The sequence below is a fragment of the Pseudorca crassidens genome, chromosome X, assembly GCF_039906515.1.
Source record: "Pseudorca crassidens isolate mPseCra1 chromosome X, mPseCra1.hap1, whole genome shotgun sequence".
NCBI lineage: Eukaryota > Metazoa > Chordata > Mammalia > Artiodactyla > Delphinidae > Pseudorca > Pseudorca crassidens.
The window spans coordinates 69,528,400-69,655,043 of record NC_090317.1 but is presented as its reverse complement, the minus strand read 5'-3'; the positions used below and the strand labels follow the sequence as shown (position 1 = coordinate 69,655,043).

At 38.9% G+C, this 126,644-nt stretch overlaps 1 protein-coding gene, 1 long non-coding RNA gene and 1 pseudogene across 28 annotated transcripts; 2 read left to right on the top strand and 1 right to left on the bottom strand.

The window, feature by feature from the left end:
• The first annotated feature begins 2,177 nt into the window (after positions 1-2,177).
• On the top strand, positions 2,178-14,477 carry LOC137216646 (elongation factor 1-alpha 1 pseudogene; annotated as a pseudogene).
• A 20,789-nt stretch (positions 14,478-35,266) lies between these two features.
• LOC137216365 (uncharacterized) lies at positions 35,267-98,920 on the bottom strand. 27 transcript variants are annotated; one of them, XR_010939726.1, is made up of 11 exons: positions 98,694-98,920; positions 88,432-88,572; positions 87,843-87,998; positions 87,304-87,406; positions 60,077-60,171; positions 59,307-59,426; positions 56,340-58,546; positions 49,311-49,403; positions 47,004-47,129; positions 46,300-46,428; positions 35,267-44,245 (listed from the first exon to the last, which is right to left on the bottom strand). It is a non-coding gene; the product is annotated as an uncharacterized lncRNA (long non-coding RNA). The 27 variants fall into 27 exon arrangements; XR_010939729.1 differs by having other exon boundaries at positions 47,004-47,126; XR_010939735.1 differs by having other exon boundaries at positions 35,267-37,318; positions 39,270-44,245; positions 47,004-58,546.
• A 5,526-nt stretch (positions 98,921-104,446) lies between these two features.
• ZCCHC13 (zinc finger CCHC-type containing 13) lies at positions 104,447-104,953 on the top strand. Its single transcript, XM_067723203.1, is given in 3 exon segments — positions 104,447-104,860; positions 104,862-104,898; positions 104,901-104,953. Coding segments are annotated over 3 exon segments (504 nt in total).
• The last annotated feature ends 21,691 nt before the right edge of the window (positions 104,954-126,644 follow it).

Here is a 126,644-nt window from a genome sequence, read left to right as displayed (position 1 = left end):
ACCTTTGCCTTCTTGAGGGAGAATGACTAAAGCATAAGTTGTCAATCAGGAAATGCTAGTATGACAGAGTTTATAATTACTTGCTTCTTGGTTTTCACTAGAGATTAAAGTTTTAAGGTTAAGAATTATAAGGGAAACATTTTAGTATGCAAAGATGTAGAATGTGTGTTTTCAGCAAACAAGGTATGAGGAATGAAATACATTTTTGTTAAAGGGGAAAAGGTGTTTCTGTCCTAGAGCTGGTTGTTTCTGAATGGAAAAGAAAGTGAGGAACAGAATAATATGGATATAATATGGATACAGAAAATTGTGGAAGGTTTGTGGAGGAGGAAAACTGAAAGAGTTGTGTGTGTGGTCAGGATTGGCTAAGATAAAATTGAACTTAATTTAGAAAATGAATTTCAAACTAGAAAATGAATTTTAAAGGTAAAGTGGTACAAAACCTGAATTTGGTTCTCTAAGAGGACAAAGTTTTCTTAAAATATTGAACTGCTTTTGGTAATTGTGAATTTCTTTAAGTGATCTGTATTTGCCATTGATCTTTTATTATCACTGGTTAAAACTTTTTGATATTTTTGACAAACTTCCCAAAGATCAAATTCTAAATGAAGTTCATTCGACCTCTAGCTAAATTTGAGGTTTTCCAAAGGGTCCCTGGAACACCTCAGATTGTTTTCTTTCTATTGCTGAGAGGAATATTAAACTAATTAGACTTATTTGGTATATTAAATTATGTGGGAAGCATTATCAAATAAGTGGTGATAACATTTCTTAGATTGTATCATATGGGTAAACATTAATATACACATTCTAGAAACTATATGGAACTCCTGGGCGTCCCTGGTGGCACAGTGGTTAAGAATCCACCTGCCAAGGCAGGGCACATGAGTTCGAGCCCTGGTCCGGGAAGATCCCACATGCCACAGAGCAACTAAGCCCATGGGCCACAACTACTGAGCCTGTGCTCTATAGCCTGAGAACCACAGCTACTGAGCCCGCACGCCTAGAGCCTGTGCTCTGCAACAAGAGAAGCCATGGCAATCAGAAGCCCATACACTACAACGAAGGGTAGCCCCCGCTTGCTGCAACTAAAGAAAGCCTGCATGCAGCAAAGACCCAACACAGCCAAAAATAAAATAAATTAATTAAAATTTATTTTAAAAGACTATATGGAACTCCTAAAATGCTAATGTATCCTGGTAAATGATCAGTCATAATTTTAGTAATTATCTTAAAATGTTTTATGTCACAGCAGTAACCAAGTTTCTTTTCAATTGCATTGCAATCCTGGTTGGTTGATGCCAAAGCAAAAAGGCTTCCTTTTAATGGTTAGAGATGATCAATTGGTATTCATGGTTTTACAGTGGCTTTTGAATAACTCTATAACTATTTGTGAAGAAGTGGGGAAGAACGATGAAATCCTTTGTGTACCAGCATGTGTGCTATTACATCGGAAAATAAGAAAATGGAATGAGACTGAGGGTATGTTGCTTCAAATCTTAACTCCTCCGGCTGAGCTCAGGACTTCCCCTCCTTCTAGGGATCAATTAGAAAATCCTGTGTTAGTTTCTGGGGCACAGGGAATTGGTCTGGTATCATAATTTGAGACCCGACAGGGCACCCAATTTGGGCCAGGAGCCACTCCCAGGGCAAGGTAATTTCCATTGCCGTTATCTCACATAGGGGGCTAAATGCAAATAATCAGCCAGATGGGTTTCTCAGGCGTTTTAATTGGAAAGGTTGCAACCCTCCCTTATAGGGAGGATCCTCTACACCTGAAGCCCACTTGGCAGTACCCAGCTGAACAAAATTAGGACCCCAATGAAGGAAGAATGCCCTTATTAGAGCACTACTTATTAGTGCATCTTGGCAGGGCTTTGAAAAGGGGAACCAAAGCAAAAGAGTTTGAACAAAATTCAAGAGACTCAAAATAAAAATCCTTTCCAAAAATTCAGAGAGGTCTTATCAGGCCTACAGACATCATCTTAATGCAGATCCTGAAGCCCCCTAAAATATTAGAATGGTAAATTTGACCTTTATTTTGGGCAAAGTGCCTCAGATATCAGGTGAAAGTTGCAAAAATTAGATGGTGCACTTGGAATAAATCCTTATCAATTGGTAGATGTTGCTTTTAAAGTGTTCAACAGGGAGCAACAACAGAAGAAAGAAGATGCAAAATGAAACACCACTTTTTGGCAGTGGTATTGGATTCCTGGAAGCTGAGTAACCGAAGAGAGGTAAGCCACTATTGGGGAAGGAAAAATGCGCTTCTGTAAGGAGGAAGAACATTGGAGAACAGATTGCCCTAGGCTGAAACATAAGAAGAAAATAAAAGACAAGAACCTCTCATATGGTAGAAAGAGGAAGATTCTGAAGAATGAAGAGGCCCAGGTGCTCCCTTGGACTTGAGGCAACTAATTCCCCACAGGAGCCCCCAGTAAAATTGACAGTGAAGAATGAGCTGATTAACTTTTTGATAGACTTCACCCTAAAGTTTTTCACCAGAACAGCTTGACAGAGTCCCACCAGAGCACACTTTAAGCCTACAGGTGGTGTTCATGAAAACTCCAGGAAAGGAAACAGAGCTCTCCCCCACCCTCAAGGTCTACAAAAGGGTAAGACCAGAAGTGTGTGTTAACAGCAGCCCAGGGAAGCCCAAAAACACATGGCCAATAGTAATCCCATTAAAAAGGGATGCTGGGACACCTAATCTAAAACAACATCCTCTGAGGCAAGAGGAGCACTTCTCCCACAGATTGACTTGTCACTACCAGCCAGTGTATTCCTAGCCAGTGTATTCCTTGAGTCTGCCCCTCCAGGACGTCTACAAAATTGGTGGTATTGGTACTGTCCCTGTGGGTTGAGTGGAGACTGGTATTCTCAAACCTGGCATGGTGATCACCTTTGCTACAGTCAATATTACGACTGAACTAAAGTCTGTTGAAATGTACCATGAAGCTTTGAGTAAAGCCCTTCCTGGGGACAATGTGGGCTTCAATGTCAAGGACATATCTGTCAAAGATATTCGTTGTGGCAATGTGGCTGGTGACAGCAAAAATGACCACTGATGGAAGCAGCTGGCTGCACAGCTCAAGAGATTACTTGAACCATCCAGGCCAAATCAGTGCTGGATATGCACCTGTGCTGGGTTGTCACACAGCTCACATTGCTTGCAAGTTTGCTGAGCTGAAGAAGCTTGATTGTTATGGGGAAAAGCTGGAAGATGGCCCCAAATTCTCGAAAACTGATGATGCTGCCATTGTTGATATGGTTCCTGGCAAGCCCATGTGTGTTGAGAGCTTCTCTGACTGTCCTCCTCTGGGCCATTTTTGCAGTTCGTGACATGAGCCAGACAGTTGCTGTGGGTGTGAAAGCAGTGGACAAGAAGGCAGCTGAAGCTGGCAAGGTCACCCAGTCTTCCCAGAAATCTCAGAAGTCTAAATGAATATTATCCCCAATACTTGCCACCCCAGTCTTAATCAGTGGTGGAAGAATGGTCTCAGAACTGTTTGTTTTAATTGGTCATTTAAGTTTAATAGTAAAAGACTGGTTAATGATAACAATGCATCATAAAATCTTCAGAAGGAAAGGAGAATGTTTTGGGGACCATTTGCTTTGTGTGTGGCAAAGTTATTAGTTTTTAAAATCAGTACCTAATTGGTTAAAGCCCTCCTTAAGGAAATTATCTCCTGATTTGGATTAAGCCATTGGAACTACATTCATCCTGGAGCCTACAGTCAACAGGAAAAACCAAGAAAATGAATAGTAACTTAACTTGGGATAAGGCCTTGCCAGTTGCTCTGATATTGATCAGTGTCTCCTTCTAAGAAGCAAGCTTAAATTAAGCACTTTTGAAATATTGCATGGTAGGCCATTCCAGGTGTCTGCCCAGGTGAGAGAATCTATAAGTGCTCTAAAAGAACTAGCAGTTGCCAAATACATTAAAACTTTGGGCACTATACTAACCTCTGTTCATGAGTTTGCCTCCAACAAGTCTGCATATCCAACTGAAGCAGATGGTAATTTCAGTGCAGCTGGAGAAGGGTTAATCAATTTGTTTAACTTTGTCCAAATAATTACAACAGGAATTTAGTGTTCGTATTGAGAACTGGAACCAACACCCCAAGTTCAATTACAAATTAGACAGAGTGCTAAGGGGTTTCATCAGGTTCAAATAGTTGTAGCTAAAAAAAGACTGACTAAAGATTATAAGGAATATTTGTCACCTCCATTCAGCAGGAAGTAGCCAGAGTAGTCTTTGTCCCTTTTCCCACAAGATTGTGGAATGGACATTGACAGTGCAGAATTGTAACAGGGAAGAATCTTTGTATTCTATTACAAGTTAATCACTAAAGGGATGTTGCATGTAAGCTTAAATATACATAATGGCCCATCTCTGGAACCCTGCCTCCCAGGTAATGAGCATTAAGCTAAGCTACTTTTGTTTAGCTCACAGGAAATATTCTGACCAGGCCCACCTGTGAATGACTGCAGGAACACATCCCCTCTGGAGGCTGACCAGAATCAGGAAATATTTTACTTGATTCCTTCCCCTTTCAGAAGAATCCTGAATTCCTGAATTCTAACTCAGGCAAGATGTATTTTGGGGACATGAGTCCACTATCTTCTTGGTCTGCTGGCTTTCTAAATAAAGTCATTATTCCTTGCTCTAACAATACATCTCTTGATTTACTGGCCTATTGTGAAGCAAGCAGTATGAGCTTGCACTCAGTAACAATAACTTTTAATTCTACTATAAAAGATAAAAGTATTAAAAACAATTATAGATTATGTTAATGATACATATCAATAGTGTGTAATGAGTGAGGAGGAGAGATAAAGCTGAGACTTTTTGTATGCAAGTGAAGTTGTTATCAACTTACTTTAAGTTATTATCAGCTTAAAGTAGACTATTATAGCTCTAAGATATTTTAGGTAAGCCCCTATGTGACCACAAAGAGAATACCTATAGAAGTTACACAAAATAAAAAGAAGAAAATCAAAATCTATCAATACCAAAAAATAAAAATCCAATGGGAAGACAAAGGAAGATAGAAAGAGAGAAAAAGAGGGACAAAAGAATCACAAGACAAACAGAAAAGAGCTAACAAAATGGCAATAGTAAATCCTTTCCTATTAATAATTACATTAGATGTAAATGAACTAAATTCCCCAATAAGGAGAGTTACTGAACGGATTAAATAAGAAAGATCCAACTTTATGCCATCTGTAAGAAACTCACTTTAGATTTAAGGATACACATAGGCTGAAAATGAAGGAATGGAAAAAGATATTAGCCACTCCTGCTTTGTTTTCTTTTTATTATGAGACACAGACTTTAAGTCAAAAACTGTTTCTAGAGATAAAGATATTATATAATAAAAGGGTCAATTCAACTGGAAGATATAACAATTCCAAATACATATGTGCTCTGATGTTGAGTGCATAAGTACACTGACAAACTGAAAGGAGAAATTGAAATAAAATAATAAGAGATGTCAGTAAACCCACTTTCAATAATAAATAGAACATTCAGACAGAAAGTCAATAAAGAGCAGAATAGAGCAATGCTGCATACCAAATGGACCTAACGGACATATACAGAACTTATCATACAACAGCAGAAGAATACATTTAAAGTGCACATGGAACATACACTAGGATAGGTCACACATTAGATCACAAAATAAATCTTAACAAATTTAAGAAGATTAAAATCATACCATGGATCATTTCCTACCACAATGGAATAAAACTAGAAATCAATAGCGGCAAGAAAATGGGAAAATTCACAAATATGTGGAAACTAAATAACACACTATTTAACAACCACTGGGTAAAAGAGGAAATCAAAAGGGAATTTTAAAAAATATCTGAAGACAAAAGAAAATGAAAACACAACTTACCAAAACCTACAGGATGCAGCAGAAGCAGTGCCAAAAGGGATTTCTATAGTAATAAAGGCCTACATTAAAAAAGATCTCAAATAATCTAACTTTATACCTTAAGGAATTATAAAAAGAACAAAATAAACCCAAAGTTAAAATAAAGAAGGAAATAATAAAGATTTAGCAGAATTTTTTTAAACTAGAAAAACAATAGAAAAAGTCAACAAAACTTTGATTCTCTGAGTATTGATATTCATTGGACAGTTAGATGAAAATGAATTGCAAATTATTAATGAGTCACAAATAAGACCTATTTCTTGAAAATGGAATAAGCATCAACTGATACTCCTATAATAACTATTACACTATTAAAAGAGGTAAGGCCCCTGAAAAAAAAATTTTTGGAAGAGATGGATTTTAGAAAAAAATGAACAATAATGACAAACCCTTAGTTAGATTAAATTAGAAAAAGAGAAAAGACTCAAAATCAATTGGAAATGACAAAAGAGACATTACAATGGATGCCTCCAAATTTATAAAGATCATAAGGAACTATTATGAACAATTATATGCCAACAAATTGGATAAACTACAATAAATTGATAAATTCCTAAAAATGTACAACCTAACAAGAATGAGTCAAGAAGAAATAGAAAGCCTGAACAGACCAATAAAAATATAAGGAGATTGAAGTAGTAATCAAAAGTTTCCCAAAAAAGAAAAGCCCAGGCCCAGTTGGCTTCACTGCTGAATTCTACCAAATATTCAAAGAAGACTTAATGCTAATTGTTCTTAAATTCTTCCAAAAAATAAAAGTAAAAGGAATACTTCCAAATTTATTTTATGAGGTCAGCATTGCCCTGACACTAAAGCCAAAGATATGACAAGAATAGAAAACTATAAGCCAACATCTCTGATGAATATAGATGCAAAAATCCTCAATACAGTACTACCAAACTGAATTCAACTCATCAAGTAGATTACACACCATGACCAGGTGAGGTTTATTCCTGAGATGAAATGTTGGTTTAACATATGAAAATCAATCAATATGATATATCATATTATCCAAATAAAGGATAAAAATCACACAATTATCTCAATAGAAGCAGAAAATAGTTTGTTCAACATACATTCACAATAAAAATTCTAAACAAAATAAGAATAGAGGGAACTTTCGTTACCAAAATGAAAGCCATTTAGAAAAGCCCACAGCTAGCATCCTAACCAATGGAGAGAAACTGAAAAGCTTTTCCTCTAAGATTGAGTACAGGGCAAGAATCTCCACTTTGCCATTTCTATTTAAATAGTACTGAAGTACTAGTAAGAGCTAGACAAGAAAAAGAAATAAAAGGCCTTCAAATCAGAAAGGAAGAAATAAAATTATCTTTCTTTGTAGATGACATGATTCTATATGTGGAAAACCCTAAAGAGTCCATAAACAAAAACTGTTAAAAGAAATAAATGAATTCAGTAAAATTGCAGGATACAAAAATAAACATATAAAATCAGTTATATTTCTTCATGCCAACAATGACTAATCTGAAAAGGAAATAAAGAAAACAATCCCATATACAATAGCATCAAAAAGAATAAAACACCTAGGAATAAAATTACCTAAGGAAGTGAAAGATCTGTACACTGAAAACTATAAAACATTAATGAAAGAAATTGAACCAGACACAAAAAAATGGAAAAATAACCTGTGTTCATGAAGTGAAAGAGTTAATATTGTTAAAATGTCCATACTATCCAAAAAGACCTAGAGACTCATTGTAATCCCTAACAAAATTCCAAAGGTGTTTTCACAGAAATAGAAAAAAACAATTTAAAAATTGGTATAGAACCACAAAAGGCCCTGAATAACAAAAGCAATCTTGAGAAAGAAAAACGAAGTTGAAGACATCACACTTTCTGATCTCAAATTATATTACAAAGCTATAGTAATCAAAACAGTGTGGTACTGGCATAAAAACAGGCATGTAGACCAATGGAACAGAATAGAGAGTCCAGAAATAAACCCAAGTACATATGCTCAATTAATTTTTGACAAAGTTGCCCAGAACACACAATGGAGAAAGGATAATCTCTTCAATGAATGGTATTGGGAAAACTGTATATCCACATGCAAAAGACTGAAACTGGGCCCTTTCTTATACCATACACAAAAAACCAACTCAAAATGGATTAAAGACTTAAATGTGTGACTTGAAAGTAATAAAAGCACTAAGAAGGAAGTTTATAGAGATAACCACCTACATTTACAAAGAAGAAGATTTCAAATAAACAACCTAAATTTACCCTCAAGGAACTAGAAAAAAAGAACAAAGCCCAAAGTTAGCAGAAGGAAGAAAATAATAAAGATTAGAAATAAATATGAAATAGAGAATATTAAAAATTGACAATCTAAAATATGATACAAATGAACTTATTTACAAAACAGAAACAGACTCACAGACAAAGAAAACAAAATTATGGTTACCAAAGGGGAAAGGGTGGGGAGTTTGTGATTAGGAGATACAAACTACCATATATAAAACAGATAAACAACAAAGTCCTAGTGTATAACACAGGGAACTATGTTCAATATCTTGTAATAACCTATAATGGAAAATAAAATGAAAAAGAATATATATATATAAAAATCACTTTTGCTGTACACCAGAAACACAACATTGTAAATCAACTATACTTCAATTTTAAAAAAGAAAATGTAGTATAATATATACATAAATAGAATATTATTCAGCCTTAAAAAAAAGCAGGAAATCCTGCCATTTGCCACACCATGGATGAACCTGGAGGACATTATCCTAAGTGAAATAAGCTAGACACAGAAGTACAAATACTATATAATACCACTTATATGAAGGATCTAAACTAGTCAAACTTATGGAAGCAGAGAGTAGAATGCTGGTTTCCAGGGTCTGGTGGGAAGATGGAAATGGGGAGATGTTAGTCAAAGTGTATAAAGCTTCGGTTATGCAAAATGAATGATTCTTAGAGATCTACTCTACAATGTGGTGCCTAGAGTTAATACTGTATTGTATACTTAAAAATTGGCTAAGTGGTAGATTTTATTTTAGGTGTTTCAAAATAATAACAATAATGGTGGTGGTGGTAGTAATAGTAGTAGGTAAAGAAGGCAGGATGAAACTTTTGTAGGTGATGGATATGTTTATTGACATAGATTGTGATGATTGTTTTACAGATGTGTCTCCAAACACATGAAATTGTGTACATTAAGTATAGCTATTTGTATGTCAATCATACTTTAATAAAGTGGTTAGAAAGGAATAAAAGAAAAGGGAAAAAGGAAAACTATGAGAATTTGTTACTAGCAGACCTGCACTTCAAGAAATGCTAAAATATGTTCTTCAGAATGAAGGAAAATGACACCAGGTTGAAACAGAGACACTCAGAATAGAATGAAGATTATTGAAAATTATGTCTCTGGATAAATAGAAAAGATAATTTTTTTCTTTGCTATTTACCTTTTTTTATGAGTCACACACTAATTATAGCAAAAATTATAATGTTGACTTGTGGGATTTATTATCTATTTATAAGTAATAAATATAACAATTGTAATATCAATGAGGGGAGATGTCAAGCATATGAACTTATACAGTTGCAGGATTTCCATTTTTTTACATTAAATGATATAACACTAACCATAAGTGTATTGTAAAATGTTTAGAATGTATATTATAATGCATAGAGAAACCTTTGGATATTTAAAATAAAAAATCAAAGGTAAATTAAGTGATGCTAGAAAATATTCAAATAATCTAAATAAAGGAAGGGAAAGAGGAACAGAGGGAAAAAACAGAGGAGACATGTAGAAAAGAAATAATAAGATTGTAAGAAGATGTCCAACCATATAAATAACACCATTAAATATTAATGGATAATAAATTTGTATACTTTTAAGACACTAGTTTTGTGGTAATTTGTTAGAGTAGCAATAGGAAAGAAATACAACTTATATCAATGAACAAATTTAAATTGGTAAAAATATTCTTCCCACAAAGGAAAGTCCAGGCCCAGATGACTTCACTGGTGGATTATATCAAATATTTAAATAAGAAATATTAACAATCCTACACAAATATTAGAAAGTGGGGGGGTGATAATACCAACTCATTTCATGAGGTATTACTCTGATACCACATCACAAGATTATAGAACTACAGAATATTCATGATGACCAGAGATGCAAAATTCCAATAAAAATTTAGTAAATTGTATCCAATAATATATAAAAATCATAATTCATTATGGCCAAATGGAATTTATGGCAAGAATTTAAGTTTAGCTAGTTCAAGATGGCACCATAGGAAGATCCTGAAACTCCCTTCTCACTCACACACTGAGTCTACAGCTACCTATGGAACAATTTCTTCCTAAAAAGACAAAGTCTGGCTGAGTGATGACTACACATTGGGCAAAGGAAAAGAAAACCACATCAAAACAGGTAAGAGGAGTGTTCTTGTCCCTGTGGTGAGCCACAGCCACCCGCGCCACTGCAGGAGACCCTCAAACACTAGCAGTCTGAGCCGTGTGGATGAAAGGCTCTTGGTGCTGCAGCCAGGAGTCAGTGCTGTGCCTCTGAGGTGGGAGAGCCAACTTCAGGACACTGGTCCACAAGAGACCTACCAGCTCCACATAATACCAAATGGCAAAAATCTCCCAGAGATCTCCATCTCAACACCAACACCCAGCTTCACTCAACGACCAGCAAGCTACAGTGCTGGACACCCTATGCCAAACAACTAGAAAGACAGGACCACAACCCCACCCATTAGCAGAGAGGCTGCCTAAAATCATAATAAGTCCACAGACATCCCAAAACACACCACCAGACATGGACCTGCCCACCAGAAAGACAAGATCCAGCCTCGTCCACTAGAACACAGGCACTAGTCCCCTCCACGAGGAAGCCTACACAACCCACTGAACCAACTTTAGCCACTGGGGACAGACACAAAAAACAACGGGAATTACGAACCTGCAGCCTGCAAAAAGGAGACCCCAAACACAGTAAGATAAGTAAAATGAGAAGACAGAAAAACACACAGCAGATGAAGGAGCAAGATAAAAACCCATCAGACCTAACACATGAAGTGGAAATAGGCAGTCTACCTGAAAAAGAATTCAGAATAATGATAGTAAAGATGATCCAAAATCTCGGAAATAGAATAAAGAAAATGCAAGAAACATTTAACAAGGACCTAGAAGAACTAAAGATGAAACAGGCAATGATGAACAACACAATAAATGAAATTAAAAATACTCCAGATGGGATCAATAGCAGAATAACTGAGGCAGAAGAACGAATAAGTGACCTGGGAGATAAAATAGTGGAAATAACTACTGCAGAACAGAATAAAGAAAAAAGAATGAAAAGAACTGAGGACAGTCTCAGAGACTTCTGGGACAACATTAAACGCACCAACATTCGAATTATAGGGGTTCCAGAAGAAGAAGAGAAAAAGAAAGGGACTGAGAAAATATTTGAAGAGATTATAGTTGAGAACTTCCCTAATATGGGAAAGGAAATAGTTAATCAAGTCCAGGAAGCACAGAGAGTCCCATATAGGATAAATCCAAGGAGAAACATGCCAAGACACATATTAATCAAACTGTCAAAAATTAAATACAAAGAAAACATATTAAAAGCAGCAAGGGAGAAATAACAAATAACACACAAGGGAATCCCCAGAAGGTTAACAGCTGATCTTTCAGCAGAAACTCTGCAAGCCAAAAGGGACTGGCAGGACATGTTTAAAGTGATGAAGCAGAAAATCCTGCAACCAAGATTAGTCTGCCCAGCAAGGATCTCATTCAGATTTGATGGAGAAATTAAAACCTTTACAGACAAGCAAAAGCTGAGAGAGTTCAGCACCACCAAACCAGCATTACAACAAATGCTAAAGGAACTTCTCTAGGCAAGAAACACAAGAGAAGGAAAAGACCTACAATAACGAACTCAAAATAATTAGGAAAATGGGAATAGGAACATACATATCGATAATTACCTTAAATGTAAATGGACTAAATGCTCCCACCAAAAGACACAGATTGGCTGAATGGATACAAAAACGAGACCCATATATATGCTGTCTACAAGAGACCCACTTCAGACCTAGAGACACATACAGACTGAAAGTAAGGGGATGGAAAAAGATATTCCATACAAATGGAAACCAAAAGAAAGCTGGAGTAGCAATTCTCATATCAGACAAAATAGACTTTAAAATAAAGACTATTAGAAGAGACAAAGAAGGACACTCCATAATGATCAAGAGATCGATCCAAGAAGAAGATATAACAATTGTAAATATTTGTGCACCCAACATAGGAGCACCTCAATACATAAGGCAAATAGTAACAGCCATAAAAGGGGAAATCGACAGTAACACATTCATAGTAGGGGACTTTAACACCCCACTTCCACCAATGGACAGATCATCCAAAATGAAAATAAATAAGGAAACACAAGCTTTAAATGATATATTAAGCAAGATAGACTTAATATGTACAGGACATTCCATTCAAAAACAACAAAATACATATTTTTCTCAAGTGATCATGGAACATTCTCCAGGATAGATCATACCTTAGGTCACAAATCAAGCCTTGGTAAATTTAAGAAAATTGAAATTGTATCAAGTATCTTTTCCAACCACAACACTATGAGACTAGATATCAATTACAGGAAAACATCTGTAAAAAACACAAACACATGGAGGCTAAACAATACACTACTTAATAGTGAAGTGAACACTGAAGAAATCAAAGAGGAAATTAAAAAATACCTAGAAACAAATGACAATGGAGACACGACGACCCAAAATCTATGGGATGCAGCAAAAGCAGTTCTAAGAGGGAAGTTTATAGCAATACAATCCTACCTTAAGAAACAGGAAACATCTCGAATAAACAACCTAACCTTGCACCTCAAGCAATTAGAGAAATAAGAACAAAAAAACCCCAAAGTTAGCAGAAGGAAAGAAATGATAAAGATCAGATCAGAAATAAATGAAAAAGAAATGAAGGAAATGATAGCACAGATCAGTAAAACTAAAAGCTGGTTGTTTGAGAAGATAAACAAAATTGTTAAGCCATTAACCAAACTCATCAAGAAAAGAAGGGATAAGACTCAAATCAATATAATTAGAAATGAAGAAGGAGAAGTAACACCTGACACTGCAGAAAAACAAAAGATCGTGAGAGATTTCTACAAGCAACTCTATGCCAATAAAATGGACAACCTGGAAGAAATGGACAAATTCTTAGAAATGCACAACCTGCCAAGACTGAATCAGGAAGAAATAGAAAATATGAACAGACCAATCACAAGCACTGAAATTGAAACTGTGATTAAAAATCTTCCAACAGGCCTTCCCTGGTGGTGCAGTGGTTGAGAGTCCGCCTGCCGATGCAGGGGACACGGGTTCGTGCCCCGGTCCGGGAGGATCCCACATGCTGAGGAGTGGCTGGGCCTGTGAGCCATGGCCACTGAGCCTGCGCGTCCGGAGCCTGTGCCCCGCAACGGGAGAGGCCACAACAGTGAGAGGCCCGCGTACCGCAAAAAAAAAAAAAAAAAAAAAAAAATCTTCCAACAAAGAAAAGCCCAGGATCAGACAGACGGCTTCACAGCCGAATTCTATCAAACATTTAGAGAAGAGGTAACACCTATCCTTCTCAAACTCTTCCAAAATATAGCAGAGGGAGGAACACTCCCAAACTCATTCTACGAGGCCACCATCACCCTTATACCTAAACCAGACATGGATGTCACAAAGGAAGAAAACTACAGGCCAATATCACTGATGAACATAGATGCAAAAATCCTCAACAAAATACTAGCAAACAGAATCCAACAGCACATTAAAAGGATCATACACGATGATCAAGTGGGGTTTATTCCAGGAATGCAAGGATTCTTCAATATATGCAAATCAATCAATGTGATACACCATATTAAAAAATTGAAGGAGAAAAACCATATGGTCATCTCAATAGATGCAGAGAAAGCTTTCGACAAAATTCAACACCCATTTATGATAAAAACCCTCCAGAAAGTAGGCATAGAGGGAACTTTCCTCAACATAATAAAGGCCATATATGACAAACGCACAGCCCACATCGTCCTCAATGGTGAAAAACTGAAAGCATTTCCACTAAGATCAGGAACAAGTCAAGGTTGCCCACTCTCACCACTCTTATTCAACATAGTTTTGGAATTTTTAGCCACAGCAGTCAGAGAAGAAAAGGAAATAAAAGGAATCCAAATTGGAAAAGTGGAAATAATGCTGTCACTGTTTGCAGGTGACATATAATACTATACATAGAGAATCCTACAGATGCTACCAGAAAACTACTAGAGCTAATCAATGAATTTGGTAAAGTAGCAGGATAGAAAAGTAATGCACAGAAATCTCTGGCATTCCTATACACTAATGACGAAAAATCTGAAAGTGAAATCAAGAAAACACTCCCATTTACCACTGCAACAAAAAGAATAAAATATCTAGGAATAAACCTACCTAAGGAGACAAAAGACCTGTATGCAGAAAATTATAAGACACTGATGAAAGAATGAAAGATGATACAAATAGATGGAGAGATATACCATGTTCTTGGATTGGAAGAATCAACATTGTGAAAATGACTCTACTACCCAAAGCAATCTACAGATTCAATGCAATCCCTATCAAACTACCACTGGCATTTTTCACAGAACTAGAACAAAAAATTTCACAATTTGTATGGAAACACAAAATACCCTGAATAGCAAAAGCAATCTTGAGAATGAAAATCGGAGCTGGAGGAATCATGCTCCCTGACTTCAGACTATACTACAAAGCTACAGTAATCAAGAGAGTATTGTACTGGCACAAAAACAGAAATATAGATCAATGGAACAGGATAGAAAGCCCGGAGATAAACCCATGCACATATGGTCACCTTATCTTTGATAAAGGAGGCAGCAATGTACTGTGGAGTAAGGACAGCCTCTTCAGTAAGTGCTGCTGGTAAAACTTGACAGGTACATGTAAAAGTATGAGATTAGAACACTCCCTAACACCATACACAAAAATAAGCTCAAAATGGATTAAAGACCTAATATAAGGCCAGAAACTATCACACTCTTAGAGGAAAACGTAGGCAGAACACTCTATGGCATAAATCACAGCAAAATCCTTTTTGACCCACCTCCTAGAGCAATGGAAATAAAAACAAAAATAAACAAATGGGCCCTAATGAAACTTTAAAGCTTTTGCACAGCAAAGGAAACCATAAACAACCCTCAGAATGGGAGAAAATATTGGCCAGTGAGACAACTGATAAAGGATTAATCTCCAAAATTTACAAGCAGCTCATGCAGCTCAATAACAAAAAACAAACAACCCAATCCAAAAATGGGCAGAAGACATAAATAGACATTTCCCCAAAGAAAATATACATATTGCCAACAAACACTTGAAAGATTGCTCAACATCATTAATCATTAGAGAAATGCAAATCAAAACTACAATGATATGTAATCTCATACAGGTCAGAATGGCCATCATCAAAAAGTCTAGAAACAATAAATGCTGGAGAGGGTGTTGAGAAAAGGGAACGCTCTTACACTGCTGGTGGGAATGTGAACTGGTACAGCCACTATGGAGAACAGTATGGAGGTTCCTTAAAAAACTGCAAATAGGACTACCATATGACCCAGCAATCCCACTACTGGGCATATACTCTGAGAATACCATAATTCAAAAAGAGTCATGTACCAAAATGTTCATTGCAGCTCTATTTACAATAGCCAGGAGATGGAAACAACCTACGTGTCCATCATCAGATGAATGGATAAAGAAGATGTGGCACATATATACAATGGAATATTACTCCGCCATAAAAAGAAACGAAATTGAGTTATTTGTAATGAGGTGGATGGACCTAGAGTCTGTCATACAGAGTGAGGTAAGTCAGAAAGAGCAAGACAAATACCGTATGCTAACACATATATATGGAATTTAAGAAAAAAAATATCATGAAAAACCTAGGTGTAAGACAGGAATAAAGACACAGATCTACTAGAGAATGGACTTGAGGATATGGGGAGGAGGAAATGTAAGCTGTGACAAAGTGAGAGAGTGACATGGACATATATACACTACCAAACGTAAAATAGCTAGCTAGTGGGAAGCCGCCGCATAGCACAGGGAGATCAGCTCGGTGCTTTGTGACCACCTAGAGGGGTGGGATAGGGATGGTGGGAGGGAGGGAGATGCAAGAGGGAAGAGATATGGGAACATATGTATATGTTTAACTGATTCACTTTGTTATAAAGCAGAAACTAACACAGCATTGTAAAGCAATTATACTCCAATAAAGATGTTTTAAAAAAAAACAAAACAGGTAGGATAGGCTGGGACACAATCTTGCCATAAATTCCTCCCCTGGCATTGCAATCCACAACTGGAAGGGAACTGAAATCCCAGAGCTTCTCTCTGAAGACAAGAGGGTTCAGACCCCACATTAGACACCCCAAATTTTAAGATGTGCACCTAAGAGACAAGCCCCCCAATCTTCTAAATTTGAAAACGAACAGGGCTCACATACTGAGGCCCACAAGACAGTAGCAATCTGAGAAACACATCTTAAAGGACTCACGCACTCAGACTCATCTGCCCCACGGCCCAACTCAGAGGCAGCCGATAGTGCCTAGACTTAAATTGAAAGAGGCTCACCTACTCATATTGAAACTTTGGCCTGAGGGGCAGGCATTTAATTTAACACACACATCTAGGAGCCTGCTGGAAAACTCTCCTGGGATTTAGATTGGTGGATGACATCTTTGTGCTCTCCCTTTACCATGTTTCAGACTTCACATGCATCTCATGTCCCAATTTTTGGCAGCTGACACCCAGGGAATGTCTCTTCATTGCCTGGCTCTGGAGGCCAGGGGAGTTACCTTTTCTGGTACCATGAGACTGTAATAATTTGTGTCACCCACAAAGAAGCTCATACTCTTATTTAGCACCCCAGCTTTTGTGATTATTGCCTGGCTCTGGTGGCCAGTGGGGCTTATGCTCCTGGGTCCCACTGTACTACTGCCAATGGAAAAAGAGTTCATAAACAACTACCACCTCCAGGGCATAGCAAGAGACAATAAACCCAAGAACTTGGTCTTTCTGTGAAAGAGGCCTATTAGCTAATCATCATAACTGTGACCTGAGGGACAGAGTTCTAATTAAACATGCATCTAGAGGCTGACTGTAGTCCTTTCCAGAGACCTTGGAGGGCAGGCACTATCTTCACACTCACCCTCTGCCATGCTCCAGAGCACTGGTGTCTCTTGGAGGCGAGCTTTACATGTGTCTGGTTCCTGGATCTTATGGTTGATGCCCAGAGGATAACCCCTGATTGCTTGGCACTGGTGGCCAGAATGGTTTGCATTCCTGAGTCCCACAGGACTGCAGCAATCAGAGGGACAGTTCTCAGCAGGCTACCACCCCAGGGCATTGCACAGACAGCAGAATTAGACACACATACTCCCCCTGTCTTTCTGTGAAGGAGGCCACTTTATTTGTCCTAGAGCTCCAGACTGAGGATCAGGCTTCAGGTTTGGCCACACTTAGTGGCCTACAGAACTGCTCTCAAGGAACGTAGATTGTGGATGCCATCTTGGAACTCTCCCTTTGCCTTATTTCAGTTCACTGATATCTCCCAGAAAGCAGCTTATCCACTCATCTGGAGCCACAGATTTTGTGACTGCTGCACAGGAGACACCTCTAGATTGCCTGGTTTTGGTAGCCACTGAGGCTAATGCTTGCAGCCCCTCGTGACTGTGGATATAGATATAGACAAAGATATAGATACAGATATACTTTTAAAAGCTACTGCCTGAGGGTCTGTCTTCCAGTTACCCTGAATCCAGGTGCTGAGATCCTCCCCTTTGTGACACTAACAAGTATTGACACATCCTCAACTACTGGGAGCTGTTACAAATATAATAGACTGATTGGATAAGTACAGATGGTTGAGAGATGAAAAAAGGCTGGGGCAGGAATGAATGAAAAGTTTCATTTCCTACATGAAGCCACTCCTTCAAGAATGGGAGAGGTGGTTGTTTCATCTACTGTAGAGCAACCAACACAGAGAGTCAAGCAAAATGAAGAAACAAAAAAATATATTCCAAATGCATGCACAAAAGGAAACCTCAGAAAAAAATAACTTAATGAAACAGATATAAAATTTACCTGATAAAGAGTTCAAAGTAATGGTCATAAAAATACTGGACTGGGTAGAAGAATGGATGAACACAGTGAGAACTTCAACAAAGAGGTGCAAAATTTAAGAAAGTACCAGATAAAAGTCACAGAGCTGAAGAATACAACTGAAATGAAAAATACACTAGAGAAGTCCAAGAAGACTAGATGAAGCAGAAGCATCAGTCTACTCAAAGACAAGGCAAGGGAACTCATCCAATCAGAGTAGCAAGAAAATTAAAAAAAATTTTTTTTAATGTGAAGACAGATTAAGGGACTTAAAGAACAACATAAAGCAGACTAACATTCACATTATAGGGCCCCCAGAAGGAGAAGCAAAAGAGAGGGAAAGAGGCAGAAATCTTATTTGAAGAAATAATGGCTAAAAACTTTCCCAAATTGGGGAAGGAAACAGAAATCCATATCCAGGAAGCCCAGAAAATTACAAGTAAAATGAACCCAAAGAGACCCACATGAAGACACATTATATTTAAAATGACAAAAGTTAAAGACAAGGAGGGACTTCCCTGGTGGCACAGTGGTTAAGAATCCACCTCCCAATGCGGGGGACACAGGTTTGAGCCCTGGTCCAGGAAGATCTCGCATGCCACGGAGCAGCTAAGCCTGTGTGCCACAACTACTGAGGCTGTGCTCTAGAGCCCACAATCCACAACTACTGAGCCCACACACCACAACCACTGAAGCCCATGCACCTAGACCCTGTGCTCCACAACAAGAGAAGCCACTGCAATGAGAAGCCCGTGCACCGCAACCAAGAGTAGCCCCCGCTTGCCACAACTAGAGAAATCCGCTGTGCGGCAATGAAGACCCAACACAGCCAAAAATAAATAAATAAATAAATTTATTTTTTTAAAAAATATTAAAGACAAGAATAGAATATTTAAAGCAGCAAGAAAAATACAACCTGTTACATACAAGGGAACCTCCGTAAGGCTATCAGCAGGTTTTACAGCACAAACTTTGCAGGCAAGAAGGGAATGACAAAATATATTCAAAGTGCTGAAAGAAAAAAATTCCAACCAGGAATCTTCTATCCAACAAAGTTATCATTCAGAATTGAAGAAGAGATAGAGTTTTCCAGACAAGCAAAAATTAAGGATTCATTACCACTAAACCAGACTTACAAGAAATGTTGAGGTAGTTTCCCTCTATGTCCACATTTTGGAGAGTTTTCATCATAAATCGGTGTTGAATATTTTTGAAAACTTTTTCTGCATCTATTGAGATTATCATATGATTTTTATCCTTCATCTTGTTAATATGGTGTATCACATTGATTGATTTGTGTATATTGAAGAATCCTTTCATTCCTGGGACAAACCCTACTTGATCATGGTGTATGATCCTTTTAATGTGCTGCTGGATTCTGTTTGCTAGTATTTTGTTGAGGATTTTTGCATCTATGTTCATCAGTGATATTGGCCTGTAGTTTTCTTTTTTTGTGACATCTTTGTCTGGTTTTGGTATCAGGGTGATGGTGCCTCCCTACAATAAGTTTGGGAGTGTTCTTCTCTCTGTTATATTTTGGAAGATTTTGAGAAGGATAGGTGTTAGCTCTTCTTTAAATGTTTGATAGAATTCGCCTGTGAAGCCATCTGGTCCTGGGCTTTTGTTTGTTGGAAGATTTTAAATCACAGTTTCAATTTCAGTGCTTGTGATTGGCAGTTTATATTTTCTATTTCTTCCTGGTTCAGTCTCGGAAGGTTGTGCTTTTCTAAGAATTTGTCCATTTCTTCCATGTTGTCCATTTTATTGGCATATAGTTTCTTGTAGTATTATCTCATGATCCTTTGTATTTCTGCAGGGTCAGTTGTTACTTCTCCTTTTTCATTTCTAATTCTATTGATTTGAGTCTTCTCCTTTTTGTTGATGAGTCTGTGTAATGGCTTATCAATTTTGTTTATCTTCTCAAAGAACCAGCTTTTAGTTTTTTTGATCTCTGCTATTGTTTTCTTCATTTCTCTTTCATTTATTTCTGATCTGATCTTTATGATCTTTCCTTCTCCTAACTTTGGGGAATTTTTGGTCTTTCTCTAATTGCTTTAGGTGTAAGATTAGGTAGTTTATCTGAGATGTTTCTTGTTTCTTGAGGTAGAATTGTATTGCTATAAACTTCCCTGTTAGAACTGCATCCCCTTTTCCTGCATCCCATAGGTTTTGGGTTGTCGTGTTTTCATTGTCATTTGTTTCTGTGTATTTTTTTTATTCCTCTTTGGTTTCTTTAGTGATTTCTTGGTTATTTAGTAGCATATTGTTTAGCCTCCATGTGTTTCTATATTTTTACAGCTTTTTTCCTGTAATTGTTATGTAGTGTCATAGTGTTTTGGTCGGAAGAGATACTTGACACGATTTCTATTTTTTTTAATTTACCAAGGCTTTATTTCTGACCCAAGACACGTTCTATCCTGGAGAATGTTCCATGAGCACTTGAGAAGAAAGTGTATTCTGTTGTTTTTGGATGGAATGTCCTATAAATATCAGTTAAGTCCATCATGTTTAATGTATCATTTAAAGCTCTTATTTCCTTATTTATTTTCATTTTTGTTGATCTGTCCTTTGGTGAAAGTGGGGTGTTACATTCTCCCTACTATTATTGCGTTACTGTTGATTTCCCCTTTTATGGCTGTTAGCATTTGCCTTATGTATTGATGTGCTCCTAAGTTAGGTGCATAAATATTTACAATTGTTATATCTTCTTCTTGGATCAATCCCTTGATCATTATGTAGTGTCCTTCTTTGTCTCTTCTAATAGTCTTTATTTTAAAGTCTATTTTTTCTGATATGAGAATTGCTTCTCCAGCTTTCTTTTGATTTCGTTTTGCATGGAATATTTTTTTCCATCCCCTCACTTTCAGTCTGCATGTGTCCCTAGGTCTGAAATGGGTCTTTGTAGACAGCATATATTCGGGTCTTGTTTTTGTATCCATTCATCCAGTCTATGTCTCTCGGTGGGTGCATTTAATCCATTTACATTTAAGATAGTTATCGATATGTCTGTTCCTATTACCATTTTCTTAATTGTTTTGGGTTTGTTATTGTAGGTCTTTTCCTTCTCTTGTGTTTCCTGCCTAGAGAAGTTCCTTCAGCATTTGTTGTAAAGCTGGTTTGGTGGTGCTGAATTCTCTTATCTTTTGCTTGTCTGTGAAGGTTTTCATTTCTCCGTCGAATCTGAATAAGATCCTTGCTGGGTAGAGTAATATTGGTTGTAGCTTTTTCCCTTTTGTCATTTTAAATATATCCTGCCACTCCCTCCTGGCTTGTAGAGTTTCTGCTGAAAGTTCAGCTGTTAACCTTATGGGGATTCCCTTGTATGTTATTTGTTGCTTTTCCCTTGCTGCTTTTAATATTTTTTCTTTGCATTTAGTTTTTTTTTTTTGTGATACACGAGCCTCTCACTGTTGTGGCCTCTCCCGTTGCGGAGCACAGGCTCCGGATGCACAGGCTCAGCGACCATGACTCACGGGCCCAGCTGCTCCGTGGCATGTGGGACCTTCCCGGACCGGGGCACGAACCCACGTCCCCTGCATCAGCAGGCGGACTCCCAACCACTGCGCCACCAGGGAAGCCCTGCATTTAGTTTTTGATAGTTTGATTAATATTTGTCTTGATGTGTTTCTCCTTGGACTTATCCTGTATGGGACTCTGTGCTTCCTGGACTTGATTGACTATTTCCTTTCCCATATTAGGGAAGTTTTAAACTATAATCTCTTCAAGTATTTTCTCAGTCCCTTTCTTTTCTCTTCTTCTTCTGGGACCCCTATAATTCTAATGTTGGTGCATTTAATGTTGTCCCAGAAGTCTCTGAGACTGCCCTCAATTCTTTTCATTCTTTTGTCTTTGTTCTGCTCTGTGTTAGTTATTTCCACTATTTTATCTTCCAGGTCACTTATCTGTTCTTCTGCCGCAGTTATTCTATTGATTCCTTCTAGAGAATTTTTAATTTCATGTATTGTGTTGTTCACCATTGTTTGTTTGTTCTTTAGTTCTTCTAGGTCCTTGTTAAACATTTCTCATATTTTCTCTATTCTATTACCAAAATTTTGTGTCATCTTTACTATCATTCCTCTGAATTCTTTTTCAGGTAGACTACGTATTTCCTCTTCATTTGTTTGGTCTGGTGGGTTTTTACCTTCCTCCTTCATCTGCTGCGTATTTCTCTATCTTCTCATTTTGCTTAACTTACTGTGTTTGGGGTCTCCTTTTCACAGGCTGTAGGTTCGTAGTTCCCGTTGTTTTTGGTGTCTGTCACCATTGGGTAAAGTTTGTTCAGTGGGTTTTGTAGGCTTCCTGGTAGAGGGGACTGGTGCCTGTGTTCTGGTGGAAGAGGCTGGATCTTGTCTTTCTGGTGGGCAGGACCGTGTCCGGTGGTGTGTTTTTGGGTATCTGTGAACTTAATATGATTTTAGGCAGCTTCTCTGCTAATGGGTGGGGTTTTGTTCCTGTCTTGCTGGTTGTTTGGCATGGGGTGTCCAGCACTGGAACTTGCTGGTCGTTTAGTGGAGCTGGGTTTTAACATTGAGACGGAGATTTTGGAGGGCTCTCGCAGATTGATATTACATAGGACCAGCAGGTCTCTGGTGGTCCCATGTCCTGAAATCAGCTCTCCCACCTCAGAGGCTCAGGCCTGATACCCAGCTGGAGCACCAAGACCCTGTCAGCCACATGGCTTTCAACACAGGTCCTTCTGACTGGTGTGGCTTGTGCCCAAAGGAGACCAAGTTTGGTTCAGAAGCAGAGGAAACTCTATTCTCAGACTGAAGAATGGAGAGGTGTGAGCTCAAGCTCTAGAGCACACACTCTCCCAACAGGCAGTCTTTCAATGTGTTTTTAACCCCTGTTTATTTCTTTCATATAGGAAGAGGGGGAAAGCATTGTCATTTATACATTAACACTATAAGTCCTTCCTCACAGATGTTGTTGACATTTAAGTGTCAGGAGACTGGATGTATTACAAGAAAAAGACATTGGGCTAAAAGACAGACTTAGATGTGTTCATTTATCGATACACTAATCAGCCACACAGCACATTATCAGAAGCCTACTATGCACAAGGTACTAGTGTTACAAAATACTGTAAAGAAGCCTATCATCTAATATAGAGAAGACATTCATGAAAACATACCGTTTTATAGCAGTAAAATGAATGCAATAATGACAATATGAATGAAAGAATGGACCAGGAGAAAAGATATACTGAAGCCTACTGAATGGAAAATGCCCATAGTAAAGGTAGTCCTTGGGCAAACCAAAGCCTTATTTATTTTATGACTGGAAATTTGTACTTCCTTATCCCCTTCACCCATTTTGCCCACCCTCTAAACCCCTCCTCTCTAGCAACAACCAATCTGTTCTCTGTATCTATGAGGTTTTTTTTTTTAATATATAGAACATTTTAAAATTTTTTGACTGTGTTGGGTCTTCATTGCTGTGTGCGGTCTTTCTCTAGTTGTGGCGTGTGTGGGCTACTCTTCATTGTGGTGTGCAGGCTTCTTACTGCAGTGGCTTCTCTTGTTGCAAAGCACAGGCTCTAGGTGGTGCGGGCTTCAGTAGCTGCAGCATGCGGGCTCAGTAGTTGCAGCACATGGACGCTAGAGTACACAAGCTTCAGTAGTTGGGGTGTGCAGGCTTCAGCAGTTGTGACACATGAACTCAGTAGTTGTGAGTCGCGGGCTCTATAGCACAGGCTCAGTAGTTGTGGTGTATGGGCTTAGTTGCTCCGTGGCGTGTGGGATCTTCCTGAACCAGGGATAGAACCTGGTTCTATGTCCCCTGCATTGGCAGGTGGATTCTTAACCAGTGTGCCACCAGGGAAGTCAGAGGTTCTTTTTTTTTCTTTTGTTTGTTCAATTTGTTTTGTTTTTAGATTCCAAATATAAGTGAAATCATATGGTATTTGTCTTCACTGTCTGGCTTATCTTGCTTAGCATAATACACACAACATCCACCCATGTCACATATGGAAATATTTCATTCTTCTTTATGGCTGAGTTGTATTCCATTGTGTGTGTGTGTGTGTGTGTGTGTGTGTGTGTTGTTTGTATAGTCTATTCAAATTACCTTCCCATATTTTAAATTGAATTGTTTTTTATTTGTTATTCAGTTGTACAAGTTATTTATCTATTTTGGATATTAACCCCTTGTTAGATATATGATTTGTAAATATCTTCTCCCTATATTTAGTAGGTTTCAATATCATTTTGTTAATGGTTTCCTTCACTGTGCAGAAGTATTTTAGTTTGATGTAGTCCCATTTGTTTATTTTTGCTTTTGCTTCCCTTGCCTGGGGAGACATAGCCAAGAAATATTGCTATGATTTATGTCAAAATGTTCTGTCTATATTTTCCCCTAGTAAGATTATGGTTTCTGATCTTACAATTCGGTATTTAAACTACTTTGAGTTTATTTTTGTATATGGTGTTAGAGAATGTTCTAATTTCATTCTTTTTATATGCAACTGTCCAACTTTCCCAGCACCAATTTCTGAAGATACTGTCTTTTCTCCATGTATATTCTTGCCTCCTTTGTCATAGATTAATTGACTATAAGTGTGTGGGTTTATTTCTGGGCTTTCTATCCTGTTCCATCAATCTATGTCTGCTTTTGTGCCAACACCATAATGTTTTGATTACTATAGCTTTGTAGTATAGTTTAGATTAGGGAGTGTGATGCCTTGCTATTAATTCTTAAGAGTAAAGTATTGAAATCTCCAGATATAATTGTGGATTTTTCTATCTCCTTTCAGTTCTGTCAGTTCTTGGTTCAGGTATTGTTATGTCTTCTTGGTATAGTGCAATCTTTATCATTGTGTAATGTCACTATTTATCCTAGGGATATTTCTTCTTCTGAAGTCTACTTTTTAATGTTAATATAGCCATTCCAACTTCCTTTTGATTTGTGTTTGCATAATATAATATTATCTATGTACTTTTATTTGAAATGTGTTTCTGGTAGAAAGCATATAGTTAGGTCTCATTTTAAAAACTAAATATTTTATGGGACTATACAGCTTTCCTATTATTTCTTGAGTTGGTTTTGTTAAGCCACATTTTTCTAGGAATTCATCTATTTCCTCTAAATTTTCAATCCTATTGACATAAATTGTTAAAACTGTTCCTTGCTCTTCTTAATCTTTTTTCCTTTGTTATGATTTCCCTTTTATATTATTTCATTGTATATCATCTTGATGAATCTCCCAAATGTTTGTCTATTTTATTAGTTTTGTAAAACAAACAAATATGGGGTTTTATTGACCTTTATTTTGTCTTTGTTTTCTATTTTATGAATTTATGGTTTGCCTTTAATACCTTCTTCCTTCTACTCCCCCTTCCCATTTTTTCTTACTATATTCTTAGATTGGATACCTAGCTGTTTAATTTTCACCCCCTCATCTAATATAAATATTTAAGGCTATAAACTTCCCTTAAAACATGCTTTCATCATATCTCATAGGTTTTTATATGTATTATTTTTAAACATTAAGTATTTTAAGATGTCCCTCATGATATCTTCTTTGATTCATATATTTAGAAGTGTGTTTTAAATTATACAATATATGTAGATGTTTTATTTACCTTCTTTTTCGTATATAACTTAATTGCATTGTGGTAAGATAACATGGTTGCTATGATACCAGTTCTTTAAAATTAGTAAATAATTTATGGAGAATCAATTCTTTTTTTGAATTTTATTTTTTAATAAACTATTTTTTAGAACAATTCTTGATTTACAGAAAATTGCAAAGATGGTACAGAAATTTTCCATATACTCACACCTAGTTCTCCCTGCGTTTAACATCTTTCATTGTTATAGTACATATTTTAGAATTAGTAAACTAAAGCTGATACTTTATTATTAACTAAAGCCCATACTTCATGCAGATTTGCTCAGTTTTTACCTAATACCCTTTTTTTTTTTCTGTTCTACGATCCCATCTAGAATACTACATTACATTTAGTGATCATGTCTTCTTAGTCTCTTCTTGGTTGTGACACTTTTGTACCTTATTTTTGATGGCCTTGATATTTGGGGAAAGTATTATTCGGGTATTTTGTAAAATGCCCCTCAATTGGTATTTCTCTAGTAACTGGTATTTTCTCTAGTAGTTTTTTTTTTCATAATAAAACAATAGGCTGTATAATTGTTTTTTGGCTTCCAGTTGGATTAGTCAGTGGAGAACAAGAGTAAGAAATCAGAAAAGGATGAGGTTTTGTTTTATATTTCCATGGTTCTCTCCATGTGAGGAACTTGGGCTGACTGTATTCGTCAAATACAGTGCACGACTCCACTAAGAGTGTCTCTGCCCACAGTTCTCAAGTTCTTGTAGCCACTCCCTCTCCTTGTCATTTCTGGAATTAAAAATAATTTCATCTTCACTCTTAGTGTTCCTAAACTCTTTTTTAACCCCTAATGGTTTTCTAATTCCTCACACATATCTTTGAAAAGAGTCCCTTTATTAAAACTTTCTTGAATCATTCTAATGAATCTGTGCCATTTATCCCACTGGAACACTGTCTAGTATATTATGAATCTAAATAAGCTTCTCCGGACATTGAGGCAGAACTGACATTTTTTTAAATTTATTTTTTATTGAATTATAGTTGAATTACAGTGTTCTCTTAATTACTGCTGTACAGCAAAGTGACTCAGTTATACATATATACACATTCTTTTTCATATTCTTTTCCATTATGGTTTATCACAGGATATTGAATATAGTTCCTTGTGCTATGTAGTAGGACCTTGTTATTTATCCATTCTTTGTTTTTTAAGTAACTTTTCTCCTTTTTAAAAAATATTTTATTTTTGGCTGCATTGGGTCTTAGCTGCAGTACCTGGGATATTCATTGTGGCATGTGGGATATTTTGTTGCAGCATGTGGGCTCTTCATTGTGGCACACGTGCTCTTCATTGTGGTATGTGAGCTTCTCTCTAGTTGTGGCACAGGGCTCTAGAGCGCATGGGCCCTGTAATTGTGGTGCACGGGGTTAGTTGCCCTGTGGCATGTAGAATCTTAATTCCCTGACCAGGGATCAAACCCATGTCCCCTGCATTAGAAGGTGGATTCTTAACCACTGGAGCACCAGGGTTAATAGGGAATAAATAGGGATAAATAGGGATAAATAAATAGGGAAGTCCCCTATTTATCCATTGTATATATATCAGTTTTCATCTGCTAATCCCAAACTCCCAATCCAACCCTCTCCCACCCGTCTCCCCCTTGGCAACCACCAGTCTATTCTTTATGTCCCTGATTCAGTTTTTGTTTCATAGATAGGTTCATTTGTGTCATATTTTAGATTCCACATATAAGTAATATCATATGGTATTTGTCTTTCTCTTTCTTACTTCACTTAGTATGATAATCTCTAGTTGCATGCATGTTGCTGCAAATGGCATTATATCGTTCTTTTTTATGGCCGAGTAATATTCCATTGTATATATGCACATCTTCTTTATCCACTCACCTGTCAATGGGCATTTTTGTTGTTTCCATGTCTTCGCTATTGTGAATAGTGCTGCTATGAACACAGCAGTGCATGTATCTTTTTTATATATAAATTTATATTTATTTTTGGCTGTGTTGGGTCTTCATTGCTATGTGCGGGCTTTCTCTAGTTGTGGCAAGTGGGGGCTACTCTTCGTTGTGGTATGCGGGCTTCTCATTGCCGTGGCTTCTCTTGTTGCAGAGCATAGGCTCTAAGCGCATGGGCTTCAGTAGTTGTGGCGTGAGGGTTCAGTAGTTGTGGCTCATGGGCTCTAGAGCACAGACTCAGTAATTGTGGCACACAGGCTTAGTTGCTCCACACCATGTGGGATCTTCCTGGACCAGGGCTCGAACCTGTGTCCTCTGCATTGGCAGGTGAATTCATAACCACTGTGCTACCAGGGAAGTCCCTCATGTATCTTTTTGATTTATAGTTTTGTCTGGATATATGCCCAGGAGTGGGATTGCTGGATCATATGGTAATTCTACTTTTAGTTTTCTGAGGAACCTCCATACTGTTTTCCATAGTGGCTGCCCCAACTTACAGTCCCATCAACACTGTAGGGGGGTTCCCTTTTCTCTACACCTTCTCCAGCATTTATTATTTGTCAACATTTTAATGATGGCCATTCTGACTGGCGTGAGGTGGTAGCTCATTGTAGTTTTGATTTGCAATTCTCTAATAATTAACGATGTTGAGCATCTTTTCATGTACTTATTGGCCATCTGTATTTCTTCTTTGAAGAAATGTCTCTTTAGGCCTTTTGCCCTCTTTCCGATTGGGTTGTTTGTATTTTTGTGGTTGAGTTGTATGAGCTGTTTGTATGTTTTGGAAATTAAGCCCTTGTCAGTTTCATTATTTGCAAATATTTTCTCCAATTCTCTAGGTTGTCTTTTTGTTTTGTTTATGGTTTCCTTTGCTGTGCAAAAGCTTGTAAGTTTGATTAGGTCCCATATGCTTATTTTTATTTTTATTTCTATTGCCTTGGAGACTGACCTAAGAAAACATTTGTACGATATATGTCAGAGAATGTTTTGCCTATGTTCCCTTCTAGGCGTTTTATGGTGTCATGTCATGTTTAAGTCTATAAGCCCTCTGAATTTATTTTTGTGTATGGCGAGAGGGTAGGTTCTAATTTCATCGACTTACATGTGGCTATCCAACTTTCCCACTGACACTTGTAGAGACTGTCTTCTCCCACTGTATATTCTTGCCTCCTTTGTTGAAGGTTAATTGACCATAGGTGTGTAGGTTTATTTCTGAGCTCTCTATTCTCTTCCATTGATCCATAAGTTTGTTTTTGTGCCATTACCATGCTGTTTGATTTCTGTAGCTTTGTAGTATTGTTTGAAGTCTTGGATGGTTATGCCTCCTGCTTTGTTCCCTTTCTTCAGGATTGCTTTAGCAATTCTGTGTCTTTTATGGTTCCATATGAGTTTTAGGATTATTTGTTCTATTTCTGTGAAAAACGTCATGGGTAATTTAATAGGGATCACATTAAATCTGTAGATTGATTTGGGTAGTATGGTCATTTTAACAATATTAATTCTTCCAGTTGAAGAGCATGGGATATCTTCCTACTTCGTTGAATCATCTTCAGTTTCCTTTATTAATGTTTTATAGTTCTCAGTGTATAAGTCTTTCACCTCCTTGGTCAAATTTATTCCTCAGTATTTTATTTTTGGAGCTGCAATTTAAAAAGGTATTTGTTTTTACCTTCCCTTTCTGATATTTCATTTTTGGTGTAAAGAAATGCAATCTTTTTTCTGTATGTTAATCTTGTATTCTGCTACCTTGCTAAATTCACTGATCAATTCTAGTAGCTTTTGTGTGGAATCTTTAAGGTTTTCTATATATAGTATCATATCATCTGCATATAATGAAAATTTCACCTGTTCCCTTCCAACTTTGATACTTTTTATTTCTTTTCCTTGTCTGATTTCTGTGGCTAGGATTTCCAACACTATGTTGAAGAGAAGTGGTGAGAATGGGCATCCTTGTCTTGTTCCAGATTTTAGTGGGAAGGCTTTCAACTTTTCAACATTGAGTATTATATTGGCTGTGGGTTTGTCATAAATAGCTTTTATTATTTTGAGATATGTTCCCTCTATACCCACTTTGGTAAGAGTTTTTATCATGAATGGATGTTGAATTTTGTCAAATGCTTTTTCTGCATCTATTAAGATGATCATGTATTTTTTGTCTTTTCTTTCATTGATGTGATGTATCACGTTGATTAATTTGTATATGTTGAACCATCCTTGTAAACTTGGGATGAATCCCACTTGGTTGTGTTGTATGATCTTTTTTATGTGCTGTTGGATTCAGTTTACTAATACATTGTTGAGAATTTTTGCATCTACATTCATCAAAGATATTGGCCCGTAATTTTCTTTTTTGGTAGTGTCTTTCTCTGGTTTTTGTATCAGGGTGATGGTGGCTTCATAGAATGTCCTTGCAAGTGTTCCCTCTTGTTCAGTTTTCTGGAAGCGTTTGAGAAGGATTGGTATAAATTCTCTGTATGTTTGGTAGAATTTGCCTCTGGAACCATCTGGTCCTGCACTTCTGTTTGTAGGGAGTTTTTAAATTACAGATTCTATTTCAGTTCTAGTGATCAGTCTATTCAAATTATCTATTTCTTCTTGATTCAATTTTGGTGGGCTGTATGTTTCTAGAAACTTGTCCACTTCTTCTAGGTTGTTGAATTTGTTGGCTAATAATTATTCATAGTATTCCCTTATTTTTTTTGTATTTCTGCAGTATCAGTTGTTATGCCTCCTTTTTCATTTCTTATTTTGTTTATTTACATTCTCTCTTTGGTTCTTGGTGAGCCTGGGCAGAGGTTTGTCAATTTTGTTTATCTTTTGAAAGAACGAGCTCTTGGTTTTATTGACTTTTTTTAAATTGTTTTTTAGTTCTCTATTTTGTTCATTTCCTCTCTGATCTTTATTATCTCCTTCCTTCTGCTGTCTTTAGGTTTTGTTTGTTCTTCTTTTTCTAATTCTTTTAAGTGATAAGTTAGGTTGTTTGAGATTTTTCTTATTTTTTGAGGAAGGCCTGTATCACTGTGAACTTCCCTCTAATAACTGCTTTTGCTGCATCCCATAGATTCTGTATGGTTATATTTTCATTGTCATTTGTATCAAGGTATTTTTTAATTTCCTCTTTGATTACATCATTCACCCATTTGTTTTGTAGTAGCATGTTGTTTAGTCTCCATGTAATCTTTTTATTCTCATTTCTTTTTCTGTGGTTAATTTCTAGTTTCATGCCATTGTGGTCAGAAAAGATGCTTGAGATAACTTCTATACTCTTACACTTGTGGAAGCTTGTTTTGTGCCCTAGTATGTTGTCAGTCCTAGAGAATGTTGCACGTGCACTTGAAAATAATATGTATTCTAGGTTTTTTTTAGTGTAATGTCCTGAAAATATCAATTAAGTCTAACTGCTCTATTGTATCACTTTGCATCTCTGTTGCCTTATTGATTCTCTGTCTGGAAGATCTGTCCATTGATGTGAGTGGGGTGTTAAAGTCTCCTACTATTATTGTATTCCTGTCAGTTTCTCCCTTTATGTCTGTTAGTATTTGTTTTATCTATGTGGGTGCTACTATATTAGGTGTATATATGTTGACGAGTGTAAAATCCTCTTCTTATGTTGATCTTTTTTGTCATTATATAGTGTCCTTCTTTATCTTTCTTTATGGCCTTTGTTTTAAAGTCTATTTTTTCTGATATGAGTACTGAGGCCTCTGCTTTCTTGTCATTTCCGTTTGCATGAAATATCTTTTTCCATCCCCTCACTTTCAATCTATGTGTGTCCTTTGCCCCAGAGTGGGTCTCCTGTAGGCAGCATATCATAGGCTCCTGTTTTTTTTTTTTTAATCCAATCTGTCACTCTCTCTTTTGATTGGAGCATTTAGTCCACTGACATTTAAGGTAATCATTGATAGATATGTATTTATTGCCATTTTGAACCTTGTTTTTCCATTGATTCTGTATTTCTTCTTCCTTTCTTTTTCCTTTTGTGACTTGATGATTTTCTTTTGTATTGTACTTGTGTTCTCTTCTTTTTGGTTTTTGTGAATCTACTGTATGTTTTTGATTTGTGGTTACCCTGTTTTTCAAGTATGTTAACCCCTTCCTATATCTACTTGCCTTAAACTAGTAGTCATATAGGCTCAAACACTTTCTAGGGGGAAAAAATCTACGTTTTCTTACTCTCCTCCCCCATGTCTTATGATTTCAATGTCCTCTTTTACATCTTCATGTTCATTCTTGTGTTGCTCATTGTGGTTGTCATCACTTTCACAGAAATTTTTTTGTTTTTAATCTGTGTGCTGGCTTATTTAAGTGATTTATTTTCCAATTGTGATTTTGTCTTCCCTATGGATTCTTACTTCTTTTCTATTTAGAGAAGACCTTTCAATATTTCCTTTAGGATAGGTTTAGTATTGCTATGAGAGATTCTTTATCTCTCCTTCTATTCTAAATGATAATCTTCCTGGGTAGAGTATCCTAGTTTGCAGATTTTTCCCTTTCAGGACTTTGAATATATCTTGCCACTCCCTTCTGGCCTGCAACGTTTCTGTAGAGAAATCAGTTGATAGCCTAATGGGGGTTCCCTTGTAATTCACTCTTTGTTTTTCTCTTGCTGCCTTTAGAATTCCCTCTTTAACTTTTGCCATTTTTATTATATGTCTTGGTGTAGGTCTGTTTGTGTTTATCCTGCTTGGGACCCTCTGTGCTTCCTGTACCTGGATATCTGTTTCCTTCTTTAGGTTTGGGAAGTTTTCAGACATAATTTCTTCAAGTATATTTTTGGTCTCCTTTTCTGTTTCTTTTCCTGGAATCCCTATTATGTGTGGGTTGGCACACTTTATATTATCCCATCTGTCTCATACTATTTTCTTTTTCTTTTTTTTTTTATTTGGCTTTCTGTCTGCTGTCCTGATTGGGTGATTTCCATTATTCTGTCTTCCAGGTCACTTATTCATTCTTCTGCATTATTCATTCTGCTATTCATTGCCTTTAGCTCAGCTTTCATCTCTGTAAATGAGTTTTCTAATTTTTCCTGGTTCCTCTTTATAGTTTCTAGTTCCTTTTACAGTGCTCTGCATTTCTTTTGATAGCCTTTCTTAATTCCTTCATTATCATTATCTCCTTTTTGAACTCAGTGTCAGAGACCTGTTTCATTGTTAATTCTTCCAGGGGAATGTTCTTGATATTTTAACTGGGAGTTGTTCCTCTGTTCCTTAATTTTACTTATATTTCTCTTACTCTGTGAGTTTAGGAGAAAGTTACCTACAAACTCAGTGTCAGAGACCTGTTTCATTGTTAATTCTTCCAGGGGAATGCTCTTGATATTTTAACTGGGAGTTGTTCCTCTGTTCCTTAATTTTACTTATATTTCTCTTACTCTGTGAGTTTAGGAGAAAGTTACCTACTGTGGTCTTGGACGGCTATTTATGTGTGAGGTTGTCCCTGTGTAGCTTGTGTGGGTTTAATATTTTTGGTGTGAGGGCTGTTTTTAGTATGGATGCCTGTCGCCTCTTTCCCCAGAGTGTGCTGGTTGTTTCCCCCTTGATAGGGGGTGGGTGTGCAGATGCAGTGGCTCATGCCCAGTCTTGGGGTTTTCAGTTCAAGCAGGCAGCTCAGGCGTGCACTTGGGACATGTGATGGGAGTGGAGGCAGCTTGTAATAACGACTGGAATTTGGGTGGGTTCATGACCACTCCCAGGGTCTGGGAGGGAGTCAGCAGGGGCCCACAACCACTCCTGGTGTCTGAGTGGGAGGTGGTGGGGTCCCACAACTGCTCCTAGCGTCTGGGGAGGCAGCAGTGGAGGCTTGCCACTGCCTCTGGAGCCCATTCAGGCAGTGTCCTGCCCTCTGAGAGTGTACACAGAGGAAGAAGTCTACAATCTGGTCCCACCCCTCCCCACATGCACCCCGCAAACAATGGCGACTGGCCTCTAAAGTGGCCCAGGCTTCCTCTGCTTACACACCCAGCCACAGTCGCACTGGATTCCAGCGCCCCCACCCCACCCCAGTCTGTCTACACACAGCCAACCCCAGTCCTCTCCTGGTTCTGATCTCTGAAGCCTGAGTTCCAGCAACCAGCCCCCACCAACACTGGCGGACGTGCATGTCAGGCTGTGGAGTGCTGGGCAGCAGCACTGACCACCTGTGCAGTTCTCCCTCTGCTCTGGCTGCAGCAAACTGGTTGCTGCATTCTCCTCTGAGGCTCTGAAGCTCCCCTTCTGTCTTGGCCAATCTCCCTGCCGGTAAGGGGGCTTCCCAGGGCGCAGGAGCCTTTCCCATTTTACAGCTCCCTCCCAGGGGCGCAGGTCTCATCCTGATTCCTTGCTCGCTTTTTTTTTCTTTTTTCCTACCCAGTTACGTTGAGATTTACTTGCCTTTTCAGAAGTCTGAGGTCTTCTGCCAGCGTTTAGTAGATATTCTGTGAGAATCACTCCACATGTAGATGTATTTTTGCTGTATTTGTGGGAGAGGGTGAGCTTCACGTCATGCTACTCTGCCATCTTGCTCTCTCTCCCAGAATCAATTCTTGTAACTGTTCCAAGTGTGCTTCAAATGAATTATGTTTTCTGTAACCCTTCAAGGCAGAAGTGTTTGTATTTCCACTCCCATTTGGTAAGGCTTGTGATTTGTGTTGTTTAAATTTTCTGTATGCTGTTGATTTGTATATGGGATTTCTCAACAATTGAAAAAGAGCTGTTTAATTCTCTCAGTTGCTTGGTGGATTTTTCAGTTTCTCTGTGGACTTCTATTAATTAATGCTCTGTATATTTTGAGGCTATTTTCACGTGGAAATGTAATATTATGTAACATTTTTATGAAAATGATGATCACCATATCCTGTTGGTTAGAAGCAAGAAACAGATCCTGCCCACATTGAAGACGAGGAGATTACACAGTGTTAAGGACTAGGACAGATCTTTTAGATTTATCCTTAGAGTCTCACTTCAACAATAAATATTTGTAGTATTAAACACTACCTGGATAATTTAAGTGGCTTTGAACATTTTAATTTCATTTATACCCACCCCAAATTACATTGTCATGTATTTGACAAAGTGGACTTTGTCAAATTAAACACTTACTCTGAAGAAGGCACTGCTAATAGAAAGACAAGCCACAGACTTGGAGAATCCAATTCCAAATAATCTATCTGACAAAGGACTTGTATCAAGAATATATAAGGAAGTCTAAACACTCAACAGTAAGAAAAAGAACAACCTAATAAGAAGGGGGAGGGCAAAAGATTTGAACAGAGACTGCACCAAAGAAGATATTCAAATGGCAAATAAGCATATGAAAAGATGTTCAAACTCATATGCCATTAGGGCACTGCAAATTAAAACCACAATTAGAGATCACCACACACCCAATGGGTAAAATTTTTTAAAACATGATAATGCCAAGTGCTGGTTAAGATGTGGAAGAAGTGGAGCAATTGGAACTCATATTTGTGGTAGGAATGTAAAGTGATACAGAAACTTTGGAAAAGTTTAACTCACTCTCACTCCTAGGCATTTACCCTATAGAAGTGAACATTTATATTTACACAAAACTGGTACCTGAGAGTTTATAGCAACTTTATTCATAATGGCCTAAACTGGAAATATCTCTCATGTCCATCAATTAGTGAATGGATTAAAAGCTGGTACATCCATATAGTGAAGTACAACAATAAAAATAATGAATATTGATTTACATAACAATATAGATGATACTTAAATGCATTTTACTAAGTGAAAGAAGCCAGATCAAAAGGTCTACATATTGCACGACTCCATTCATATAACCTTCTGGAAAAGGCAAAACCATAGGGATGGAGAACAAATAGGTGGTTTCCAGGGATTGAGGGAAAGGGTTTACAACAAAAAGAGCAATCAAGAGAAATTATTAATGCTAAAACAATTGTGTATGGTACTGGAGTGGAAGGATACGTGACTCTATACTTGTCAAAACTATAGAACTATACATGATAGGAATGAATTTTAGTGTATGCAAATTAGAAATAAAAATCTCAAACAAATGGATATTTTTGCCTGTCAAATGATGAGAGATTTATAAAAGGAAAGGGCATATTTTGATGCACATTTATGTACCACTGATGGGAATGTTATTTGTACAATATTGAGGACAATTCAACAACACCTTTCAGGTGCCCTAATAATGCTCTCATCAAACTCAGTAATTCCAATTCTAGAAATTTATTCTAAAGAAATAGAGATGCAATAAAGGTTAATGTGCAATTATGTTCATTATATTTTAATTTTATAGGCAAAATTGATAATATCCAAAATGTCTGCATCATGGGATCATCCACAGTAAGTCCCCTATATACAAACAAGTTCCATTCCAAGAGCGTGTTCATAAGTCCAATTTGTTCGTAAGTCCAACAAAGTTAGCCTAGGTACCCAACTAACACAATAGGCTATATAGTACTGTACTATAATAGGTTTATAATACTTTTACACAAATAATACATAAAAAACAAACACGAAAAATAAAGAAAACATTTTTAATCTTAGAGTACAGTACCTTGAAAAGTACACTAGTACAGTATAACAGCTGGCATACAGGGGCTGGCATCAAGTGAACAGGCAAGAAGAGTTACTGACTGGAGGGAGAAGAGGTGGGAGACGGTAGAGCTGAAGGATCATCAGCAATAGGTAAGCTTCAATTTTTTTTTTAACCTTAATTTAAAAATACTTTTTTTATTTAACATCTTTATTGGAGTATAATTGCTTTACAATGGTTTGTTAGTTTCTGCTTTATAACAAAGTGAATCAGCTATACATATACATATATCCCCATATCTCTTCCCTCTTGCGTCTCCCTCCCATCCTCCCTATCCCACCCCTCTAGGTGGTCACAAAGCACCGAGCTGATCTCCCTGTGCTAGGCGGCTGGGTAAGCTTCAGTTTCACTCACATTCTGGGCCTGAAATAAAGATACTGTACTACTATGCTCTATACAGTATGGTACAGTAAAGTACACAAAAGCACAACCACTTGTAGAAGATGCATGCACGTGACAATGTACACCAGACACGTGAACTAACTTACATGACTGGACATGTGAACACACGTTCGCATCTTTGAAAGTTTGCAACTTGAAGGTTCATATGTAGGGGGACTTACTGTAAATGAATTTTGTTAGAACCATATGAAATATTATGTGACACTTAATACTGTATTTTTAAATAATGCTAATGATATAGGAGAATGCTTGTTTATTCTCAAATGAGAAAAGTTAGAGAATAACATATACAATGTCAATTTTATTTTTAAACTGTGTTATATACACTTATTTTAAAGAGTAAAAGGAAATACATGCAAATGTTATGAATTATTTTCTGGGTTATAAGATTATAGGTATTATTTACTTTTTAATTTACACCTTTCACTTTATTTTTTAACAATGACCACTTGTTACTTTTGTCATCAAAAAGAGAACATTTTTTATTTTCAAAAAAGAAACAAACCCAGCCTAATGCAGCCAATCCCATGATCTTTTCAGTTGCTATCTTCACTCAGAAGGCCACACTGTTGTCCCCCTGGATGCTTGTTGTTGTCTTGCTCCTTCAGGTACTGGACTCATTGCAGATGAATGAATACCTGCCAAAGTGAGAGACAGAGAGTGGCAGCATCTCTCCAGCAACATGAAACTGCTTAGTTAAACTGGCCTGATCAGCCACAGGCTGATACTGGTATCAATCTCTATGACCTATACAGGGAACAGATGTCTTTAAAAGCTATAATGCCCATCTTATATAACTGGAAGTTTCCCCTCTTCTAAATCTTTCTTCTATGAAATAATCTTTTAAAACCCTTCTCCAAAGCAGCTCCTAATTTTACTTTAGATATTCCATCATTCTCTGGGGAATGACAAACGTCCAAGTATTGACCTTTCATTGTACTGTTTCCTTATGTCCTATCTGCTGTTTGGGGTTGCATGAAGCCATTCTGCCCACTATCTCTGGCCCATTCATCCCATTAAAAAGAAAAACAAAAAAACTGAGCTATTTGGTACTACTTGTGCTATTTCCTCTGTCCTCAACCCCTTTAACACCCTGTTATTGAACTGGAGAGTTCTTCTAAGTTGCAAACTTTTTTCTGGGTTGTTTTTTTTATACAGGTCAACAGAAACCTCCACAAGGGCAGACCTACCTAAGAAAAGTTGCTGACAGTGACTCTCACGAGTAACGAAAGTGCAGCACAACAACTTACCTTCACTCTACCTCTAAAAATAACAGGTTCATAAAGCGAGTCTCAGTGCCTTCTCCACTGAGGTAAAGGATTTTATGACCTTTACTTTTCTCTCCTCCCTTCATTCTTAATGGCAATAAGGAGTTAACACCTATCTTCACTCACAAATATCAGAAATCTCAGGTTTGCTTCCTTCAATCATGTAGGCTTCTAGGTCTAATACCCACTAAAATGCCAAGCATTTGTTACTCCATAATGGGATTTCATAGCTTCCCTCTCCTTCCCCTCTGCACAGCACTCCTTCTCTCCTTAAATCCAGAGAGAAACATGGTGTCACTACCAACACTCACTGAATCTTCATTCACTCATTCACAGTAAGGCTCTTCCTATCTGGGGCCTGTTACAGATGGCCTGGGGGAAGGAAAAGAAAATAAACACCTGCTGAAACCCATCAGGGTGGGGCAGGAGATGAAAGGTGGCTAGAGAGAGCAAGGAGTGCACTAGAAGGATTATGAAGAAAGGAGAGGCAAGGCACAGGATAAGGCACCAGAAGATGTGACTAGGGGTGTCCTGAACAATCACTGGGAATATTTGAAAGGTTCAAGACTTTCCACTTCCCCCATACCCTATCTTGCCCATCCCCAAGAGACAAAAAGTAACCTGACACTGTTTACTATTGACCCATAAGATGTGTGTCCTTATATATCATATGTATGCAAATCCTAATCTCTGATGACCAAGTTAGAAAGGGAAACAAGCCCTCCTACTGGTATTTCATAATCAGTTGAGACATCAGGAGTAATCCCTGGGGCTGGGGTCCAGTTGCTGGCCATGGCTACAGTGTCTCCTGTGGCTGCCCCAGGAGATAAGGTGGGAGTTGGTTTCAGGGTGATTAACATTGAGTATTCTCCAACTGCAGAGTAATTATGACAAATTCAACCCCAACCTTAGTATTCATACCTCCTTGGGTTTTAAGAGATGGAAAGAAGTGCTAATGAAAGACAGTGACTCACAGTGGCATATACGTGGGATAGAGAAGTGCCAGTGGAAGGAGAAAGTCATGGCTTTTGTTTGCTTTAATCAGTGATATCTTAGCCATAGGACTGAAGGAAAAAGAATATGAATGCAGGGATTGGGGTTATTTTCAAGTCAATTGACTACCTTCCTTCCATGAAGTTGGGGTCTTATGTTGCTGAAACTCAAACTCATCTCTGGTGGCCTATATTCCAGCATTGGGGATCTGGCAATTTTTGACTACATGGTGTCCTCTTTATGGGAAGTGATAGTTCATATATACATACATAGAGTACAACTTCTGAAAGGAGCCAAGAGGGCTAAGCATGCAATTGAAAAGAGCAACCTGTGGTCTGGAGAGTCTCCAAAAGAGTGATCTATCTATTGAGTCATGCTTTGCAAAGCTGGGATGAAGAGAGGCTGTAGTCATCCTCTGATCTTTTCCTTTTCTTCTCCTTCATGAAGTCTTCTACCAGCTCCTCCTGAGGAATAAATATAGAGCAGCCCCCATGGGAGGGGATGGGCTATCTGAGGGTCTGGTCACTCTAACACAGTGGCTCTAAACCTTTATTGGAATATTGGCTCATTTGAAGACTATAACAAAAGAAAAATGACTGCATGCAATTTCAGAGGGTTCAGAGAGACTCTCTTCCTAAACTTTACCTTCCAAGTCCTAAGGGCCATCTCTTTGCATCAATTTCCAGCCATCCTTCCCAACAGCACAGGGAACATCTACAATATGGCCACCAGACTGGATGCATCCTGAAGCTAAATGGCTTTTACAAAGTGGTTTTGTTATTCACCCACTGATGTGGGCTTTCTTTTGTCTACTCTTTATCTTAAAAGCTCAATTAGATAATAGGACTGTGTCTTGTTCTAATCAACACGAGTGTTTTTCAAGTACTGTGCCTGTCTTTTTCAAAGGGCAGTTCTAGTTCACTCCTCAACTCAGAGGCTCAGAAGCCAAAGCACATTATGGAACACAGCCAACAAAAGCCTGTACCATGTAATGAAGTTACATCAAGGTCAAGGGAAAATTTTAATCCTAAACAAATCTTTTTATCATACTTCCAGATGACCAGCCTTGCCGCTCTTTCAAAGAGTTAGGAGATGGCCACAGGATTCCACCAGTGTTAAGGGCCAGCAGCCTAGCTATCCTTGCCTGGGATTGCTGCTCATTTTCACACATGAAATGTTGACAGATCCAAAAGGGATAAACAGATGGCACACAGCAAAGTGTCAGATATAGAACAAGCACTTAATAAAGGAGGGGATCATTTTAGATGTGCATTCTACCAGCCAAAACCTCAGTGCAATGGGCAAACCACAGTTTTTGCATCTTCTAGTAATCCCCACCACTCTTCTGAGGCTCATACTACCATCCCACTACAACCTCTCTTCTCTTGCATCTGCACAACTGTCATGTGCCAACCTCCAGATCATTCCTCAGTCACTGAAGCCTATTTTATCTAGCCTACAGTGTTCATTCCTAGCCCAGCTTTTGCTATAATCCTGGGTCACTTCAGTATCCAGGTAAACAACCATCTGACATCCTACCATCACAGGTATCTTGATCACTCCAATTTTAAAATTTTAACATTCCAAAGTTCAGCCTCTGATACAGGTCCTATCATTCTAGTTTTCCAACTACTCAGCACCCATCTTGATTGCACTAAGGCCTCTTTTTTTTACAGACTCTGAGCTTCCTTCCATATACAGTCTGGATCCTCAAATCCATTTCTGCATAACTCCTCTCTTGCTAGCTGTCCATCCCTCAATCAATCAAGATCAGTTCCAGGCAACCAAATGTTACTTGTAACAATGGTCCAAGACCACTTTATATTTTCCTGAATCTATTATCAAGTTTCAAACTAGTTGTTCACTTTGATATGTCATAAGCTCTCCAATCCAGCCTTTTGGCCTGGATATTCCTTAGACTCTTGTCTCCATAATCCTGTCCCTGGTCAGCTTCCTCTCTATCATCCACCTCTCCAATTACAAATCTTCAACAAACACCCTTATCAGGTACTCTTCCTAACTCTTCTTCTTGTCACTATGCCCCAGTGAAGAGGTAACTCCTTTCATCTAAGGCTAACCCTCCACCCGTGTTCTAAGAGCCAAAAGTTATCATCTCTCTCCCACATGTACAATGCCTCCCTTTTCCCTGCCCTGTAGTCTGTGAGCATGCTCAATTTTCTCCTACATTAAAAGGGAGCTTTTATGACTCACTGTAGGGCCCTGATGGAATTGGTTAACTTGTATTCTAGTTGTCACATCTTCTAACAGAAAGAAGGCTTCTCATGAAGCAATAATGATTTATCACACTAAATAAGAAAAAGGAAGTATGAGCCTGTTGAGTGGTGAAGATAATCTGGAGGCCTACCTGTTAATGTAGGTAAGGGGATAGCTGAGGTATAGTTGAAAGGGGAAAACTGAATACCAGCCACAGGAGCAAACCCCAGACTGTGAGGATGAAGTTTCTGATCAATGATCACTCTGGTCCTACCCAAGGAGCAACTGGCAGCAAGTGTAGTAGTGGCAGCAGCAACAATGCAACATCTGCAAGTAGCCAAGACTAAAATACAGGCATAGAAACAGAGTATTTCATGGAAAATACAATATTAAATATGACATATATGTGGCACTTGTGCTGCTACTCCCCTTCCCCCACCCCCAGCAAACATCACTAATTAGTTATAATCCTCTTTCATACTGAGCTGAGATCTGGCTTCAGAATCCTTTTTATAAAACATAATCAAGACAGGTACTATCAATCAGTTGGAGATGGTACTTGAGATGAAGTATATTTGCTATTTTTGCACTACACAGAAAAGTCCTTGGCAAAAGAATTAGAAGATAGGAGTAAGCTTCAGGAGAAAGCATACTGAAGACAGCTTGGACGTTGTAGGCAACTGGCGGGGACAAGCTGAGCCCATGGAGATCACAGAGCAGGCGCCCAATTAATGTCTGTTGATGATTCATTTTTTCATTCAACAAACATTTAATGAGGCCTACAATGTGCACCGGATTAGGCACTGTGAATACAAAGATGAATAAGGCACTGTCCTTGCCCGTTAGGAATTTAGAGTCTGGTAGACGAGAGCCATAGACACGGACAATGATAATACAACCTGATAAGTGCTAGGACACTTAGCAGGTTGTATTATATCCATCCGAGTAGGATTTCTTCAGGTTGCTGTTGGATCCATGAAGTCCTCCCAGCCACCAGGGCCTGCTGTTGTTTCTGTCACGCGGTGAATGTCCCAAGAACTAACAATGATACCTGCAATTTATAGCATGCTTATAACATACACTTTACAATATCCTCATGAAAACCCTGCAAATTAATTATTATAATAGATGAAGAAATTGAGGTTCAATGAGGTTTAGTAACATGCCTTAGATCACACAGTTATTAAGTAGTTGAGCCAGGTTTCAAATCCAGTTTTGACCAATTCCAAAGCATTTTACTACATTTTTTAGGATACTTTTATTCAGTTTGGGTACTGTACAAATTTTCAACAACTTTATATTTGGAAATAAGAGCAAATGCAATAGATTAGTGATCAGGGCATGGACAAAAGTCATCTGTTTTCCCAACCTATTTGGCAGAGGGAAAAAAAAAGGCAGAGAAGTGACTTCACACTAGCATGCCATTGAAAACCTTGAGGTCAGTTAGTTTTACTTTCTTTTGCAAACCCCAACATCCTTATTGACAATATAAAATATAAGTACCTCTAGTTAACTATCTTCTTTTAATCCTCGTCAAGGTCAACATCATTATCTGCAGCAACTACAGTTCATATAGCATTTAGCATATTCCACACCAGTTCCAAGCAGTTTACAGAAATAATCCCATTAAATACTTACATTCCCACCCTCACTCATCATTGCAAAAAGATATTATTAATTCTATTTTACATAAGAAGTACCAGAGAGGTGAAAAACCATGCTCAAAACCACATTGGTAAGTGTGAGACTCGATTTGAGTCCAAGACCCAAACTGTCACTGTACTGCTTTGCTGTCCTGCTCGGGGCTTCCTGTCCCAAACCTTCTTCCCCCTACTGCCCTCCAGGATGGCTAGTGACATAAGGTCCACTGAAAATACATAAGGTCTACTTAAACATAATCTCCTATTAATCATTCCAGTCACAGAAAGCCATTCTCTGAATCCCCAGGGTCACCACTCTGAGCCTTAAGGGGAGAATTTCCCAAATATTCTGTTTATATTGCTTTGAGAAAAGAGAAAATAAACACTGGATATATTTAGATTTTTAATTATTGAATGTATTTTTTTACCAACAGATATAACCATAAACATTTAAAAATCCCTAAGCAAAATAAAGCAATTGAGACAATAACTAAGGCCATTTCTTCCCTGAGTGGGTTTTAAATATAAAAGCCTCCATTTTTGGTAAAAAATATTTTGAGAGATATATGACAATGAGATTAGCCCTGCTATTGATGAGAAGGACCAGGAACTTAGTAATACTATGAGAAGTCTGCAGCTGTTCAGATGTCTTTCCAAGAGTCAAAATTTCATATGTGGCTGCCCCCCAAACCAAAGAAACTTGCAAAATCTGTGCAGCAAAGCCCTAGTCTGGAAGGAACATCTTTAGATGTTCACCCATCTAAAGAACACGTGAGGATCTTTCATGAAGGCCAGGGGTGGGGATGGGGGATACACACTTGCCGAAGCCTGAAAGCCTAAATTTTCCCATGTTCTAATTATATCTGTATTTTGTATAAACCCTTATTTGAGAGGTTATCCCCTCTTCTTCACTCCCACTCCTTCTAGCCTTAGATCACTTATCATCTTAACTACTACAGTATCCTTCTAACTGATCTCCCTGTCCAGATTTGAAAATCTTCCATACTACCAGAGTGACCATCAAAAGCATCTCCTTAAAACACTCAAAATGAAATCCAAATTTCATGGCTTATTTCCAATCTAATTTCATGAACTACTTGTAGTTTCCCAATTCATCATTCTATTTCTAATCCCCATACCTTTGCTTAGAAGGTACTTCCCTCTGTTTTCTGCCTAGTCAACCTTTACTTTTTTAAAGAATCAACTGAAGCATCAGTTCCTCCAACCTCTGCATCTCCAGACTCAGTCAAATGATTTCTCTTCTGAACCCCATAGTATCTTGTACATACCTCCATTGTAGAGCATACCATACTGTTGTAAGTATCTGTGTACATGTCGAACTCTCTCACTAGACTGAGAACTCTTTGAGGGCAGGAATCGTGTCTAATTCATCTCCATATCCCCATCACCAAGCACTGTGCCTGGCAGCACAAAAGGCAGCAGAGAGAAGCTGAAGATGCAGGAGAGAGAACAATAAAGCAATATTCTTGAACTGAGGCATAATACAAATATGATGAATGAGTTGAAGCTATAGAAAAATATATTTCAGCTCAGTATTACATAGAGCTCTTGAAAGAAGAGATAAGTTAGCTCAGGGAGGAGTTCCCTATCACTAAGTACACTTACTTGGAGGCAAAAAGACCATTTGTTGGGTATATTATAAAAGGACTTGAATTAGGGTCAAATTAAAATAAGCTGTTTTAGATATGAGATTTTTTTTTTTAAGGTCCTTCTATCCTTGAGGTTCTAAATCTATAACCTATGCTATAATCAAAAGAGCCATCACTCTGAGCCCATGTCACAGTGAATGGTGGCTCCCAGAGTTGTGGACAACTGTTGAGGCTTCATCTCATTCCTGTCCATTAGCAGACTGATTGTACAACATAACTCATTTTCCGGTGGCCTGATTCCCTGGTGACCCTTGAACCTGGAGCGGGAAATACTTTAAATGCTTTAAAGGCCACCAAGTAGAACCTCATGACCCCAAATATCTTCCACAACCTGCTACCTGAAGCCTTACGTTTCTTCCTTAAACCTTTAGTGCCTTTGATCAGTTTGTTAAAATGCCACTTAATCTAATATGGCGAGCTCGCACCAATCCAGTGTATACTATAGGATGGATAAAAACAATACAACCTTCTGTACCTCATTAAATCATCTAGTCTCACCTTCCCCTCCATCCAACACAAATCAAAGAATGCCTACAAAATATCCTGATTTTTAATTCTGGTACTGTTTCTTCAACTGCAAAATATGGACATTGTATTGAATAGTCTCTCAGATCCCTTTTACCCCAGAGAAATATATGTTCCTCACCTATAAAATAGACAAGTGGAATCGGTTCTTCCAACTTCACCAGATTTTTATAAGGGTCAAATAAAACCATGTTTCTGAAAGGCTTCTAAATGATAAACTGCGATACAAATGTAAGGAATTACTATTGCAAATTAAGATATATAGGAGGGGAGAGGTAAAAGAAGTATGCTCTGCCATTAATGAGATTAGTTACCTGAGCAAACTTATTCTACCTCTCTGGGATGCCTCAGAGGGTTGTGATGATTAAATGGGAACATGTGAAGTAGGCACACAATAAAAATCAGTTTCATCTGCCCTGACTGAGACAGAATCTCAGTTATAAATGTGACCTTAAAGTGCATGTAATCCAACTTTCACTCCATGCAGGGAGATTCTCAAATTCCACTAGGTTATTATTTCCAAGAGTATTTTCATCTTTGGACATTCTTGAATCTGTTACTCCATTAACTAGAACTGCCTTTACACAACAAAACCAACTATCCCTGACTTCAGACCAGCAAGCTCTCCATTTTGGAGTTGTCTCCCACAATCTAAACAGCTCTAATTCCTATAATGCTTCTCATAGGATCTAAGTTCAAATATCTCTCTGTATCCTGGATGTTCTCCTTTAGCTCCCTCTCAGAGAGTTGCTCTTAAAATTGAAACAAAACCATCAAGTGGAAGAGGACTCTTACCTCTCCGAAACTGTAAACTTTTGTAGTGAAAACACAACCAGTTAGCTCTATATTGGAGGGTTTGAAGGTCTTCAATGGGTACATATGCTATAAACAATAAGCAGAGTCCCCAAAACTTGCAGGATGGAAGAAGCACTTCGAAAAGGGAAAGGGGAGGGTCAAAGGGATGCTGACAGTATTAAAAACAAATGGCTTACTACATGATTTCCCCTAATATTAGCAACCACCTCTATACTTATGCAGAACAGGGATATGGAACATTATAAATAATGCAGACTCCTAGGGCCTTGTGGAAGAAATGGTAACATCATATTCAAAAATACATTTTATATGACCTTTTATACTAATAGAGTCTAGTCTATGCAGATGACACCTTCTGTACTTTTCCCACCAGAATCTCAGTTCCTAAGATATCTGCCTACTTCTTCCAGAAACTAGGAAAAAAATATTGAAAATAATAAGTGGAAAAGACAAGCACACAATAATGAAGACCTGAATAAAAGGAGAAACATACCACCTTCATGTATGAGAAAATTATAAAGATGACAGCTCTCCAAAAATTATTCTATAATTCAATGCCATTCCAACTGTAACTCCAATGGTATTTGTGGTGAGAACTTGACATGCTCTTTCTAATGGGCTCCTGGAAGAACAAGTATATGAAAATAAAGAAATTTTTTAAAAAACGAATGAGGGTCTTTCCCTACTAGATAAAGTTGTTATTTAAAACTAGACATGTAGGAACATACAGCAGTCACATTGTCTAATCACAATGCAATAAAACCATATATACATTTCATTATATGTATATATTTCAACATATATTATATACTTCATATATATATGAAATATGTGCTCAAACCAGAAAACCTCAACATGAAGCATCACAGTAAATAACAATTGGGTCAAAAAAGAAATGTAAATTACAATCAAGCCAATTTAGCAAGTAAAAAAGGAACACTATAACATAAAGCCAATACTATACATAGCTTTATGTTCTCTTATTATAAGGTAATGAAAAAGAATTACTTTCAGTAAAGATAACAAACAAAATGAGAGTCAAACAAAGGAGAAGAATAGGGGACAAAGAATATGTGAATAAATAATAGCCTAAAACTTGCCAAATTTGATGAAAAAAATATTAATCTATACATGCAAGATCAATGTATGCCCAAAAGGATAAAGTCAAAGACACTCAAATCTAGACTCATGACTAACTTCAGAATCTTGAATGCAGCAAGAGAAAAACAACTCATCATGTACAATGGCTCCTCAGTAAGTTATAGCTGACTTCTCATCATAAACCATGGAGACCAAAAAACAGTGGGTGATATATTCAAACTGCTGAAGGAAAAAGAATGTAAACTGAGAATTCTATGTTCAGCAAAACTATCCTTGATAAATTAAGAATTATAGCATTACTAGATAAACAAAAATTAAAATAATTCAGTGCTAGTAGACATGCCATCTACAAGAGATACAAAATCAAGTCCTTCAGGCAGAAATGAAAAGACATTAGACAGTAACTCACATGCACATGAAAAATAAAGAGCACCAATAAGATAACTCCATAAATAAATATAACAGACAAAAAAATCTGTATTTATTTGTAACACTTTTCTTCCCATTTCTGACTTAAAGACAATAGCATAAAGGAATAACTAGAAAATTGTGTTGATATGCTTACGTCATGTACAGATGTAATTTACATAATAATAACATCACAAAGGAAAAGACAGGGAACAAAGACATAGCAGAACAAATTGTATACACAATTGAAATTAAGTTGGTATTAATCTGAAACAAATTCTTTTAAGGTAAGTTGTTAACTGAAAGATCAGAGCAACCATGAGAAAAACAACTCAATAAATATAATAAAAGAAAAAAGGGAATTTAAGTGGTACAAGAAAATGCTTAAAATATTTAACAAAAATAAAAGAAGGTAGTAATACAGGAACAGAGGAACAAAAAGAGTAAGACTCATGGAAAACAAGTAGCAAAACAGACATCAATCCTACCTTGTCAGTAATTACATTAAAGATAAAAAAATTTTTAAGTAATGCAATCAAAAGACAGAGCTTGGAACAACAGATTTAAAAAATATAATCTACCAATATCTTATCTACAAGACACAGTTTAAATTCAAAGACACAAAAAGTTTACAAGTAAAAGGATAGAAAAAGACGTACCAGGCAAAAACACTAACCAAAAGAGAGCTGGAGTTAGCTATACTAATAATAAAATACACAATTAAGAAAAGATTATTACTAGACATGAATAAGGATATTTTATTACAATCAAAGGATCAATCCATCAGGAAAGTATAATTATAAACATATATGTACCTAACAACATAGCACCAAAAATAAGGAGAAAATGGTAGAAACAGAAAAAGAAATAGATAATTCAGCAATAAGTTTCAGTAACAGAACAACTAGGTAGAAGATCTACAAGAAAAGAGAAGACCTGAACAACTCTATAAATAACCACTTGAAAAAAAAAAACAAACAAAAAAATAACCACTTGATCTATTAAACATCTACAAAACATCCACACAACTGCAGAATACACATTATTCTCAAATGCACATGGAACACTCTCCAGAACAGACTAGATGCTAAGAAATGAAACAAGTCTCAACAAACTTAAGAGAATTGAAATCATATAAAGTATGTTCTCCCATGATGAAATTATAAATCAATAACAGAATGAAATTTGGAAAATTCACAAATATGTGCATATTAAACAACAAACTCCTAAATAACCAATGGGTCAAAGAAGAAATCACAAAAAGAATTAGTATTTTGAATGAAAATCTAAACAACATATAAAACGATACATAACTCAATTCCAGTGAACATAGGATTTGAATAGACATTTCTCCAAAGAAATACAAATGGTCAATCAGCATATGAAAAGTTGTTCAACACAGAAACACTAGGCAAAAACACGAGATACAAGAAACAAATGACCCTTGAACAACATGGGCTGGAACTGTGTGGGTCCACTTACAGGTGGATTTTTTTTCAATAGTAAAAACTGCAGTACTACACAATCTGTGCATATGCGGAACCTCGGATAGGAGGAACTGCATGTATGGAAGGCTGACTATAAGTTACATGTGGATTTTCCACTGTGAGGAGGATGAGCGCCCCCAACCCCCTGTGTTGTTCAAGAGTCAACTGTACTTAACATCTACTGGGATGGCTATTATAAAAGATAGAAAATAAGTGAGAATGGAGTTAAATTAACATCCTCATAAATTTCTTGGTGAGAATGTAAAATGCTGCAGTTACTTTAGCAGTTTGTCAATTACTCAAAACATTAAATGTAGAGTTTCCATATTCCAAAGCAACTGCAATGCTAAGTAGATACCTAAGGGAATGAAAATATGTCCACACAAAACCTGAAATGTCCTTCAACATTATGCCAGCATCAAACTGCCCAATCTGTGTAGGCATAACCCATAAACATATAAGCAAAAATTAGAGATAAAATAAAATACCACATGGAGATTAGTCTTACCATTGAAATATTTTCATCCACTAGGACATGTAAGCTTTCCAGTGATACCATGAAGTCAAAAGATCCCGTAATACAGCTGGGCTAAATAATGATCTAGCAGAGAAGTAGCAGAGGCAAGACTGTAAAGAACAGTCACTGAAGAACCTCCAAAACAGAAAAGTACATTTGACCACAGGTGGTGAAAAATCTTAGCAGGACCACATCTATAATACAAAGGGATTGCTGAGCCAACAACTAGACATTTATTTTTAGTAACAGGTAGGAAAATATGACAATTCAGTACCAATACAAGGCAGTAAAAAAGACAAAATTTTCTTAATGGTGGAAAAAGCCTAAGACCTACCAAATATATTTCAATCACCTTGGTGACTATGGTTTAGATTAATGCTATTCAACCAGTAATGACAGCAGACAGAAACAATGACCACTCACCATGATAAAATTCTGGGACACATTTGTTGATCACATGATTAAATTAACATTGGCAGTATAACAAATCACGGATCTATGGTTTCACAATACAGCAAGTAACAGGCCCTCCAGAACCACTCAGTCCATGGTTGGCAGATCCTAATACCTAACGTTTTGCTAATTAACAAAATTACAGGCAGTCAACTGGAGGAGCAAAGAAAGGCTAAATGGTTAACAATATTAGAATACCCCAATCTAAATAGCAACACTGAACTAAAAGTAAACAATGAAAAGTTCTCCATGTAAAGCACTATAACGTACTGAGCAACCTAGGTGACAATACTAAAGCACACCCCCTAAACAAGTTTTGCCATGACAAAAAAAGCAAAAATTTTTGAAACCAAGTGAGATGCAGCTCAAAGTACTGTTTAACAAACAATAGTGGTTACTAGAGAACACCAGCAAAATTAAACCACCACTCATCACTGCATTATACATATGCATGCTAGATAATTTTTAAAATAATTTGGAAAACAGAGCACAATTATAACCAATAATACATTAACACATACTATGCTTTTTGGTATCCATATCAGATTATCACAGAGCATGTGCTTACTAGGGCAATGTTATGTTTGACAAAAGTCAGCTGAAGTTACTGCAACAATAGTACAATAAAAGTATATCAAATAACAACACTTGGAAATTTCGGAATAGCACAGTAAGTCTTTAACAATACACTCCCTCAGGCATTTTTTCATATATGGAGTAATGTACTCCAGTGAGGTCAACTGGTTTTAGGAGAAACACGGTCCTTGTTATCTGATATAAAGACATCATCCATGTGTTTTTAATTTGCTAGTGAAATTTTTAAATTGCTAGTGATAAACCAGGACAAAGCTAATAAGTAGGAATATCGAATTAAACCAATTATACATCAGCACTACACTATACTGCACACAAACACCAACGTCAAATTTTATAAGCCAGAGCCTGTAACTGGGCAAAATCAAGAAATGAAACAAACACCCTTGAAATTCCTCAAATATATTTTTGGCTCACTGCACAGTCATCAGTTTACTGTACTCTCAATCAGAACCATACTTGTGATGCAAGCAATGCAATATCACTCAAAAGGGCGACACGTTGTGGACTAATGCGGTACTAGAGTCTTGGGGGGAAAAAAACTTCGTGTCCACAAGGTGGCAACAAACCTTGAAATATTTCCTGACAAGGGGCACAAAACCCTCCATAAATTTGGAGGCAAGACACCTAAAATTAAAGAAAAACAGCCACTGTAATATACGTAATAATTACACTGACCTACTTTAAAAAGGTCACACACCTCAGTGAATGTGGAGATAAAGTTAATGATATTACAAGCAAATAAACAGCTTTTATCAACACTAAATTATTTTTTGCTCTTTAGTACTATTAGACTGTGATGTTAATGGAAGTTTTCATTCACAAACTTCCATTTCTAGAAGAGACTGAAGAGACCAAATTTCTGTGAGAATGATGAACCTAACATATCCAAAAGGCATCATATTATGGGTAAATTGAGTAACAGTTTCCGTTATGTTTCCTCTTTGTCCACTAAACTATGCAAAATCTGGATGAACTTTTCTTGGAGTTTTTATGAGTGAAAACCTCATTCCTATCATGTTATGGAGGATCTACAGTAATTGGCAAGACTACTACTTTACATATCGCATGATCAAAGTGACCTATAAACAAGAAAATCAGACTATAGATGATATACATGCGATATATAACCTACAATAGTTGACAATCTCAATGTCCTCAAAAACCTTACAACATTATTGTTGTCTTACCATCACTGGAGCATTTACATTTAGAGTAATAATCCCTGAAGGGAAATATGCAACCAATACCACTAATACAAGCTGTGGAAAATTTCCACAATCATTGCTAATTGTTCTCAGAAATGCACAAACTTTGGAGGTATACTGTAAATGGTTGAATAAGACACTAAATGTACCAGTAAATAGCCTTATTAATACCTTTAACAACCAAAAAAACACAATTATTGGGGCTTAAAACCCTATTACTCTTTAAAAGTATTTAAATGTCTAACAATAAAAGACACTCAACAACAACCCTGAAATATATTAGTGACTCAAAATGGAGGAACCAGATTGTAATGTTACTGGAAAATTGGGGAGGCATTTCTGATCTGTAGTGATTTCACAAAGGGTGCTGCCCTGTGGACAAATGAGGTACAACATAAAAGCTAACATAGTGGTTATCTTGTATCCACAAGATGGCGCCAAATTCTTACCAATCTCAATATTTGATTATGTAGCAGAGGTATTAAACTGCACTGCTGATGACACTAATTTCCTACATTCACATGAACATCAAACCGTCTAAATTCCCAAAGGGTAATGATGCATGTACCAATTGGCTACAAGTTCAGATTAGCTCCAACTTCTCTACAGTTCAGTTACAAATGTGAAAACACCCATTACAACCCATGAAAACGCCACACTATTACCGCAGATTTAATAGGTAGTGGAATGAGGCTTCTCTGCTGGCACAGTGGTTAAGAGTCCGCCTGCTGATGCAGAGGACACGGGTTCGTGCCCCCGTCCGGGAGGATCCCACATGCCGCGGAGCGGCTGGGCCCATGAGCCATGGCCGCTGAGCCTGCGCGTCCGGAGCCTGTACTCCGCAACGGGAGAGACCACAACAGTGAGAGGCCCGCGTACCGGGGGGAAAAAATAGGCAGTGGAATTAATAATGAAACAATGGCTGTAAAATATTGGAGCCCAGAGAATGACGCATATATTTACGACTAAATTTACCTACGTATACTTTTTGGCCTGTCAAGAACCAAACTTAGAATGCAAGCTCGTCACCTGTTAAATAGCAGTGTGGGTAAATTTAGTACAGAGCATCACCTAACTCTGAGACAGTACCAAATCTAACATTTAGAAATATGCCCGGATAAACACATGCTATCAGTGCGTTAGAGAGTGATATTGTAAAATTATTTGCAAATGATAATGGTGATAAATCAAATACATTCATGAAACGTTCAGCATAAAGGATCAAGAGCAGACATACAATTTAATTAAAAATGTTTCACCACCAAATGCCTTTATTACTGACTTGCTGGTTTCCAACGCTGCAAGCAGTGCATTACTAAGAGTAATTTTCTTAAAATTCATCTAATAGCTTATAAAAGACAACACTGTAAAGACAAATGAAATCTACGTAAGATCCATGGTAATGGGTCTTCTGTCCAAAACACAAAAACACAGCACCAAATTCGTCAAGGCTCGTGAAAGATATGATTGGCAGTGGGATCCTACTTAACATTGCCAAATATTCAGACAAAATTGACTCCCTAAAAAAGTAAATAGGCACCTAAGGATACCTAGCAAACTTTTTTAAAAAGCCTTATTGTATTGGTATAGAATCAAGGGATCCTAATGAAATGCAACTGGAAGAGACCCTGAGACGTTGACTTGTAATGTCACCTCTGCAGAGGCAAAGCAGAGTGGACAATTGGGGAACTCCATTGCAAGCCTCTGGCAGCATAAACAAAAAGTAGGTGACTGACGTTTTAGGTATATGACAGTAGTAACGCTACTTAATGTAAAGACACAAATATGGAAAAGCATAGTTATCCAGGTTTGCAGTATTATCTGCCATAAAGTGATGACAAGACTAAACTTCCCATAGAAAACTGACCCAATAGCAAATGGCTACATTATTGCACTACAAATTCCAATTAGTGGCTCAATATTTCAAAGACGGATGCCAAACCTGTGACTTTATTGGACAACTTGATTGCATTGCCTGTTTGCACGAGATGGAAGCAACCCAGGTAAATTAATATTGCACCTAAAAAACAGTGACCGGTTTATCATACACGTAAGCATGAATATATAGTTACTAGAAATAAAGGACCTTAAGATACAATGAGTTTTTCAATAAGCAGCAAAATTTTACTAAAATTTTTACTAAGTCTAAACTTTGGAACACAGTGCTCTGCACCAGAGATTTCCAAAGGATAAGTCATGCAATTACATTTGATTTTCTTGCTAATTTGTCCATAGAGAAACCAAAATTGGAAGTTCATTACAACCATATCATAGGAAGATTTGCTGAGCTTAAGCTGCCAATTGGGTGTTACATTCCATCTGAAGAATCAATTAAACTACAAACATAGAGTAGCACCATGTCTAAGACGTTTATCCTGTCTCAGGACAGCCAATTCTCCAGCAGTGGCTGTCTACAATGCAACAAAGCATCTACAGGAGCATACTTAGGAGACAGACAACTAGAAGAGGAGTTAGGCACTTACATGCTTTCAAAGAACCAAATATTTTAAAGGCATTTCTTGAAAAACTAAGAAAGCTCACCTGCACTACCAATGTAGGGAATTGTCCGAATAACCTTAACTTAATGAAAATTCAAGTAACATGTCCTAGGCAGTAGAATGCTTGAAAGGAATAGTAATGTCTACTAATAGTATTAACAGAGATTATCTGGGAAAATACAACCCAGCCCATCAGGGAATATTTGAGGACCACAAAGTCCCAGAACCCCAGGTGGCTAGGACAAAAAGTGCTAGCAGTATACAACAGCTTCTTGTCCACTTACAGGAAAACTGCCCTTAAAGCCAATGAGTGGAGAATCTATTGCAAACATGATTCCCAAAGAGCAGGGGGACACTATGGGTGACAAAATTATATTAGAATATTTTCAGATAGCAAGTTTGTTGAAGATAGGCACTATTACTAACTAGGCATTAAAGAATTTCACCACCTAAAAGATTGTTGCATATTTACTGACAGCGATGGCAAACTCCTATCTGAAGTTTTGCTTCCTAGTTCACTTTCAGGGACACTTTGACCAATGCTGTCATTAGGCAATTCTGATTTCTTCTTAGTACTGGGGGTGCATGATGCGAGGCACTTCACAATATGCTAAGAGGTTCTAGAAAAGGGCCTTTGTATGGGTGGGGTCTAGGACAAACTATGAGACCTACATTTCTACTTCACACACTCCAGTGCAACGTAGAGAGGGAGCAGCAAAGGTGAACTAACCTTAACTTCCAACGATGAGAGATCTTTTGTGCCGCTGCATGGGACTCCTTCAAATCAATAAAACAGCCAAGCAGGGAAGTATATTCATGAGTCCCACCCATACTCCAAGGACACATTAAAAAGTATTTATTCCCCCCTTCTTGTGGAAAGCATGCTCAGTTTGTAGTTCCCACATGTATAAAACCATACGCTTTTCACTTAAAAATGCCAACTTTTTTGTGCTGGAATCTGAAACTGATGATTCAGAAGCTGGTTTTATTCCCATCTCTGCCAGTATGTCACTTTTAAAGGTTGAAATAAACAAAATCTTTCCTTTCTTGACTGCTCTTAATATGCGTTTGAGATGTGAACCAGGAAGTGCAAAGGAAGCTCAGAAACTAAGCACCGAAAGCAACTCATCCAAAGGATGAGTAACTCAATACAGGGTAATAAATGCAAAGTGCACTGGCCATTCTGGCAGTGATCAAAGATTGCCTATATCAATGTAGGCATCACAAAGCTCTATGGGCTAAGTATACCACAAACAAAAGGCATCAGGCTCATTCCTCCTCCCGATGAAAGCAGGGGTAATCTTTGTTCTCTTCATCGCAAACCTGCTCCAGATTATTCTTGAGGTCAATACCCGCAACCATCCTTCTGGTTAAAAACCATCTCAGTAAGAGTGGCATGGACATATATACACTACCAAACGTAAAATAGATAGCTAAGTGGGAAGCAGCCGCATAGCACAGGGAGATCAGCTTGGTGCTTTGTGACCACCTAGAGGGGTGGGATAGGGAGGGTGGGAGGGAGGGAGACGCGAGAGGGAAGAGATATGGGAACATACGTATATGTATAACTGATTCACTTTGTTATAAAGCAGAAACTAACACACCATTGTAAAGCAATTATACTCCAATAAAGATGTTAAAAATAAATAAACAAACAAAAAACCATCTCACTACATCCTTGAACACGTGCCCTGGTCCTAACATAAGGTATGGGATTTCTTAAATCTTTTATTTTGGAGTCTCATCTAAGACCTCCTAACTCTAGAGCACATGCTGAACTACTGCACTTAGTTAAAAGGCTGTAAGGGCAGTGAGTTCCTGAGATGAACACCAAGAGTTCATCATAGCAGCATCTGTCTGGACAGCCTTCTGGTCCTGATAAGCAGAAGCCAGTAAAAAGTACAGCTAAGCCAAAGACATCCCATCCCAAAGGACAGCTGGAATTTCAGCAATACTATGATTGGAGACCCCTCAGGGGACCCAGAACCTTGTCTACCATGGTGTACTATTCCTTGGGGAACAAATGTTGCGTGTTCTTCCTATTGTCCTACAGAGGAACTCTCATCTTTGAAGAATACTGGCGTCCTGTATTAAGTGAACATAGTTCCAGCAGCAACTAAAACTTCTCAATAGGTTAACTTCTCTTAACCTTATCCTCAAGTGTAAAACATGCAAACTAGGAAGTGCTTCAAGTCAAATTACTGAATCAGATGGCCTACAATCTAATGTCTGTAGTTATGTATGTTGCTCAACTATCCTGTACTTACCGGACAGGAAGGTTCTTTGAGGCACGTCGAAATCCACAGAAAATCTTTAAGATCTTAACACACTTGATTATCCATCGTAGTTCCGCCATCCTTCTCCCATTAACCCCCAAATTGAACAGTGATAAATACTCAGGAAACACTGGTAGGACACAGGCTGGCCCATCAATCCCACAGGTATGAGAAGCCAGGGAAAGAGTGGAGAGGATTCTTGGATGTAATAATAAAGGCATCTCAAGTTGGAACTTTCTATATAAAGACGATGGTCCCTGGACTCCATTTTCAACATACTGAGCAGCTTGGGAGTGAGAGAGAGAAGAGGCAAAAGAATAATTTTTTTCAAAGTCACTGCTAATAACTACAGTGCCTGCTTGATAGGGTTGTGTGATAGAGCTGCAGCCATCCCCGACTGAGGGCACTTGATAGGTGACAAAATCCTGTGTCCCCTGATTCCTACAGGATATGCATCCTTCCCTCCATGCTGCCCCAAATAGCTCCTCTGCTGCTCATCAGCTTGACACCACATCCCCATTCCACAGGAAACCATCCCTTCCCTGCTGCTTTCGTGGCCTAAATGACAGCCACAAGTGGTCCCTCTCCCAGTGCTTGAGCTTACCCAGAGCATAAACAATCGCTGGGCTCCAAAACACACAGAACCAGGATGGGCATTAAGGGGGCAGAGGTTAGGCTGAGCCCTGCCAAGGAGATGGGGTGATGTGAAGATAGCTGCTGCGATCACATGTCTTCTTGGACTGATGTTTGATTTCTTCAAAGCACTATGCAGTCTTTCTTCTTTGAAACCGATTCCAGATGGATCTTCCATCCCTTCCCTTCTTCCCTTCTTGCCCCAAGCCCTCAGGCCCTCAGCCCTACCTATCTCCCTTACCTAATAACTCTCAAACAGGACTCCTAATAGCATCAACCTGTATGACAGGAAATGCTGACTATCCCACACCTTACTCCCTACTTCCCTCTTAAGCCAAGACTCTAAAATCCCTTAAATACCAAAAGCAAAAGTACTAGAAGGGCTCATGCAGTTTCCTTGAGTTTTCAATCTATCCTGGGCCAGACAAGCCACCCACACCCAACCCACGGATCTCAGTGTTCACACACAGAAACTGATAGGGCCTAATCAGGCAATTAGTCTATTCAGCTCTAATACTCTATAGAATATGGATTTGTATTCTCTCTCTTAACCACACACCCCTTTCCTTGAGGCTCAGGAGCGGCACTGTCCACCCCAGGACAGCTCTGGTGTTAGCAGTGGCCCCAAAGTACTCAATCTCAAACATCTTCTGAGATGCACCAGTTCTTCTGATGCAGCAGCAGGTTGTCAACCATGGCAAAGTCTAATAATGCCAAGTGAGTCTTCATCCTACCACCCTGCTCCTTGGACCTAAAGGCACTTCCCAGATTCTGCCTCAAGCTATGTTACAGTTTGGTGTGAGGGGACATTAGGCATCCAACAGCAGGGTAAGTGTAAGTGATTACAGTTCCTGATATTTGGCATTCCTTAGGGGCCAGGGTAAAATAAGTGACTTCCTAGACAGACGAACTCATAGGCACTGTGAAATGAGAGCTCACTAGTGATATGGTACAAGGCTAAAGATTAATGGGGGGAAACCTACAAAGGACTCCCTAAATTGCCCTGCCCACCCTCTTAGTAGGTCAGTTCAAAATTCCTCCTTTTGTGAACACTCATTTACTTAACAGTCAAGCTGCTACCAAACTAGCTCAGTCACCTGGGGTTAAAGCCTCAAAGGCAGAAGCAGGGAGGTAAGGCACAGAGAATAAGCTAGAGTCTAAAAACAGAAGCCTTCAACAAGTAAGCCCACCACACACAACTACCATTTTAAAGGTAAAAGGAGAAGTCTTAAAATGAGACAAATGAAAGACACCAAGAGGCACCAAGGGGCACATAACTCATTCTTCAGTGACTCCACAAAGCCCCTCACTTGTCTGGCTCAACATGGACCCCAAAAAGCCAGCACACCACTCTAGCTGAACCACTGATGCTCCCGAGCTCCCAGGAGACAATGATACCAAAAGACCACGATCCCTACACCCCATACCCCATTTATATTCCAAAAGAAGGATAAATGACCCCACACTCACCCCCATCTGCTTTGCTGAGAATTTTATGAGGATTTATTTATTGTATAAGCCTGCCAGCTTTCCCAGCCAGGTGGTTAAACTCTGAATATGAAGGGCTGGAGAAGGTGGAGGTGAGAAGGATGATTTAAAAAAAAAAGAGAGAGAGAGTATTAGACTCAGATAAATGAAAGGGGGCAAGAAGGAATAACTGCACATGCCAGGGGAAGGAGAGTGAAACAGCAATCGATGAGGGGCCTTGATGTAGTGGCTAAGAGTGTAGACCCTGCAGTATGATCACCTGGGTACAAATCCCTGCTTTGCAAATGACTTGCTGTGTGACCCTTGACAGGTCATCTAGACTGTGTAAGCTGTAATTACCCCATCTGTAAAATCTGGATAAGACTACTCACAGAACCTAAAGGAAAGGGTTGCTGTATTAAATGCTTTAATACATGAACAGTGTCTAACACACAGGAATTACCCAATAAATGTTAGTTGCTTCTGAATCTGGGCTCCAGCGATCTGGGTCTATCAGTCACTTTGCTTCGCTGTTTCAGCCCTGACACAGGGATGCTATTCTCACTAGGGCCATGTGGCCAGGTAAGAAACTGTGCCTGGTCTAAGGACTTGCGCACATTACAACTGAAATGACTCACACGTGTGTGAATTAAGTATATTTAACTTCAACCTGAAAAAACTTGTGAGCTAGAAATTCAGAAACTTCAAGGCCAAGTCAAGGCTGAAGGCCAATAAATAGAAAGAAAGCTTCTCAATCCCAAAGGAGTCCCTGGAAAAGGAGTAAAGCCTGACTTTCAAAAGGGCTGTAGTTAACAGTGGAGATGCAGGTCTGACACCCAAAGCCCACCCTCCTCCTACCCTGTCGAAGCAGGTCTCTGTCAGGGCAGTGAGCACTAGTAGCCCCAACAACTGCCACAGAAGTGTCTTTGAAGAACAGACGGTGATCAATTCTCCCTCTGTGCACGACCGTTTTCTTTCCTATTAAAAAAGAAAACTTATTGAGAAAAAACCGCCCTGTTGGGGAAGGCTAACTGCACTTCAGTTGAATGAAGGTTTAACTGCTGAGAAACCACATGTATCCCTTAGACAAATATATAAGTGCATACGGGTCATCTGTTCCCAAGCAAATATGGGGAAATTTTCACAGGTGTGAAGGTTAGCCATGCTTCTCTTCCTTTGAGAAATGTGAGTTAACTGAATCCCAAACAATTCAAAGCTTTCCTTGGAATGTAAAATGCCACAAACAGCAGAGCCTTCAAATTCAAACTGTAACTTAAAAAGCATTCTGATCTTGTTAAAATTATTTTCTCTCCAATTCACACTCTGATTATCTATACAATGTACATGATATGTACACCAATTATAATTTACTTATCAGAGGATGTGGGGAAGAGCATATCTGCAAGGCCCATGGTAGGTAATAATCAATAGGAACACAGACAGATATTCAGTTTAGGCACAGCAAAGCTCTGTTTTTAATGGATTTTCTTTAAAACCAACCAATTGGACTATGCATTATAGTTTATAAATTATTCTGTAGTTTAAAGGAATAAAACTTCCCCCCTCTGACAGAAAGACAGCCCTTGTCCCAACAACATGAAAGATAATGAGATGGAATGATCGCTCACCTGACTTAACTCAGCAATCCTCCGTGGACGAGATGGAAAGTCAAATGGAGGATGAAGACCTGAAGATTGAGGAGCCTGAATTTCCAAGGTTGAACCTGGACAGAAACATCTGGGGTAAAACAGTTGACTTGATAGCAGGTTGGCTCCCAGGAATCTCTCTATCCTGGTAGCCAGATAAAGGAACCAAAAGGCAGATCTCTACTTGGGAAATCAACTGAGTAATTTGGAACAAGTCTCATTCTAAAGTGCTTCTTCAGGGTGGCGGGGGAGGGATAAATTGGGAGATTGGAATTGACATATACACGCTACTATATATAAAATAGAGAACTAATAAGGACCTACTGTACAGCACAGGGAACTCTACTCAATACTCTTGTAATGACCTATACGGAAAAAGAATCTAAAAAAGAGTGGATATATGCATATGTATAATTGATTCACTTTGCTGTACACCTGAAACTAACACAACATTGTAAATCAACTATACTCCAATAAAAATTTTTTTTAAAATGCTTCTTCCATGGAGTGTGGTTAAATCACGAAAACATGTGTATAATAAAGGTTGTTAGGATGGAGACATCACAAGAGGAAATACCAGAGAGGTCAAGGGTAATTAAGAAAGTCCAAAGATGACACTGTAGTATCCTGGGGCAATTAAGAGATTAGGTTCTTCCATCATAAGACATGGGTTCAAAAAGGGAGTCTACAATTTACTGTCTGGCCATGCTTGGATGAGTTTTGAACTTCTCTTGGTTTGATAACCTGTCTTTGAAATGTAATAAAAATGATACTAACACCAGAGTTGGTGAGATTATTATATCAAGTAGAAGCAATTAGAACAATTCTAGGTTTGGCTATCTCTAAAATGAACCAACCTTGGGAGGAAATGGCCTTTATTAAAAGGTCTTTTCTGTATGGTTCAATTGTGTGTTTGAAAACCAGATGTGGAGATAAGGGTCATATCCAGGTGTTCTATTAGAAAGGTACCCCAGTTAATCCTAACACACCTATCCTATATACTCTAATGATTGCCTCTACTTTGCTGGTCCAGCATTTAAACTTAAAAAAAAGGGCAAATCTTAAAGAGTTCCTGATCTTCCTAGGAGCACAGTTACCCCTGGACATTGAAAAGGACCTCAATTTACCTCCAACTAGAGCATCATTGATAAAAAGATAATGAGAGAGAACCTACAGAGCAGAGACTCTGGGGATGAACTGCTTGAATTGCTCTGTGACATTTCGGGAGCAAGGTTACTGAGTTTAACTGACCTCAATTACGGCAGCTGAAGAAAACAAGGGATAATATTAGAATTTACTTCCTGACCATTAAAACTGAGTCAAAGCACACATAGAACAGTGTGTAGGGCTTCCCTGGTGGCGCAGTGGTTGAGAGTCCGCCTGCCGATACAGGGGACATGGGTTCGTGCCCCGGTCCGGGAAGATACCACATGCTGTGGAGTGGCTAGGCCCGTGAGCCATGGCTGCTGAGCCTGCGCGTCCGGAGCCTGTGCTCCGCAACGGGAGAGGCCACAACAGTGAGAGGCCGGAGTACTACAAAAAAAAAAAAAAAAAGTGAAAGAACAGTGTGTAACACTTACTATGTGCTCAGTTAATGTGAACTATTGTTATCAAAAGACTATTATAAAAGAAAAAGGATATTGTATAAAACCGACTGCTGTCTGTAATAGAACAAATAGATATGATTAAGAGGTATTTAAATGAGAAGGAATAGTTGTATTTGGTAGAAAGTGCTAGGAAAACAGATTAAAAGGTTAAAATAATATTTCAACCATTAAAAGTGTTATCAACTAGTGAAAGTGAAAGGAACAGAGGCATCTCATAACATAGAACTGAAAGAGGAAGGTAAAGGATGGTGGATGACAGCAGGGCACAGAATGAGTATGTCTGTCAGAGGTGAGACAATAAATTAAGTGTGAAGGGATGTAGGGATGTATGGACAACATTTGCTTATTGAATGTGGGTCTAATTACTTTACACTTAACTGTCTTCACATCAGCTAATCAAGAGGTGCAAAACAAACAAAAAATAATCGCGTCTCTAACAAGTTTATAATAAAAGAAATTATCAGGGACATACGTACACAAAGATGTTTCTGTAAGTATGTTAACTGTACTGATATGTTCAAATTTTATTTTTAAAAATACTTAAAATAATTCTAATGTCTAAAAAAGAGGGAGATGTTATACCAAAAAATCACGGTCCAAATGAGATTAGTGTGTATTCATATTTAAAGACAGGAAAATGTTTTCGTTAATTTAAGAGCCATCTAAAAATGTTATCAGTATACATACATATACTAAAAAGAAATGTACCAAAAATCTGAGTGGTTCTGAATATTCTTCTTTTAATTGTGCTATGCTTTTTTACTTCAATTTTTTACAATTAATACCTATGCCTTTTATAATTTTTTAATACATTGTATAATGGGGGAAAGAAAATGATTCTTTGAGTGATAGATACATAGATTTGAACTTATTCCTCCCTAAAGAAATTGACTAAACGTCCTCAGAAAATATGAAGAGAATAAGGAGAAAAGGAAAGTAAAGAGCAAATGTTCAGGAAATAGACAGCAATTCTACACAAAATACTGACCTATATTAAAAATTATAGCTAAAAGAAAAATACATTTTAAATCACATAAAACTATTTACCCAATTAGTATTACTGTTCAATTTTAATCAAGGAAAATAGACATTGATGCCAAAGGTATCTCAACTAAAATTGGAAAATATTTTGTTAATTTTTGGATAGCCTGTGCTGATATTAATATAGATGCCTCATAATTTCAGCAGACCAAAGTTTTATCTTAATACTACAGAGCCAATTTCAAGATTTTTATTGCAAGAGTTAAATAATTCTCTACTGTACAGTTTACTATGAGCAATTTAATTAGCTTAATAAAATGTAGAAACAATTAACCCAAAACATTACATGCATGTTGTAGAGCAGGGCTATCCACTAGACAATAAACAAAATGTGTTTTATAAACAAAGTGTATATATAAACAAATATATACTAATATATGTTGTATAAAAACAAAATGTGTCATATAAACAAACTGAATGCATAAATAAAGTGTGATACATACATACACACACAATGAAATATCATTTGGCCATAAAAAAAAAGCAATGAAGTTCTGGTACATGCAACACTGATAAACCTTGAAGATATGCTAAGTAAAATAAACCATACACGAAAGGACACATATTATACTGTTCCAATTATATGAGGTACCCATAATAGGAAAATTCACAGAGACCAAAATTATATTTAGAGGTTACCAGGGGTTAAGGAGAGAGGGAATGTGACAAATGTACCATAGTAACTGACATAAAATGTTAATATAGGGGACCCTGAGTGGGGCATATATGAGAACTCTTTGTAAATTTGTGTACACCAAAAACTGTTCTAAAAACAAAAAGTTTATTTAAAAAAAAATAACCGAATGATGACATCCACATCCCCCCAAATTTTACTCTATAAATAGGTCACCACACATTTTGATCTTTCCATGTACTAAAAATTAGACTTATTACAAATTCAATAAAGGAAATTGAATCAAGTTTATAATAACCTTGTTGAGGCCCCTGATGTGCAAGGAAAATTTGGGGATAACCTGTTTTGTGATATTGTGCTAAAATACAGGTTAAACAATCCACAGCCTTGTATTTTGAAGAAAATTAATTAAGCAACTATAAAAATGGTTAAGTAAAACATTTCTAGATGGGCAACTGAGAAGAACTTTAATAAAAATTGTTCATATTTTTCCAACTTTTGCAAAGATACCATCATATAGAAATCATATAAAAATACTCACACAAGGAAATATGGATCATGTTTTCACTTCACCATTATTTGTGAAAGGAACAAAAGGCTTTAAAGTAATCTGTTAAATAAATTATATTATGCATAAATTTTAATTTCAAACTAACAGCCAAATATTCTGATGTATAGTCCAGAGTCACATGTTAAGTGCCAAAATTGATAATTTTTAGAACATAAAATTGAATGACTTGTGTATGACAAGGGGTCCTGTTTAAGGCATGCAAAGACACAAGGCAAGACAGAGGACTCTGAATATGGCTGTCATGAAACATCCCATAAATATTACTTTGATAAGACTATCTCAACCAAGAACACCAGCAATGTGCAGCAAATAGGCATGCAAGGAAGCACAGATCATGAAATATTACTTTTTCTGCTTTAGCTCTTCTATTATGCTATGTGTATGCTGATTAAAATCACCCTGTATATTAATTTTAACATGTAAAATTTCCTGTTATAAAGCCCATGTATATATATATACACCATACATCTTTACGGTACACCTGGCAGGAAAAAAAAGTATAAAAGCAGCTGGGAAAAACAAAAACCCTGTGTAGAACTGACACAAAATAGAATAATGAAAAAAATTCAGATGGAGACTACTCTAGTAAATTGTTAAAGTGGGAAAGTCAAGAGCCATGATGAACAGTTATTGACACAAATATTATGTAGAACCAAGAAATTTAGAGTATATGGAATGGTGTCAAATAAATGAAGCTAAGTATGGACAGGCAGCAAGTGGGCACAGCAAATAGTAACATCTTACACAATCAAAATAATTCCATACTGTCACAGAAAAGACAGTTAATGGACTCACACACCAATGAGTCCAGAAGCAGACCCAAATAAATTATGAAATCTAGTATTTGACAAGATGTAATTTTAAATGAGTGAGGAAAAGATGAATTTTCAATAAATAGTACTGGGCAATTGGCTAGCCTTTTAAAATAGAATGTGAGATCATTATATGACTACTGACATCAAAATAAGATCTAAATGGAACAATGATTTTGATTAAATTATAAAAATACTAAAAAGTTCAACTTGTAGGGCAGCTCATGTGATGTTTTCTCCCTCTGGCCTAACCATGTGGTACTTATATTCACAGATTTCCTAAAATTGAATCATCCTTGCATGGCTGGCATGAACACTACTTGCTTATATACTAGTCATGAATATGCTTCTGGATCCTTCTCACGAAGTTTATATTTAGGTTATTTGCTTATACACTTGACCCTTGAACACCGCTAGGGTTAGGGGTGCTGACCCCCCCACGCAGTCAAAACTCCACACACAACTTTACAGTCAGCCCTCCATACCTGGGGTTCCACATCCAAGGATTCAACCAACTCGGGATGGTGTAGTATAGAACGTATTTATTGAAAAACTGAATACTCGTATATAAGTGGGCCCTGGCAGTTCAAACCCCTGTTGTTCAAGGATCAACTGTATATCACTGTCAGAGACTGGTCCACAGATCTATTTTTATCAGGCTATTGTTTCTACAATATGCTGACTTTATAACAAGAGTATCAACTTATATATGCAGAGACTCCCTCTGAAAAATTACACATGAAATTAGTAACAGTACTTATATCTGGGAAGAAGGAAGATTGAGGATTAGAAACCAGGGGTGGAAAGGCAACTTTTAACTATATCCACTTTAGTACAAACTGAACTATTTACTATTTGCATGTATCATTGTTTTTTGAAAAAAACTATTATAATCTGTGAGTGACAGTAAAACTGGAACATTTTCAAAGGGCAATCTAGCAACCTAATGAATCAAATTATTAAATGTGCATATTCTCTTTACTCAAATCATACAAAATTACTAGTGCAAGTACCTCAGAACAAGTGTACAAGATACAGAAAAATATAAATGACATGTAACACACTGTTTGCATTTAGGGGATGACACATATGGTATTGTAGACATATTGGTATTATATTCATACCAATGTTTATTCAACATTTAATGAGCACCTACTAAGTGCCAGGCAGTTTTAAGAGATGGAATCACAGCATTCTAAAAGGATAAAAATGCTTGGTCTACAAAGACACAAACCCTGTATATATCAGCAAAGAGCTTACATATCAGCAGCAACAACCAAATTGCCACTAGGCTGCCAATCAATCAGGGGTTATAGGGAAATACACCAATGCAAGACGGCAGGCCACCTTATGATATTCAACCTAACCTGCGTTGCAAGTGTTAATGCTCAGCAGACTCCTATAAATTCTACAATATACCTTTGAGTTCCATGACTTCGGTAGAAATTCATTGGTTTTAAAGATGTTCATACAACTTGTTGGAAGTAGATATGTCTACACCCTACATTACAATGTAATTTCAGACCCAGGGTGCAATGCTTGTATAATATGATATGCCAACTATTCAATCCCAGGTACTGACAGACATCATGTAATCTCTCAACTAGAAAATAATAGAGCTGACAAAGTATCAAACTACCAATTATAGATCAGTCACTAAAGTTACTATAAGATATACTGACCCCTTGGGCTTGATCACAATATTTGGTCTAACATCAGAGGGAACATTCTGGGTCAAAGGAACCCCCCAAGCAGAACTTAAGCCAGACACTTAACACTACTTCAACAGATTTTTAAGTTTCTACAAAGTGAAAAACAATTGTAAATTATGCCAGGGTACCAAGGTATCATGATTCCAAGAGAAAGGAATGGGTGATGATCAACAACGTGAAACTAAAAAATGACAAAATTTATCTAGAGACATCATGAAAAAGGCTGCATTTATGACTGACATGATTCCTGACCCAGAATTACAAAAATTTTAGAAAGAACACCTAATGGACAAAAGTAGGTCCCTTGGAACCTCTAATAATTGGAATTTAAGCCCCTTGGTGGCAATATATTGATATATATGGTGGCTAAGTCCACTGTAAAAATACCAAAAGTCCTTCAGAGAACAAGATCTACCAATGTTAGCTTGGTTACTTGGCCCCAAATATGGGTTCTGCCTTAGGGTACAGCTTTGGTGATAAAATTCCCCTGAAGTCCAATGTTGCAAAGTCCTCCTCCTCTCCCCTCCTATCACCTCTACTGTTAGGTAACCTTCCTTCCTACGTACCTCGTACTTAACTCTATTATACTTCCCCTAGCTTATTGATCTCCCAGAGAAAACCTAGAACCTACTGTATGTATAAATTATGTACAGTACCCATGCATGGTACAGGAGGCATTTAATGTATACAAGTTGAATAAAAAGCTTATCAAGAGGAAAAATGAGTGAACATAGCTTTTTTTTAAAAAAAAGAAAACCTCTTATTAAAACATAGTTTATCCTCAAGTCCACTCTCTAGTAGGTCTGTGTCTTTATTCCCATCTTGCCCCTAGGTTCTTCATGACCTTTTTTTTTTCTTAGATTCCATATATATGTGTTAGCATACGGTATTTGTCTTTCTCTTTCTGACTTACTTCACTCTGTATGACAGAGGGGGAAGGGTAAGCTGTGACAGAGTGAGAGAGTGGCATGGACATATATACACTTCCAAGCGTAAGACAGCTAGTGGGAAGCAGCCGCATAGCACAGGGAGATCAGCTCGGTGCTTTCTGACCACCTAGGGAGGGTGGGATGGAGGGAGACGCAAGAGAGAAGAGATATGGGAACATATGTATATGTATAACTGATTCACTTTGTTATAAAGCAGAAACTAACACACCATTGTAAAGCAATTATACTCCAATAAAGATGTAAAAAAAGATTAAAAAAACAAAAAAAACACATAAAGACTAGCATGTAAAAGAAATCAACAGATCAGCGAACACAATATACCTTAGAAATATACACAATATATAAAACATTACAGTAAAAATTAAAGGTGTATCTTGTCACCAGAACCTTCCAAACCTATCAATTCTGCTACCTTCCCCCTCTCTATATAAAAAATTATATATAGAAAATTCTTGTTCTCATCCCTGGATACACCTGCCCCATTCTCCCAACACCTACAGGTAACCACTTTTATATAATCTGTTATTTTTTTTAACATAAGTGAACATTGTCCATTTCACTTTTTCACTTAACAATATATCACTGCAGAGACTGCTTCCTCATGTGTTTTTACAGCAACCTAGTATTCCACACTCATGGGCTCCTGGGTTGTTTCCAATCTTTTACTATTATAAAACTGTCTGCAATGTTACATATGCAATTTGTTTCACATGTGCAGATACACAGGATCACTGGATCAAAGAATAAAGGCAATTATAGTTTTGATAAATATCTCCAAAGTGCCCTCCATAAGTATTATACTATTTTGTACTCTAACAAACATTCTATAAATGCCAGTTTTCCCATAGTCCTTCCAGCAAAGTTCTCAAGTATTAACTTTCTCTGTAGTTTTGTTTTGCATTTCTTATGAGCTTGAGCATTCTTTCATAGGTTTAAGTGTTGTTTTTCTGTGAACTGTCTCTGTTCATGCCCACTGCTCATTTTAAACTGTGGTCTTTTGATTTTATTTAGAATCTTTTTATACATTAATGGAGATTAGCACTAAGTAATACATGTTGCATATATTTTCCAATTTCTCATTTTCTTTTGACTTCATTTAGTGTTTTTGACATGAAGCATTTTATTATGTTAGCTGCGCTTATGAATCATTTTATGGCTTCTATGTTTGAAGACACAGAAAGATAAAGATGTGTTTACAAATCAGTGAGCAAAGAATGGATTAACAAATAGAATAACCAAACAATTGGGAGAGAGAAAAAAGTAAATCCTTTCCACTTAAAAAAAAAAAATTAATTAAGGATTGCAAGATTTTGACAGAATAAGAAAATATACATAAATATACTGATTTAGCCTTGAGATTTAGAATTCCTTTCTAACAGTAAATCCAAACATTTTTTAATACATTAAACTCGATTAAATTTTATATCATGACATTTATCAATCTTCCATATTAAGAATTTTGCTTTTGGTATTAGGAAAAGCACTGATATCCTTAATGTTTTAAGCACTCTTTAAAAAGAAACATTTTAATGTTGTTTTAGAAGTGCTTTCCATTGTAATAAGCCTCTCTTCCCTTGGCTCCTAAGTGAAACTTCTCTGCAGTAGTAGTCTTCTGAGTCTACTACTGTTAATTCCCAACCTAGCCTAGGAAAGAGCCAGTCAGGATGACAGGCTGACAATTTACATGCACTCAAGTTTTAAATATGCATAACGAAGTGAGAGATAGAACTGGATCTCTAAGGATTCATGTAAAAGCATAAACTATGAGTAAGCAGAAGTGTAGAGAAGGATATAAAAGGTCAAAAGAAAGAGCAAAACAATCAGAGGTAAGGTAATGATAGAGCAGAAATGCAGAACAGGGGAAATCCCTGGTGGTCCAGTGGTCAGGACTCCACGCTTTCACTGCCAAAGGCCTGGGTTTGATCCCTAGTTGGGGAACTAAGATCCCACAAGCCACCAAAAAAAAAAAAAAAGAGCAGAACATGGCCCATAAATAGAAACAAACCCATAAAAGGTTTCTCCTGATGCCTCCATTTCCTGGTGGCCTTCTAGTTACCATGCCAGAGAGGCACAGCCACTCACCTGTTCCTTTGGTGGGTTTCCAGTAAAATTCTTACCTCCCTTACTGCTCACGATCCCTTATAACCTTGCAAATTATCATCCCCTCATTGGATCTATCATTTGCGCTCCTCATAACAAAAAACTTTACAAAACTAGAGATAAAATATAAAAATGTATAATATAAATTTGGTCTTTGTCCTCTGTTGGAAGCACAGATCTCTAAAAGGCGTGAGTGATGGAGTGTTCTTTTGTTATTTACAAGAAGTCCATTTTGAGCACACCTGAGTTTATGCTAACGAGGTGACTCAAGATGGGCTTAGTTGCCAGAAAGACCAAGCATATTAGTAGAAGATTGGAACTTTCAGCCCTATCCTCTAGACTTTCAGAGAGGAGGGGCTGGAGACTGAACTTAACCAACTGACCAATGATAAGACCCCAATAAAACTCTAGAAACCCAGAGCTCAAGGAGCTTCCTGGTTGGTGAACACTTTGATGTGCCAGGAAGGTGACATATCCTGAGTCCAAGGGGTGAGGGAATGGAAGCTCCTTATCCAGGGTCCTCCCAGACTTTGTCCTATGTATCTTTTTCATTTGGCTGCTCCTGAGTTGTATCCTTTATAATAAAACTGTAATTGTAAGTATAGCACTTTCAGGGAGTTCTAGAAATTATTCTAGCAAATTAACAAACCCAAGATGGTCACAGGAATCCCTGAATTTAGCTGATTGGTCAGTATAGGTTGCCCTAAGATTTACTAAAGGGAAGGCAGTCTTCAGGAAGATGTTGCCCTTAACTTGTGGGATCTGGTATTAACTTGGGGTAGTTAGCATCAGAAATGAATTGAAGCCAGGTGGTGTCAGAGACCTGGTGTCATAGCAGTATCAATCTCTCACTGTCAACCTACCAACTTTTTATTTTTTCCAACATAGTATATTTTCATTAAGAAAAAAAATCAAACCAAAACACCCCATAAGAAATAATAATTACTTATGTAAACCTGTCTCAAAAGATAACCAATGTGAACATTTTGGTGTCTTAATAGACTTCCATATTTTTACTTTTGATGCAGGAAAATACATCAAAGGGGTTACAGCAATTTCTTCAGTTTCTGATAAGGGAGAAAAATAGTATTACCTGAATCGAATTATGCCCAGATAGCACAATCAATCTGCTTTTAAATCTTCTCAAATGGAGAGGCCTGTTACTTTAAACTAACTTTCAGTTTTTTAATTAAATTCATGTGAAACCATAGAACAAAACTTTAATATTCCCTTGGACTTCTTTCTTAAAGAATGGTTCCTTGAAGGTGAATTTCCTAATTAATGTGTGGGGAAGGAAAGACACCCAAAATTTTAAATTAACACACTTCTCTCAGTTAACTATTTCCAACAGTGTAAGGAGGAAAAAAGGAAAAAATAGCCAGTATATCAAAGATTTTGTTAAAAATACTTTACAAGTTAAGCTTAAGTCACTCTTTGACATAACCTAAAAGGCTTCCCAAAATTTTTTTACATGCCCCAAACAGAACGGAAATCATATATTTGAACTCACTCTTATCACCTTAAGCAGTACCTGAATGTGATCAATCATAGAATGCTATAATTTTGATCTATTCTTATACATTCAACCCACGTACACAGGAAAGAGTTAACATAGCAGGCCTAAGACTACTATCCTCAGAAAGACCTGCTTGCAAGGTTGGCCCTTGGCTGGCATCAGGAAACTTTACTGGTAAACAGTTCCCTGCACTGATAGAAAACTTTCCCTAACTGATAAGGGTGGCTCACTGTGCCTAAATTGCTTATATAAATAATGTGGATCACGCTGAATACCTACTTTCCTTCTGGAAGTCTGATGTCTTGGTATGTGCTAAGCAGAAAGTGCCTATGTGACCAGCCCACAATAAAAACCTTGGTTGCTGAGTCTCTTAACAGGTTTCCCTGGCAGAAACATTGCACACGTGCTGCTGTATTTTTATTGCAAGGGGATGCTCTGTGTGACTGCTCATGGGAAGGAGAAAGCAGATGGAAAGCTGCACAGGGACTCCTCCAGACTCCACGTGTGTCTTTTTCTTTATGCTAACTTTAGAAAGGCTATGTATCCTTACTATGTTAGCCCTGAGTAAAACTATATGCTGAGTCCTGTGATCCAGTGATACCCCCACATATCATCCATTTTTGATATTAAGTAGGCAAATCATATAGGCCACCCTTGTTTTCCTTGAAGTTTCAAAATGCATTTTTACAACCACAACTAAATATAATATATATTTACATTATAACGATTAGATGTTTTGGTTATAATTATCCTTACTGTCACATTTTTTAAATCACTGGATTAGAACTGTCAATAAATGAGGTTACAACTATCATAAAACATACAACTTAGGAACTACTTCTGACTTAGAACAAAATGTTAAGCTGGTTTTTAAGCAGAACAATGCATTTTCTGAACTAGGCAAGGTTTTTTTTTTTTTTTTTTGAGAGGGCACTTTACTCCCCACAAAAAGAAAAAAAAGTACATTTGTTTCCCAAACTTGTTCCCAGCAAGACATTTTTCTTCTTAGTGATGCAGAAGTTCTTTTTAGATATTAAGCTGTTACTCTGAGTTAAAATATTTTATATCCTACCTTTAGTTAACGACATTTTTATCAAGTTCCAGGCTACTAAAAGCAGGCACGCACACTTTTCAATTACAAATACTTCATGCAATTCTCCCTAGTTGGATGTATTCAAGGAGTGTAAAAATCCTTTGGTGGCCCATTGTAGCCAACTTCCAACAACTGTGCCTCAGGAACAAGACAAAACATATACATGCTGCTATCTCTGAACTGACTAAAGTAATTCTCTAGGTAAATTAGAAAATGAGGGAGTTTCTCCTAACAAACTGTAACCACTGATTTTTATCATATTCTCTAATACTTCTTCAAATGCATACTTATGCTCATGCCTGCTGCCAGGAACATGTCGACACTATCAGTCTTTTGTCAGGCTCTTTTCCATGGAAACAAACCAGGCCTAAGGTCCCTGAGAGAATTCACTGCAGCTTCTGTGACTAAAAATTATGGTTGGTAAGGAAATGATGAGTCAACTGTGCAAAGATAAATTACAAGGGCATTCATCATAGCTGACATATAATGAGAGGTAAATAATCTTCAACATGCCAATTTAACTTACTACAAGAAACATACCCATCTATGTAACCAGAATACTCGTTTCCACATGAGGAGCATATGCTTTTCTTGTAGCCAAATTGTAATCATGAAATTGCTTAATCAGCACAGAATCTGAACAGGTGGCATAATTAGATAAAATAAATGCTCAATGACAAAGACAGCCCAACACTGAAGTCTATACACCATTAACAGTGGTTTTAGATGAATGATGGGATTATAGCTTATCTTGCCTGCACTCTTTATATCCTTGTATTATTTGAATTGCTTATTATAAGTACCTCTTTATAACCAGGAAAAACAGCACTTCCATTTTGAAATAAGCTAGGAAAAATAAAGTTATTAGAATTAATAGAAAATTGTGGCTACATATGGCATAAAATACCTAAGGAGTAACATAAGAAATACTGGGGAGATCTACATGATGAAAATTATGATTATTAGGACATAAAAAGACTTGACTAAATGTCTCTAGAAGAGGAGAAGAAATGTTTCAAGCACGTTAATTCTGACCAAATGAATTTATAAATCAAATGCTACCACGATAAATATCCCTAAATGAATTTTTTTAGATGAAGTAGAATTTTACAAAGTAATTTTTTTTTAATTTTGTATAAATTTATTTTTTTTTTTTGGCTGCATTGGGTCTTCGTTGCTGCGTGCGGGCTTTCTCTAGTTGCGCCGAGCAGGGGCTGCTCTTCGTTGCGGTGCGCGGGCTTCTCATTGCGGTGGCTTCTCTTGCTGTGGCACACGGGCTCTAGGCGCACGGCTTCAGTAGTTGTAACACACGGACTCAGTAGTTGGGGCTCGCGAGCTCTAGAGCGCAGGCTCAGTAGTTGTGGCGCACGAGCTTAGCTGCTCCGCAGTATGTGGGATCTTCCTGGACTAGGCCTTGAACCTGTGTCCCCTGCACTGGCAGGCGGATTCTTAACCACTGCGCCACCAGGGAAGTCCCCAAAGTAATTCTTATATTCAAGTTAATGATGAATTGGAGAACAGTAGCTAAGAAGATACTGAGAAAGAATAAACAAGAAAGTTTACTATGAACAAGGAAGGAACAGAGCAGGGGTCAGCAAACTACAGCCAATGGGTCAAATCTGGCTGCAGACGGATCTTGCATTCACTGTCTCTGGTTGATTCCCTGAGTGAATAGTTGCAACAGAGACTCTGTGGCCTACAAGCCTCATATATTTGCTATCTGGAATTTTACAGAACATGTTTGCCAACCCTTGCAACAGACACTTTAATTTTGCTGTCATGCCATAGGCTCTTCTCTAAGGGAGCTCATTAAGACCAAGAGAAGGCAAATTTACGAGGTAATACAATCCATGAATATCACAAGTAAGCAGAAACTGGCAGGTAGAGAAATAAAGGTTGAGGAAGCCAGTTAATAGCAAAAGAGGACTTCCCTGGCAGTCCAGTGGTTAAGACTCTGCACTTCCACTGCAGGGGGCATGGGTTCGATCCCTCGTCAGGGAACTAAGATCCCACATACAGTGCAACCAAAAAAATTTTTAAAAATTAAAAGCAAAAGAAGCATGAAGGAACTTTAAAAACTGATGCCTGTGGCGATTAAATCACAATATCTCACCCTGGTTTATTTTTAAAGTTCCTCAGTTGATTCTAATGTACAGCTCTGATAGAGAGCCATTGAGCTAGAAGGAACAGCAAACGCACAGTGGCTGAGTGATGTCAGTGGTGTAGCACAAGAGTAATGAACCAAAAATACCTGCTGTTAAGGTGCCCAGAGCTGCTCGAATCCAGTTCCCATACTCAATATTGTTTCTATATTTAGATTCCCATTATAGCCCCATTTTCCACATTGTTCAACATATTTATATAAAATAAACTCCTATTAATGAGGCAGGCTGAGTGATTCTTCATTTCTTGAGACCAAAAGAGCCAATTTTGTATAGAAATTTGTATCAGAAATACAGTTGCATGAAAACAGACCCCCAGGAGAAATATAAAACATTTGGAATTGTTAGGGTATGACTGTAGGGTAGAAAATCATACACAATCCCCTCCAGATACCAGGATGCAAAGTTTTTTTTACAAGTCCAGGTTATGTTGTGGCAAAGCCACTAATTACACAATTGCCTTTGTGACTGATACATACAGCCACTTAAGGTGAAGCACTGAGGCTACTGGTAGTGGTTGTATTATAGCAACAACAAAAAAATAAGCAGAGCAGGGTTTGGCAGTTATTTCTCTTCTGACAATGATGTGCAAATTCCAACATAACCATGAGGTGCTGACCCTGGAAAGCATGATTTTATCTCTCTTATAGCTAGACAGGGTGCTCAGTTACCATTCCAACAGGCACGGAATAACATGGATCAGACCATAGGTTCCCAAGCTTGCGAACCACTGGACTAAATGTGTCCAGTGTTCAGGTTCCTACAAATGTACGCCCGCATCCTTCTAAAGATCACCACCCTATCTATTGTCACAGCTGTAGCACAGCCCTTAATGACCAGCTTTTGTTTCACATTATCTAGTACTACATCCTCTCCAATGAGCACGATTGTCGGGACCAATCCATATATTGCCAGCATGTCTAAGCATGAAAAAGCACTGCACAAGTAAAGATAAACTAAGCCAATTAGATTTTCACTCTTTGGAATTTGAGTAGAAACAATGAAAACTAGGTAATTACAAGTAAAAGCTGAAGCTGAAAGCCTCATTGAAGTAGTGGCAAAGCCAGTCATGAGGAAGAAAAAAAAAGTAGAGAGGAAGAGAATAGCTGAACAAATAACTGATTTAATTCAAGTCAACAGCACAATGGAAAAGGTCTACAAACTCCATGTGCTTAAGCTCTTAGAGCCACCACAGATTTAATTCCATACCACACTGTTCTTAAGATTCCTATGAAATCCTATCTTCCTTACTGTGTGTATCTTACTATGTGTATCTATTTGATAAATGTCTATTTCTTGAGCTAATCCTGTGTCTTATTTCTTGAAACCAGAAATCTTATGTAATTTAGAAAATAATGTAGAGTTGGGCTACATAAACAGAACTTCGGCAGGAAGTAAAATATTTAGACCTGGTTATGACTTGGTGGTGGGGCAGAGAACAGACACACACCCCACCACAACCCAGGCTAGAAGGTTAAGGGCCTACAGGAACTGCGGCCAAGTTATTGTCACAGGATCACACATCCAATGAAGGTAACTTGTGGTAGAATCGCAAGAGAGAAAACTGAAGTGGCCAAGAAGATCAGACAGGTGGATGCTTCTAAAATTGGCAGGGAAATATCTAAAGTGGCCTCGTGACATCAGACTATAGCATCTGGACGTGACTTAGTTACTCTCCAACATTTCTGCTTAAGTAAGAGCTGGAAAAGTATAAACAGAAGCATCTTTAGAAATGAGAAAATGAGATGCGGGGCACAGGTGATTAGTGGTCAAGATGTAGAAATGCAATACAAACACACCTGAATCAAGTGGTGGCTACACTCACAGTCTCATCTAAGGTAAACTGTTCCACTCATAGTTCTGGAGATGAGGCAGTCTGAGAGAGCAATGAATTTTAGAATATGACCTGTCCTGTCACCCAAAGCTGAATGTACCAGGTGTGGGACACACTACCTAAGTGCTGTGTCATTGCACGACTCAGAAACTGACTACCCAAGCAGGGGGTGAGCTAAGCCATTTAAATTCTTGCATTGAGGAATAAAGTTTGTGAAATACAAAAAGAGTGAGGCCCATAGCAGAGGGAGCTGAATATTAAATGACAGCGCTGGGAAACATGAGATACAGCCAAGGACACTGGAGCAATAAGCAAGGTTTAGTGATGAATAACTGAAAATTTATGAGGAAGCAGAATATAAACAAAACTAGGAAGTAAACTAAATCTTGAGTAGATAATGAGGAAGGCAAAAAAGCAGAGAAAAGGAGGAATGAAGACATGTGATATATGGCATAAGGTCAGTTAATAATACTATAGTGAATACTGAAAATTTGCTAAGAGAATAGATTGCAGGTACTCTCATCACAAAAAAATAGGTAACTAGGTGAGAAGAAAGTTAATTAGTTTGACGGTTGACTATAGTAATCATTTCACTATGTATATCAAATCATCAAGTTGTATACCTTAAATATATAGAATTTTTATTTTAAAAAAAAGATTTTAAAGGTAGCATACTAGATGAATGATACAAACCCCTGTTGCTTGCATCTATCTTGGAACCGTTTCCAATCCTCAAACCATTTTCCTCAGAGAGGAAACTGAATTTCATTTTCTTTATTTTTTAATTTGTCTTATTCAAATACTGGATTTTCTTTATTTTGACTCTTATGAAACCTTTGTCTACCTTAGAGGCTGGCCATGCATAGCCATGGGTGGTCCAAATTGCCTGGCTGACCCAAGAGAGGTCCGTTTCTTGAAAATAAAAGAACCTACAATACCAGAAATTGCTAACAGAATTCCAGGCATAACTGAAGCTCACCAAGAATGTGAGTTTGCTCGATTTGGTTAGGGTGTCACAGTAGGGGATAAGGAAGTGAGAATCCCCCCACATATTAGAATAGAATGATAATAGCCACTAGGAGGCCATGACAAAGCTGTTAATTAGGCATTTAAAGCCATCAAAGATGATGCTGTGAGGGATCCGGCAACTGTTGCAATAGAGTAACTTTCCAAGTTTTTCTTTAATGGCCAGGTAGTAAATATTTTAGGTTTTGCAGGCCATATGGTCTGTGTCACAACTACTTTGCCACTGTAGCATAAAAGCAGCCATAGACAATACATAAATGAATGTGTGGCTGTGTTCCAATAAAACTGAAATCTGATTTTTGTATAATTTTCACAGGTTATAACATTATTCTCCTTTTGATTTTTTTGAACCATTAAAAAATGTAAACACCATTCTCCACTCATAGGCTGTGTGTGTGTGTGTGTGTATATATATATATATATATATATATATATATATATATATAAAAAGCGGTGGGCCACGTTTGCCCCGTGGGCCATAGCTTGATATATAGAAATGGAAGGTTTTATCAAAGATGGTCATCAAGTATTTTTTAACTTGATTATATTTGAGATACTCAAGGATATTCTGATGACTGTGTAAACTTTGTTTAATGGGTTACTCCTGTTCTTTTTTTTAAACCGTCTTAACCATTTTTAAGTGCACAGTTCAGTAGCATTAATCATATTCATATTGCTGAGCAACAAATCTCCAGAAATTTTTCATCTTGCAAAATTCAAACTCTATACCCAGTAAACAACAACTCCTCATTCTCCCCCTCCCCTCAAGCCCCTGGCAATCACCAGATTTTTAAGAAACACTGTGTGAGCCAAAGGAGACCTGTATACAGGAGGGATTTAGCCCACAGGATGCCAGCTTACTCACATTATTTCACTAGGTGCCTTATAAAGTTGCTTAATCCACAGTAAGAAACAATTACATTAGAACAAAGATATACATACATACAAACATATAGCTGGAACAAAAATTTCACAAAGTACTTACCCTTTGCCAGATGGAGGCTAGTATTTTCTCATTTTTAAATAGTCTATCTTCATCTGTTCTTTCCTAATCTATTCGAATCTATACCATTCCATTCAAAACTGCGACCTAGCTTTAAACACTACCCAAGGAAAACTGCCAACCGCAGGCCAAGCTGAACGGGTAGTACTACACACTCATGTTTCATACCACATGGGAAAAAGGTAACACTACAAACAAGTCAAAAATATAAAGAAGCAGAAGCTATGGGGTTATAAGAGCATTTATAAACACACTGCGTTTGGGACTTCCCTGGTGGTCCAGTGGGTAAGACTCTGTGCTCCCAATGCAGGGGGCCCGGGTTCAATCCCTGGTTGGGGAACTAGATCCCACATGCATGCCGCAACTAAGAAGCCCACATGCTGCAACGAAGATCCCACGTGCCGCAACTAACACCCAGGGCAGCCAAAATAAATAAATAAATAAATATTTTAAAAAATAAAATAAACACACTGTGTTGGCCTGCAGCAGTTAAACAAATTTAAGCTAACAGCTCAAACTCAGGCTCCTTGCAGAGAGCTGGAAATCCTGTCAATGTTGGGCAGCATTTTTACTGGGCAACAATCAACAGGAGCCAAGGAGTAATAGCCTTCTCCTTTGGATGAAAGGTTCATGTTCCACTGGACCACAAACCTAAACACTCCCTCTTAGAAGCATCAACTGCTCTTTACCATTGCATTTGAAATCTTTATTTTATTTTAAGAGAATTCTCTTTTCCAATGTCTGTATCAAAAGTAGAGCAACACCGGGCTTCCCTGGTGGCGCAGTGGTTGAGAGTCCGCCTGCCGATGCAGGGGACGTGGGTTCGGGCCCCGGTCCGGGAAGATCCCACATGCCGCGGAAAGGCTGGGCCCGTGAGCCATGGCCGCTGAGCCTGCGCGTCCGGAGCCTGTGCTCCGCAACGGGAGAGGCCACAACAGTGAGAGGCCCGCGTACCGCAAAAGTAGAGCAACAAAAGAAAAGCCAAAAAAACAAAACAAAACAAAAACAAAGCAGTGTTTCAAGAAATAAATAAGAAAATAAATATCAGAACCATCTTACACATTTACCCCATCTGGACCCTGCATGCATCTGCAATTGCAACCCCTGAAATAAAGGATGGAGAAGCCAGTTGTTAATGGATGCATTGGAAGCTAGAAGAAACGAAGCAAAGTAAAAGAAACAGAGACTAAGTATAATAATCATATTAACTGCAGAACACAAAAGTAAAGACCCACAAACATATTTCCAAATAAAGTCGCATTCTCAGGTACCAGGGGTTAGGATTTTATCTTTTGGGAGACACCCAGGGTGGCTTCTACGATGTCGTCGTAGTGGATGACTAAGTGGAGTCTGGTGAGAGCGGAGAGCTGTTGACGATTTTTCAAGTGAGAGGGAAACACGAGAAAAAAAAGACTGAACCCTGTTTGTTCTAGGATTTAAGAGATATTCAGAGTAAGGAATAGTATTCTTAGGCATAAGGAAACATCCATCAATTACAGTATGAGAGCTATTATATGTGTTCATAGAATTCCATATCTACCCAGAAGTATTGTAGATTGTAGATTTTTTAATCAACTTGCACAAAATCTTAAAAAAAAAAACGACCCACAAACTGCTGCTGTTGGTATATAAATATCTAACTAAACTGGGATAAGTCAGGCCTAGTACATTTGTATTCTCAGGAATTAGAATTGGGCTATCAAAAGTAGTAATCGGGGCTTCCCTGGTGGCGCAGTGGTTGAGAATCTGCCTGCTAACGCAGGGGACACGGGTTCGAGCCCTGGTCTGGGAGGATCCCACATGCCGCGGAGCAACTAGGCCCGTGAGCCACAACTACTGAGCCTGCGCGTCTGGAGCCTGTGCTCTGCAGCAAGAGGCCGCGACAGTGAGAGGCCCGTGCACCGCGATGAAGAGTGGCCCCTGCTGGCCACAACTAGAGAAAGCCCTCACACAGAAATGAAGACGCAACACAGCAAAAATAAATAACTAAATAAACTCCTACCCCCAACATCTTCTTTAAAAAAAAAAAAAAAGTAGTAATCATAGTTAGCAAAGGGAACTGAAGCTGAAAGGATAGACAGCAAGCCAACACAATGCAGAGAGGTGAGGCCACGAGGGCCACAAACAAGCAAAACTTATGATAAAGGTGAAGCCCTCAGAACACTGTCAATCAACTATACTCCAATTTAAAAAATAAATAAAGTATACAATTCAGTGGGGGGAAAAAAGGTGAAGCTCTAAGTAAGCAGAACCTATGAATAAGCTAAAAATATGAGGCAGAGAAAAAAACTAAAACAAAGTGAATAGGTAAGCCAATAGGCAATGGGAGAAATAAGACACAAAACTTAAGAAGACAGAGTAACTCAGTTACATAAATGGCACAATCGTAACATGAAGATCCGCAAACTCCTGCTGCTGAGTTTCCCAAAGCTTCTTTGGACCCAGATCCCATCCCTAATGGGCATAACTATATTAAGGTCCCCCTATAATTGGCATTTCATGTGATCCCAGTCACCATTATTTCCCCACAAGTCACCAGCCAATAACCTGTCATTAGCTCACTGGTGAATTTGTTTCTAGCAATCAGAAGTACCTAACCAATAGTAAGAAGCAGAATAGCCCCTCAAGAGGAATGCAATTTAGGGAATTGGCTATGATCTTCCAGAAAATCCCTTGTTTTAAAGATGCTGTGCAAACCAGCTTGTGACATAGAATTTACATTTTATACCCACTTTAGAAGGTGAGACTTTGAGAGACTTGCTAGATGCTGCAAATAAGCAGTGTTAGGCAGCTAAACCAGAGAGAATAAAGTAGACATGTCATAGTGTCACCCATGCCCAAAATTCTTCTAAAGGAAACTGTACTGCAAACAAGTCTAGCTAAGAAAGCATTCTTGTGACCAAGAATCCCTCCTCTGAATCCATGGCTATTCAGATCAAGGGGAAGTAAGGATCAGATCCAAGGACAGATATCCACAAGCCGGTCAACAGCCTATGACTTGCTGTGACATGAAAGCTGTCCGCAAACAAGGATGAGGTAAGAAAATTAGATTCAACTTACAACTGAGGAAAAAGAGGGACAAAACCTCTGCAGCTGAAATGAATGGATATGCAATGAAAGAACATACCACAGCCTATGTAAGAATCATGAAGTATTTAAGTAATATCAACTGTAAGCACAGAAATCAGAAGCTAAAAATAAGCAAAAACTCCATTAGCAATAGAATAAAGAACAGAGGATAAGGAAATCAAACAGCAGCAGGACTCAAGGATATAGAGAAAGTAGGGTCGTGTAGTCATTTGTGAAACTGTCGCTTTCAAAGATGGTTAGGTATGGCATCTTTCGGATGTCCCATGACTGGGATGCCTTCTAGTTTTAGAGCAATTAAATGACTCTGGATATACCTATGATAGATCAGTTGTGTTAGTCTAAAGTACTTCGGGATTATAAAAAGGGAAAGAAAAACACTTCCACATAGCAATCAATAGGGGGAAATGTCCTAGACCTGCCAAATAACAACTGCTACCTCTACAGTCTCAGGAAACTTAACCCACAGGCAATCAGTCTCAATTTAATGACAACTGGGCAGCATGGAGAACAAGAGTGGAAACAGATAGTTTGCAGAGAGAAAGATGAGGTAGAATGGAGGCCACGCCTACAGAGGCTGCACAAGCTCAAGTTATGAATGAGAAAAAAACATAAAAACATAAGTATTCAGTAGCTAGGAGGTAGAGGAAGACAGAGTATGAGGAAACCAGTTGGAAGTAGAAGCAAGATGACATGCAGAAAACCAGAGAAATAAAGTGAATCACATTAATAATGCCACGGTGGAGTCAAGTTCTGTAAACTTCTTAAACTGATCCAAATGAGCCCATTTCTTGCAATAAAATTTGGATTGCAAGGAATAGACCCTGAAAAGGAATGTAATAAATATGGAATTGGTTATATTGAAGCAGCAAGGTAGACAGCCAAGCAAATCACTTTTACATCCCAGAACATAATACTAATGACATACAAAGCACCCAGTCTGGCTACCACCTGTGCTCTCAGAAACTTAGAATTGTGAAATATGTACAGAAACAGGTAATCAGTAGCAGAGATTGGAGGTGAAAAAGTGCTCTAAGAGGTTATGAGGGGAGATGAGAGGCATGAACATGAGGAAGTCCACCATGACTAAGTAGAAACTATGAGAGCAAAAGTTATAAAGCAAAATATCACAGAGCAGATGTTGGCAAACCACAGCCCACAGGCCAAATCCAGCACCATCTTTTTTTTTTAAATAAATATGGTTTTGTTGGAACACAGACACATTTGTCTGTTTATGTACTGCCTCTGGCTGCTTTCATGCCACAGTGGCAAAAACCATATGGTCCACAAAGCCTAAAATATTTACTATCAGGCCCTTTACAGAAAAAGTTGCCAAACCATCAGAGGACAGAATAGGCCAGTGGAAGCAAAACTGAGAAGCCACACAAAAGAAACAGGGGCAGACAGAATATTTAAGTCATGTTATAAAAGCAGAAAACTGGAGAAAAAATTCTAAAACTCCTTCTGCTGAGATCCCCACTAGTACCCTATCACCCCCTGAACCCTGAATGTGCTGGACATTCAGAAAAATTAGTTATATACCACACACAAAGAGAGGATCCCCAACAGAAAAAGATTTATATTTAAAAGTAAATAAATAAAGCATGAACTATATGAAACTATAAAGTGAAGATGAACTATATTTATCTTCACTGTGAAATGCAAGGGAAGAATAAACCATAAAGAAAAAAGATATTTGAGCTACATAAAAATGAACTTCTGGGCTTCCCTGGTGGCGCAGTGGTTGAGAGTCCGCCTGCCGAGGCAGGGGACATGGGTTCGTGCCCCGGTCTGGGAAGATCCCACATGCCGCGGACCAGCTGGGCCCGTGAGCCATGGCCACTGAGCCTGCACATCCAGAGCCTGTGCTCCGCAACGGGAGAGGCCACAGCAGTGAGAGGCCCACGTACCGCAAAAAAAAAAAAAAAAAAAAAATGAACTTCTATGTCAAATTGAGGGAAACATCTATGACATATATGGTAGATCAAAAATCAGTGTGAAAAAGAAACTTAAAAATAAGACCCAAGAAAGATTTTTAACTGTTCCATCTCATTAGGATTCAAATAAATTAAAACATCAAGGGAGACCACTTTTCACCTTTGCAACTGGCAGATTTTTTAAAACCACAATATAGTATATTACTGAGGATATGAAAAAACAGGCATTCTCATACACTAGATGGAATTGTACATTTAATCCAACCTTAGGAAACAAACATGGAGATGTGCAAAAACTTATTTACAGGGATGTTCACATTAAGCATTATTTACACAAACTTAGAAGGGCAGCAATTGAACGAGGGCCCAAATATCAGATACAAATTATTTTTTATATTATAATGCCAATTAAAACAGATGTTTAATTTTTTATTATTAAAAATTTTTTTTTATTAAACATGTTTCAGATGGCATGGGACAGTTTGAGATCTGCTGAATTTAAAAGCTCAGGCAACAAGGTTTCATTAATGACCCTAACGTCAACAACTGACAAAGACTGTCACTCCAACCAAAAACTCACTTTTGAACACAGAAACAAGGTAGTAAAAAAATAAAATAGAAAATAAAATTTAAAAATAGCGAATTTAGCAGACCTAATTCAATACTCTTGAAAACTAGGAAATTTTCTTCTGGAAATACAAGGTAGGTTCATTATAAGGAAAGCTATTAAATATAACAAATACAACAAAAAGGGTAAATAAAAAGATTTACTTCCATGTTCAACACTTACTAGACTGAGATCCCTGTTACTTTGTTCAGATCACATTTTGAGACATCAATGGAAGGATTAATTCCTCCTAATCCTGAAAGCCATTTAGGGTTTGATATAGCAAATTACCAAAACCACAGCCCCCTACGATGACTGCTAGGAGAGTGATTACATCCAAAGTAACCTCTGTATCAGATTCACTTTTGGACCTACATAGGGTAGAAGACATGCTGGTGAAGAAGGTAAACACTAGAGCTGATAAGGTAAGAATAAGAACAAATAACAGACATAAAGACAAAGTCACTTCTAAGCCATCCAAAGAAAAGACCTGTGGCAAGGAAGAAGATCCTCTAAGGGATGATAATAACGTGGCCCATGAGGATTCTATCACTCTACCAAGAACTCAGGCCAATATCTAGGTGACTATTAAGTCATGCACATAATACACAGATCATGAGACACTTTCCAGTGCTAATTCAAGTAGAGCTGTGTTACTGTCATTGTATTACAAGTATTTTAAATAAAGATCACCCTGAATATTTTCTTTAACGTATCACCTCAAGTCTTATTTTAAAGTCTTCGTGTATATACAGTATAGAACAAGGATAGCATGCTATGGCCCATGGGCTGAATCCGGGCTGTCACCTGTTTTTGTAAATGAAGTTTTATTGGATCACAGTCCTGCCCACTTGTTTCCGTACTGTCTATGGCTGCTTTCATGCTACAGGGAGGGGAAAGATGTATGAAAAATTAGGATAAACTCATAATTAGGAAACATGAGTAGTACTTCATTGATACTTGAGAATGGCTAAAATTTAAGTCATCCCTGAAAAGAAAAAAGAAAAAAGAAGGGAACCATATAGGATAAACGAATAGCTACAGTGAGGCATATAAAACATAGTTCTTTCTGTATACATAGCAAATTTGTGAATGTGCTTTCTTGGTGAGCTTAATTTGAGTGGGAAGAAATTCAGAGGCAAACTGACTACTATAAGATTCCATACTTTCTAGGATCAGCTGTAAATCTAAGCCCCACAGAAAAGAAAATGGGTTGGGAGGGGAACATCTGTAGTCATAGTACATTTAACCTATGCCAGTGGTTTGCAAACTTTCTGTGAAGGGCCAGATGGTAATGCTTCAGTCTCTGTGGATCATATGGTCTCCGTTGCAACTACTCAACTCTACTGTAGTGTGTAAAGTAGCCATGGACAATAGTGAATGAGCATGACTGTATTCCAACAAAACTTTATTTACAAAAACGGGCAGCTGGCATGTGGGCCATAGCTTACCAAGCCCTATAGTTTATGTTAACTATCTGGACACTGTCACCTTACCAGCAATAAAATTTATGAAAGTATTAATTGTTAGGTATTCTTGTTATTTTCCACTTGATATGAACAGAAAATAATTTTATCAGCATTGTCTGCTAAGGGAAGGCAATGTTTATGTGGAATTCGCGCTTGGACATGCTGATCTACACAGCAGGCTGCTCCAACCCCTGATACACCTACACCTGAGTTAACATTCTGCAAGCGATGGGATTTTCAGTTGTAACTCTGACTTTTGTGATTCCTTTTTGTTTGTGTAAAAGGAAGTATAACCTCATAGAAACTATACAACATAAACATCATGCTGGAGGGTGGGGGTAATAATAAAAGGTGAGAAGACAATGAGAAATAGTGAATGGTGGTGTGGGAAAGAAATAAATGCTAATCCATCCAAAGTGGTCATCTCTAAAAGTTAGAGGGGCCTACACAACCCTCGCACCATCTCTCTTGTGCATCTGTATCTCCCTTCAAGAATGAACCACTCACATGTGCCCCTATATCCCAGAAGACGACAGTGATGAAGAGCCCACAAGGAGTCAGGAAGTCCCAACAACTAAGAACGTGCTCAAAACATTCTAGTGCTTCAAGTAAGGTAGCTGAGATATTTGGAGTGTGACTCACACAGCTCCACCACTGGCTCCCTGTGTTACATGAGTGACAACACTTCTCTGATCCTCAGTTTTATTATCTGTAAAGGAGGAACAAATCCTACTTCCCAGAGGTAATGTTAATTTAAAATGAGATAGCAAATAGGTGTAAAGCACTCACCTAGAACATAAAAGCCACTTATAACTAATAAGCACTATTATTAATATTATATGACTTTAGGAAGGAAATTTTCAAATGTTGTATGTGGGTGCTAGATGACTAGCCTAAAGAGAAAAGAAAAAGAAAAAACAACAGACCTGCTGTCACAAAAGGAAAGGAGGATGGATAACAAGGCTAGGGAAGTCCTAGGGCAAGAAATGGCATTCAGACAGCAAAAGCCAAATTTATACATCCCACTTTGGCCCAGACAGAGAAAGTGACAGAAGACTTTTTTAACTGCATGCTAACATTCATATCCTTATACATGAACAATGTCATTTTAAAATAAGTTCTGGTGAAGGATACAGAATGCAGGGACTCTCTTTGTATCAACGACTATTCCAGACTTCTCTGTAGGGAAAAGACCATGTTTCTATCATTCAGGTTCCCAGTGCAGGCTAATCTACCTAATTCTGCCAGCAGGAATTATCCAAACACACCAGAAACTATACCAAGAACATTATGTTATGAAGGCACCATCTCAAGACCATCCATCCTTATGAGAAAAGGTGACTTTTATTGCTTCCATAAAAAATGGCAGATACCAAGGAATGATATGGCCCTCAGGTATTAACTCTGGATGGAGGAGCTACTAGCTTAAGATAGGGGTGGCTTCTGCAGAGATCTCCCAAGAATGGCCATTTTATAGATGCTGTCCAGTTTAATTATGAACCATTTCATTATTCCTTAAAGCCTATTAGGGGGCTGATCCCTGAGGAGCCAAAAATGAATGCTGGTCCAATTGGTTTAAATGGAGTGCACAAGAAGACGCTGCTCCTCTGAAATTACTAATCCAAAGTGCCATATACTTGGTGGCTGCTGAAACAACAAGCTTCTGCTAATGAGCTGGCTTTTGACAAGATGTATGTAGCTCCATAGTCTGATAAAGAAAAACCCTCAACAAGTCTGGTTTGAAAGATTAGACTCTCCCCTAAGGGAAGTGTAATCAGTGTCATGTTGACATTATTTATGACATGCAGCTTATGCCACCGAGTTTACTTGGGAACCATTTCAGTTCTCGTGACCCTCTGCAGGGGTGTTCTCAGACTGGGTAAGCATATAATCCACCCCAATTGTTTTGAGAAGGATATATCACAGAATAAACTGTAGGCTTTAAAAGTACTGGCCCCTGGAAATGACATTTCTAAGAGCCTCCCTGACAGGAGCCAAGGCAATGTCAGTCTTTCCTCCCCCCCTACTTACCTTAATCACTGTGTTACCTTAATCACTGAGAAGACCCCCTCTTCTGCTGCACATGCACTCACATGGAAAATCTGGTAGACTCTCTAAAACACTTTTCAAAGATATCCTTCAAAATTCAGCCTAGTGAGGGGTTACAAAAAGGAAAAAGATTGCTTTCATTATCTATGACCCTCCCATACTCAGCTTGCCAGCCTCCACTGCACTGATAGACAGTGGAATGTATGAAAAGGGAAAATGAGAAGGGGGGAGAAAAACACACAGTATTGCTTAGTCCAACCCAACCATTTTTTAATGCCATTTTCACACCAAAATGGAGAAACTTCTGATATAACATTTATGATACATATTTACTTATTTATTGGTTATTTATTCTTTTGTCTAGTCTCATAGGAATGAAAGTCCATGATGGCAGGACTTTGTTAATATCTAGAACATTCTCTGGCACTTAGTAAGCACCTAATAACTGTCTGTTGAAGGAAGGGGGGAAGTGCCACGTCACAACCATCTCTTCTCTGCCACCAACTGGGGAACCCCACCGAAACCACCACCAACTTACCAAGACTTCCTAACGGCTTCACAAGGACATCCAGGGCAATGATGCTTCATTCTGGCTTGCTGGTGAACCCACTGGGCAGGAAGCCTCAGGATAAGTGACAGGTAGGTCTTAGTGTTGCTCTTGACTCAATGACAAGGTTTCAGGCTGCCCAGGAATCTGCATTTTTAACAAGCATCCCAGGTGATTTTATGCATAATAAAAAAAATCACACCATGGACATTTCCTTCATCAGAGGAGCACAATCTCAGAGGCTATTATAAAAATCTTTCACAGTATGGAATAAAAATGTTTCTGTCTCACATGGCCTCCTTGGACTTAGATGGAATCTAGAGGAAGCACTGGGTGGAAGACACAGTATTGGGCTTGGATTCAAATCCATTTTCTATACCAACTAGCTATGATCTTGGGCAAGATATCATCTGCAGAAATGGGAGAATGGGAAAAGAAGAGGTTAGGCTCAGTACTCTCTAGTGTACTCTGAATATTTTAAGACCTTTTTTCATATCATAATGGGAAAGGCCTAGTAAGACTACCTTTCCTGGCCCTTCCCACTAACTGGGCAAGCCCACCAGAGCCACTGACCACTTACTAAGACTTCACAATGGTTTGATAACCATGTACAGGATGCTGATTTGAGTCTCTTCCAATTCTCTAGTAACCTCACTGGGCCAGGCAGGGCTCAATATACCTCTTCACCAGTGGCATGGTTTCTGATCGAGTTTGGTGTCACCTGTAGGATAGGGAGAAGGAAGAAGAAACAAATGTAAGAACAGTTAAGGTATGAGATCTAGCTTTAATTTTACTTTACCATAGTCAAGTCATCCAGTCCACACCATGGACCTCAGATTACACTCTTGCTAAGCACTGTTATTAGCATCACAATTATCTTTATCTGGCAAAGACTGTTGCAATGCAAACAATTATTATTTAATAAGGATTCTTGCCTCCATTTTAAATGAGATAACTTGGGTACAGAGGCACCAAGTAACTATACCAAAGTGTTAGAACTCAGATCTGAACTAATGCTGATCTTCCTAGCTACCTACCCTCTTTAGACCTCAATCAGTATCCTATCTTTGAATGGAGGTAAACTTGGTATCTTAGGGGCCCTTCTATGCCTGGCAATTATGACCCTTTATTCCATACTCCTGACTAAAAGGCCCCCCTAAAAGTGAACTAAATCTCCATCTACTCATCATATGGCATTTAGTTCACACTGATGAGGAAAGGTAACAAAACCCTGGGCTCTGGACCAAGGCCTGTCATTTACAATCTCAACTCCCACCAGGACTCACTTTTCCCATACCTGAAAAGTAATAGAACATATCTTGTCCCTTATCAGCTGTGTGGGTTACCAAAAGGATCACAAGGAGCTAGGTAGGCCCGTGGCTAGTCCCCTACCTCCAAAACTCAACCATGAGGAATGGGGCTCTGAGACCTAAGACCCACACAGGACAAGCCAAAGACCCCCAAAGGGTCCTTTCTTCCCTAAGGAAGCAGCCTTCTGCCTCTAAGTTTCCCAGTCCCTAGCTGTTTAGCATGAAAAGCAACCCAGAAATCTAGCAATTCAGTGACGGCCCAAAGCCCAGGCTATTAATTATTATCATTAGATGCTGGCAGCACCAACTAGTGCAACTAGGTTTCCTGTTATTGCAGTGAGATGCAGGCAACCCTCAAACCCCAGGAAAACCCAAGGAGCAGTTTATCAGGGCTCATTTTTAACTGTTTCACCCACAGTGAAATATAATAGAGTCTTATAATCTACTAGTGGTCATGAGACCCAGGAGAAAGCTCTCCCACCATAGGTGGGGAAGATTCATAATGCCAAGTGGTATGTGTTGGGGGCGGTGGGGGGAGGTGAGGAGGCAGCCTTGATGGGTTTGAGCCTTCTCTTTATTGGATAAAGTAAAGCAGCCGTTACTAGAGCAAGATCTGCACACCCATAAGCAGCTGCTGCCACCAGCAATTATTTAGCTTATGAAAGCCCAGAGGGACATGGTTAGGAAAGGAATGTGTACAGGGTCTAATTGGGAAATAAACAGTAAGTGTAAAGCCTGATGCGTGAAATGCCTGCACTAAGGAGCCAAGAACAGTTAGTAGTTAAGCTAGTGCCTTTCTCTAAAGACAGAGATCTTATTTCCACCATGCCCTACTCCCACCCGGCCCAGCTCTTTTCCAAACTAAACTGCTCCAGTTTCCAGCCCCCTCAACCAACCCATTTATTCCACTTCTGTTCAGGTCAGCATATTTCAAAATGGAAACCGTTTCAATGTTTGTCTTAACTTTCAAAGTCATAAACACACGCTGTGAAAAAAAAATTCCAGAAATACATTAAGAATACACAGAAAGTAAAAATCACAAAATCCCAGAAAGTTTAACACTTGGGGTATATGCTTCCAATTACTTTTATGTACGTGTACAAACATGAATTTTTATTTAACAAAAATTAGATGAAACCATAGCCTTTCAATTAATATACTGGGTACATCTTTCCAAGCCATATACTCATCTACAAGACTTTTCATTTTTAATGCCTAAGTTGTATTATTACATGAATACACCAAAATTTATTTATTCAAATTCCTATTTAGGGATAAGTAAGTTTTTCTATTTTTTTTACTGCTATGACCATTGTGAACATTCCCATACCTAAATCTTTTAAAATACCCTTAGAACATTTAAAAAAATATTTAGAATTTATTTAGAATATTTTAGGGGTATATCCCTAGAAATGAAATTGCTGGGTCAAAGGGCAAGCAATATTTATTCTGCCCACTAATATATATTGCCAAATTGCTCCTACAAAGGATTACACTAAAATTGGACATATCCCACCAACACTAGTATAACATTTTTTAATCTTTGCCCATGTGATAGGTGTTAAATGTAATATTGCATTTTTTATGAATATAGACATTTTTTACTAGGAGATGAGTAAGATATGGCCTCTGCCCTTGAACTTAAATGAAGGGAGATAGACACAAACAGGTAACATGTACCATTATCATATTCATGATAAAGATAAATAAGATTTCAGTTCATGGTGCTTCCTTTGACTCTGTGGCTATTGCTAACAGAAAAGGTCCAAAAGAATATTAGACAGTAGTCCAAATTAAAAATCCATTTACTAAAATTCCAAGGAGTTGTGTTAATGCTGACTATCACATCAGTGGCACTTCGATATCACTTTGTTGTTTCTCCTTCATCAATTCTTAAAGGAAAGAAAAAGCAGAAGCAGCTCAGAAAACCAGCTGCCCCCCACCCCCTAAAGCCAGTGAAGTGAATGACGTGCAGGGCAGTATATTATTGGAAGGATTTACTGACACTGGATCTGGACTTCCATTTTTCCTTCGCCTATTATTTCCAGTAAACAACAGTGAGCTGCAGCCATTTTCTTTCAGAAACAAAATGTCTTCTCTCCCTAGGACTCTTATTCCCAGGAAGATCTGCTTGTACGTAGTTAGGCTGCAGTTTCCATACCATCTTGGAAAATACAGATAAGAATCAAGAGATTATTTTTCTGTACCATAATGGGTCAGATACAGATGAAATCAAAATGAATGACAACACAAGTACTTTAAAAACCCACCCAACAAAGATGGACGAATATGCAATAAAGCAGATACAGCAAAATGTTAATTGTACCATCTAGGGGGTGAGTATATGGGTTTTCACTGTACAATTCTTTCAATTTTTCTGTATGAAAATTTTCATAATGAAGTCCTGGGAAAAATCCAGCAAGCAGCTTGAAAATAACACTGTAAGGCCTTTCCCTCCATTTTACTCCTAGAATGAGACTATCTGATATTCTCTCCATTTTGCTTTTTTAGATCTACATTTCTTGCATCAGACTTGGAGCTCTCCAACTTTTTAATGAAGTGAAATGAATGACAATATACTCACAGACAGGTTACCAAGACAACGTGCGGTGGGTTAGAGAGGGTTGAGGGAAGGGCCCTAAGCTCTTGGAAGGGCAGGCTCACTACCTGTACAAGTCTGAATAAATGAATGTTTCAGAAATCCCATTTCTCAGTTTAAAAATTAGCATTCAGACCCTCTAAACATTTGCCTCAGCCTACTTTTCTGCTTTATCTCATATGAATTCCTTATTTCCCATATCTTCATTGCAAAGAGCTGTGTAGGAAGGAGGGGGGCAAGGCATAAGGTACCAAAGCATGAAATGTCCATATGCTTCAAGTTAGGATATAACAAAAGGAATTTTAATTTCTAGGGTTGAAGCTCGAAACTTGATGCTGAAGGACACCGTATAACTGACTGACTGCAGGACCCTGGGGGAGGCCTTATAATCAGTCTCCTAGTTTGAAGTGTGTCCTGGCTGGCCCATCTGTAAAACAGGAAAAAGACTCGTCATAAGTAATAATGAATGAAGTAAATAAATGAGTTTCTGAGATGCTAAAAGTTATCTCCGGTGAATGGAGAGGGGAATGAAACCATGACTGTTGAGTGATACTCCAAAAAGGGTAGGCAATCTTTTTCTAGGGCCAGACTTTGTGGGTCACCATGTCTCTGATGTGGCTACTCAACTCTGCTGTTGTAGGTCAAAGAGGCCACAGACAACACATCAACAAATGAGCATGGCTGTTTTCCAACAGAACTTTATTTGCAAAACCAGGCAGCCCATGGGCTGTATTTGCCCACCCCTGATCTAGAATGTGGAGCCCACATGGGAATACCATTTGGAGGATGACCTGAGGAGGAGTGAAAAGGGGATGAGTCTACAAATAGAAACCATTTAGCAAACACTAGACAGTGAGGATGAAGCTCCTGATCTGGCAGCTTTCACCCAGGTTCCACCAAGGAAGAGACTGTCAGCAGTAGCAATAGTAGCAACATCTGTAAATACCAAGGACTGAAATGCAAACACAAAAATAGCATTATCTCATGAGAAACTCTTGAGAAGATATATACATAACTAGAAAGAAACAGCTAGTTTCTGACCACACGCATTTTGAAGAAAACAGTTGACAGTCCAGAGCCTGTGGAGATCACGTTAGCAGGCACACAATAAATGTTTGTTGATGAGTCATTCATTTATTCATCCAATAAACATTTACTGAGGCCTACTAATGTGCCAGGCTGGGCTCTGGAGATGAAGACACTGTCCCTGCCCTCAAGGAGCTCACAGTCTAACTGATAACATAGGAAGGGAGACAGGCATATACACAGACAATTACAATACAACCTGATAAGTGCTGTAACACTTATCAGGTTGTATTATAATGGCCGATGTAAAATTTCTTTCCAGGGGGTGCTGCTCCAGGCTGCTGCTGGCTGTAACATCAAGAGAGGGGAGGAACAAATTGTAGAAACCAAAGGTTAAATGCTTTCAGGCTATTTCTAATATCCAGGCTCTCCCTAACTCCTGATCATAAATGGATTTGGGCACTAGACACTGGCATGACGTAAAATGGGACTCCCACCTTAAGATAGGCACAGACCTCCAGTAAAGGACATTCCCAATCACTTCCTCTACAACACAAGCTCTGTTGTTGTTGCTTTGTTTCATTTTGTTTTGTTTCATTTTGCTTATTATACATCTGTCAACCTCCCCACCACACGCATAAGCCTAGTTTAACATCTGCAACTAGCAAAATGCTGAAACATGGGAGCTTACAACTAACTGAATTAACCCAGCATAACTGGATAACAAAAAGCAAGTAACAGCTCACTTGACACCTCTAAATCCAATAATCCCCCTTTCACTGACAAAATAAAATTAGAATGTTACTAAATATAAAAGAGATAGTATATAGCTCATGGAGTGGGAATAATAATTTAGAAAGGCTTAACTAATAAATATAATTAAACAGATTCTTTGAACCACAAATAACAGACTCAGTTTCAGGAAACCAAAATAAGATACCTTATCCCTCCAAAAAACCTTTGAGAATATATAATCTAAATCACCTCCATATTATAAATAAGAAAAATGAAACAGAGAGGTAACACACTCTTCCCACCACCTTCTCAAAATTCAGTGAGAGGTAGTTAAGAGACTCCTTGAGGAGAGATTACTAGTGTTAACTGGTCATTTGGTTCAGATCATTTTATACAAAGATAGGATGGAATTTTTGTGTGTCACATACTGCTTCTTAATAAGGCCTAAGTTTTTTTTGTTTGTTTGTTTGTTTTTTGCTGTACGCAGGCCTCTCACTGTTGTGGCCTCTCCCGTTGTGGAGCACAGGCTCCAGATGCGCAGGCTCAGTGGCCACGGCTCACGGGCCCAGCCGCTCCGCGGCATGTGGGATCTTCCTGGACCGGGGCACGAACCCGTGCCCCCTGCATCGGCAGGCGGACTCTCAACCACTGCGCCACCAGGGAAGCCCCAGGCCTAAGTTTTTAATGGGTCTTCTGTCTCTGCAACCGCAAATTGAGCTGATGATATCAATAAATTGTTTCTGCTTACACTGAGATCCCTGTCTTGGGACCCAATGTCTCTGAGGCCACTATTTTGTATGCTTAACATACTATTTTCCCCTAAAGTCATTACACTGCTCTTATCTACCCTGTTCCATTCTGCCAATTGTCAGCCCACAAGCACAATGTCTTCTCAGGTGTTGTGGTTTGTTCCTATTACCATTTTACATCTCCAAAGAGTTCCGTGTTATCTACAAATGTGAACATTCCACTATGTCCATATCCTCCCCCAGATCAGTCATAAATATTCAAAAGAACACCAGTCCCCGAATGGATGGGGGGAGGGGGACTACTGTTTTGTGTCTTGTCTACTTGGTTGCCATGTCTTATTAAGGACAAAATGTTGCCATGTCTTCTCCCCACACCCATAACGAGGGAGCATCACTGCTGTACAGCAAACAGTGCTTTCCTTTTAGATGAAAAGAAATGGTTATCTATTTAAAGAACAAATAAATGTTATTTCAAAATGGCTACCAAGAATTTGACATGTATTCCATGCAGCAGTCTTCTTTGGAATCACAAACATTTCTTCATACTCAATGGCAACAAACATATACCAGGAGTGTATGTGCAACAAATGAGGTTTGTCATTTGCAACAAATGACAAGGGGTAATAGATTCTCACACAGAACACATAATATAGAGCTCTTACAAATAGATAACATTCAGACCCAAGTCGAATAGTTCATAAAAGGAAATAGGAGCTATCAATTAACATTTAAGAGTCCAGCCTCAGCAATAATCAGAGAAATGTACCATAAATCAAAGATACCATTCTTTTACATATAAAGTAAGTAAAAAAAATTTTATGTACCTAAATGACTGCGTACAAAAATTGACAACGTTTGGAATGCTATTTGGCAGGTCTTTACAATGTTCAAACTATTTGATGAATAATGCTAATTCTGAACTCTGTTCTATAAAGAAATAACTCAAAATAGATAAATAAAAACTAAATGAAAAGACATTAATTACATAATTTAAAATACTGAAAATCTTAAGCTACTTCCATACAACAAAATATCATGAAACCATTCAATGACAATCACAGAAATGTTTAACATGGAAAAATGCACATTATAAACACAAAACACCATATAAAATAGTACAAATATGTGATCACTGTAGAAAAATTCAGAAAGAATGAAAAAAGTGAACACATTTATTAACACTGGTTATCTCTGGGTGGTGAAATTATGGATCTTTTTCCCTCATACTTGATGGTTATCTTCAGATGAAGCTACAATGGGTATTTACCAAATTTCTACATTGAGGGAACTATTCAAACTTAATGGAAGAAAAATCACGAAACAGAAGATAGAGTGATTTGACCACAATTTCAAATTTCTACTAACCAAAAATTTAGAAACAAAAATTAAAAGGCAAACAATAACCTGTAGTACATATTTCTAACATTACAGAAATCTGAGTAAGAGCCTTTATTTACAAAACACATTCAAATAGATAACAATAGTAAACGCTAAACTAAAAACTCCAACAGATAAATCAGTATAAGACATGAACTAACATCACATGGAAGAAAATAAAACTGCTAAGAAACATATAGAGGAAAACAGAATCCAAACTTACAACCAAAGAAATGCAAAATTAAATACTGTTTTTTTAATCCATTAAAATAATGTTTTTAATAAATACTACTCAATGCTTGTGTGGGTAAAAATTGGTACAACCTTTTCAGGAAGAAACTTGGCAATACATATTAAGTGTTAAAAATGTTCATACCCTTTGACACAGTAATTCCGCTTCAATGAATCTATCCCAACCAAATAATAAAAGAAATCCATGTATTCTCTTTTATTATAAGAAAGAAAAGCAGTACCCTCTCCTTTACTATCGAACCTTGGTATTAACACCAAAATATTAATAATGGGTAAGGAAAAAATCTCTACTGCGGTAAATGACTGGTTGTCTCAAAGCGTCAGCCCAGATCTCAAATCAGGCAAAACAAGAAGGGTGTGTCCAGCCTGCCGCAGTCGGCCATTTTAAACCCTCTGCAGAACAAAAAGCACAGAAGACAAGGGTAGGTAAGGATGGCCACCCCACTAGGCTCCAAACCAATTCTTTACTTTTTGTCTTCAACATATGTAACCCTGTACAATGCACTGAATAAAAATCAGGAAACAGGTCTCCTTTCTTATACATCATAGATAAGTTACAAATAAAATTTGAAACCATAAAAGAAGGGTCCTTTAAATTTGCCCCATGATTTTGGTGGATAAATATAATGTTTAAGAGCACAGGATTCCGAAGCCACAGTACCTGGATAAAAATCCAGTCTCAGTCATTCAAACGGATATAAAGCCTTGGATTTACTTTACCTGTGTCCCCCAAATTTCTCACTTGTAAAAGATGAATAACGGTACTGCTATTTCATAAGACTGTCCAGAGTACTAAATTAGTTAAGGCATGTGTAAAAGCATGTAGACCCAGTACTTGGCACACAGTTTAAGCTCCAAAGACGTTTAAGCATAATTATTATTATAGATAGGGAAACAGGCCCAAAGAAGGAAAATGACCGTATGAGATCACAGCTAGGATTACTGAAAAGACCTATCTCAATTTTGAATCCTGTGCCCTTTCTTCTATATATCTAACTGCTAAATTACTAGTTTTAGCAATTAACAGTAGATCCTTACTGACAGCCCTCTAAGAGCCATGACAGTGCTGCTGCCTAAAAAAAAAATAGTCCCCCTAGACGAAACCGTGCTCAAAGTTCTACAGAAAAAAATAATTTAGAAGAAAGGGTGTGAACCGAGGTCACCTTCATACCACCATTATCATTTGCCTAAATCCTAGGTTTAAAGCAAAGTGGAACAAGCACTTGGAAACAGCCAAATCCTCACCCCTACAACCTCAAGGGGAGAAAACCAAGGGCTTCTGACCATCAGTAGGTTCTCACAATATTGCAACCGCTGGGTTCTGCTACTCTGATGGAATGAGAGAACGTGTCCAGAGCCAAGGACACCGGCCCACGATCTTCAAGTCCGACAGAGAGCCCTCCAGAGGCGTACTGCCCGAATGTGGCCTTGTCTCCAAGTGCTCCCGTTTTACGCATTTCCTACACACAGCCTGCTGCCGTAACCTTTTGTAAAGTCATCATCGCCTCCGCATTTTTAAACCCACATTATCTATAGGCCAGAGAGGGGCTAAGATTCTGGGTTATTATCTGGTGGATCTGGCCACAGCCTAAGACAACTCCAACTCAGGCTAAACCCCCTCACCCAACTAGAAAGATCGATCTGCTCCTCTGCAGGCCCTCCTAGCCCAAGATGGCCAAGCAAAAAGACAACTTACCTCCCCCCTCGCCATTTTGCAATCTTAATTACACGTACGCTACGCACCTCCCCTCCCCTCCCCGTCATTCCGTTTGAAATACGCATGCGCGCCTCTCCCCTCCTCCCGTTAAAGCCGTCACAAAGTCGTCTCGAATGCGCATGTGCACCTTCACTCTTCCCTTCCGCGCCTATCAACTACCGGCAACTTTGCTTTCCTTAATACGCATTCGACCCATCCCCCTGACCCAAGCCTTGCGCGTGCGTACCTCCCGCTCTCCCCAATGGTCGCCCCCCCACCCCACCCCCACAGACATCAGACCTCAAATACAGTGGACCCTCCGCGGATACGGAGGACTGACTATACTATGCCGTTCTACATAGGCGACTCGAGCATCCGCGGATTTTGGTATCCGCGGGGGTCCTGCAACCAATCCTCCGCGGTTACCAAAGGATGACTGCATACCTGCACGCTACCGCGCCGCGCATCCCCACACTCTCAAATACACGTGCGCACCGCGTCTGTCCTCCCACCTCAGTTTTTTATATAAAAGTGCCTGATGATATATGGATGTGTTTCTTGCTATAGTTGTGCCCCAGTGCTCAATCAAGGAGAGCCATTACCAGCCTTCCCTAATGGGGGTAGGTGTGATAAACTAGGAAGTGGAATACGGAAAAGACGTCATTGCTTGCAGAGCAGATGCCAGATCCAGATAGAATCCGTCCCGACCCTCAGGGAGGGGCTTAGAGTACCCTCGGATTCCGTAATAAGAGCCACCACACTGAACAAAGGCAAAGAAAGCTATCATAATCTCCTAGTCCTACAACCTCGACCTTTAAATACACCTTCTACTTCATATGAGGAACTCCAAAAAATTTTAAAGCAAGGAACGTTATGGAAAATGCCGACACCCAGGTGCCTCAACCCTGATTAATGGAAAGAAGTCTGTATTACTTACACAATGGGAAGTAAATGCTCAACATCCTTTTGTAGGTCTGAGGCGCGTACTGTCCCCCATTTTTTCCTCTCGTGAACCGGGAGAACACACAAATTAAGGATCCCCCTGGGCCGAGTTCCCTCCGCCGCCCTCCATGTTCTTCCCCTATGTCGTTCCTTTACCTCCTGGCTGCATCGAAGGTCATAGCATGAATTCTTAGCGCCGGCCGTCCCAAGACAGGGTGAAGGGAGAGGCGGCACAGAGTTCGCGGCGCCAGGGTGGCAAGAGCAGACCAAGGTGGCAGTGGACAGCAGGCAGAGGACCAGCCGTACCTCCAGCCGCAGCGCAGATGCCCAGACAGCGCCGATGCCCAGACAGCGCCGATGCCCAGACAGCGCCGCCTCTCCAGGATCGCTGCAGTGTGCTTCAGGCGCATGCGCTGAGCCCGCCCTCTTCTCCCCACCCCTCCACCCAGCCCCAGCTTTCCCTGAGGCTGACCCTCCGGTGTTCCCCCTCGCCCAGGTCCCTGGCCCATCCTGCTTCTTCAACCTTTCTTCCTCTTGGTTACACCCGTTTTCACCACCATCCTTCCCTCAGCCCATCTTCCTTCGTCAGTCCCTCTTCTGTTCTTAGCCCACCATTTCATTGCCAGCTGACTGCCTTTATTCGCTCTGTTATCCTTAGTGGCCTTACCCGTGTATTCTTGGCCTTGCCTGGTCTGCAGCCCTATTGGGCCTCTTACTCCTCCCCTTGTGTGTCTGATGTTGCAAGTTGTAAAAGATACGGCAAAAAATGCTGTTTAAAAGATATTGTATCCGCACAATCTTCTCCAAAGAAGCTCTCAAGCTGAGCCCAACCAGCTAATGTTGGGCAAACAACGCCTGGTTAGTGATGAACCCACAGAGGAAACCCAGAGGCAGGGGACCAAAAGACCCTATGCACAGAGCAAAAAGGGAAGGGGTGTTCCATCAGTTTGGGGGGAAGAAGGAGTATGCAACACCTTTTTCTTTCTCTTCACAACCCTGGTATTGTCTGAACATTAAAAATACTGTTCAGTGTACTTTGGTGCTAGATGCAAGGCTTGTTCCTGTCTCCTGTGAGAAATTCACAAATTAATCTTAAGAGAAGTGGCATCATTTATTCAACAGGCTCTGAAATAGATTCCTTTTCGGATGTGAGGAGGAGAGAATACAAAATAACATTTTGTTTCTCATTATGATGTTTTACTTTGGTGGCTGGTTCTTGCTTTCTAAGAAAGCCAGTTTGGAAATACCAAAAACTAAGAACCCACAATTCTATAAATTCTGAGACCCATAAAATGTGTACATCATCATCCTCTCTAATTGTTAGGAATGTCATATTAACATTATTTGGAGACATAATGGAAGATTATTTTTTGCCTAATATGCACAAAAAGGTTATATACAACAATGTGCAATATGCAGAAAGAAAAAAAAGAGAAAAATAGAAATGCTTGAAGTTATAGTAGTATAAAAAACCTCACTCCTAAATTAAAAGAATCATTTATTATTGCACAAAAGTTAAAAGGGAATTTTGGGAATTCCCTGACAGTCCAGTGGTTAGGACTCTGCACTTCCACTGCGGGGGGCATGGTTTTTGTCCCTGGTTGGGGAACTAAGATCCCACAAGCTGCCACAGCGTGGCCAAATAATAATAATAAAAGGGAATTTTGCCCACAATTCTACAGCACTATAACAAATGCTTTTATTTCTTTGTGTACTTTTTTTTGTTATAACAGTTCTATTGAGATATAATTCACATGTCATACAATTCACCAGCTTAACGTGTACAGTGCAATGGATTTTAGTATATTCACAGCTGTATGGCCATCACCACAATTTTAGAATTTTTCATCACCCCCAAATGAAACCTTATGTCCATTATCATATCTTTGTGTTCTTTCAATTTTTGCTTAAATATGTAATGTTTTAACATCGACATTTTAATATAGTGTTGTTTTAAATATTTTGACATGGTCCTAAATATCATCTTTATCATTTTAACAAATGGACAACATTCCATTTTTTAAAGTATTCTAAAATTGAGGTCAGCACATAATAATAATTGCAGATGCAGTTACTTGCCCTTTCCACTTCTCTTCCCTTTAACAAAACTTCCCTAATCTACTATGTCCAATCTGAAGAGAAATTCAAGAAAGAGGCACAGCTTGTAAATCTTGAATGCTATAAAATACTTTGGGTCCTGGACCTACGCATTTTTCTGAACTTTTCATTTCCTCAGGAGTGGTAAAGAAAAAATCTGGAGACCTCTACTACCTCCACACTAACACTCTGAGGCTCTGATTCCCTTTTATTCCCCACCCAATACATTTTTTAGAAGAATGACCCTCTTTAGAAAATATGATAGTTAATTTTATGTGCCAACTTGGCTGGGTCATGGTGCCCAGACACATGGCCAAATATTATTCTGGATATTTCTGTGAGGGTATTTTTAGATGAGATTAACATTTAAATCAGTGGACTTTGAGTAAAGCAGATTGTTTGCCATAATGTGGGTGGGCCTCATCCATCAGTTGAAGGCCTGAATAGAACAAAAGACTAACCTTCCCTGAGCAAGAGAGAATCTGCCAGTGGACAGTCTTTGGACTTGAACTACAACACTGGCTCTTCGCTAGGTCTTCAGCCTGCTAGCCCACCCTGCAGACTTTGGACTTCCCAGCCTCCATAATGAAGTGAACCAATTCCTTAAAATAAGTAAATGAATATTTATTTATATATTATATAAAAGATATATATACATATATCCATAGATAGATAATCTCTCTCAATAGATAGATAGATATAGAGATATCATGTTGGTTCTGTTCCTGTGAAGAATCCAAATACAGAGGATCTCCTCAAACCTGTGAACACCATGAATTGAGGTTGGGGTACAGGAATGAAAAATAGTCAAGAATACTCTATCAGTCCCTTGAATACAGCTTTGCCTTGCCAAATTGTACATTGACTAAATCTGACATAAGACTGGCCTTAATTCTGTAATAGCTAGCATTACAAGGATATAAAACTGAGGAAATAAGAGTGAAAATAAATGAAATAGAGAATAGAAAAACAATAGAGAAAGTCAACAAAACCAAAAGTTGGTTCTTTGAAAAGATCAGCAAAATTGAAAAAAACCCTTCAGCTGGACTGATGAAGAAAAAGAGAGGTAAGAATCAAATTTCTAAAATCAGGAATGCAAGAGTGTTCATCAGTATTGACTTCACAGAAATAAAAGAAGTATAAGGGAATATTATGAACAACTGTATGCCAATAAATTAAATAACCTAGATGAAATCAACAAATTCTCAGAAAGATACAAATTGCCCAAAGTGCCTCAAGAAGAAACAGAAAATCTGAATATACCTATAACAAGTTAAGAGACTAAATTCGTAATTTTAAAACTTCCCACAAGAAAAGCCCAGGCTAAAATAGCTTCACTAGTGAAATCGTGCAAACATTTCAAGGAGAAATAGTATAAATTCTTTACAAATTATTCCAAAAAATAGGAGAGATGGGAAGCCCTCCAAAATCATCCTTTGAGGTCAGTATTACTTTGAAATGACAACCAGACAGAGATATCACGAGAATAAAAATTTTAAAACTTCTACAGATTAATATTCCTTATCAGTGTAGTTGCAAAAATCCTCAACAAAGTACTAGCAAACCAAATCCAATAGTAATAAAGGGCAAAACCACATGATCATCTGAATAGCCACAGAAGAATAGCCATAGAAGAAAATCCAATGCACTTACATGTTTTAAAAAAGTGCTTAATAAATTAGGAATAGGAAGGAACTTCCTCAACCTGATAAAGGGTATCTACCAAAAGCCCACAGCTGACATCATACTTAATGATGAGACTGAAAGCTTTCCCCTTAAGATCAGGAACAAGACAAGGATATGCACTTTCACAACTTATATTCAAAAATCTACTGGTGGTTCTAGCAAATGCAAGAAGTCAAGGCAAACTCAAGAGATGCAAAAAAAGCATTTGACAAAATTCAATATGGCTCAGCCATGAGTAGCATTTGCATAGTTATAATTATGTAAATGTTGGCTATTGACCCAATCAATATTAGGAGAAAGGTGCAAGGGTGGGAGGGTGAGTGGAATGCAAGCACATGAAGTGTACCAAAAGATGGTGTAGGTAAAAGAGGGCTAAATGTTCATTCTCTGAAATGGAAAAGCATAGATAATGTCTAAAATTGAAACATCAAGAAGTCATAACATAAGCATAAGCATTGTTTATAGTTATCAATCAAACTATGAGTAAAAATCATTTAGTGAATTGAAAGATTAATTTAATGGGTTACTACCAGCATTTTTTACACATATCCTCTATTGTGATGTAAAATGCATTTCTTCCTTCTTGTCTCAATTAAACCTTTTTGAAAATCAATGCTTTAAACTACGGGCATGAATTACTTTAATATAACTATAAATCTAAACAGGGGTTTAAATATGATAGTTAATATGGCTAATTTAATAAACATATATCAAATTTTAAAACACAGAGAGAATTTTTGCCATTTGAAACCATTTATGCTGCATCATTTAATTGTTTAGGAATAAAACTCATTCCACTACTCTATATGTGGCAACTGCTCATCCTCTTTGGCTATAACTTTTATTAATTTTTGAAAACAGTTTTCTTTGTGGTTGCATTTATGAAACCAGTTGCACATTCCAATCAAGTCATATTGAAAATAAAGGGCAATTGCTACATTCATTATTCTCACGTCTATGTTTTACCAAATACATTTGTACTGGCTTCCTGAAAAAAATTCATATGCAAAACATAGCTAGCTAGTAACTTAAAGAAAAATATTTATTGTGGATTTTTAAAATTACACAACCTAAAGTCATTTCAAAAAGTGTAAAATACAGGGAAGGAAAATAAGGAGAAAAAAGTCCTGTTCAATCTTATAGCCCCAAAATAGCTACAGTTGGATATTTTGGTGTCTAGTTTTCCATACATATTTCTATATCTATGTAAGTGGACATGTCCATAAATCCTTATGAGATTTATATAATAAATAATTGAGAAAACAGAGAGGAAATCTGTCCAATATTTATTCTTTTTTTTTTTTTGCATGTGGGATCTTCCTGGACTGGGGCACAAACCCGTGTCCCCTGCATTGGCAGGCAGACTCTCAACCACTGCGCCACCAGGGAAGCCCTGTCCAATATTTAAATTAAGATTTTGTAATTTATTTTCCAAAGAACATCATATTCTTTATACTGAGTGCTTCAATTATGTTGTTTTACAACTTAAATGGTGGTGATTATGTTGAAAACTTAGATTCCTGAAATAAAACAGGCTAAATTGTGAGTAAATCTCCCTGTAGCATTTTACACATTTTTTTTCTATCTTATGTATCTCATATCTTTATGGACGTTTGTATTTTATTTTTTAATCCCCCCCAAATGGGTTACTCTAATTTGTTATAATTTCTTTCATTTACTGGATTAGATACATCTCACACATATCTCTCCTATGTCCAAAGCACATATATAAAAACTGGTCATCTACTGGACCACAAAGAAGGCCTAAGCCTTAATTATAAGAAATCCTACAAGGCACATTTTCTGAACAAGAACAGATTCAAACTCAAACTTAACGACCCAAGAAGTGTTTATTTAACACACAAAAACAAAAATAAACAAACAAAAAACGGAAAACGCCCCTGAGACGGGCTTTGGGCTTCAAGGACAGCAGGAAAGTCAGGCGGGAAGGAGCTGACTACTAGAACGCCTGTGACACAAGAATGGGGCCGTGCGCAAACCCTGTGTGACGTCGCTGAGGCCCCTCAAGAAAAACAGCCACTTCTGTTTAAACCTCCGTAAGGGGAGTTTTGTTGGGGCTTCCGGGGCAGCAGTGGGACTGCTCACCTGAAGATCTCACTGCAGCCATGAACAGTAAGGAATGCTTCAAGTGTGGACACTCTGGCCCTAAAGGAGGAGGAGCTCGAGGGCACGGAGCTAGAGGTGGTGGCCGAGGTGCTCAGTGAAGTTCTGCCACCCTACCTGTCATCTGTTACCGCTGCAGTGAGCCTGGTCATCATGCTAAGAACTGTAACCTTCTCGATGACATCTGCTCCAACTGTGGGACAAGTGGCCACATCACCAAAGACTGTGTTAAGCCTAAGCGAGAAAGACAGCAGTGCTGTTACACCTGTGGCACACCAGGGCATCTGGCCCGTGATTGTGACCATCAGGAGGGGCAGAAGTGCTACTCTTGTGGCGAATATGGCCACATTCAGAAACACTGTGCCCGAGTCAAGTGCTACCGTTGTGGCGAGACCAGCCACATGGCCATCAACTGTCATCAACTGCAGCAAAAGAAGCGAGGTCAACTGCTACCGCTGGGCGAACCTGGACATCTAATCCGGGAATGCCCCATTGAGGCTACCGCTTAACTTTTCCCTTTGTTCCTCCCCACCCCTACTCCTTTTGCTGCGTGATAATTGTGTTGTTTTCTCTGAAACCTCTTCTCTGACCAAAGGTTGATAGACTGAGGCTACTCTCAGGCCAGTGAGCTTTAATTACAAAGGTAAAAGAGGAAAGGGCTGGGGAAAAAAATCTCAGAAAAAGTTATTCACTTGTAGATGTCTTATAATTAATGTGTTTCTGCACCACTGATAACTCCAGTCATTGAACATCCTGAGCATTAGGCAGTTTCTAGATTCTTTGGAGGCATTTTGATTTAACATTTAATTAAGAGCTACTGTGTGCCAGCCACTGCCAGAAAAGCTGGAGAAATATCTGTGAACAAATCAGACCAAGTTTGCAAACACAAGCCTGGAATCTATTAACAAGTAAAATAGTGTGTCAGATAAAGATAAATTGCTATCGAGAAAAAAAAGAACACCAGGTAAAAGGATAGAGAATGTGTGTGTGGGGGGGGACCTATGTTTCTGTCTTAGATACACAAGGCACCCTGAGAAGGCGACATCTCAGAGATTCATTGCACAAATAAAGCTGATTCTAGAAATGTCTGTGACTTTGCCAAAGTAACTTTATTATATACCGATTGCTTTGATTTATTTGACCTCATTACCTCTTAAATAACATTGAAAGACATCTCTATCTGGTCTTACAGAGAGTGTATAGTTTATGAAAATAAAACAGAAAAATATGTATAACGTGTATAAGTAGCTTTGAGAGAGAGCAATGAGAAAACAACCAAACAAAAAAACCTTAGCAGCAAATTGTGGACATAAAGATATTGGTGATAAAGTTTGGACTTACATATTTTTAAAAATCTAAGAAAACAGGTAAAAACATTAAGATTAAACATAGATAGGGGCTTTTGTAATTTCAAAAACACACATTTTCACATGTATGAAAATTATATTTATGTTTAGGAATTTCCGAAAAATGTGTTTTCCCAGATATGAATACATTCAATTTCATATGCTGCGACCCATTTTAAAAAATCAGATCTGAAAAACAACTGAAGTTCTGTAAAATAGAAAAGGCAATTTAAATTCTAAATTCTAAATAAAACCTGGGATGGGGAGAGGTAACCGTTGTGTCAAGAAAAAATTGAAGTTGTAATGAAAAGTGATTTACAAAATAACAGTAATGACAATACTACATATCAAACCTAGGATGTGATAGAATTTATAGCAGAAAAGATAGTGTAGAGGGTATAGTTTTTGATCCATAAACTCAAACACAGTAAAAGAAATGTAACTGGTTTTATAATCGAAGATGCACTCTTTTATGAACCTCCATAAGAGTTGATGTGTGACCCTTCATCCCCATCTGAAAGACCCTTTCAATTCAGCTGAGTTTCAACTTCTGTGACCCTCTTGGGCTCCTAGAAATTGATTCTGTCACTCTGTGCTATCTCAACAAGATAAACTCAGTCACTCCCAGCCCCTAAACGGGGCAATCTCAGTCCAGTCTGCCAAGACACAGCTAGAAACTCCTATATCACACTGAGCCAAACAAATTCTTGAGTCTCATCATAGTGCTGAACTCTATTTAGGAAAGGAGGACCACAGGAATCTGCTTTTGAATCCGCCCAAACCATCTGGCATTTCATTTCCCATGACCTCAGGAGTTTGGCCCAGAGTTGGAGGGGAGAAAGAGGCTATGTCCCTTTATTAAGGACACACACAGCATTGAAGTCCTCTTTACATTCCCTTTAGGCATTTTTTCTAGTCTAGAGGAAAGGAAGTCTTATTTTGACTCACCTGTACCCTGTGCCAGAAGTTACAAAATGGTAGCTCTCTTACTGAATCAGGTCCACAATATGTTTAGTTTGACCTGAACATTGTTTAACAACATTCATTAATTAGATGCCAACATTTAAAAATTGGAACATTTCCAATGGAAATTCTTTTTCTACTTTCTGGAATAAAACGAAAGATCAGGAAGCAATAGGCACCAATTTCTGTGCGGAAACTTTCATCTGGAGGTGAGTAGTACTTTCTCCCTACAGACAAGTCACAAGTTCCCTCTTTAATTTAAAAGAAAATGAGGAAGGAATTTAAACATTTTACTACAAAAAAATCAACTAAACACAAAAGAAGACAGTAATGCAGGGAAATGAGGGAAAAAGCTATAAGGCATACAGAAAACAAATTGCAAATGACAGAAGTCCTTCCTTATCAGTAATTACTTCAATTGTAAATGGATTAGACTCTCCAATGAAAAGACAGATATTGAAAGAATGGATAAAAACACATGATCCAACTGTATACTGTCTGTAAGAGACTCACTTTAGGTCCCAAAACACAAATACATTGCAAGTGAAAGGATGGGGAAAAAAATTCCATGAAAATTGTAACCAAAATAGAGCAGAGGTAGCTATACTAATATGAGCCAAAATAGACTTTAAATCAAAAAAGTTTATGAGAGTCAAAGAAGGACATTATGTATTAATAAAAGGCTCAATGGTTATACCTGTTGGCCAGGATATGGAGAGATGAGAACCCCATACACTACTATTGGAAGCAGAAAATTTGTATAACATTTCTGGAAGGCAATTTGGCATTATAGATCAAAAACCTTTAAAAAGTCCTTATCCTTTGAAATAGAAATTAAACTTCTAGAAATTTAAGAGACTGATCATGGATATATACTCAAATATATAGTAAAAATAGTGTTCACCTCAACATTATTTATTGCAGTGATACATAAGAAACATTTATCTTCAAAGGGTAGGGAATTTAAAATATGACACATGTATAAGATAAAATACTTTGCTGCCACTAAAAATCATATTATAGCAGAGTGTTTATCGACACAGAAATGATCAGGCTACCAAATAATACATACAGTGTAACATAGGTAGTTCTTCCTATTATAAAAGCTCTGAGCACATTGTACTTTCTAAAACAAGAGTAAACACCAAAAATAAATTTAAACTCTCTAGCTATTTTAAAATTTATAAATCACTTACTAAATAACTGTAGGTTCCAAAAGGTAATTACAATTACAATTGCCAGCAATTTAGAAGATGGAAACAAAATTTATGGACTCCAGTCAAAAATAGTATTCAGGGGCTTCCCTGGTGGTGCAGTGGTTGAGAGTCCGCCTGCCGATGCAGGCGACATGGGTTTGTGCCCCGGTCCGGGAAGATCCCACATGCTGCGGAGCGGCTGGGCCCATGAGCTATGGCCGCTGAGCCTGCGTGTCCGGAGCCTGTGCTCTGCAACGGGAGAGGCCACAACAGTGAGAGGCCTGTGTACCGCAAAAAAAAAAAAATAGTATTCAGAAGCCAAATATTTTATTACATTATAATTCAGGAAGATTTTTTTAAAAACTTAGACAAAGCTGCAGAAATTAGAGAAATGAAGAAAAAGATTAAAACCAAAAAGTTCAAAAAACAAAAAAAACAAGTGAATTAGACAAAACAATTGATAAACAAAAAAAAATCAGCATCTTTGAACAAAATAAATATATTTAAAATAGAAAAACCTGCGTAGACTTTGGAATTATACAGACCTGAATTAAGTCCTTGCTCTACTCTGTGACCTTAGGCAAGTCTCAATCCCTGTGAGACTAATTCTTATCTGTAAAATAAATAACACCTCAAAGGGTCATTTTAAGAGTTACTTGAGATTTTATATGTCAGATGCTTGGCACAATGTCTGGTACATGGTAAAATTTCAACACACAAAAGCTGCTATTATATGTAGCAGACTGCTTTTAAAATTATAAGAAAACAGTGATTATAATTTTACTCTTAATGCACTTTAATATCAATGAATATACATTACTAAAAATGGCAAATTATGCAAATAATGTGAATATTACTACTAAGTTGATTATTGCCACTATTAAAATGATATAGCTCAGACGGTTTTAGGGTTATTTCATAAGAAAAAATAACTACCAGCAAATTATTGACTATTCCAGAGCATAAGAGAGACAGCACACTAATTTTCTATAAAGCTAGTATATCTATAAAGCTAGCATAGAAAATTTTAGCAAATGCCAGTAGAAAAATTTTAAAAACTCTGCAGACTAATCTTATTTATGAATACTAGTACAAAAATCCTAAATAAAATTACTAGAGTACAAGTTAGAAATTTCTTAGTTATAAGTGGCATACAATTCTATAATACTAAAACCTGGCTTAAGCAGAAGGGGGATTCAGGGTTGCATATAATGAAGTAGGGGTAGGTGAGGCTTCAGGCATGACCAAAAACAGAAATTCAAACTGTCAGGATCAGTTTTTCTGTTTCTCCAACTCTCAGTTATACTTCTGCATTGAGTAAAAGCCGAATAGGTAATTCAAACCAAGCTGCTTACTATAGACAACTTTAAAAGCTGGTCAAAATATAAAGCACCATCACTGTAAAAGTATCACAGAGCTAACAAGATAGTGAGGAACTGCTGGAATGAAATTCTGGGAAAAGACAGGAATCCTGAAAAGTGGAGGTGGACCTATCAATTAGGTTTACCTCTGTTCTGCTTACATTTGCCAAAGCAAAGAGGTTCCTAAGATGCTGGACTGTGCCTTTTGAGGTTGGGGGACAAATGGGACAAGTGGAGTTCAGGGCACACTGAGGATGAGAACTCTTGTAAACTATAGCCCATTTGTTTTGCCAGGAAGGCAGAAACCACGTATTTACAACAGGAGGAACATACTGCAGGCAACTGGCACACTGGTGACGGAGGATCTGAAATCCAAATGGGATACCATAGATTAATAAGAGCAAGATGCCACAATCTTTTCTGGGTTGGAGATACAGAAGTAAGAGGCAATGTCACTGGAGCTCAGGGGTCACCTAGTGGAAGCTAGAACTGTAGCAGGCCTGTCCAGTTGGAGCCACAGAGAAAATGGAGCCACTGCCAGAGCAGCTGCCAAAAGCAGAGAGAAATGCCCTGGCCTCTTTCTTCCTCCCAACCATGGAGGCTTTTCTCCAAGAGGCTGGGAGCCAGGGAAGGTAGAAGAAAAGTTTTGAAGGCAAACATGGCCAGGAGAGCACAGACCCCAAAAGCTGCACCCCAGGGATGAGAATGAACCAGAACTAAAGCATCCCCTTCCATTATAGCTTATTAAACTACTGTTCCATTTTAAATGCAGATGACTCAAGGCATCAAGTCACTATGTTCATAGCAGAGTACAAGTTAGAACACCTGGAACTATGTTAGAAGACGTAGCCTTGTGATTGCTAAGATGACTGGCCCAGTATCACACATTTTCCCCACCTTTGCTCCTGACTGTATATTCATAGAGCCGTGTATTTACCATGTTGCATCTTAGATATCCATAGAAAAAATTTCTCAGGGTTTTTTAAAGTTGCAATAAAAAACACACAACATAGGGACTTCCCTGGTGGTGCAGTGGTTAAGAATCCGCCTGCCAATGCAGGGGACACAGGTTCGATCCCTGGTTCGGGAAGATCCCACATGCCGCGGAGCAACGAAGCCTGTGCGCCACAACTACTGAGCCTGCACTTTAGAGCCCGCGAGCCGCAGCTACTGAGCCGGCATGCCGCAACTACTGAGCCCGTGTGTTGCAACTACTGAAGCCTGTGCGCCTAGAGCCCGAGCACCACACAAGAGAAGCCACTGCAATGAGAAGCCCACGCACTGCAACGAAGTGTAGCCCCCACTCGCCACAACTAGAGAAAGCCCATGCACAGGAACAAAGACCCAACGCAGCCAAAAATAAATAAATTTTTTTAAAAGAACACAACATAAAATTTACCATCTTAACCATTTTAACGATATATTTTAACTGTATAGTTCAGTAATGTTAAGTATATTCACTTTGTTGTACAACAGATCTTCAGAACTATTTCATCTTACAAAACTGAAACTCCATACCCCTTAAACAAGAACTTTCCACTTCCCCCCTCTCCTCAGTCCCTAGTGACCACCATTTTACTTTCTGTTTCTGTGAATTCTCAAGAGATTTTATGTGCGCACACATGTGCACACACATAAATGCAGACATTAAATCAAATATGATAAGATGTTAACATTTGTTGAATCCACATGGTGTAAATACAGAGTACATTGTACTATTTTTTTCAACTTTCTTCTGTGAAATTTTTCATAATAAAAAGGTAAATAAAAAGTTGTTAAATGATTAGGCAAAACAGAAATAGTAAATAAAAATAGGCATTTTCAGGCAAACAAAAATCGAAAGATTTTGCCACCAGATGTTCTGGAAGAGGGAAAATGATACCAGATAATAGGTCAACTATACAGGAAGTAATGAAGAGCAGTGTAAATGATGTATGCGGTTGTGGAAATAATAATGTCACTGATACTAGAGATGAGCATAATGTATTATTTAAGGGTAGAAATGATCCAGTTTTTAATTCAATGAATGCCTAAGATGAAGAAAGTTCTCTACATATGCTGGTGATGAAAAATCTTTGTGCTCTAAAGGTTGTGATTGCCCAGGCTTTTAGGATGAAGACGAAAACTTTTCAATGCCAAAATAAAGGTAAAAGTATCGTATGGCACCTCCTCAAAAAATTAAAAATATTACCATATGATCCAGCAATTCCACTTTTGTGTATATATCTAAAAGAATTGAAAGTCGGGTCCTGAAGACATATTTGTACATAGCATATATAATTCATAGCTGGATTATTCACATTAGCCAAGAGGTAGAAGCAACCAAAGTGTCCATTGGCAGATGAATGGATAAACAAAATGTGGCATATACATGCTATGAAATATTATTCAGCCATAAAAAGGAAGGAAATTCTGATGCTATAACATGAATGAAACTTAAAGATATTATGCTCAGTAAATAAGCCAGACACGTAAGGACAAATATTGTATGATTCCACAGTATGAAAAGGCAACCTACAGAATGGGAGAAAATATTTGTAAACTGTATATCTGATAAGGGGTACTTATACAATTAATTCAAATAGCAAAATTCAATTTGTAAACTGTATATCTGATAAGGGGTACTTATACAATTAATTCAATAGCAAAAGTATAAGTACCCCTTATATCTGATAAGGGGTACTTATACAATTAATTCAATAGATTAAAAAATGGGCAAAAGACTTGAATAGACATTTTTCCAAAGAAGATATACAAATGGCTAACAAGTACATGAAAAGGTGCTCAACATCACTAATCATCAGAGAAATGCAAATCAAAACCACAGTGAGATATCACCTCACATCTGTTAGAATGGCCAATATAAAAAAGACAAAAGAGGGGCTTTCCTGGTGGCACAGTGGTTGAGAGTCCGCCTGCCGATGCAGGGGACACGGGTTCATGCCCCCATCTGGGAGGATCCCACATGCCGTGGAGCGGCTGGGCCCATGAGCCATGGCCGCTGAGCCTGCGCGTCCGGAGCCTGTGCTCCGCAACAGGAGCGGCCACAACAGTGAGAGGCCCGCGTACCACACACACAAAAAAAAAGACAAAATAAATCGAGTGTTGGTGAGAGAATGGAACCCTTGTACACTGTTGGAAATGTAAATTGGTACAGCCGTTATAGATACACTGTGGAGTTTCCTTAAAAAATTAAAAATAGAACTACTATATAATCCAGAAATCCCACTTCTGGATATATATCCAAGGGAAATAAAAACAGGATCTCAAAGAGATATCTGCACCCCCATGTCCATTGCAGCATTATTCACAATAGCCAATTTATGGAAACAACCTAAGTGTTATGATATCTATATATATAATGGAATATTATTCAGCCATGAAAAAGAAGGAAATCCTGCTGTTTGGGTCAACAAGGATGAACCTGGAAGGCATTATGCTAAGTGAGAAAAGCCAGATAGAGAAAGACAAATACTGGATGGTATCACCCATATGTGAAATCTAAAAAAAAGAAAAGAAAAGCTGAGCTAATAGAAATAGAGAGTAGAATATCTGTTACCAGGGGCTAGGAGGTGGGGGATAGGGGAAGATGGACAAAGTATACAAATATTTGATCATAAGATGGGTAAGTTCTGAGGATCTAACATACAGCATGGTAACTATAGTTAATACTATTGCATTGTATACTTGAATTTGCTGAGAGTAGGTCTTAAGCATTCTTACACACAAAAAAGGTAACTGTGAGGTGATGTGTTAATAACTTGATTGTGGTAATCATTTCACAATGTGTGTATATATTAAATCACCAAGTTGTATACTTTAAATATATATAATTTTATTTGTCCATTATACCTCAATAAAGCCAGGAAAAATGGTTTAGTAAATATTATTTTATATGCATACTACCACACTTAAAAATAAATAATAATAATAATAAAAGTAATAATTCTAGTTTTATCTCTAGTAGTGAGTTAATATTGATTTGTTATTATTACTTAAACTATACATATTAAAAATATGTTGTATGTATGATAACATGATAACATGTTATGATAACAATTTTCAGAAAACTAATAACTTATAAAGATGCCAATTTTCCCTAATTTATAAATTTAACAGGATCCCAACAAATATAACTACATGGTTTCTTTATTTGATTGTTTTTTGAAGTAGACAACCTGATTCCTTAGTTCATATGGGAAAATATACATGTAAAAAGACACAGAAAATCTCTGAAAAAGAAAAACAACTAGGAGGAAATTTTTGCTCAGTGTTTTTAACGTTACATGGTGTTGGACTTTGTCAAATGGTTTTACGCATCAATTAAGATAATCATGTGGTTTATTCCCCTTTAATTATCTTAATATAAATTATATTAATTTGTTTTTGTGTGTTGAACCACTCTTGCATTTCTGGGATATTTCCTACTTGGTCATAGGTATAATCATTTTAATACACTACTGGATTAGTTTGCTGTTATTTTGCTGAGGATTTTTGGATCTATATTTGTATGGGATGTTGATCTGTTGTTTTTGTTTCTTGTGATATTTTTGTCTGGCTTTGGTATTGGGATAATGCTAGCCTCATAGAATGAGTTCCAAAATGTTCCTTCCTCTTCTATTTTGAAGGATTTGAAAAGGACTGGAGTTAATTCTGCTTTAAATGTTTGGTAGGATTCACTAGTGCAGCCATCTGGTCCTGACCTTTTTTCTGTTGGGAGGTTTTTATTACAAATTCTGTCTCTTTATTGTTATAGGACTGTTCAGATATTACATGCTTCTTGAGTCAGTATCTATAGTTTGTGTGTTTCTAGGAATTTGTCTATCTCATCTAAGTTATCTATTTTGTTGGCATACAATTGTTCATAGTATTCCCTTATAATTCTTTTTATTTCTGTAATGTCAATACTAATGCCTCCACTTTCATTTCTGATGTTTTAGTAATTTGAGTATGCTTTCATTTTTCATAGTCAGTCTAGCTAATATTTTGTCAATTTTATTGATTTTTTTTCAAAAAACCAACTTCAATGTCTGTTGATTTTCTCCATTCTCTCTTTCATTTATCTCTACTCTAATCTTTATTATTACCTTCCTTCTGCTGTCTTTGGATTTAGTTTTCTATTCTTATTCTAGTTCCTTAAAATCAAGTAATGAATTTGAGACCTTTCTTCTTTTTTAACATAGGCAGTCACAGCTGTAAAATTTCCCGAGCACTACTTTCACTAAATCTCATAAGTTTTGCTGTTTTGTTGGGTTTTTTTGCGGTATGCGGGCCTCTCACTGTTGTGGCCTCTCCCGTTTTGACGCACAGGCTCCGGACGTGCAGGCTCGGCGGCCATGGCTCACGGGCCTAGCCGCTCCGTGGCATGTGGGATCCTCCCGGACCGGGGCACGAACCTGTGTCCCCTGCATCGGCAGGCGGACTCTCAACCACTGTGCCACCAGAAAAGCCCTCCCTGTACTTTTATTGCAACTTTTCTACAGAAAACTTAAATGTTTTGTATTTACATTACATTACCATTTACATTTACAAGAAAACTTACAAGCTTTACAAAATATAGACGAAAGGTAAAATATATTGTGTTAGACAACACATGTGTACACACAGCCCAATGTGGCCCACCTCCTTTTGGGATCTTATTTAGAAACTGTTCAGCAAGCACAGTTCCAAATTTCCACTTGAAGCACTGCCTCTTGAAGGTCACTTCACCCAGTAACTCTAAAGGAAAAAATTCAGGTCTCTCTCATATCCCTCTCCACTTGAGAGAATATTTCAAACACCATTACTGCTTATGCTGAGTTTATCTAAATGTCTTTGCATGATTTTTCTAACAATCTGGATGCCAGAAATGGACATTTCTTGGCTCAGGCCTAAGGCATGTTTAGATTTGGATAGAGTTGAACATGACTTCATAGTTCCATTATCATGGAAAAGCCCCCAAAAGTAACCAATATGAATACTGGACCCATATGGTCCAATTACTGCAAGGAGTTATATTCAAAGACATATGTTCAGAACAGCTTAAATAATCAAAAAATGTTTTCCTTTTTTTTTTATTTTTTTACTCTGTTCTTTTATCTTTTGAGCTAAATACTTGACACTTTAATTTGTCTTAGGTACATATTGATACATAGGTATAGATATACATAAATTTTTCCATTTTTATCTTATGTCCCTTTCAGAATATGACATAGAGTCCAATTTACACCAGCAATACTTTTTTTTTTTGAAAATATACTTTATATAGAAAGAGTAGATTATAAAACTCTTGGAAAGACATACACCCATGCATTAACAGCCATTATCTCTATGTGGGGGCATTTTGTTTGGTTTTAAGCTTTTCATGTTAAATTTTTACTTACCCGTATTCATATTTTCCAAAGTTTTATAATAAAATATTTTTCTTTGTAACAAGAAAAATATCCATTCCACTACCTTCATGCTTTTTAAGGGGCTGCATTTTTCTCATCTGCTTTTAGCAATACTTTTTATATCCTCTCTTATCTTTCAATTTTCTTACACCTCCCACCCTAATATCTTTGGAGCCTCTCATCTGCAAAAATGCCTTCAAATACTCTTTTTCCCCTCTCTTTCGCCCCAATATCTTTTGTTTCTTTATTATGTAGATGAGTTTAGCTTCCTCTCTTTACATACTTCCTTTTCTTTGCTCACCTTTGAGATATTGTTTTCCTCAGTTCATTTTCCATTTCTGCATCACAAAAGGTCCAAGAACTCACCAGGTAGGGAATTGGTCTCCTGGTTGGGGCTGCTAAACTGGAAAGACTGCATCTCTTTACTTCCTTGGGGGAGAGAGAATAGATTGAGAACGTTCACACCTTATTAATTTTTTGCCCTTTCACTTAGGCAATAGGAAAAAACACATCCAGGGACCAGTCCCTAGGACAATCCAAATAATTTCTCCAGGCAGTCTCTTTCCCCCTTGGGGCTGCTTTTAATAACCAAGCTTGCAGTAAAAATTTCCCCATATCACTCTTTAAAAGATTATTAGGTTTTGGGCTTCCCTGGTGGCGCAGTGGTTGAGAGTCCGCCTGCCGATGCAGGGGACACGGGTTTGTGCCCCTGTCCGGGAAGATACCACATGCCGCGGAGCGTCTAGGCCTGTGAGCCATGGCCGCTGAGCCTGCGCGTCCGGAGCCTGTGCCCCGCAACAGGAGAGGCCACAACAGTGAGAGGCCCGTGTACCGCAAAAAAAAAAAAAAAAAAAAAAAAAGGATTATTAGGTTTGAAAAGCAGAAAAATATAAAGAAGAAACAAAAAACCTATGATTCACTGTCCAGAGAAACTCCCAATGACAGTATTTTTAATAATACAATGAATGTATACATAAGACCAGAAAATTCACACAAAATAGAAGAGTATAAAAAGAAATGTTTACCTTCATCATCGTGCTCCCCAGTTTTCCTCCTCAAAGGTAAAGGAACTAATAACAGTTTCTTGTGTATTCTTCCAGAAACATGTTTATGAATATGCTAGCATGTGTGTACTCTATAGTATCATCTCAAAAACTCCAGACAATAATGCAGCCTGAAAGTTATTTTCCTAAATCAAGATGATAGGAGAAAGCTAGTAACAGTGTTTAACTATATTTGAGCCTTGTGCTTTGGAAGAGCAGAGATGGTTGAGAAATCCCCTCACCTTTTTGTGTTCTAAGAAATGGCTAACTACAAAGGGCACCCCTGCCCTCCTATATTCCCTTCCACTCTTCTTCATAAGTTAGATAAAATTTGATGTTCACCTTTCCTCATGGCTCCCTTGTTTATCTGCCTCTGTAAATTTAGGCCCCCTTCCATTTCTCCGAAACATTCTCCTACAGAAATTAACATTCTCCCTATTGCAATAGCATGAATGAAAGCATCTTCTTAATGTCCAGTGCATTTTGTCTTTCACATTACTGTCAAAGAAAAATTATTCTGACACTTGTTAAGGAATAGTAATGAAGACTTTACTCAAGGGACTACTGCAAAGGGGGTTTGCAGCTGGAGGGAGAGATTGAGTTCAACTCTGAATACACCAAGGACAAGTAGGGATTTTTGCCAAGGAGCAGGGTGGGAGTCAGTGGGCAGAAAATTACTAAGGGGAAACATCAGGGGTGAGGGGGGGATTCTGACTTGACAGGATTCTTGCTGAAGGCAGGCCTGGGTGAACAGATACCAAGGGTGAGGGATGAAGAATTTAATCAGATATCAAGGATGATCATATATTGAGTGTGGGGGATCCTTGCTAATTCATTTTAGCAGGATTTCTGCTAAAACTGGGCAATGCAAAGATGGACACAAAAGTCCAAAGTTCGAGGCCTAGTTGAGAAGAGTGCTCAGAGGAGACTGACTAAAGTTTGGTCAGAGTTTTTGTCACTAAAAATTGACAAATTCTGCTTTCTTTATATAAGCAAAGAATACACACTAACCTCCAACATTAGGTCAAAATCTATGTGTAACATTTTTCTCTTCCCCATTTCTAACTTTCAATTGTAAGAAATCAGGTGTCAAGGAATCCTTTTATTTCCTGACCAGAACGTCCAAATCCCTAAAGACGTATTCGCAAAATCTTTTAACACTATCATTTATCCATAATAGTTTTCCAGAAATGGTTACTGATCAACAACTCTAATATCTCTCAGCAAACAGTAATAAAAATCACCACTATTTTTTACAGGCTTTTTCATGCCATTTACCCTCTTCCTTTTTTTAAAGTATTATTCCTACAATCCCCAGAGCTAGTCCTTCAATGTTCCCTATTCCATCATTTTTTCTCACCTTATTGGCAATGTCAACGAAAGGCTATGTAGGGCAATAGAAACACCACAGGGCTTGGAGCCTAATCCAAGTTCCAGTACTGCCCTTGATGCCAACACTAATGAAGAGGGCTAAATTATCCTGAAATGGAAGTTGCCAAGTATATCTCTAATGGCAGGGGAACATCAACAAGGGGTCTAGGTTGTCTCATTACTTTGATCTTGCCTGCAAACAGTCCATTTTGGCACAATTACCACAGTGACCCAGTTAATGACTAGAGGATGTATTGATAATTTTGCTCCTCTCCTGATAATATAATGCCTTCCCACCTCACTGTGAATAAAAACCAAAGTTCTTATCACAGCCTGCAAGGCTGTATATAATCTGACTCTCTCACTTCAATTCTTTGCCATCATCTCCCAACACAGGAACTACCTCACTCTCATTACAGGCAAACTAGTCTTCTTGCTGTTCTTCAAACATATCTCAGGGACTTATACTTCTTATTCCTCCTACCTGAATATTTTCCGCCAGATAATCACATGGCATGTTCCCTACATTAAGTCCTTTCTCAAATGTCGCTTCCTCAAGGAGGCCGCTCTTTATGGCCCTATAAAAGATAAATGTCCATACTATATATACTGCAACATATTATATATTCCTATTAAGGTTTTTAGCGTTTATGTCCATTTCAATGCAAGATCCATGTGGGCAGAAGATTTTGCCTATTGTTGTTTACTGTTGTACTCTAGTACCTGGAACAGTATCTGGCACATAGCAATCATTCAGCTGAAATATTTTCAGTGAATAAATGGAATGGAAAATTAGCATTACGTTATCTCTTTCCAAAATATCCAAGCTTATCGTTAAATTCATTAGGAGTTACCTGTGTTGCTTGGAACAAGGGCAAGAGCCCTGTGTTCCCTGGGTCTCAGTTCCCAGCTCTGAGAAAGAAGGGGCTGAACGCCACTACACCTATGCTTCCTCTCTCATCCAAAGTCTGACAGGCGTGGGTATGGCATGGGGTAGAGAAGGGAAGTGTGTCCCCCAAAGCACTGGAGGCCCACTGGGATCATTGTTTTTCATGGGCACAGGCCCCACCCCCCAGGGCCAGTGGCAAAGAGAGACCATATGGACAGAGTCTGTGGGTGGGGGCCCCAGGGACCAGAGGGCCCTTCACTTTCTGTTCCAAGGACACATACAGCTTCTCAATGCGTCAGTACTTATGAAACAGCCTGGAAACCAGAAGTCTCAGAAGCCAAACAACAGGAGTGACCAGGCGGGTAAAATAAGGCATTTCCTTATTTTTTCCCTGAAAGTTTCACTTAAACATCCCTGTGTGTCACTGAGCTCAGTAAGTAAAGGATCCACAGGACATTGTCCCATGCTTTTCCCCCCTTCTTTCCTGTGTCACTCCTCCACCCCCACCCCCACATACATAGGAGAAGAGTAGCAGGGATGGAGAAAAGGGGCAGCCTTGCTCCCTGCCCTTTATGTTAATTGTCAAGGTCAATGGAAGCTAAATCACAAACACAGGTTTGAAGAAGGCAATATCTTGGCCCTCTGCATGAGTGGGGGAAAAAGAAAACGGTTTCTCAGAACAATTGAACTGTTGCCATTTTTGGAGGCCTTGCAACCCACACTTTGCATCACAAGAGCCAGCAAGAGAAAGGGCACCCAGTTCATATTCAACTTCTGCTCAGAACAGCCACTGAAGACTCAACAGTGAGCTTTGGGGTCCCTAACCACTACTTTGAGAACCCCTGGCGTGATGAAGGGGAGCCTCACCTCTTCTCCAGGCCCCAGAAGTTGCCCAGTTATCGGTGACGTGACAAAAAGTTCCGGAGGGTAATCCGCACCCTTGACCACGTCTGCCTGGCCTGAAGAGGGGAGACCGATGGCTCCCCAAGGATACCTTCCCAACCAGCTAGAACCGACTCCTCCAGAAATGGGCACGGACAGCCAGGAAAGTGCCTGCAGCACAGGATGGTTCCTGAGCCCCTGAGACGGGCTCCGCTGGGTTCCCACAGCCCCTGGCTTCCTTTAGCCTGGGGGTAGCTCCCTGGGTTGGACTCACCTCTCGAGCGCTTGCCTGCCTAGCTAGGCTGCAAGCTCTGAGAGGGCAGGGACCACATCCCACTTGTTCACTGTTCGGTTCCCAGTCACTCGGTCACTAGTTGTTGAATAAAAGAAGTAGCTAGGATACTCAGTGGCTCGTGGTGGGTGGTCAAGTTAAGCGTCCCAGCTCAGGCACTTGGTAGTCAGACATGCTTGTGACCTTTCTCCCTGTGGCGTGCATGCATGTGTGCCTGTGTGCCTGTGTGTGTGTGCATGTGTGTGCGTGTGTCCTGTATTTGCCCAGGAGAACCCAGGAGCTCCCTGAGGGTGGGTTTCATAAACTGGTTTTAGTTCATGCCACAACTCTGCTCCTTAGGGGACTGGCTCTCCACTTCACCATCACCCGCCCTGCCCAGGAAAGATCCCTCCTGAGGAGGTCTCCAGCTCTTTCCTACCCCAAGCTCCTCCCTGTCCCAGCTCTGTGTAACCTTGGACAAGTCCCTGTTTCCTTGTCTGGAAAGTGAGGATGTTGGGCTACATGGAGGGCAAGGAGCCAATCGGTGCCACAGTTGCTCAACTGCATGATGTCTCAACACTGCTGCCTCCTGAACACCTCGGGGATTGGGAGCAGGGACTTGAGGGCTCTAGAGCCCACTCTGCCACCATTGTGACTTGAGTTGTGGTGATGAAAATGGCTGTCACCCACCCAGGTACTTCTGGGTCAGCCAAGAAGCTTAGACAGACCCAGGCCTCGGCCAGAGGAAATGAGGCTCAGAGACAGTGGGACACAGGCAGGAAGACCCTCCTGACTGTAAAGGTAAATAAAACCAGCAATCATTTACCAAGGAATGTTGTGGGTCTCCCTTTCCTGGAGATCACAGAAACGTGGAAGCTAACAGGCCCCTGGAGATCGACTGGTGCAGCCCCCTCATTGTATAGATGAGGAAACCGAGACCCACAGGGAGGAAGTAGCCCACCCAGGGTCACAGAGCAGCGTAATGAAAGAGCAGAGACCCAGACCTGCCACCAGGGCTCTCGGGCCAGAGCTGATTCCATTACTCCAAGCTGAGAGGCCTCCTTCAACCACAGGGCAGCCCAGGCGATTCTCTGGAGTGTCTTCGCTGCACGGATGAAGACTCCCTGAGGCTCTCAGAGGGTAAATGACCTATGGGAGGGAGGGCTGAGGCCAGAGGCCAGAGGCCCCTGTCCTCAGGATGCCCAAGCCCAGGCTGCTCCCTGGGCAATCCCTTGCCTTCTCTGGGGGCAAGAGAGACCCCTATCACTCTGGAGTGTCTGATGGCTGTTCCTGCCTGGGGTCCGGGATCTCTCCTCAAAGCCTTGCCCGTACATTGAGCCCACTCACCCTCCAGAAGGCCCCTCACTCGGGCAGTCAGTCAGTTAGTCAGCTGCCCTTTGGGGAGTACCTTCCAAGTGACTCTGGGTGAGGCTCAGCTGGGGCAGGTCACAGATAACCAGAAATAAGTTCCCCGCACTTGGGGTGCTTCTGGGTGAGGGAGAGACTGAGGTACATGCACCCAAGGGCAGACACTTGGGAATAGAGAGAAATGGGCCAGGGTGGTCAGAGGAGGTGGGAACGCGTGGGTCTTTGACAAGATGCTAGGCAGGACCTGGACTAGGAGTCGGGGACAGGGTGGAGGCCTTCCCTGCCTCCTTCCTAAAGCCTTCCCCCGCCTTTCTGGAGGCAGGACAGGTGGAGGTGGCAGAGTGTGTTTATTAGGAGTTTAGGCTCCTGACATGAGTTCCCGGCCTGGCCCCCCGTGCCTCAGTAGCTGGGTACCTTGAGCTCTTCATTTCATTGCTCTGAATCTCAGTCTCCTCATCCCAAGATTTGGGAATTAATAATGCCTCACATAACTCAAGGCAGGGCTCACAGGAGGCCTCAGGAAGAGCCCGGGGGTTAGTGGTTTGCAGGGTAATTTCGGTTTCTTGGGATTTCAGTATATTGTAGGGACATACTCGGGACCCAGAGTTGGTATAAAGATTATTTTAGCTGAAGACATTTGAGCTTTGATAGACAACAGGGAAAAAAAGCCTTTTCTGTAGCTTCCCTTATCTGACTAAAAACAGCAACTTCTAGGAAATAAGGCTGCCAAAAATTCCTTCTCAGGGCGGATCTACTCCCGGAAGGTAGACTGTGAATAAAAAGTCTACGCCAAATCTTTTCCCCAAGTAGTTTTGTGGCCCTGAAAAGATAGAAAGGCCACTCACACCTGTATAGACAAACATGACAGCCTCTCTTATCAAGTGTTGGTTCTCCTGAAAATCCGTGTATCTTTCCAAAAAGTCATTTATACTCCTGGCAAGTGCCTTTCTCCCCCACTTCATCTATTAAGATGGTATGTAAGACCCAAATTCCAACCACTCCTTTGAGTTATCATCACTGAGTTCTTCTGTGTATATAGAAATTGCACATGTAAATACACTCTGTTTCTTTCTCCTGTTAGTCTGTCTTTTATCAGTTTCATTCGCAGGCCCTAGGTACTGAACCTAAGAGAGTAGGAGAAAAGTTTTTTCTCCCCCAAAGTGTTCAGAAAGGGGAACCTCTAGATTACCGTGTGGCCTTTATTTAGACCTTGACTCAAATAAACCGTGAAATCAGAACAAAAAATGAAAAACAATCAGTACTTCATGATATTGATGAGGCATTTGAAGTTTGAACACTGCCTGGATATTTGATGAGATTATGGAATTATTGATAATTACTTTAGGTGCTCTAATGACACTGTAGTTCTGTTAGAAAGAGAGTTCTCATGTTTCAAAGCTAGATACTGAAATGCAGTTACAATGATGTGATATCTGGCCAGGGGTTGATAATTCTTGATGCTGGGTGATGTCCACGGAGCCTCATTATGCTATTCTCCTTGTATATAGGCTTGAAATTTTCCACAGCAAAAAGTTTTTAATATGAAATAGAAAAGGGTGGATCAAGGAGATGTTTACCCAAATGTGGCTTAGCTGTCTGCCTTTGGAAGACTTTTCATTATAGAGAACAACAATTGCAAATTTAAGAAAAGCCTGGTATCTGTTTTGTGAGCAACAGCGACATATGACTAGAGACAGTGATTTTGCCCCCTCATTTCAGCCCCCTCATTAGGCAGCATCTGTGCTGCTCCTCTCAGCCTGTGGCAGCCCAGTTTGGTTGCCAGGCAATGGAAGCCAGAAGCCAGAAGCCCTTTACTTGGGAGGGAGAAAGGGGGAAAGGGAGGGAGAAAAGCAAGGAGTGGGGAAGGCAGAAAGAAGCTGCCCAGAGGAAGGCTTGTCCCTGTCTAGCGGCCTGGCCCAGGGGGGATAGATGGGGTGGTGGGGTCCCTTGTTGGACGCTGGTTTCCTACAGCCCCCACTTTCCATGGTTTATTCCTGGGGGCAGCCTCACTGTCAGAGCTTGAGGCCCCACAGAAGGAGTGGGGTGGGGGTGCACACATGTACACCTCCTGCGAAGACCAGTGAGGTCTGCGGTTAAGTAAGATACCAACTAGCACCCACTCAGAGTCAGAATTTCGGACAGGCCTCCCCTGGGGGATGCTCCTGAGCTCTTATTGAGTTAAAAACAATTCTGGGAAAGCAGCTCGTCAAATGGAAATTCTCCACTGGTGGTCACCCCTTGCTGGGACCATTCCAGAAGGCAGGAGGGCAGGAGGCTTCCCCCTCGGGGTGGAGAATTCTGTCCTCGCTGTCTTTTGGGGAGGGAAGGCAGAAGCCTCTGGTGCTGTGCAGTGGCCTGGCAGTCTCATGGACGCTGACTGTGTTGGGGAGCCCTGTGTTCTGGCATTGGTTCAGACCCAGCTCTAACTTTGTGGGCCTGAGCCCATGTCTGACTCTCAATTTCCTGATCTCTAGAAGCCCAGGGAGTATGGTACCTTGCCTCCCTTCAGTCTCAGATGGGCTGGGGTTACAGTGCACACCCCACCCCACCCCCGACCCTGGGCAGGAATTGCTCTCATCCAGGGTAAAAGGAGCCTGGCCCACGCTGAGGCAGGAGGTAGATGGGCCCCAGGCTGAGCAGCTGGAGTTGGTCCCCTGTGGACAGATACTCCAAGATGAAGAGGAGGAGGAGCTGAGCCCTGCCCAGGTAAGAGACAGAGACCACATACTTCTCATTCTCGAGGTCAAGGAGACCTTCCCGACTATACATGTGCAGAAAGGCTCCTTGGAGGTCAAAAAGGGATTGATGTCAACCTACCCATAGGCCTCTTCACTAGAATCCATCTTGGCTAAGAGATGCATGTGCACACATGGGAGGACCCAGAGATAAACCAAATACGGACTCAGAACCAGGCAAAGCAAGATGGTTGGCCAAATTAAACCCGGAAGAAATGCCCCATATAAGTGATTCAAACTACCACAAGGGCGTGACTCTCTCTGAGCCCACCCGTGTGTGTGTGTGTGTGTGTGTGTGTGTGTGTGTGTGTGTGTGTGTGTGTGTGTGTGCCTATTCACACGTACTCTTTTTCCTCCTAATAGACACTTGTTTCACTACTTTCTGACTCTCTGTGGAAATTCATTTCTACACAGCTGATGGGCCAGGGCCTTGTTACTGGCCACTGGTCCCTGGTGGTCTAGTGGCAAGGATTCAGCGCTCTCACTGCTGCGGCCTGACTTCAGTCTCTGGCTGGGAACCGAAACCCTGCTTCAAGCCTCTGCAGGCCGAGGCCACCCGAGATCAACTCTACTTCCACCCACCAGGCCAGGCTGGAAGAACCAACACAGTCAGCGACCTCTGAGAGACAGAGTGAGGGCCCTTCCTAGAGCCACCCTGCTATGATCATGAACTACCTCCTGCTGTCCTGGGAGGTGGGATTCAGAGAAGCTCTAGGCAGGCAGGATAGGGGGTGAGGTCAGGCAGCTGCCCCAGAGATCAGCCTTTCAAGACCCAGCATCTGAGAGAGGAAGGCTGGCTGTACTCAGTGAGAAAAAAACGTCAGGGAGGCAGTAGTCAGGAGCTGAGCAGGAGCAGGGCCCAGACAGCCCCCTTTCTCTGCAGCATCTTTGTGGCTCCTGGTTGTTAGGAGCAGGCTCTTCCGTTGCTAAGCAACTGGAGCCTGGTGGATTAAAACCAATTTCCTGAGCTCACTGAAAGGGGGAGGGAGAGGAGGTACAATGCAGATGCCCTGGGGAAGCTCATCCCTGCCTCCAACCTTTGTCGGTGCACGCGGGTGGAGGTGAAGGGAAGGTGAGGTGCAGCTGGGAGCTGATCTCTAGGGAGAAGGTTGGGGGTGGGGTGGCTGGGGGAGGGCTATGCACCAGATATCCATTATAAAGACCAAAAGACCAGAGCGAAACTGGCAATTAAGATGCCAATTAGAGCACTAATGAATGCTAATGCTGCTCCTTTTTGAAACCCCAGAAAAGGCCTGCAGTCCCTGGGGTGTTTCTGAGCCACCTGACCAGGCCAGAAAGGATTGGGCAAGGTTTGTCCTCCAAAGATGGGAGGATCAGAGCATTTTAGGGTCCACGGGCCCCCAACAGTCCTGGGGTCCTACCTCTTGTTGAATGACAGAGGCCCCTCGACACGCTGCCCTCCGCCTAGATAATAACCTCCAGATGACAGGGAGCTCACTTCCTCCTGCAACAGCCCTTTCTGTATCTTTCCCATAGAGAGTGCTTTGCCCCACATGGCCCAAGTCTGTCTTCCTGTGGCTCCTTCCCGCAGGAGCCAAGGGAGTCATCCCAATCTGCCCTGCTGTAGGGACATGTAGCCTCTTTCTTCTGTGAGGCCCACCTCCTACCTCTTGCCACTACTCAAGGGACAGAATGGGTGGGGCCTCACCATCACTTGGTGCCCTCTGATCCCCCACCCCCAGCCTGGTCTTTAGCCTCCTTAAGGAAGAAGCCACTAGGATGGACAAATTTACAAAGAGGTCCTGGATCCAATTCCTGCCCCAGAGTCCAGGCTTCTCCCACTACTCTGCTCAGGCAGAGACCTCCTGTCTCAGGACTTCATCAGTCAGTGCTCAGGTTTTTCTCTCTCTGCTAGGATTTCTGTTTTAGGAATAACTGGCTCTGGTCAGAGGAGGAGAGCAGTGTGTCTTCTCCCTGCTTGGTTATCTGTGCCCTGATCCTGAATATCTTTAGGCCTCAGCTGCTGCTTCCTAAGCAGGGCTGCTTCCTGGACTTGGGCCTGCCTGGGCTTTGTTATTTCAATCTGACTGGCAGACCACCTCCCCATGCCGGTGTCCCCTCAGCAATCAAGGGCACATTCAGTTGGTGCTCAACAAACATTTTCTTTTTCTTTATAACACTTTCCATCATATAACATACGTTACTTATTATTTTGTTCTTCTGTTTCTCCCCATTTTGATATAAGTTCCATGAGGGTTGAGATTCTGTGTTTTATTTGCCATATCTCAGTGTGTAGAATAGGCCTGACACCTTGTAGGTCCTCAACAAATATATGCTAAATAATCAATATATGCTTACACATATAGATAAGCTCTTTATGTATTCATATGGCATGATATCCAAGCTAAATTGCTGACTAAAAGAAGCAAGAAGGGGACTTCCC